Source organism: Entelurus aequoreus, linkage group LG07 (genome assembly GCF_033978785.1).
Source record: "Entelurus aequoreus isolate RoL-2023_Sb linkage group LG07, RoL_Eaeq_v1.1, whole genome shotgun sequence".
In the NCBI taxonomy this organism is placed as follows: domain Eukaryota; kingdom Metazoa; phylum Chordata; class Actinopteri; order Syngnathiformes; family Syngnathidae; genus Entelurus; species Entelurus aequoreus.
This window is the reverse complement of record NC_084737.1, coordinates 22,073,358-22,217,536: the sequence shown is the minus strand read 5'-3', so window position 1 is coordinate 22,217,536 and position 144,179 is coordinate 22,073,358. Positions and strand designations below refer to the sequence as shown.

Below are 144,179 nucleotides of genomic sequence, written 5' to 3'. Positions count from 1 at the left end.
CCTGCAAACATGGAAACGTTGCACAGATGATAACAGTGTAAACCAACTTGCACAGCACTATAGAGGTGACCTGAAAGCAGAGGAGGTTCTGCAGGAAAGAAGCTTTCTTTCCTGGAAAACAGGGGCTGGATGTCCATCCCAAAATATATTGCTGTGCATAAGACCTCTTTGATTCAGAATATTATACATGCAAGATTTTTTTTGCTTACAACTTATTGTTACTCTATTAGAATTACACAGCAAATACTGAAGAAATGGTTAAAAAGCAATATTGTTAGTTTCTAGAGATGTCCGATAATTATCGGCCGATAAATGCTTCAAAATGTAATATCGAAAATTATCGGTATCTTTTTTTAAAATTATCGGTATCGTTATTTATTTATTTTAATTTTTTTATTTTTTATTAAATCAACATAAACAACACAAGATACACTTACAATTAGTGCACCAACCCAAAAAACCTCCCTCCCCCATTTACACTCATTTACACTCATTCACACAAAAGGGTTGTTTCTTTCTGTTATTAGTATTCTGGTTCCTACATTAAATATCAATATATATTAATACAGTCTGCAAGGGATACAGTCCGTAAGCACACATGATTGTGCGTGCTGCTGGTCCACTAATAGTACTAACCTTTATCAGTTCATTTGACTCATTTTCATTAATTACTAGTTTCTATGTAACTGTTTTTATATTGTTTTACTTTCTTTTTTATTCAAGAAAATGTTTTTAGTTTATTTATCTTATTTTATTTTATACATTTTTGAAAAAAGGACCTTATCTTCACCATACCTGGTTGTCCAAATTAGGCATAACAATGTGTTAATTCCACGACTGTATATATCAGTATCGGTTGATATCGGTATCGGTTGATATCGGTATCGGTAATTAAAGAGTTGGACAATATCGGAATATCGGCAAAAAGCCATTATCGGACATCCCTATTAGTTTCCTGTTATTACTGTAATGGTCATTTAAGGCATTTAGACCACAGATGTCATATTCAAGGTCCACAGGCCACACCTGGCTAGGGTGTTATGGACTATCACGGGGGTCGGCAACCCGCGGCTCTAGAGCCGCATGCGGCTCTTTAGCGCCGCCCTAGTGGCTCTCTGGAGATTTTTCAAAAACGTATGAAGAATGGAAAAAGATGAGGGGAATAAAAATCTATTTTTTTGTTTTAGTATGGTTTCTGTATGAGGACAAACATGACACAAACCTCCCTAATTGTTATAAATCACACTGTTTATATTAAACACGCTTCACTGATTCGAGTATTTGGCGAGCGCCGTTTTGTCCTACTTATTTTGGCGGTCCTTGAACTCACCGTATAGTTTGTTTGCATGTATAACTTTCTCCGACTTTCTAGGACGTGTTTTATGCCACTTTTTCTGTCTCATTTTGTCCACCACACTTTTAACGTTGTGCGTGAGTGCACAAAGGTGAGTTTTGTTGATATTATTGACTTGTGTGGAGTGCTAATCAGACATATTTGGTCACTGCATGACTGCAAGCTAATCGATGCTAACATGCTATTTAGGCTAGCGATATGTACATATTGCATCATTATGCCTCATTTGTAGCTATATTTGAGCTCATTTAGTTTCCTTTAAGTCCTCTTAATTAAATGTATATCTCATGACACATGTAATATGGCTTTTAATTTTTTGCGGCTCCAGACAGATTTGTTTTTGTATTTTTGGTCCAATATGGCTCTTTCAACATTTTGGGTTGCCGACCCCTGGACTATCACAATAACCAGCCATTTATGGTGAAAACGATAAAGGTGAATATAAAAAACACCCATAAAACTCCACCTTTTTGACTCTGAGTCTGTCAGTGCATCCAGTCTTCAGAGCCCCCAAAACACTACTCTAAAATAACACTAAGGCTATTAAACTACATCAATTAAGTTTAAGTATCACATCTATACTGCAAAGCTGTAGTGGTGGGATTTGCTTACCATGTGATATGATATTATAGTCGAGGGGCAGCACGGTGGCACAGGGGTTAGTGCGTGTGTCTCACAATACGAGCCTGGGCTGGGGATCTTTCTGTGTGGAGTTTGCATGTTCCCTCCAGGTACTCCGGCTTCCTCCCACCTCCAAAAAAAAACATGCACCTGGGGATAGGTTGATTGGCAACACTAAATTGGCCCTAGTGTGTGAATGTGAGTGTGAATGTTGTCTGTCTATCTGTGATGACGTAGCGACTTGTCCAGGGTGTACCCCGCCTTCCGCCCGAATGCAGCTGAGATAGGCTCCCGCACCCCCCGCAACCCCGGAAGGGACAAGCGGTAGAAAATGGATGGATGATATTATAATCGTTATTATTATGAGTTTTATATTTCAAGTCAATCAGATATTGTTATTCAGTGTGAACTCTCCCGCGTCGCATAATGGTGAATAATGATGACGGTTATCAAAACGTCATCATTATTCACTGAAATAGACGAATATAAAGTAAATAGTTGACAAATGAGCAGAAACAGGCGAAAATAATGTTTTAGGAACTCACGTCAACCAAAACGCTCTCCAGAGCCGACATCGAGACAAATGTCCCCAAAACTGCGGGAGACATCTTCCTTCATAATCTTCTCCACGATTCTGAAAATGTTGACTTTGATTGCACAGAAATCTTGAAATGCGCCAGTACTAGGGTTGTACGGTATACTGATGTTAGTATAGTACCGCGATACTAATGAATCATATTTGATACTATACCGCCTCTAAAAAGTACCGTTCCCCCCGTCGTCATCACGTCGTGTCACTGCTGGTTTACGAGCAGACGAGCATGTTCGGCAGCACACAATCACAGAGTACTTACAAGCAGACACAGTGTGTAGACAGAAAAAGGAGAACGGAAGCATTTTGGCTTAAAAACTAAATATAAAGGTGAAGTTATAACACTGAAACGCCCTCAGGAAGAGGTGCTTCAAAGGCCTACTGAAATGAGATTTTCTTATTTAAACGGGGATAGAAGATCCATTCTATGTGTCATACTTGATCATTTTGCGATATTGCCATATTTTTGCTGAAAGGATTTAGTAGAGAACATCGACGATAAAGTTCGCAACTTTTGGTCGCTGATAAAAAAGCCTTGCCTGTACCGGAAGTAGCGTGACGTCACAGGTTGTGGAGCTCCTCACATCTGCACATTGTTTACAATCATGGCCAGCAGCAGCGAGAGCAATTTGGACTGAGAAAGCGAGGATTACCCCATTAATTTGAGCGAGGATGAAAGATTTGTGGATGAGGAAAGTGAGAGTGAAGGATTAGAGGGCAGTGGAAGCGATTCAGATAAGGAAAATGCTGTGAGAGGCGGGTGGGACCTGATATTCAGCTGGGAATGACTAAAACAGTAAATAAACACAAGACATATATATACTCTATTAGCCACAACACAACCAGGCTTATATTTAATATGCCACAAATTAATCCGCATAACAAACACCTCCCCCCTCCCGTCCATATAACCCACCAATACAAATCAAACACCCGCACAACACACTCAATCCCACAGCCCAAAGTACCGTTCACCTCCGCCAAGTTCATACAGCACATATATTTCCCCAAAGTTACGTACGTGACATGCACATAGCGGCACGCACGTACGGGCAAGCGATCAAATGTTTGGAAGCCGCAGCTGCGTACTCACGGTAGCGCGTATCCAACTCAAAGTCCTCCTGGTAAGAGTCTCTGTTGTCCCAGTTCTCCACAGGCCAATGGTAAAGCTTGACTCTCATATTTCGGGAATGTAAACAATGAAACACCGGCTACGACGTAGCCGCTACGTGTTTGTGTTGCTGCAGCCGGTCGCTAATACACCGCTTCCCACCTACAGCTTTCTTCTTTGCTGTCTTCATTGTTCATTAAACAAATTGCAAAAGATTCACCAACACAGATGTCCAGAATACTGTGGAATTTTGCGATGAAAACAGACGACTTAATAGCTGGCCACAATGCTGTCCCAAAATGTCCGCTACAATCCGTGACGTCACGCGCAAACGTCATCATACCGAGACGTTTTCAGCAGGATATTTCGCGGGAAATTTAAAATTGCACTTTACTAATCTAACCCGGCCGTATTGGCATGTGTTGCAATGTTAAGATTTCATCATTGATATATAAACTATCAGACTGCGTGGTTGGTAGTAGTGGGTTTCAGTAGGCCTTTAAGACATGGCTAGCTAGCTAGCTGCGAACATCCATCCACAGTCGGCAGTGTTTTAGCTACTTCTAAATCACTAATCCTCGCCTCCATGGCGACAAATAAAGTAAGTTTCTTACAAGTATCATCCCTGCAGGACGAGGAATAGCTAAACATGTTTCACTACACACCGTAGCTCACCGGCGTCAAAATGTAAACAAACGCCATTGGTGGATCTACACCTAACATCAACTGTAATGATACCAAGTACAAGAGCGTATCTACTCGATACTACTATGATTACGTTGATATTTTTTTGCATCACATCTACTTTCGTGTTTTATTTATATTATATATATAAACTCAGGAATTATGTCCCTGGACACATGAGGACTTTAAATATGACCAATGTCTGATCCTGTAACTACTTGGTATCGGATTGATACCCAAATTTGTAGTATCATCTAAAACTATATCAAACAACAGAAGAATAAGTGATTATTACATTTTAACAGAAGTGTAGATAGAACATGTTAAAAGAGAAAGTAAGCAAATATTAACAGTAAATGAACAAGTAGATGAATAATTCATTTTCTACCGCTTGTCCTTCATAATTTTAACAAAATAATAGAATGATAAATGACACAATATGTTACTGCATACGTCAGCAGACTAATTAGGAGTCTATGTTTGTTTACCGGTACTTACTAATAAAAGACAAGTTGTCTTGTATGTTCACTATTTTATTTAAGTTTGTTTAATGTACCTTAAAATGTTTTGTTAAAATGAAGCCAATAATGCAATTTTTTGTGGTCCCCTTTATTTAGAAAAGTATCAAAAAGTATCAAAATCATTTTAGTACCTTTACCAAAAGATTGGTATCGGGACTACACTAGCCAGTACTGAGACGACTAGAAGTGAAGCATGTTTACTTCCGAGTTTACTTCCGGAAACACTGCAGGACAGCGGTCTGGCTCGACCTTGCTAAAGTAACGTGGACTGGATTCTCAGTATAGTAATGTGGGTGTTACTGATGGAACGGATTGGATTGGATAATAAGCGCTCGGGTCTTCAAATGATTTATAATAAAAGTGAATAATGACAGGTTATATTAATTTTTTTTCAAACTCATGTCACTGCATATTAATATTGAATTTTTCCACAATTTTTTGTAAAAAATCACACCAAATTATTTAGGGGGGGCTTAAGACAATTTTAGGGGGAATTCAATGCCTTTTGCCCTTCAAACTCTTGGTCTGTCATTTTTGAGGATGAACCAAGCACAAGCTAGCTTATTATTCAAACTAAAGATAAAAAGTGCGGTCATAAAATTGTTGTCTATCATCGTCATTGACCAAACAGAACTAAACCCAAACCAAAACTTTAATTTATCACCTCTGGCAGCATAACCGTCGCCACCTCTTAAAGGCACGGTACACCATTCTTGCACCGACATCTTCAACCCAACAATTGCGCCCTACTTTAACCATCGTATTCTAAAATAATGTGACAACTAATACACATTTCTAATCACCTTCACTGTAAAGATGCCCTCGCACTCTCGCAGAAACTTTCCAATGATTTACGATATAAACCTTCATGTTTTCTTTTTCAATAAAGGTGGTGCCACTCCCCTCGTCTGACAATTCTCCCCTCCACCTGGACGAGGCTGCTCGCCCGCCATTGTTTGGGCCTTGATACTGACAAGGTTGACATCAGAGGAGAGCTCTGACACAGGGTGAGTTAGGACCGCCAGCTGTTAGCAATCAAGTCTATTTTGAAGTCAGGGACACATGGACCCCCAGGGCCAAAACAGCAATGAGCCCAACCCCTGCGCCACCCCCAGCCTGCAGCCTCCGAGCCCCCTGGTCCCATAGATAGCCCGTGCAGCTATTAGTTCCAGATGTTGCAACCAAGGGCCCTTTTTATTTTTTTTCCAGGGAGGATGACAAAGAAAACATGCATTACCAGACTGGAAATAAACAGGGGTAAACCTCGGCAATGAGGGTGTTGCATCATGGGATATGGACTGCTTTTAGAGAATGGGATCAATGTCATGTTACATTAGCGATCGGCTCCTTCCTGGAAGGTGGAGTCGTCATCATAAATATTGACCTGAATTCTAAAGTGTTTTTGCATCTGGGATTCAGTCCATCTGCTAGTTTTAAATACAATAGTTTAAAAAAAAGACACACACACACACACAGATTATAATAAGATTAATTTCCAGCATTAAACAAGACAAGGAACTAAGAAGCTAAAAAGGAACAATGGCAACACCTTAGCTCCCTCACATATCTCAGGAAATTGAATTTGACAGGTGGAATGTCCTGGTAAAATGCTCACTCTCGCTAAACTCAAATCAAGCATACCACATAAGGAAACAAGTCATTAAGCATCCATTCTGGTACTAAAATAAATCTCTGGCACATCAGAAATCACATTAAGAATGGCAGCTTGTTATTAACTTGTAAAAGTGATTACATATTTTGGCTCACATATACTTCATGTTGGGGGTGGCCTGCAATTGATCATGTGTCATCTTGTAGTGATGCTGCCTAATTTCAAACAGACCACTTTACAGCATACAGCAAAGGGCTGGTTGCAGGTTTCTACCGCCCTCTTGTGGTCAAAATGGAGAATTTGGACAATCTGACAGTCCATCCATCCGCTGCATAAAACCGTATGGATGGATGAACCCTGGTGGAGAAATTTGACGTTAGTTGAGTGTATATATATATATATATATATATATATATATATATATATATATATATATATATATATATATATATATATATATATATATATATACACGTTAGTTGAGTGTATATATATATATATATATATATATATATATATATATATATATATATATATATATATATATATATATATATATATATATATATATATATATATACACGTTAGTTGAGTGTATATATATATATATATATATATATATATATATATATATATATATATATATATATATATATATATATATATACACTACCGTTCAAAAGTTTGGGGTCACCCAAACAATTTTGTGGAATAGCCTTCATTTCTAAGAACAAGAATAGACTGTCGAGTTTCAGATGAAAGTTCTCTTTTTCTGGCCATTTTGAGCGTTTAATTGACCCCACAAATGTGATGCTCCAGAAACTCAATCTGCTCAAAGGAAGGTCAGTTTTGTAGCTTCTGTAACGAGCTAAACTGTTTTCAGATGTGTGAACATGATTGCACAAGGGTTTTCTAATCATCAATTAGCCTTCTGAGCCAATGAGCAAACACATTATACCATTAGAACACTGGAGTGATAGTTGCTGGAAATGGGCCTCTATCCACTTTATTTATACAGCACATTTCAAAAAACAATAAAAGTTTCACAAAGTGCTGCACAGAAGTTTAAGACATACATACATACATACAAGGAGAGTTAGTCATATAAAATATTTAACTATAAAAGAATAAATAAAGAAAATACATTAAAGAAAATAAAATAGTCTAAAATCACCCAACTCTCATTCTGGTTTAAAAGACAAGGAGTAAAAATGTGTTTTAAGACGTGATTTAAAAGTCACTAAAGAAGGAGCCGTCCGAATAACAATAAGGATATTGTTCCAAAGTTTTGGAGCCACAGCAGAAAATACACGATCCCCTCTGGATTTGAAACAGCTGGGACGACAAGAAGAAATTGATCAGCTGACCTCAGAGACCTTGTGGGGGTGTACATTTTTAAAAGGTCTGACATATATTGTGGCGCTAATCCGTTAAGAGATTTAAAAACAAATAGCACTATTTTAAAATGGATTCTAAAATGAACTGGGAGCCAGTAAAGGGATGCTAAAATGGGGGTAATGTTTTCATCTTTTTAGTGCCCTTTAAAAGGCGAGCAGCAGCATTTTGGACTAACTGCAATCGAGCGATTGAGGCCTGGTTCATTCCAACGTAGAGGGAGTTGCAGTAGTCCAAATGTGATATATGTATATGTATATGTATATATGTGTGTATATGTATATATACCCAATACATACATACACATATATGCATATGCGTGTATATATTACTATTATAATTATTGTTATTATTATTATTTTCTAACAATGTATTTTATAAGAATATTATAAAATATATAATATTTTTTATTATAATATGAATATATGTTTTTCTTCTAGGAACACTAAAACAAGAACAAAAAGTCACACCATAATGTCTGATAGAATGCTAAAAAATAAAAGCGCTATGACAGACCACCTCAAAAAACACAATGATATTTTACAGTTTTTCACTGAAGAATACACCCAGAATGTACATGAAATAAAGAATGTGGGATTTAGTTCTCAGACCACCTAATCGATCGACATATCAAGCAAAACGCAACAACAATGCAAAAACCGAAAAGAGTACAGAAACACAATATGATATGATATCACGTTTCTACAGAACTATGTTGTAATAATCTCTCTGACACCCGGGTCTCGCACTGGCTGCTCTGTTAATAAACCCCGCCCACTGTTCTTTGTGCCGACTCACCTTGTCTGCTCCGAGCTGCTGTGACGAAGGGGAGAGTGAGGTGAGATGAGTCAGTGGGTGTGCACAGGATTTGTCATGTCACCATCAATTCAGGACGCTGCTACCATTTCCATCTTGCTGTGATGCAGAGAATCACATGTAATCGTATCTTTTTACACAAAAAAATGTCACCCCGGATTTCCACTGGATGCGTAACGGCAACAGAACGGCGCCTCCACGGAACAAAATAAATTGCCAACCTCATCACTGTTTTTGGCGGCCCCGCAGTGCAGCGAAATAGCGGGGACTTTTTACGAGATCTGGCGACTCCACGCATCATCACGTGAGCTGGAGTAAAGCGAACTACTAACAATTAATTCTGTCCTTCCAGAAGAGCTGAAGCAAATAAACTCCGTCCTGCCATTAACGACTTCTGAAAGGCAACAGCGCGGAACGTCTCAAACTCTGCTTCGACCGGACTTGACTCGTGGAAAAGAGACAGTTTGCAAAATGACAACTTCATTTTTTTTTTTGTAGCAAGCAACAACTTAACAGTTTTGTCATCCCTGGCGAGCTTTGTACAGACGCACACACACTTGCACACGCATACACACACAGACACACACGTCTCATTCAACTATTGCTAACCACTCCCCTGTTGCCCCCGTATCCATACTTGCCAACCTTGAGATCTCCGAATTCGGGAGATGGACGGTTGGCGGTGGCGTGGGCGTGGTTGAGGTGGGGGGGCGGGGTTGGTGGTAGCGGGGAGTGTATATTGTAGCGTCCTGGAAGAGTCCGTGCTGCAAGGTGTTCTGGGTATTTGTTCTGTTGTGTTTATGTTGTGTTAGGGTGCGGATGTTCTCCCGAAATGTGTTTGTCATTCTTTTTTGGTGTGGGTTCACAGTGTGACGCATGTTTGTAACAGTGTTAAAGTTGTTTATACGTCCACCATCAGTGTGACCTGTATGGCTGTTGATCAAGTATGCCTTTCATTCACTTGTGTGTGTGTGTGTGTGTGTGTGTGTGTGTGTGCTCGCGCACAGGGTGCGTGTGATGCGTCAGTGCGTTAGATTTGTGGCAGAAGTGCTTGTAGTTAGTGCATGCTGCATGCTGCCCCTGCTTGCTACTCTCTGCTTACAGCTATCGCCGCCAGCTAGCCCCTGGGTGGGTGAAAAGAGGAGCCGAGTGCGTAAGTCTCCTCCTGCTGGTACAAAGCCTCTCCACCACCAAGACCCCTGGGGTGCCTCCTCGTGGCCACACACGGTAAACTGCGTCTTTGCGGACACAGGCTAAACTGTAGGGGATCTCGGAGCAGCAGTGGGCCCCAGAGGCGAGGCGTGCAGGCCCACCAGTGTGTGGACACGCTCTGGCGTCCGCCAACCACTGCCCCATCTATGGGTTAAATAGATATAAGACCTCAACGGTGGAAGTGGCGGAGGATGACACTGCATGTCACAACGGCACTGAAGGCGGATGAAGGCTGCAACAGAGAGTGGTCTCTAGTCGTCATGGATCCATGCCACTGGATCAAGGCCCCTCTCTGCCAAGGACCGTGTGGTGGCTGCAGGCACATCAGTCTCCCCACGCTAAAAGACGTCACGCGCAGGCGTCCTCCCGAATGGGAACCCATCCATTTTACATCCCGGACACTTCAAAGTCCTTTGGCGACCGGGAAGTGGTAACGGGGGCAGGACAGTGAAGTCTGGCAGTCCCTAGCCACAACCTGGCACACAGGCGGTGGGTGTTAGATTCAGTCGTTAAGCTCATGGACTGAGGCAGAAGAGCTTCTCGGCAGCTGCACCCATGACTGAGCAGCCCTATTCAGGATCCACTCTGCTCACAGGTTAGGAAACTGAAGAACCAGTGGTGGACAAAGAAGGCTCTGGAGATCGAGCAGCTTGCTGACTCTGGAGACACGAGAGGCTTCTTCGATGCCACAAGAGTGGTGTATGGTCCCAGCCACCGCTGCCTAACCCCCCTTCGCTCAAAGGATGGTCTGCTGCTGCTGAAGGACAAGGACGCAATTTCAAACAGGTGGAAAGAACACTATGAGGACCTCTTAAACAGGGACACTATACCTGAGATGGAGGCTCTTGACCAACTCCCACAACAACCCACAGATGAAAGCATGGGAGAACCACCTACCTTGGATGAGCTGCAGGATGCCATTGGGAAGATGAGGAACAACAAGGCTGCTGGGCCCGACGGCATTCCAGCAGAGGTCCTGAAGAAAGGCGGACCCGAACTTACCAAGCACATCCATGTCCTGCTTCTCAAAATATGGGAAGAAGAGGAAATCCCTGCACAGCTCAGAGATGCCCTAATTGTCTCCATATTTAAGAAAGGAGACAAGGCAGACTGTGGGAATTACCGTGGCATCTCTCTCCTGTCCACCATAGGGAAAGCCCTCGCTCGGGTTTTGGCCAACAGACTCACCCCCCTGTCAGAAAGCGTGCTTCCTGAGTCTCAGAGTGGATTTCGCCCAAGCAGAGGCACCACAGACATGATTTTCATCGCACGACAACTGCAAGAAAAATGCCGGGAACAAAACCAATCATTATACATGGCCTTCATAGACCTCACCAAAGCCTTCGACTCGGTTAACCGTTAGGCCCTTTGGCTGGTTCTGTCCAAGATTGGCTGCCCAGACAAATACATCCGGGTACTGAGACTACTGCATGATAACATGTCAGCCACAGTGCTCAGTGGCAGTGGGGATGAAACGGAACCCTTTAGGGTAGACACAGGTGTAAAACAGGGATGTGTCATCGCTCCAACACTATTTTCCATCTTTGTTGCTGCTATCCTCCATCTCACAAACATACATCTGCCCCAGGGAGTCAAAATAATGTACAGAACCGACGGTCAACTCCTCAACATCAACCGTTTCAGGGCTAAAGGTCAAACCACCACCATATCCATCATGGAGCTGCAGTATGCAGACGATAATGCCCTCGTAGCCCTCTCAGAAGAGGACCTACAGTGCACTCTGTCTGCTTTTGCGAAGGCAAACAGACAGCTTGGTCTTGCCATCAATATAAAGAAAACCCAAATCCTCCACCAATCACCACCAAACAGTAGTGCGCCTGTCCTGCCCCCAAACCTCTCAATTGACAAAATCCGACTGGAAAATGTGGACCACTTCCAATATCTCGGGAGCCTCCTGTCATCTAAAGCTGTCATTGACGATGAAATTCACCACCGCCTCAGCTGTGCCAGTGGGGCCTTCTCAAGGCTGAGGAAGCGAGTCTTCGAGAACCGTGACCTCCAAGCAAAGACCAAAATCCTGGTCTACAAAGCAGTCGTGCTCCCCACCCTTCTGTATGGGTCAGAAGCCTGGACCACCTACAGCAGGCACTTAAAGGCACTCGAGACATACCATCATAGATGTCTCAGAAAAATCCTCAGGATCAGCTGGGAGGACCGACGCACCAACACCAGCGTCCTGGAGGAGGCTGGCTTGCCCACCATCACTGCCACGATTGCCCAAAACCAACTTAGATGGACTGGCCATGTAGTCCGCATGCCTGACTCTCGCCTCCCAAAACAAGTTCTTTATTCACAGCTTGTTGAAGGGAAACGGGCCCCGGGAGGTCAAAAGAAGAGATTTAAGGATAACATCAAGGCAAACCTGACAAAGTGTCGCATAGACCTTAAGTCTTGGGAAATCAAGGCAACAGACAGAACGATGTGGAGAAACCTTGTCCGTGAGGGTGCCGCGCAATATAATGACGACCTCCGCCATGCTGCACAAGACAAGCGCAGACTAAGAAAGGAGAGAGCATCCATCAAGCAGGCCCAACCCAAACCCACCACCACTACATTCCCTTGTCCACATTGCCCCAGAATAATCGGGTCCAGAATCGGCCTCTACGCCCACCTGAAGACCCACAAGGACCAGGAAGGAGGACAGTCATACTCGACCACGAGTGACCGCCGATGATGATGATGATGGTGTGTGTGTGTGTGTGAGTGTGTGTGTGTGTGTGTGTGTGTGTGTGTGTGTGTGTGTGTGTGTGTGTGTGTGTGTGTGTGTGTGTGTGTTAAAACCGCGTGTATTATGTGACTGGGCCGGCACGCTGTTTGTATGGAGGAAAAGCGGACCTTGACGACAGGTTGTAGAGGACGTTAAAGGCAGTGCTTTTTAAGACACGCTCCCAAAATTGTTAACCGGGTGGAAATTGGGAGAATTTCGGGTCAATGGTTGCCCCGGGAGATTTTCGGGAGGGGCACTGAAATTCGGGAGTCTCCCGGGAAAATCGGGAGGGTTGGCAAGTATGCCCGTATCAGCTGGTATTTGACACAAGTCCCCATATAGCTTCCCGGGATATGCCTGTGATATGATTCTTTAATTTTGGACCTCCAGAATCAGCACGTTCTCATCCATTTGTGTCAACGAGGTGAAATTGCATCTGAAAACCTTTGACAAGTTGACTTCATCTCAGTACCCGCCCATTAGGACGTTTCAAAGTTCACAATACGATACGCATTGAAAACATAATATTTTATTTATAATGTAAACCGGATCATTTATATTGTGTTTGTGCATGACTTCTTGTCCAACACGAGCAGATTTAAACTAAATTGAACGGCTAGTGTATTGAATGTGAGTGTGAATGTTGTCTGTCTTTCTGTGTTGGCCCTGTGATGAGGTGGCAACTTGTCCAGGGTGTACCCCGTCTTCCGCCCGAATGCAGCTGAGATAGGCTCCAGCACCCCCCGCGATCCCGAACGGGACAAGCGGTAGAAAATGGATGGATGGATGGATGGATGGATGAACGGCCGCGTTTCAGCGACCGGCAAACATACCACCGACGTGGTGGTGCCGTTCTGCAGTTGTGGAAACTGAGCACATTAACTTTAATAAAACGGGAACAGTCAGTCGCCGTGGCGGTGCTGTTCCGCTGCCATTTCGCATCCAGTGGCAACCGGGAATTATGTTCTGTCAGTCTGGAACCCAAAAATGCGGAGACAGTTTGCAGGCAAATGTGTATTTACTCACAAACAAGTCGATGGTGCAGCAGGAAAGTGCACAGAAAGCACACGGAATAGCTTGCGCGTTTTCGAACAAAGCACAACAGTTCAAATGATCCAGCCCAAACTGGAGACTGCCATATAAACCTCTCTGACTAGTGATCAGAAGCAGGTGAGTTTCCTGATCACTAGTCAGAGTCAGGTGAAGAGAGTAGCGCTTTGAAGCAGGGGTAAAGTCACTGCAGAACAAACTACAAAACAGGAAGTTGAACAAAAGTTAGAAACACTTAACAAAAGAAAAACACCACAAAACCCCCAAACTGCCACGCAGACCACGACAAAAATTAATCAAAGGACATTTTCTGGTAAAATGACTTTCATGCCAAAGCAAATGTATCCAGTTCTAAAAGGTTATATTATACAAGTTGGACATTTGCTAATGTATAAAAAAATCTGATAAATCACTTCACCAAATATTAGCCTAAATTTCTAAACTAGCCCTTTTTTTTCAAAATAGGGTCTATGAGGCAAAGTGAGCCAATGATTCAGTTTAACCCGCCATAAGGCGCTGACTTCGACTTGGACAAACCTTATTGATCCCCAAGGGAAATTGTTGGACACAAGAGGGAAAGGATAACTAAAACACTCTCAAGGGCACTAAAAAAGAGGAAGACATAATAAATGAAATGTAATAGACAATACCAACAATACAATATCAATAGTGTACAACAACAGCAATAAAATGAGACAACTAAAAAAAAATACAACTTAAATAAACATGAACAAAAAAAGGTGCGGTAATGTTAAGCAAAATTTCGGTTATAAGTACTGAACTGGCTTGGTGTGTTAGTCACATGTTCAAAAGGTGTCAAGAGAAAAACCAGCTGGGGCTCAACAGCCCTGAAAGAGATGGAGACAGCAGTCAATGATGACATGTTGATAGGTCAACATTGAGGAGGTACATGAAAAAGAAGGAGGAAAAGAAGTAAAAACATCAAGGATTAACAGCAGAAGCAAAAAGTTTTATCACAAGAGGTGAAGACGGAGCACGCAGAACATACCAAGAAGCTGGTGGACCAGTTTTATGGCCTTACTCCAAAAAAAATACTGTGAATTGGCATTGTACTTGGCAGAAAGAATAAAGAAAAAACAGAAAAAAGGTTTCGCCGAGAGATTGTGCAATAAATACCAGGACTCAGTAGGTTGGCATTGACTCATTTATTTTGTGTAGTTCAATACCATTACTTGTTTTACTCCCTGTCTGCTGAGTTACCTTCACCAGGCCCCTCACACACATGTGACACATATTCACATCCCAACCATGATGGATCATATGTGTCGCCAACTGAGGTTCTACCCTTACCCAAAAATCAGCTGGCAAGAAAACAAACAAACCGAAATTGCGCAAAGACTGACTGATACACCTGAAAAGCAGGCAATTGAACGTGCCCGTGAAGAGAGGAAACATAAACAGAAAGAAACCGCAACGATCAAGATAAGCGTAGGAGGAAACAAAAAAACCCAGAAGAAAACTTCTGTGGAAAACAGAGCGAAAGGAGAGTCATCCCATTTTGTGACCCTTCATGAGAGCTCTAACGATGAAGGAAGTGAACCAGATATCTTCGATCTGGTAGTAGGTGACTTTGTCATCCTAAGATTTGCATCGGAATGCAGGAGCCAACATGATGTAGGCCTGGTTGGCAGCCCTGCGGGCAAAAAAGTGAGTGCCAGATTCCTCAGAAGAAACACATCTTTGCATTCAAGTAAAAGTAGGAAGCATCCTCCCACTGAGTGATGTGCTGAAGAAGTTAGTCCAGCCTCTAAAGGCTGGAGGAACTGCAAGAAGGGAGCAGCAGTTCACGTTCCCCTGCAACTTAGACAGTTGGAATACCTAATATAAATTATTAAATGGTTTGAAAACAAACATGTGGTTTGAAACTGTTCGTTAGTACAATATGCTCAGATTTACATTTTATTACATTGATTTGTCAGTTTACAGCAGAAACCTTTCACTTTTGGACTTAAATGCCTTTCGTTCAGTCGTAGAGGAGAAAAGTTACGTGTTCTTAAGTGAAGTGAATTATTTCTATATATCGCTTTTCTCTAGTGACTCAAAGCGCTTTTACATAGTGAAACCCAATATCTAAGTTACATTTAAACCAGTGTGGGTGGCACTGGGAGCAGGTGGGTAAAGTGTCTTGCCCAAGGACACAACGGCAGTGGCTAGGATGGCGGAAGCGGGGATCGAACCTGGAACCCTCAAGTTGCTGGCACGGCCACTTAAGCAACCGAGCCCCCTTAAATCCTACTTCGTGTGAATGTAGCTCATTCAACAACTATGCGGTTGATTATTCCATTTTTGATGTGAATTTATTTGATTTATTAACTTGCTCGCTACTCCTTATTTATCCTCGGTTTCTTTAATAATTTCCTATTGTTCAAATTCATAACTAAATGGTCACCTCAAATTCTTTGCGATATGAAAGTGTATATCGCGAAGTGCAGTATCGTCGCAGTAAACTCCTTTTAGTAGTGATGTGCGGATCGATACTGAAATACTGATGCCGTCGACACCAGATATTTATGCTGTTACATTGATTCTCAGGTCGAAATAGCGATACTTTTGATATTTTAGTTTTTTGAGATGATGTATATCATTAACAGAAAGACATTGTAAAAAACGATCTAAACTTGTGAATGAGGCAATGTGTCAAAGTTGGATGCTTTTGTTGAGTGTTATTCAGTATGTTTACGTCAACATGTTAGTTTTTTGAGATGATGTATATCAGGGGTGTCCAAAGTGCGGCCCCGGGGGCCATTTGCGGCCCGCAGCTAATTGTTTACCGGCCCGCCACACATTCTGGAAATGCTATTGCAAAAATAAAAAAGAACATTACAACATTTTTTTTTTTTGCCATTGCGCAAAAAAAAAAAATTATGACAAAAAATCCATGTTATAATGAATTATTTTCAAGGCTCCAATTAATTCAAATATTTCACTTTAAAATGTTTTACGTGGTAAATATTGCATATATTGTGTAGTTGTCATATAAAAACATCAAAGTTTTCTTTGACAAAAGCGCATAATAGTTCAAACGTAAAATCGACAGATATATCTGAAGTTGATCTCGTAACTTAAGTGTTGAAAGAAAAAATGTATCACTTTATGAGTGGGGCACCTTTTGGATCCCAAATATATTTAGTGGTATTTTATTTATCTTTTCACTGTGATTAATCGAAAATATTAAATAATTAAAATCAATGGTGTCCTGCATTATTGATCTTTTAGGGCTCTAATTACTAAATACTGCATATTTCAGTTTTACTATTAAAAAAAAGTTGTTTTTGACAGAAAAGCCACAAAACCTTTTTATTTTTTATTACTTTATATCAACTTGAAGTTGATATAGAGATTTACTGTAAGCGTTAAATAATAACAAAAAAATAATAATTTGACTTATTTTTAACATTTTAATGACTGAGACCCTTTATGGTCCCGGGGACTCCTAAAGGTAAAATAAATAAAAAATCCATATATTTTGTTATGGTTTGAAAAGGAAAAATATCAAAATGGCCCCCACATGCTTGAATTTTTCCGTGTGTGGCCCTCAGTGGAAAAAGTTAGGACACCTCCGATGTATATCATTAACAGAAAGACATTGTAGAAAACGATCTAAACTTGTGAATGAGGCAATGTGTCAAAGTTGGATGCTTTTGTTGAGTGTTATTCAGTATGTTTACATCAACATGTTCATGTAACTGAATTGGGATTTTGCAGAGGTGTGGACTCGAGTCACATGACTTGGACTCGAGTCAGACTCGAGTCATGAATTTGATGACTTTGGACTCGACTTGACAAAATGTAAAGAGACTTGCAACTCGACTTAGACTTTAACATCAATGACTTGTGACTTCACTTGGACTTGAGCCTTTTGACTTGACATGACTTGCTACTTTCCCCAAAACCCAAAGATTAAAAAGTTATTTGGGAGCGCGCCGCTCCGTATTTATCATTTTCTTCGTCTGTGTCTATCAGCGTGTTGTTCCTGTCAGCTGGTGTGCTCTCAGTACAACAGCCAATCAAATTAGATCTATGTTGGTTTCATCACACAGCATTCATCCAATCAAATTGCAGGACAACCACCGAACAAGAGTTGTCAAACAATGCGGCAGTGAGAAACAATTATGCCAAAGTTAATTTCGTTAGGGTATTAAAACTACGACTTGGTCAACAAAAAACGAATTGCCGTATGCAAATCACGCAGTTCGAATATTACAGACGGAGACGCAACAACTTCCAACTTCGTTCGACATTTGAAGTTGCACAAAGGGTAAGTTTTGAATGTAAGATAACGTTTATTGGCTAAGTCACGTAACTTTTATTTGCTGTGTAGTTAAATCAGTGAGGCTGTAAACTCACTGCTAACGTTATAACCATAGACATCTTATAAGGGTACGCAGCATCGAGCGCTACTGCCTACAGGCGCAGACGAGACGCGGGGCCACCATCTTGGAGTGGTGATCCGCTCCACTCAGCGCAATTCATTTGGCAGGAGCAATGAACTGTCAGCGCATTTAATTCATCTTACCTCACTGAATACCACTGATTTTCACGCGCTTTTTTGTCATACGTGTAGCTATGATAAAGGAAACATGTTTTGGCGCGTTTTATTATTCATAGTTTGCTTAACAGTAATATAATATTCTTATACGCTATAAGTGACCAGACGTCCGAGATCAAAACTGGGAATATAATCCCAGAGAAAGGGGAAAAAAACGGTCAGCTATTTTTAAATTGAAGAAACAATATGGTTAGGTTATGTATACATGCGTATATCCTACATAAACAATGTATGAATACATTTTATATATATATATATATATATATATATATATATATATATATATATATATATATATATATATATATATATATATATATATATATATATATATATATATATATATATATATATATATATATATATATCTTATAGTCTGTCTTGGCACTTTGTATTGATATTTTGTATTACATTCTTCCCTTAAATGATCATGTTTACAGTCATTGTTTTATATGTATTTTTTATGTATGTCGCTTTGGATAAAAGCGTCTGCCAAAGACTTCAACATAAACATATATAAACACCTGAAAGTCTTTATCAGCTAAAACCACCAATCTGTTTCACTGGATTCAGAATAAAACCAAATTCTGTCTTACCCAACAATGTTAGTATTTGAATATTGTTACTTGAAGACTTATTCCTGGTTACAATTATACTGTTAAGAAAGTATTGTCTTATATTTTGCCTAAAATGAGAATGCATCATAATCAGTGGCGGCTGGTGAATTTTGTTTTAGGTGGGGCTGAAAGTTTGTAAACCAAACCCCTGTAGGGCAGTCATCCTCCCCCAGAAGATTTCTTTGTGATTTTCACATACAAATATTGAAGATCTTTGCTCCTTCTCAACTCTGTGGTAATATTATTTTCATAAAATACAACCAATAGTACATTAATGTTAAATCTTACTTGTGAAAAGTAATCCCCCGATTCCTATTTTCAACAGTCCGCTCATTTGAGTAGGAAAACGCTGAACACCATCTTTATTTTCTACCTGTCAACTGTCACTACTTCAAGATGGCGGCCAAATTGCTCGCGTCACAGCAACCAATGCTGCTTCTACTTATAAGATGTCTATAGTTATAACGTCATTGCAAACACGGCAATCTGTTGCGTCCACTGCAGTTCGCTACCTTATTCATACTTTTTGCCAAGTGATTTTTTTAAGCAGGGTTGCATGAGGTACCTAGACAAAACGTTACGTTAGTCAATGTATCACACACAGTAACGTAACGTTAAAATGTATACTATATTAACAATATGTGTACATATTGCATAGGGCCCTGACATCTAAAAAGTACAACTCTGTTCATTGTTTTGTTCATGTTTTTCATATGTACGCACACATAAACACACAGACAGTACGAGATGAGATCAATGAGATAAGGTAAGAACAGGATAGAAACTGCTGTGGAACTAGTTACAATGCAATATGCCATGGAAATACAATGTTAACACTTTTGTGCAAATAAGTACAGTTGCACTTGTTTTTTCAAATGTGTTTATTCTGTAAAAGAATGAGTTAAATGTTTAAAATTACTGGATAATAGTGCTATTATGAAGTGCAATGTCAGCACTTTTTTTCCCCTGCAATTTCAAATGCACTTGTTTTAATAAATAAATACAGCGTTTTAAAAGCATACACAATCTGTGTAAATATATTAGTCTGTGGTTAAAAGGACTTGAAAGGACTCGAAATTTAAAATGCAGGACTTGGGACTTGACTTGAGACTTTCCAGTCTTGACTTTGGACTTGACTCGGGACTTGCCTGTCTTGACTCGGGACTTGACTCGAGACTTGAGGGCAACGACTTGAGACCTACTTGTGACTTGCAAAGCAATGACTTGGTCCCACCTCTGGGATTTTGTTTTTATTCTAATAGTAGTTCTTCATAATTGATTTTATAGCTTTTATTATTTCACTTATTATGGTTTAAAAACACAATTTGTGTGTACTTTGTGAGATTTTGTCTTGTTTTTTCTATTGTAATAGCTCGGCTATATTGTTCATCATGAAAGTTTACGCCACTACCTCAATATACTTTAGTATTTGAAATAAATGAATAACTCTGTCGTGTATTCTTTATGTTATCAGATACTGTGAAGATGTCTCTTGACTCGGGTTCTTCTGGGACCACAGGAAAGGGCACAACACTCTGCTGCGGCGTTTTACAGTTGTTTTAATGATCACGATTTACAAAGTCTTTTGGCTTTTCAGCACTTCCAGGCAGCGTCGCTCTCTCGCTCTCCAGCTCACCTCCCGCCTCATGGTCTCCGACGCTGCTAATAAGGGAACAGGTGATTAGCAGAGGTGGGACCAAGTCATTGCTTTGCAAGTCACAAGTAAGTCTCAAGTCTTTGCCCTCAAGTCTCGAGTCAAGTCCCGAGTCATTTGTTCTGTTGTGTTTATGTTGTGTTAGGGTGCGGATGTTCTCCCGAAATGTGTTTGTCATTCTTTTTTGGTGTGGGTTCACAGTGTGACGCATGTTTGTAACAGTGTTAAAGTTGTTTATACGTCCACCATCAGTGTGACCTGTATGGCTGTTGATCAAGTATGCCTTTCATTCACTTGTGTGTGTGTGTGTGTGTGTGTGTGTGTGCTCGCGCACAGGGTGCGTGTGATGCGTCAGTGCGTTAGATTTGTGGCAGAAGTGCTTGTAGTTAGTGCATGCTGCATGCTGCCCCTGCTTGCTACTCTCTGCTTACAGCTATCGCCGCCAGCTAGCCCCTGGGTGGGTGAAAAGAGGAGCCGAGTGCGTAAGTCTCCTCCTGCTGGTACAAAGCCTCTCCACCACCAAGACCCCTGGGGTGCCTCCTCGTGGCCACACACGGTAAACTGCGTCTTTGCGGACACAGGCTAAACTGTAGGGGATCTCGGAGCAGCAGTGGGCCCCAGAGGCGAGGCGTGCAGGCCCACCAGTGTGTGGACACGCTCTGGCGTCCGCCAACCACTGCCCCATCTATGGGTTAAATAGATATAAGACCTCAACGGTGGAAGTGGCGGAGGATGACACTGCATGTCACAACGGCACTGAAGGCGGATGAAGGCTGCAACAGAGAGTGGTCTCTAGTCGTCATGGATCCATGCCACTGGATCAAGGCCCCTCTCTGCCAAGGACCGTGTGGTGGCTGCAGGCACATCAGTCTCCCCACGCTAAAAGACGTCACGCGCAGGCGTCCTCCCGAATGGGAACCCATCCATTTTACATCCCGGACACTTCAAAGTCCTTTGGCGACCGGGAAGTGGTAACGGGGGCAGGACAGTGAAGTCTGGCAGTCCCTAGCCACAACCTGGCACACAGGCGGTGGGTGTTAGATTCAGTCGTTAAGCTCATGGACTGAGGCAGAAGAGCTTCTCGGCAGCTGCACCCATGACTGAGCAGCCCTATTCAGGATCCACTCTGCTCACAGGTTAGGAAACTGAAGAACCAGTGGTGGACAAAGAAGGCTCTGGAGATCGAGCAGCTTGCTGACTCTGGAGACACGAGAGGCTTCTTCGATGCCACAAGAGTGGTGTATGGTCCCAGCCACCGCTGCCTAACCCCCCTTCGCTCAAAGGATGGTCTGCTGCTGCTGAAGGACAAGGACGCAATTTCAAACAGGTGGAAAGAACACTATGAGGACCTCTTAAACAGGGACACTATACCTGAGATGGAGGCTCTTGACCAACTCCCACAACAACCCACAGATGAAAGCATGGGAGAACCACCTACCTTGGATGAGCTGCAGGATGCCATTGGGAAGATGAGGAACAACAAGGCTGCTGGGCCCGACGGCATTCCAGCAGAGGTCCTGAAGAAAGGCGGACCCGAACTTACCAAGCACATCCATGTCCTGCTTCTCAAAATATGGGAAGAAGAGGAAATCCCTGCACAGCTCAGAGATGCCCTAATTGTCTCCATATTTAAGAAAGGAGACAAGGCAGACTGTGGGAATTACCGTGGCATCTCTCTCCTGTCCACCATAGGGAAAGCCCTCGCTCGGGTTTTGGCCAACAGACTCACCCCCCTGTCAGAAAGCGTGCTTCCTGAGTCTCAGAGTGGATTTCGCCCAAGCAGAGGCACCACAGACATGATTTTCATCGCACGACAACTGCAAGAAAAATGCCGGGAACAAAACCAATCATTATACATGGCCTTCATAGACCTCACCAAAGCCTTCGACTCGGTTAACCGTTAGGCCCTTTGGCTGGTTCTGTCCAAGATTGGCTGCCCAGACAAATACATCCGGGTACTGAGACTACTGCATGATAACATGTCAGCCACAGTGCTCAGTGGCAGTGGGGATGAAACGGAACCCTTTAGGGTAGACACAGGTGTAAAACAGGGATGTGTCATCGCTCCAACACTATTTTCCATCTTTGTTGCTGCTATCCTCCATCTCACAAACATACATCTGCCCCAGGGAGTCAAAATAATGTACAGAACCGACGGTCAACTCCTCAACATCAACCGTTTCAGGGCTAAAGGTCAAACCACCACCATATCCATCATGGAGCTGCAGTATGCAGACGATAATGCCCTCGTAGCCCTCTCAGAAGAGGACCTACAGTGCACTCTGTCTGCTTTTGCGAAGGCAAACAGACAGCTTGGTCTTGCCATCAATATAAAGAAAACCCAAATCCTCCACCAATCACCACCAAACAGTAGTGCGCCTGTCCTGCCCCCAAACCTCTCAATTGACAAAATCCGACTGGAAAATGTGGACCACTTCCAATATCTCGGGAGCCTCCTGTCATCTAAAGCTGTCATTGACGATGAAATTCACCACCGCCTCAGCTGTGCCAGTGGGGCCTTCTCAAGGCTGAGGAAGCGAGTCTTCGAGAACCGTGACCTCCAAGCAAAGACCAAAATCCTGGTCTACAAAGCAGTCGTGCTCCCCACCCTTCTGTATGGGTCAGAAGCCTGGACCACCTACAGCAGGCACTTAAAGGCACTCGAGACATACCATCATAGATGTCTCAGAAAAATCCTCAGGATCAGCTGGGAGGACCGACGCACCAACACCAGCGTCCTGGAGGAGGCTGGCTTGCCCACCATCACTGCCACGATTGCCCAAAACCAACTTAGATGGACTGGCCATGTAGTCCGCATGCCTGACTCTCGCCTCCCAAAACAAGTTCTTTATTCACAGCTTGTTGAAGGGAAACGGGCCCCGGGAGGTCAAAAGAAGAGATTTAAGGATAACATCAAGGCAAACCTGACAAAGTGTCGCATAGACCTTAAGTCTTGGGAAATCAAGGCAACAGACAGAACGATGTGGAGAAACCTTGTCCGTGAGGGTGCCGCGCAATATAATGACGACCTCCGCCATGCTGCACAAGACAAGCGCAGACTAAGAAAGGAGAGAGCATCCATCAAGCAGGCCCAACCCAAACCCACCACCACTACATTCCCTTGTCCACATTGCCCCAGAATAATCGGGTCCAGAATCGGCCTCTACGCCCACCTGAAGACCCACAAGGACCAGGAAGGAGGACAGTCATACTCGACCACGAGTGACCGCCGATGATGATGATGATGGTGTGTGTGTGTGTGTGTGTGTGTGTGTGTGTGTGTGTGTGTGTGTGTTAAAACCGCGTGTATTATGTGACTGGGCCGGCACGCTGTTTGTATGGAGGAAAAGCGGACCTTGACGACAGGTTGTAGAGGACGTTAAAGGCAGTGCTTTTTAAGACACGCTCCCAAAATTGTTAACCGGGTGGAAATTGGGAGAATTTCGGGTCAATGGTTGCCCCGGGAGATTTTCGGGAGGGGCACTGAAATTCGGGAGTCTCCCGGGAAAATCGGGAGGGTTGGCAAGTATGCCCGTATCAGCTGGTATTTGACACAAGTCCCCATATAGCTTCCCGGGATATGCCTGTGATATGATTCTTTAATTTTGGACCTCCAGAATCAGCACGTTCTCATCCATTTGTGTCAACGAGGTGAAATTGCATCTGAAAACCTTTGACAAGTTGACTTCATCTCAGTACCCGCCCATTAGGACGTTTCAAAGTTCACAATACGATACGCATTGAAAACATAATATTTTATTTATAATGTAAACCGGATCATTTATATTGTGTTTGTGCATGACTTCTTGTCCAACACGAGCAGATTTAAACTAAATTGAACGGCTAGTGTATTGAATGTGAGTGTGAATGTTGTCTGTCTTTCTGTGTTGGCCCTGTGATGAGGTGGCAACTTGTCCAGGGTGTACCCCGTCTTCCGCCCGAATGCAGCTGAGATAGGCTCCAGCACCCCCCGCGATCCCGAACGGGACAAGCGGTAGAAAATGGATGGATGGATGGATGGATGGATGAACGGCCGCGTTTCAGCGACCGGCAAACATACCACCGACGTGGTGGTGCCGTTCTGCAGTTGTGGAAACTGAGCACATTAACTTTAATAAAACGGGAACAGTCAGTCGCCGTGGCGGTGCTGTTCCGCTGCCATTTCGCATCCAGTGGCAACCGGGAATTATGTTCTGTCAGTCTGGAACCCAAAAATGCGGAGACAGTTTGCAGGCAAATGTGTATTTACTCACAAACAAGTCGATGGTGCAGCAGGAAAGTGCACAGAAAGCACACGGAATAGCTTGCGCGTTTTCGAACAAAGCACAACAGTTCAAATGATCCAGCCCAAACTGGAGACTGCCATATAAACCTCTCTGACTAGTGATCAGAAGCAGGTGAGTTTCCTGATCACTAGTCAGAGTCAGGTGAAGAGAGTAGCGCTTTGAAGCAGGGGTAAAGTCACTGCAGAACAAACTACAAAACAGGAAGTTGAACAAAAGTTAGAAACACTTAACAAAAGAAAAACACCACAAAACCCCCAAACTGCCACGCAGACCACGACAAAAATTAATCAAAGGACATTTTCTGGTAAAATGACTTTCATGCCAAAGCAAATGTATCCAGTTCTAAAAGGTTATATTATACAAGTTGGACATTTGCTAATGTATAAAAAAATCTGATAAATCACTTCACCAAATATTAGCCTAAATTTCTAAACTAGCCCTTTTTTTTCAAAATAGGGTCTATGAGGCAAAGTGAGCCAATGATTCAGTTTAACCCGCCATAAGGCGCTGACTTCGACTTGGACAAACCTTATTGATCCCCAAGGGAAATTGTTGGACACAAGAGGGAAAGGATAACTAAAACACTCTCAAGGGCACTAAAAAAGAGGAAGACATAATAAATGAAATGTAATAGACAATACCAACAATACAATATCAATAGTGTACAACAACAGCAATAAAATGAGACAACTAAAAAAAAATACAACTTAAATAAACATGAACAAAAAAAGGTGCGGTAATGTTAAGCAAAATTTCGGTTATAAGTACTGAACTGGCTTGGTGTGTTAGTCACATGTTCAAAAGGTGTCAAGAGAAAAACCAGCTGGGGCTCAACAGCCCTGAAAGAGATGGAGACAGCAGTCAATGATGACATGTTGATAGGTCAACATTGAGGAGGTACATGAAAAAGAAGGAGGAAAAGAAGTAAAAACATCAAGGATTAACAGCAGAAGCAAAAAGTTTTATCACAAGAGGTGAAGACGGAGCACGCAGAACATACCAAGAAGCTGGTGGACCAGTTTTATGGCCTTACTCCAAAAAAAATACTGTGAATTGGCATTGTACTTGGCAGAAAGAATAAAGAAAAAACAGAAAAAAGGTTTCGCCGAGAGATTGTGCAATAAATACCAGGACTCAGTAGGTTGGCATTGACTCATTTATTTTGTGTAGTTCAATACCATTACTTGTTTTACTCCCTGTCTGCTGAGTTACCTTCACCAGGCCCCTCACACACATGTGACACATATTCACATCCCAACCATGATGGATCATATGTGTCGCCAACTGAGGTTCTACCCTTACCCAAAAATCAGCTGGCAAGAAAACAAACAAACCGAAATTGCGCAAAGACTGACTGATACACCTGAAAAGCAGGCAATTGAACGTGCCCGTGAAGAGAGGAAACATAAACAGAAAGAAACCGCAACGATCAAGATAAGCGTAGGAGGAAACAAAAAAACCCAGAAGAAAACTTCTGTGGAAAACAGAGCGAAAGGAGAGTCATCCCATTTTGTGACCCTTCATGAGAGCTCTAACGATGAAGGAAGTGAACCAGATATCTTCGATCTGGTAGTAGGTGACTTTGTCATCCTAAGATTTGCATCGGAATGCAGGAGCCAACATGATGTAGGCCTGGTTGGCAGCCCTGCGGGCAAAAAAGTGAGTGCCAGATTCCTCAGAAGAAACACATCTTTGCATTCAAGTAAAAGTAGGAAGCATCCTCCCACTGAGTGATGTGCTGAAGAAGTTAGTCCAGCCTCTAAAGGCTGGAGGAACTGCAAGAAGGGAGCAGCAGTTCACGTTCCCCTGCAACTTAGACAGTTGGAATACCTAATATAAATTATTAAATGGTTTGAAAACAAACATGTGGTTTGAAACTGTTCGTTAGTACAATATGCTCAGATTTACATTTTATTACATTGATTTGTCAGTTTACAGCAGAAACCTTTCACTTTTGGACTTAAATGCCTTTCGTTCAGTCGTAGAGGAGAAAAGTTACGTGTTCTTAAGTGAAGTGAATTATTTCTATATATCGCTTTTCTCTAGTGACTCAAAGCGCTTTTACATAGTGAAACCCAATATCTAAGTTACATTTAAACCAGTGTGGGTGGCACTGGGAGCAGGTGGGTAAAGTGTCTTGCCCAAGGACACAACGGCAGTGGCTAGGATGGCGGAAGCGGGGATCGAACCTGGAACCCTCAAGTTGCTGGCACGGCCACTTAAGCAACCGAGCCCCCTTAAATCCTACTTCGTGTGAATGTAGCTCATTCAACAACTATGCGGTTGATTATTCCATTTTTGATGTGAATTTATTTGATTTATTAACTTGCTCGCTACTCCTTATTTATCCTCGGTTTCTTTAATAATTTCCTATTGTTCAAATTCATAACTAAATGGTCACCTCAAATTCTTTGCGATATGAAAGTGTATATCGCGAAGTGCAGTATCGTCGCAGTAAACTCCTTTTAGTAGTGATGTGCGGATCGATACTGAAATACTGATGCCGTCGACACCAGATATTTATGCTGTTACATTGATTCTCAGGTCGAAATAGCGATACTTTTGATATTTTAGTTTTTTGAGATGATGTATATCATTAACAGAAAGACATTGTAAAAAACGATCTAAACTTGTGAATGAGGCAATGTGTCAAAGTTGGATGCTTTTGTTGAGTGTTATTCAGTATGTTTACGTCAACATGTTAGTTTTTTGAGATGATGTATATCAGGGGTGTCCAAAGTGCGGCCCCGGGGGCCATTTGCGGCCCGCAGCTAATTGTTTACCGGCCCGCCACACATTCTGGAAATGCTATTGCAAAAATAAAAAAGAACATTACAACATTTTTTTTTTTTGCCATTGCGCAAAAAAAAAAAATTATGACAAAAAATCCATGTTATAATGAATTATTTTCAAGGCTCCAATTAATTCAAATATTTCACTTTAAAATGTTTTACGTGGTAAATATTGCATATATTGTGTAGTTGTCATATAAAAACATCAAAGTTTTCTTTGACAAAAGCGCATAATAGTTCAAACGTAAAATCGACAGATATATCTGAAGTTGATCTCGTAACTTAAGTGTTGAAAGAAAAAATGTATCACTTTATGAGTGGGGCACCTTTTGGATCCCAAATATATTTAGTGGTATTTTATTTATCTTTTCACTGTGATTAATCGAAAATATTAAATAATTAAAATCAATGGTGTCCTGCATTATTGATCTTTTAGGGCTCTAATTACTAAATACTGCATATTTCAGTTTTACTATTAAAAAAAAGTTGTTTTTGACAGAAAAGCCACAAAACCTTTTTATTTTTTATTACTTTATATCAACTTGAAGTTGATATAGAGATTTACTGTAAGCGTTAAATAATAACAAAAAAATAATAATTTGACTTATTTTTAACATTTTAATGACTGAGACCCTTTATGGTCCCGGGGACTCCTAAAGGTAAAATAAATAAAAAATCCATATATTTTGTTATGGTTTGAAAAGGAAAAATATCAAAATGGCCCCCACATGCTTGAATTTTTCCGTGTGTGGCCCTCAGTGGAAAAAGTTAGGACACCTCCGATGTATATCATTAACAGAAAGACATTGTAGAAAACGATCTAAACTTGTGAATGAGGCAATGTGTCAAAGTTGGATGCTTTTGTTGAGTGTTATTCAGTATGTTTACATCAACATGTTCATGTAACTGAATTGGGATTTTGCAGAGGTGTGGACTCGAGTCACATGACTTGGACTCGAGTCAGACTCGAGTCATGAATTTGATGACTTTGGACTCGACTTGACAAAATGTAAAGAGACTTGCAACTCGACTTAGACTTTAACATCAATGACTTGTGACTTCACTTGGACTTGAGCCTTTTGACTTGACATGACTTGCTACTTTCCCCAAAACCCAAAGATTAAAAAGTTATTTGGGAGCGCGCCGCTCCGTATTTATCATTTTCTTCGTCTGTGTCTATCAGCGTGTTGTTCCTGTCAGCTGGTGTGCTCTCAGTACAACAGCCAATCAAATTAGATCTATGTTGGTTTCATCACACAGCATTCATCCAATCAAATTGCAGGACAACCACCGAACAAGAGTTGTCAAACAATGCGGCAGTGAGAAACAATTATGCCAAAGTTAATTTCGTTAGGGTATTAAAACTACGACTTGGTCAACAAAAAACGAATTGCCGTATGCAAATCACGCAGTTCGAATATTACAGACGGAGACGCAACAACTTCCAACTTCGTTCGACATTTGAAGTTGCACAAAGGGTAAGTTTTGAATGTAAGATAACGTTTATTGGCTAAGTCACGTAACTTTTATTTGCTGTGTAGTTAAATCAGTGAGGCTGTAAACTCACTGCTAACGTTATAACCATAGACATCTTATAAGGGTACGCAGCATCGAGCGCTACTGCCTACAGGCGCAGACGAGACGCGGGGCCACCATCTTGGAGTGGTGATCCGCTCCACTCAGCGCAATTCATTTGGCAGGAGCAATGAACTGTCAGCGCATTTAATTCATCTTACCTCACTGAATACCACTGATTTTCACGCGCTTTTTTGTCATACGTGTAGCTATGATAAAGGAAACATGTTTTGGCGCGTTTTATTATTCATAGTTTGCTTAACAGTAATATAATATTCTTATACGCTATAAGTGACCAGACGTCCGAGATCAAAACTGGGAATATAATCCCAGAGAAAGGGGAAAAAAACGGTCAGCTATTTTTAAATTGAAGAAACAATATGGTTAGGTTATGTATACATGCGTATATCCTACATAAACAATGTATGAATACATTTATATATATATATATATATATATATATATATATATATATATATATATATATATATATATATATATATATATATATATATATATATATATATATATATATATATATATATATATATATATCTTATAGTCTGTCTTGGCACTTTGTATTGATATTTTGTATTACATTCTTCCCTTAAATGATCATGTTTACAGTCATTGTTTTATATGTATTTTTTATGTATGTCGCTTTGGATAAAAGCGTCTGCCAAAGACTTCAACATAAACATATATAAACACCTGAAAGTCTTTATCAGCTAAAACCACCAATCTGTTTCACTGGATTCAGAATAAAACCAAATTCTGTCTTACCCAACAATGTTAGTATTTGAATATTGTTACTTGAAGACTTATTCCTGGTTACAATTATACTGTTAAGAAAGTATTGTCTTATATTTTGCCTAAAATGAGAATGCATCATAATCAGTGGCGGCTGGTGAATTTTGTTTTAGGTGGGGCTGAAAGTTTGTAAACCAAACCCCTGTAGGGCAGTCATCCTCCCCCAGAAGATTTCTTTGTGATTTTCACATACAAATATTGAAGATCTTTGCTCCTTCTCAACTCTGTGGTAATATTATTTTCATAAAATACAACCAATAGTACATTAATGTTAAATCTTACTTGTGAAAAGTAATCCCCCGATTCCTATTTTCAACAGTCCGCTCATTTGAGTAGGAAAACGCTGAACACCATCTTTATTTTCTACCTGTCAACTGTCACTACTTCAAGATGGCGGCCAAATTGCTCGCGTCACAGCAACCAATGCTGCTTCTACTTATAAGATGTCTATAGTTATAACGTCATTGCAAACACGGCAATCTGTTGCGTCCACTGCAGTTCGCTACCTTATTCATACTTTTTGCCAAGTGATTTTTTTAAGCAGGGTTGCATGAGGTACCTAGACAAAACGTTACGTTAGTCAATGTATCACACACAGTAACGTAACGTTAAAATGTATACTATATTAACAATATGTGTACATATTGCATAGGGCCCTGACATCTAAAAAGTACAACTCTGTTCATTGTTTTGTTCATGTTTTTCATATGTACGCACACATAAACACACAGACAGTACGAGATGAGATCAATGAGATAAGGTAAGAACAGGATAGAAACTGCTGTGGAACTAGTTACAATGCAATATGCCATGGAAATACAATGTTAACACTTTTGTGCAAATAAGTACAGTTGCACTTGTTTTTTCAAATGTGTTTATTCTGTAAAAGAATGAGTTAAATGTTTAAAATTACTGGATAATAGTGCTATTATGAAGTGCAATGTCAGCACTTTTTTTCCCCTGCAATTTCAAATGCACTTGTTTTAATAAATAAATACAGCGTTTTAAAAGCATACACAATCTGTGTAAATATATTAGTCTGTGGTTAAAAGGACTTGAAAGGACTCGAAATTTAAAATGCAGGACTTGGGACTTGACTTGAGACTTTCCAGTCTTGACTTTGGACTTGACTCGGGACTTGCCTGTCTTGACTCGGGACTTGACTCGAGACTTGAGGGCAACGACTTGAGACCTACTTGTGACTTGCAAAGCAATGACTTGGTCCCACCTCTGGGATTTTGTTTTTATTCTAATAGTAGTTCTTCATAATTGATTTTATAGCTTTTATTATTTCACTTATTATGGTTTAAAAACACAATTTGTGTGTACTTTGTGAGATTTTGTCTTGTTTTTTCTATTGTAATAGCTCGGCTATATTGTTCATCATGAAAGTTTACGCCACTACCTCAATATACTTTAGTATTTGAAATAAATGAATAACTCTGTCGTGTATTCTTTATGTTATCAGATACTGTGAAGATGTCTCTTGACTCGGGTTCTTCTGGGACCACAGGAAAGGGCACAACACTCTGCTGCGGCGTTTTACAGTTGTTTTAATGATCACGATTTACAAAGTCTTTTGGCTTTTCAGCACTTCCAGGCAGCGTCGCTCTCTCGCTCTCCAGCTCACCTCCCGCCTCATGGTCTCCGACGCTGCTAATAAGGGAACAGGTGATTAGCAGAGGTGGGACCAAGTCATTGCTTTGCAAGTCACAAGTAAGTCTCAAGTCTTTGCCCTCAAGTCTCGAGTCAAGTCCCGAGTCAAGACAGGCAAGTCCCGAGTCAAGTCCAAAGTCAAGACTGGAAAGTCTCAAGTCAAGTCACAAGTCCTGCATTTTGAGTTTCGAGTCCTTTCAAGTCCTTTTAACCACAGACTAATATTTTTACACAGATTGTGTATGCTTTTAAACCGCTGTATTTATTTATTAAAACAAGTGCATTTGAAATAGCAGGAAAAAAAATAGTACTGACATTGCAATTCATAATAGCACTATTAACCAGTCATTTTAATAGTTTAAACAATTTTAAACATTTAACTCATTCCTTTACAGAATAAACACATTTGCAAAAACAAGTGCAACTGTACTTATTTGTACAAAAGTGTTAACATTGTATTTCCATGGCATATTGCATTGTAACTAGTTCCACAGCAGTTTCTATTCTGTTCTTACCTTATCTCATTGATTTCATCTCATACTGTATGTGTGTTTATGTGTGCGTACGCATGAAAAACATAACAAATACATGAACATAACAATGAACAGAGTTGTACTTTTTAGATGTCAGGGCCCTATGCAATATGTACACATATTCTTAATATAGTATACATTTTAACTGACCTTTATTTGACTATGTTTGTCTTTTTGTAGGTGGCTAAAATATGCGGTGCTGCTGACCGCCGTCTAACGTTATGTTACTGTGTGTGATACAATGACTAACGTAACGTTATGTGTAGGTACCTCATGCAACCCTGCTTAAAGAAATCACTTGACAAAAAGTATGAATAAGGAAGCAAACTGCAGTGGACGCAACATATTGCTGTGTTTGAAATGATGTTATAACCATAGACATCTTATAAGTAGACGCAGTATTGGTTGCTGTGACGCGAGCAAATTGCATCTTGAAGTGGTGATGAGGAGCCGGCGAGCAGCCTAAACTGACAGTTGACAGGTAGAAAACAAAGATGCCGGGTTGGTGTTCAGCGTTTTCCTGCTCAAATGAGCGGACTGTTGAAAATAGGAATCGGGGGATTACTTTTCACAAGTAAGATTTAACATTAATGTACTTTTGGTTGTATTTTATGAAAATAACATTACCACAGAGTTAAGAAGGAGCAAAGATCTTCAATATTTGTATGTGAAAATCACAAACAAGTCTTCTGGGGGAGGATGACGCCCCTACAGGGGTTTGGTTTACAAACCTTCAGCCCCACCTAAAACAAAATTCACCAGCCGCCACTGATTATGATGCATTCTCATTTTAGGCAAAATATAAGACAATACTTTCTTAACAGTATAATTGTAACCAGGAATAAGTCTTCAAGTAACAATATTCAAATACTAACATTGTTGGGTAAGACAGCATTTGGTTTGATTCTGAATCCAGTGAAACAGATTGGTGGTTTTAGCTGATATAAAGACTTTCAGGTGTTTATATATGTTTAAGTATTTGGCAGACGCTTTTATCCAAAGCGACATACATAAAAAATACATATATAACAATCACTGTAAACATTATCATTTAAGGGAAGAATGTAATACAAAATATCAATACAAAGTGTCAAGACAGAATAAACTCTCTGCTGCTGCAGCAACAGAGATACGGTCTATAAGATATATAGATATCTAATGTATTCATACATTGTTTATGTAGGATATACGCATGTATATATAACGTAATTATATTGTTTCTTCAACTTAAAAATAGCTGACCGTTTTTTTCCCCCATCTCTGGGTTTATATTCCCAGTTTTGATCTCGGACGTCTGGTCACTTATAGCATATAAGAATATTCTATTACAGTTAAGCAAACTATGAATAATAAAACATGTGTCCGTTATCATAGCTACACGTATGACAAAAAAGTGCGTGAAAATGAGTGGTATTCAGTGAGGTAAAATGAATTAAATGCGCTGACAGTTCATTGCTCCTGCCAAATGAATTGCACTGAGTGGAGCGGATCACCACTCCAAGATGGCGGCCCCGCGTCTCGTCTGCGCCAGTAAGCAGTAGCGCTCGATGCTGCGTCTACTTATAAGATGTCTATGGTTATGACGTTAGCAGTGAGTTTACAGCCTCACTGATTTAACTACACAGCAAATAAAAGTCATGTTACTTAGCCAATAAACGTTAGCTTACATTCAAAACTTACCCTTCTTTGTGCAACTTCAAATGTCGAACGAAGTTGGAAGTTGTTGCGTCTCCGTCTGTAATATTCGAACTGCGTGATTTGCATACGGCAATTCGTTTTTTGTTGACCAAGTCGTAGTTTTTATATCCGAACGAAACCAACTTTGGTATAAATCTTTCTCACTGGCGCGTTGTTTGACAACTCTTGTTCATTGGTTGTCCTGCAATTTGATTGGCTGAATGCTGTGTGATGAAAACAATGTAGATCTAATTTGATTGGCTGTTGTACTGAGAGCACACACGCTGACACGCAGCACACACGCTGAGAGACAGACACGTACAAAATGAAAGCTACGGAGCGCTCCCAAATAACTTTTTAAACTTTAGGCTTTGGGGAAAGTAGCAAGTCATGTCAAGTCAAAAGGCTCAAGTCCAAGTGAAGTCACAAGTCATTGATGTTAAAGTCTAAGTCGAGTTGCAAGTCTCTTTACATTTTGTCAAGTCGAGTCTAAAGTCATCAAATTCATGACTCGAGTCTGACTCGAGTCCAAGTCATGTGACTCGAGTCCACACCTCTGGTGATTAGATAACTCGTTCCAGCTGAGATATCCACTCACCTGTCTGCTGCTTCATAGCCGGCCCCTGCACACACCCCGCCTGCAGGGAACGCGTGAACCACGCCCCTCTCCACAGATAGGTTATTATTTGAAATATATAACTTTTTAAATTTTTGCAGACACATTAGGTATATTTGCACAAATATACCTAATATACTTGGTATCGGATCGGAAAGAACATGAGTGGTATCGCATATCACTACCTTTTAGGTTATTACGGTTATATAACCATTTTTAATAGGTGCTACTGATCATTAGATAAGATTAATAAATCTATCCCAGGTCCTTACCAAGCGCAACAGACCAGAAGAGGTTGAGCGGCTATAAAGCAGAAGGTTTAGCTCCTTGTGTGATACTAACTCTGTTTACACTTGGACTCAATGTAGTGGGTCTACCTCGGCACAGTAGGCCGTGAATACCTGGGTGAGTCTCCCTCGCCCCTGACCAAAAGTCTCGTCCTCAACGCGACAAGATTAAACCTTCAAACGGAGTAGTCAGGTCTGGAGGTGCTCGGCGCCGCTGACACAACGCGATGTCTGCACCACCGAGTAACCAGACAGCTTGACTTTCCCACAGACTTATATTTGCATGTTATTTGTGTGTCATATTTCCTTACCCCCAGGTTTAACATACGTTTAAAGTGACTCATCTTACCTCTCCCCTATAGTCCCTATGATTACCATATTAACCTGCTTATCACTCAAAATCGACAAATTACAACCATTGGAAAACTTTCCAATGTTCAAGACTGACAATAATTTGAAAATTTGGCTACAGTTTCGATGGGTTTCAAAAAATAATTTGGAGACGTCCGTCAGGCCGGATTTTAAATCTTGACGGGTTATATTTTGCCCAGGTCTGGTTTGGAATATGACATTATGGTCCACAGCAATGCCATTATTCATATACGGACAGGCCAACCTATGGTAAGGTTTATCTGTTTTAGACATGCTTAAAGGGGAACTGCACTTTTTTTGGGCATTTTGGTATCATTTACAATCCTTATGTGAGACAAGCGCATATATGTTTTTCTTTTTTTTTTTATGCGTTAACTCAAAAAATACAAATGTATTTCAGTTTTAGGAGTTAAATGGTGGAATAAGCTCAGTGATGAGTTGAAGACATGTAGTTCTTTGTTAAGGTTTAAGAAAGCCTTGAAAGGTGAAATAATGGAAAATTATAAAATATAGCAACGATTACTTTCATCCCATTGATTTGTTGAACGTTAATGTTCCAGGCAATCTAATTTTCAGTGAATGTATAGGATAGGCAAATATAAGCCTTGGCTTCAGCCTATTCCTTTTTCGGTCATTCTTTTTCTTTTTGTGTGTGTATGTGTATGATTGGTAATATGTATAATCTGTGCTGTTAAATTGATCGCACAAAATGGTTGATTTTATGACCGAAATAAACTCATTTAATTTAATTTCATAAACGCCAGCAAGAGTTAGCAAACAATTGAGGTAATGGAATTTAAAGCGCTTTAAAAAAAAAACATCAAAACACCTCCATTAAGGTTTTATATACATGCTGTAAGTATATATGTAATGTAGTAACAGGAACATTAATAATGACATGTAAAATGTACGTATTTTGGTCTAATCATGCAGACTTCATACAACGATTACTTTGCGATAAATGATAATGTTAAACAAGAAATACAAACTACTAACATAATTAAACAATTATTTACTGTACCAGGTCTGCTCTCACTGGGATACCGACTGATGGGATGCTCATATCTTCCCATTTATATGAAGAATTAATCATAATACTCATAAAGGTAAAAAAGACGTTTTTTTCGTGTCTTTCTCGCAATCTCCGGGTCTAAGTTAAATGTCAAAGTTGACCAACTATGACCACAACCTTTTACCGTATTTATAATTTAGAATGAACTTTTACCAGGTCAAAAGCGAGGCAGCAGCTTACCGGCTCAGTATGTCACTGTGATCCCAACACACTAAAAGTAGTTCCTCTGCGTTATCTTCTATAATAACAATATCGCTAATGATTGGTTAGTATCCATATCACAACATGTAAATGGAATATTGTTTGCGGTTTTTGGATGTCTTTAAGAGGGCTTTATGGACTCCCATTAGCTTCAATGTTAGCCACCTCGCACTAGCCATATTTTACAACTTATAATGCATCAAAAAAAGTAAAAACATATGTGTTCTTGTCTGACATAAGGATTATGAATGATAGGCAAAATTCCAAAAAAAGTAGTTCCCCTTTAACAATTATGTTCACACAAGGACTATCGTTTGGTTTTATTAGCACAATTGTACAACAAAGAGTAGGACTTTGAATTGTTGCATTTTATTTGGAGCCCACGCCACCCCCATTAAAAAAAAAATCACACTGTTTATTAATGTGAAACCAAACTTAAGTTTAATTTCATGCGTGTTTTGTTCTAAAATGGGAACTACATTGTTCAACACGACCATTTTACCATCATTAACATTTATAAAGCTTCCTAACTCAACTACGACTGGGATTCGAATCCAGCACCACTGCTTATAAGGCAAGCATTAACGCTGTGCGCCACGGGAGCCAGTGTGACTATGTGGGGGAATTTGACATAATATTCTTATCAGTGCCAGGGCAGGAAGCAGCTAGGAATATGTTTGCGGTAAAATGTCATATAAAGCACCCTGTCATTTCACATGTGCTTCTGTGACGTCAGAGTGAAATAAACGGATGATACTGTGTATAATTTTCAAAATAAAATGAAGCACATTATTCCCCATATGGGTGTACAGGTTTACATTTCATTCTTTGCAGAAAATGCAAGTGCCAGCACCGCACATAAGAAGACCAGCTATCAGTTAGCACATGAAATGAGTAAAAATATCAAGATTAAACATTCTTAATGCACAAAATAATCATCTAAAATACTTGTTTGTTCAAATAAACAAAACAAACATCTGTGTGTCTGTCTTCTTTATTTGATAAGCATGAGAAACAAGCCTTTTGGGTTTTTGTGCCATCCATTTGCCTTTTTAAAGCATTACATGGATTCAATTATTTAAGATGTCAATAAACTTCTCAATCAATCAATCAATCAATCAATTGTACTCCTGAACGCTCACATAAAGCGTTGAAGCGCACTGTGTGACAATGAGAGTTTAGACACCAAAGTAGTCACATTACTTCTGATTTGTATTCCCCCTATATCTATGACAATCAGCGTACCCGTGGAAAAAAAATCTATAAAGGATATTTATCAAGCGTTTTAACAATAGGTCCTTAAAATCAGCAAAGCTCTCTATTTCTGTCAACAGAAATGTATTCTTTAACTCTCAGAGTATTTTGGGGACTTGTTTTTCTCCTTTCTTGAGAGAGTTTTTTAATGTTGAATTTTATTATTTGTGTTTCACATTCTGTCCTATATCAATAAATCCACAATGTGCTCTTGTAGCCCAGTTAAGTGCCACTAGGAGTGTATACAAATCCCTTTGATTCATATTTTATTCAACTTGTTTTGCTCAAATCTGTAGATCAACTTCAGTCCAAAATAAAAATAGCAAACATTTAGATGTGAAAAATCCACCATAGCGTCCAAGCCCTGTGAGAAACAGTGCCAAATAGTAAATAAGTAAATAATAACACTAACGGTAGATTTTTCTCCAAAATGAAACCCTGTCAATTAGAAAATGCATGATTATGTTGTGTAAACGACGTAGTTATAATTGTAGTCAATGAGGACTTTTTTGTACCATGATATTAAGTTTGGAATCTGACACAGCAAAAAATAAAACATGGCATCTAAAGTCGTTTTGATACCAGGGCTGTCGGAGTGAGGAGTTAACGTTTGAAGATGTTGTCATTTAAACATGTAAGTTATAAAAAAAAAAAAAACAATATCATAAAAATAAATATAACATAAACTTAGCTGTGAATGTTCAATATAAATGCCAATGAAAAACTCTGCAATGATGTATTTAACAGACAAAAAGTTGTACACTGTATCCCATGCTTGGGCTGCAGCACACATCTCATTGTGCCAAATGAGAATGTTCAAGGTGAACATAAAGTCATCTCTAATAATGGTACATGTCTCAAATTCTTCCACAGCATGACCCCCACCCAGACATTCAACATACAGCTCATGAAAAACAAGATTTTAATTTTCATTGTCGGTGGGCCAAATCACTTATATTAAAAAATAATATAATGGAAATTACTTCAATCGTATGATTATTAAAATAAAATAAAGCATTTAACTTGCGGTAGAAAATGGATGGATGGATGATGTCAGGTTCGGGACAGGTGTGATACAGGTGTGGTGACAGTGTGAATGTCTGATGTTGCTCGCATGGGGTCCAAGGAATGCTCAGAGAGTTTGTGCGTTTGCTCAGACACATGAAAAATTAGGAGGAACATTGGTCCACTCCGCGGTTAGTTCTTCCCATGGTTCCTCCTCATCGGAATTAAGTGAGTGCGAGCGAACTCCAGCAGGGTTAGGATGCTCCCCAAATAGCACAAATCCGGACACCAGAAAAGAGTTGAGAAGAAGGCCAGAAGTAGGAGCAGCAGAGCAAGGGCCCAGGACAATACAACTGGTGAGAGAGGAAAACTATTGAGGGCGGCTGAAACAATTAGCCTAGACTTGTTCCATAATTTAATGTCTTTAACATTACCTTTGACAGAGCGCAGGCTGGACTCTGGAGCCTACATTAGCTGTCATCTGGTCACACTACACTCTGGACAAATCACCAGTTCATTACAAAAAAAAAAAAAGTTGCCAGTTCATTGTAGAGCAACGGCGTGAATGTGCATGTTTGTTATACACGTATCACTATCGGACAGTGCTCCAATCACAGGCTGCATTGAATTGTATTATGACACATACTTAGTAATGAATAATTGATAATAATTACTAAACATTTTAATTAAATAATTACTGAGTAATTACCTTTGTCAGATGCTCATAATTAATATAGCTTCTGAAGAAGTTCAGCAACGTCAGCATGATGTGTTAAATTTTAGGCTATTCATGTTTCATTGAATAGCCTAAATACAAAAAGGTTAAAAGACAACTAATAATACATAATTTACATCATAAAAAAAGGAAACAAACTGGGTGCATTACACCAGGCACCATCAAGAACACTAAAAAACAAAAATATTGAAGATGGCAATGGGGTAAAAAAGGGCCCACACCCATACTTTTTCAGAGAGCCCAGAATTCCTCGCAAAGGCCTGTGTATGGGGGTCCATAATTTGGCGCTGCGCCCCTCTTTATTACTAGCATTATGTATATTGTGGCCGATCTTCAACATGATAACTCATTTTATGCAAATCCTTCAAAATAAAAAAAAACATAATTAGTTCACTTGAGCATTAAAATGTAAAAAACATGACATGTTGGCTATTTTTTTTTACGACTAAAGTTGACTGAGAGATTTCAGCACAAAAATTTTAAAAAATCCATCCATCCCTCCATTTCCTACCACTTGTCCCTTTCTGGGTCGCGGGTGGTGCTGGAGCCTATCTCAGCTTTGATTGATTGATTGAAACTTTTGTTAGTAGATTGCACAGTGCAGTACATATTCCGTACAATTGACCACTAAATGGTAACACGCGAATACGTTTTTCAACTTGTTTAAGTCGGGGTCCACTTAAATTGATTCATGATACAGATATATACTATCATCATAATACAGTCATCAGACAAGATAATCATCAGAGTATATACATTGAATTATTTACATTGTTTACAATCCGGGGTGTGGGATGTGGAGGGGGTGAGGGAGTTAGGTTTGGTTGATATCAACACTTCAGTCATCAACAATTGCATCATCAGAGAAATGGACATTGGAACAGTGCAGGACTGACTTGGTAGGATATGTACAGAAAGCAGTGGACATAGAGTGAGAGAGAGAGAGAGAGAGAGAGAGAGAGAGATCATAAAGCATAAGAATAAGTATCTACTAGGGCTGTGAATCTTTGGGTGTCCCACGATTCGATTCAATATCAATTCTTGGGGTCACGATTCGATTCAAAATCGATTTTTTTTCAATTCAACACGATTCTCGATTTAAAAACGATTTTTTTCCGATTCAAAAACGATTTTTTTTCCCGATTCAAAACGATTCTCTATTCATTCAATACATAGGATTTCAGCAGGATCTACCCCAGTCTGCTGACATGCAAGCAGAGTAGTAGGTTTTTGTAAAACGCTTTTACAATTGAAAAGGACAATGTTTTATCAACTGATTGCAATAATGTCAATTTGTTTTAACTATTAAATGAACCAAAAACATGACTTATTTTATCTTTGTGAAAATATTGGACACAGTGTGTTGTCAAGCTTATGAGATGCGATGCAAGTGTAAGCCACTGTGACACTATTGTTCTTTTTTTTTTTTTTAAATAAATGTCTAATGATAATGTCAATGAGGGATTTTTAATCACTGCTATGTTGAAATTGTAACTAATATTGATACTGTTGTTGATAATATTCATTTTTGTTTCACTACTTTTGGTTTGTTCTGTGTCGTGTTTGTGTCTCCTCTCAATTGCTCTGTTTATTGCAGTTCTAAGTGTTGCTGGGTCGGGTTTGGTTTTGGAATTGGATTGCATCGTTATGGTATTGCTGTGTATTGTTTTGTTGGATTGATTAATAAAATAAAAAAATAAAAAAAATCGATTTATTAAAAATGAGAATCGATTCTGAATCGCACAACGTGAGAATCGCGATTCGAAATCGAATCGATTTTTTCCCACACCCCTAGTATCTACATTTGATTATTTACATTGGATTATTTGCTGTACACCCTAGACAAGTCGCCACCTCATCGCAGGGCCAACACAGATAGACAGACAACATTCACACTCACATTCACACACTAGGGCCCATTTAGTGTTATTAATTTTTTTTTAAAATTCGTCTTGGTGGCACTTCACTGCTATTAAATGATGTATGAGTATTGCTGAACAATTATCAAAACCTGCTTTTTGAGGAATTCGAATGAAGTACAGAGCTGTTTAGTAAAGCCTGGGAGGATGTTTGTGCTGTGTTTTTATTGCACTTACAGGCATCCGTAGTTTAAACCCGGGCTTTTTACTGGAAGTGTCACTGTGTGTGTACGTGCGCGTGATGACTCAAGCTGTCTCCGCCTACCACCTTCTTCTCGGTTTGTTTCTCTGGAAGCAATTAATAACGACGTAAACGCCCTGCGGTGCCGTGTTCGTGTTCGTGTCCGTGTACTGTCGTGTCGTGTCACCTAAAATAACGTCGGCAGGTGAACAACATCTGACGTCACATCGGACCGCGTGCACGCGCTGCGACTCTCGAGCGAAAGCCGGAAGCGACTTTTAACCATCGACTCCAAAGCAACGAGGAAGTCACGACCAGCGAACTTACTTTTTTTTTTAAATTTTTTAAAACTTCTTCATCTTTAGCCTTCCAAGTCCACTTTTGAAGAAAACAGGCTTGGTTCGGAAAGCTATTTCCGGACCGCCCAGTGTGTTCTGGTGCACCAGAGGAGACCATTAAGCCTTTTTAATGTTTGAACTGTACACGAACTGAAGGTAAGCCTTTTTTAATGTCTCTCTATTTGGATGTTAGCTACACTAACTTTAAGCGAAGTGTCATTCATTTTATTCCACTTGCACTCTTATCTGCGCATTTCAGTTTGTGTTAGATCCTGCACCCACAGTCCTCAACCACCACCAGTATTCAGCCGCGTTGATGATATTATTCACAATAACAACATAGGTTTTTTGAGAAATGGACCATAGTTTCAATTAATATTAACCCTCCCATCATGCGTTATGTCCCTCACCTTCATCTCGTCCTTAACATGATGGCGCATTTAACATAACTAGAGATGTCGATAAATTCTTTAAAATGTAATATCGGAAATTATCTGTATCGTTGTTTTTTTTAATTATCGGTATCGTTTTTTTTGTTTAAAAAAAATAATTAAATTAACATAAGTAACACAAGATACACTTACAATTAGTGCACCAACCCAAAAACCTCCCTCCCCCATTTACACTCATTCACACAAAAGGGTTGTTTCTTTCTGTTATTAATATTCTGGTTCCTACATTATATAATATATATATATATATATATATATATATATATATATATATATATATATATATATATATATATATATATATATATGATATGATATGATATATATATGATATATATATATATATCAATACAATCTGCAAGGGATACAGTCCGTAAGCACACATGATTGTGTGTACTGCTGGTCCACTAATAGTACTAACCTTTAACAGTAAGGCTGAAACGACGCGTCAACGTCATCGGTTACATAAATACGTCGACGCCGTTTTTGTGCGTCGACGCGTCGCATATTTACGTCACACTAAATATGGCGGAGCGCAAAGCAGACTGTGCGAGCGAGGGGGAAAAAATCACGCCAAAAGTGGTCAAAAGTGTAAAGTGTGGGAGTATTTCAATACACGGCCTAATAATGTTGTTGTATGCACACTGTGTCGAGCGGAAATGGCCTATCATAGCAGCACAACGGCTATGAACGAACATTTGAAAATAAAACCATCAACTAGTCAATCGTCCGCGCGAGTATACGTTGTCATCATTACACAAAAACATGAATGTGTCATTTGTATCTGCTAGGGGTGTAACGGTACGTGTTTTGTATTGAACCGTTTCGGTACGGGGCTTTCGGTTCGGTACGGGGGTGTACTGAACGAGTTTCTAAGCTAAAGCTAACTTTAGCTGCTAAAGTGTTAACAAGCTGCTTCGCTCCTTCTGCGGCTGCCTCTGTCTCAGCACGCAGCATTGTCCCACCCACACAACCATCTGATTGGTACACACAAAGCGTTATACAGAGCGTTATCAGCCAATCAGCAGTGCGTATTCAGAGCGCATGTAGTCAGCGCTTCAGCGTGGAGCAGATAGGTGTTTAGCAGGTGAGCATCGGGCAGCGGACTCTCCCCAAATGATAATAAACACCTCCCAGTCAACTACTAGTAACACCACTATGAGCCCGTTGACCTTCTAGAAACTTAAACTGCAGCTCAGCTCACTCGCAGTCCTGGCTTGAGGTGAAGGCCACCGGTAATTAGCTCTCAGTTCCAGCCACATCGACCCCTTCTGAGCGCCTATTTTCAGCTGCTGGGAATATTGTAAACATGAAAAGAACCAGAGCATGTAGACATGCTAACCTTTCTTCATTACAACTGTTAGTCACTCACTGGAATGAGTAGAATTGGTTATTGTGTACTGTGTTGGACTGGATGTTTATTTTGCACATTTTAAAAGCAATACTTAATGTTTACAGTGCTCCAGAATATTTAGATTGGCACTTTTTTGTATTGGATGTTTATCTTTATTTTTGCACATTTTAGCAAATAAGCAATACTTTCACTTTTGTTGAAATGTTTACACTGTTGTTACAGAATATTTCGTTTTGCACTTTTTTGTATTGGATGTTTATCTTTATTTTTGCACATTTTAAAGCAAAATAAGCAATACTTTTACTTTTGAAATGCTTATACTATTGCAGAATATTAAGATTTGCACTGGATGTTTACTTTTATATTTGCACATTAAAAAGCAAATAAGCTACTTTTAATTTTGTCAAATGTTAAAAGTTTTAAATGTTTACATTGTTACAGAATATTTAGTCATGTTGTTGTCAATGTTGACTGAGTGGCCATACTTCTTTTTTTTTGTAAATAAAAGCCATGCCTTTTGAAAAAACAGGCCTACATTTATTTTTTTCATCTTCGTTTTAAATAAAAAAAATAATCGGTAAAAGGAAAAATAATCTATAGATGAATCGAAAAAAATAATCTATAGATTAACCGATTAATCGGAAAAAATAATCTATAGATTAATCTATAGAAAAATAATCGTTAGCTGCAGCCTTATTTAACAGTTAATTTTACTCATTTTCATTAATTACTAGTTTCTATGTAACTGTTTTTATATTGTTTTACTTTCTTTTTTATTCAAGAAAATGTTTTTAATTTATTTATCTCATTTTATTAATTTAAAAAAAGGACCTTATCTTCACCATACCTGGTTGTCCAAATTAGGCATAATAATGTGTTAATTCCACAACTGTATATATATCGGTATCGGTAATTAAGAGTTGGACAATATCGGAATATCAGATATCGGCAAAAAGCCATTATCGGACATCCCTAGACATAACACAAGAAATGCACAGCTGATATGACACCTAACCATTAGTTTGTCATTTTTACAGTAATAACAACCAGGGCCTGTTAGTGTAGTGATGATGGGGCAGCCACAGGGCACATAAAAGGCAGTTGGATGGACTGTGGCATGAAAAAAACCCACACAAAAGGAACCCAAGGCACTTCCTGTGCACTAATGGTTCATTCGATAGGCTTCCTCTCTGGTTTTCCAAGCTACTTACCAATTAAAACTCCTTCAGAGCTCTTCTTCACTGCCACAAATGCGGTGAAATGTTTAGCTGTATAACTGCACAGCATAATAACATAGGTTCTGACAAAAGCTGTTGACGCAATTATTTATAATATCTCATTTAACAAATTATAAAGGTATGGCATCAGGATCGGTCTTGAACTGGGTGAAGGGCTACTTAACCAACAGAAAGCAATTAGTGTGGCTAGGTGAAAATATGTCAACAGAGCAAAATATATCCTGCGGTGTACCCCAGGGATCGATACTGGGACCAAAATTGTTCAATCTTTATATAAAAAAACATTTGTAGAGTTACAAAGGACTTAAAGGGGAACTGCACTTTTTCTGGAATGATTGTTTCCAATCATTATGAAAGACTAGGTAACGGATGTATTTTTTTTTTTATTGCATTCTAACTCGTAAATAAAAGTCTGCTTACAATGGAGCCTCTATTTCCGCCTATAAACCCAATAAATAACCATCCAAAAACCGACAACAATACTCCATTTACATTTTGCGACTTGAATATTAACCAAGTATTAGTGATATTGTTGTTGTAAGCACTAACGCAGACAAACTATTTATAGCAGCGCTGTGATCAGTAGCTTGTGTGGCTATGTTGACATCATCGGCTGGCGAGCGGCTTTCTCGCATTGGAGCGTGTGGAAGGTTATTCTAGATCATTTATAATGACTCTCACCTTGATAGTAGAAGGATGAGACAGAGTCCGACAACTTGGTACACTTTGACAGCCAATCTAGACTCAGAAATAGCGGGAAAGGGGATTATGAGTCATTCTTCATCTAAACGGAAATACAGGAACATCCTATCAGTCGGCATCCCAGTAGCTATGTGCACATAGACACATTTAATTGCATTAAAAGCCTAACCGGAATAAAAAAATTCACCTAAACACGTCATTCAGAATATTGTGACCCGATTAGGGATGTCCCGATCCAGGTTTTTGCACTTCTGATCCGATACCGATATTGTTTTTGCACTTCCGATCCGATAACGATACTGACCGATACTGGCCTATCTGAGCATGTATTAAAGTTTAAAGTTATTTAGCCTACTTAGTTGTCATAATCATGTTGAAAAGGGTTTTAGTACTCTTGATAACAACTAGCCAGCTGAATTAGGGGAGTTTGAATAATACACTATGGTTGGTAACAAGAAACTGACCTGTTTATTCAAGGATAAACACAAAATAGACAAAATTATACATGACAAACAGAAATGGCATCATTGAACTAGGGCTGGGCGATATGGCCTTTTTTAAATATTGCGATATTTTAAGGCCATACTGCGATACACGATATATATCTCGATATTTTGCCTTAGCCTTGAATGAACACTTGATGCATATAATCACAGCAGTATGATGATTCTATGTGTTTTGATTGATTGATTGATTGAGACTTTTATTACTAGGTTGCACAGTGAAGTACATATTCCATACAATTGACCACTAAATGGTAACACCCAATTAAGTTTTTCAACTTGTCTAAGTCGGGGTCCACTTAAATTGATTCATGATACAGATATATACTATCAGATATATACTATCATCATAATACAGTCATCACACAAGATAATCACATTGAATTATTTACATTATTTATAATCCGGGGTGTGGAGGGGGGCGCCGGATGTAAGTGTCAAAAAGACAGCCAAAAGAGTTTGATATGAGAATAAATCTAAAGTTAAAATATAGGGTAGAAATGCACCTATTTGCAGGAAATGTAGTCTTGATTTTCAAAATTTTCTTTCAAGGCTTGCATGTCTACATTAAAACATTCTTCTTCATACTGCATTAATATATGCTACTTTTAAAGGCCTACTGAAACCCACTACTACCGACCACGCAGTCTGATAGTTTATATATCAATGATGAAATCTTAACATTATAACACATGCCAATACGGCCGGGTTAACTTATAAAGTGACATTTTAAATTTGCCGCTAAACTTCCGGTTCGAAACGCCTCTGAGGATGACGTATGCGTGTGACGTAGCCCGGCGAACACGGGTATGCCTTCCACATTGAAGCCGATACGAAAAAGCTCTGTTTTCATTTCATAATTCCACAGTATTCTGGACATCTGTGTTCGTGAATCTGTTTCAATCATGTTCATTGCATTATGGAGAAGGAAGCCGAGCAAGCAAAGAAGAAAGTTGTCGGTGCGAAATGGACGTATTTTTCGAACGTAGTCAGCCACAACAGTACACAGCCGGCGCTTCTTTGTTTACATTCCCGAAAGATGCAGTCAAGATGGAAGAACTCGGATAACAGAGACTCTAACCAGGAGGACTTTTGATTTGGATACACAGACGCCTGTAGAGAACTGGGACAACACAGACTCTTACCAGGATTACTTTGATTTGGATGACAAAGATGCAGACGTGCTACCGTGAGTATGCAGCTTTGGCTTTTTTTTGCGTATGTACGTAACTTTTTTAAAATATATAAGCTTTATGAACCTTGGGTTAGGTGAACGGTCTTTTGGGCTGAGTGATTGTGTGTGTTGATCATGTGTTTGAATTGTATTGGCGTGTTCTATGGAGCTAGGAGCTAGCAGAGGAGCTAGGAGCTAGCATAACACGTACCGTACCGTACGTGCGCGTCACGTACGTAACTTTTTAAAAATATATAAGCTTTATGAACCTTGGGTTAGGTGAACGGTCTTTTGGGCTGAGTGATTGTGTGTGTTGATCAGGTGTTTGAATTGTATTGGCGTGTTCTATGGAGCTAGGAGCTAGCAGAGGAGCTAGGAGCTAGCATAACAAACACGCAGGTGTTATTATGCAGGATTAATTTGTGGCATATTAAATATAAGCCTGGTTGTGTTGTGGCTAATAGAGTATATATATGTCTTGTGTTTATTTACTGTTGTAGTCATTCCCAGCTGAATATCAGGTACCGTGAGTATGCAGCCTTGGCTGCTAAACATTCGATAACTTGACCGTATGTGCGCGTCACGTACGTAACTTTTTAAAAATATATAAGCTTTATGAACCTTGGGTTAGGTAAACGGTCTTTTGGGCTGAGTGATTGTGTGTGTTGATCAGGTGTTTGAATTGTATTGGCGTGTTCTATGGAGCTAGGAGCTAGCAGAGGAGCTAGGAGCTAGCATAACAAACACGCAGGTGTTTTTATGCAGGATTAATTTGTGGCATATTAAATATAAGCCTGGTTGTGTTGTGGCTAATAGAGTATATATATGTCTTGTGTTTATTTACTGTTGTAGTCATTCCCAGCTGAATATCAGGTCACCCCCGGCTCTCACAGCATCTTCCCTATCTGAATAGCTTCAACTCCCCACTAGTCCTTCACTTGCACTTTACTCATCCACAAATCTTTCATCCTCGCTCAAATTAATGGGGAAATTGTCGCTTTCTCGGTCCGAATCTCTCTCACTTCATGCGGCCATCATTGTAAACAATAGGGAACTTTGCGTATATGTTCAACTGACTACGTCACGCTACTTCCGGTAGGTGCAAGCCTTTTTTTATCAGATACCAAAAGTTGCAATCTTTATCGTCGTTGTTCTATACTAAATCCTTTCAGCAAAAATATGGCAATATCGCGAAATGATCAAGTATGACACATAGAATAGATCTGCTATCCCCGTTTAAATAAAAAAAATTCATTTCAGTAGGCCTTTAAACTTTCATGCAGAGAAGGAAATCACAACTAAAAAAATCACACATTTTTTCATAAGGTGTTGATGTGGAAATTTTTGCCTCGGCATTTTGATTGTGTGGGTGTGTGGCACCGAATGGAGATAAGCGTCTCGACAGAGAACAATGATGACGAAAACTGTTTTCTCTGTCGTGTCCTTGTGTCGAAAATTGTTATGCGCTTATTTTTTTATTTGATTTTGTGCGTGGCATATAATTGCTATGAGGACGCTTGAGCAGTGCGCAATTGCAAAGGCGCACACCTTAGAGGGAACGTTGCTCGCACGGCTGCGCTAGCATCACAGCTAACGTTAGCCATGCTGCTACCTCTCTGCTCGGGGAGGGCGTATACGTATGTGACGTATGACGTGACAGTATGTAACGTGTGTAAGAAGGTGCGCTTGCTTCTGTGAGAGGGAGACACAGAAAAGAGTGAGAAGAGCCTGTCGTGTAATGCCAGCAGCGAAAAGCAACTGCGTGAGAATCCACAGACCTGTGGATGTGTTGAAGGTGTGCTGGAAAATGCGGAACGGATATTAGGGAGCAGCAGAAAAGTGGAATGTATTATTTAAATCGGTGCGTTGGAAAACCCGGACCAGAGTTTTTTTTAAACTGGATCTGGATCGGCATTTTCCCATGCCTTGCTGATACGCATTTTTTGGTAAATGTCGGCGGCCGATTCGATCCAAATATCGGATCGGGACATCCCTAGACCCGATCACACACGTTCTGATCAAAATTTCATTCCGATGGAGCCGGGTGGTAAATAAATAAATACATACTGTGATAACGTAGGACAAGCAGAAATGCACAAATCCATGTTTCTTTACAGTGGAAGTCACTGCCTATTCAGCACCTGCAGTGAGAAAACTCATCCAAAAGATGGCGCCAAAGCACAAATAACACACCTTTCCGTTTATGTTAGGTTCTGTGCATGTTAATGTAAAGTAATCCGATTTAAGGTGTGATGCATGAAAATGCATGTAATAATCATTTAATTTTTTCCAGGGTCCATGTATTGTACACAGTAACATTCTAATCCAAATGAGGATCAGATTAAATAAATATTGTTGATGTACACGTTGGCTATTGAGACCAGACATTGTACAGTAAGTGATGCTTTATTATGTTTGTTGGTTCTCATGAAGTCTGCAGTGAGTATGAATCAGGGATTGTCGGAATTTTTTTTTAATGCCTTACGCGCTTTTTAAAATTAATATGCCGTGTATGCTTAAAATTATCAAAATACGTAAATATTACATGTTATTATCAGGGCTGCAACTAACGATTAATTTGATAATCGATTAATCTGTCGATTATTACTTCGATTAATCGGTTAATAATCGAATAGAAGAGACGAACTACGTTTCTATCCTTTCCAGTATTTTATTGAAAAAACCAGCATACTGGCACCATACTTATTTTGATTATTGTTTCTCAGCTGTTTGTACATGTTGCAGTTTATAAATAAAGGTTTATTTAAAAAAAAAAAAATTGCCTCTGCGCATGCGCATAGCATAGATCCAACGAATCAATGACTAAATTAATCGCAAACTATTTTTATAATCGCTTTTAATCGATTTAATCGATTAGTTGTTGCAGCCCTAGTTATTATTAATGTGCTCGTTACTACATCACATATATACATACATGATGTATACAAAACATTAATGAAGGTTTTTTTTAAGGGCTTTGTATTCAGAATTGAGCGAATCCCATCGGTCCATTGTAAGCTTACTTTTGATTGCATGTATTTACTATTTAAAATGCATAAAAAAAACAACTAAGTGTTCTTCTCTTACCCTACAAACAGAACTAACACAGAGAAGCTAATATAAATAATAACAGAATAAATGCCATCCATCCATGTTCTACCACGGGGGCTGCTGCAGCCTATCCCAGCTACATTCGGGCGGAAGGCGGGGTACACCCTGAACAAGTTGCCAACTCATTTCAGGGCCAACACAGATAGACAGACAACATTCACACTCACATTCACACACTAGGGCCAATTTAGTTTCCAATCAACCTGTCATCAGGTGCATGCCTTTGGAGAATCAATTAAACAGATGGTTTGACAAAAAATACTTTTTTAAAAATCTCAGTAACACAATTACAAATAAATGGATATTTTCAGAGTAAAATAAATACAAATTTTGGGTGTAATAAAGATGATCAAACGAACTGTTAATTTCATTTAAAAATATTAGGACTGTCAACCGATTAAAATATTTAATCAGGATTAATTGCTCTTTAATCATAGTTAACTCAAGATTAATTGCAATTAATCGTAGATAGATATAATTTTCATAATTCATAAGTGTACCCTAGATCAGTGGTCCCCAACCACCGGACCGATTGGTACCGGGCCGGCCGCACAAGAAATAAAAAAATAAAAATAAATTAAAAAAAATATATATATTTTTAAAAAAAAAATGTTTTTATTAAATCAACATAAAAAACACAATATATACATTATATATCAATATAGATCAATACAGTCTGCAGGGATACAGTCTGTAAGCACACAAAATTGTATTTCTTTATGACAAAAATAAACCCCCACCCCCGGTCCGCGGGACAAATTTTCAAGCGTTGACCGGTCCGCAGCTACAAAAAGGTTGGGGACCACTGCCCTAGATGGATGATTTTCAAGTTTTAACACCATGACTGGACAATTAGTTTGCTTAATGGAATGGGAATTTTTTACACATTATCCTTTTTAAAAAACACAACACAAAAAGGACAAATACACTTTTAAAGATAATTTTTAAAAAAAATACCGGCAATGCGTTGTCTTGCCAGATTTTGTATTTTGTAGGAATACAGAATTTGTATTTTTGCTGTAGGAGCACTTGCATTCAGAGAAGGAGCCACACTTCCATATTTAGATACCAGTTTCACACATTAATACTACAAAATGTGAATTGTTATGATCATGCTTTGACTGTCACCCTTGGGCAAGGTGTAGCACCCGAATGCCCCCCCCCATCAGGGTTACGATACCCCCCATGAACTACACTAAAAGAGGATGCGTTACCGGCCCGGAGGAAGCCCGGGGCCCTCCTCCGGAGCTAGGCCCGGAGGTAGGGCTCGTCAGCGAGCGCCTGGTGGCCGGGCTTGCCACGGAGCCTGGCCGGGCACAGCCCGAAGAAGCTACGTGGACACACCATCTTCTCTGCCACATGGGCTCACCACCCGCGGTCGGAACCAGTGGGGTCGGGTGCGCTGCCAAGTGGATGGCAGTGAAAGTGGAGGCTCCAGACGGACCAATTCGGGGCAGCAGAGGCTGACTTTCGGGACGTGGAACGTCTCTACGCTGGTGGGGAAGGAGCCTGAGCTGGTGCGAGAGGTGGAGCGCTACCGGTTGGATCTGGTGGGGCTTACCTCTACGCATAGCAAGGGCTCTGAAACCACACTCCTGGACAAGGGATGGACCTTGTTCACTTCTGGAGTTGCTCAGGGTGTGAGGGCACAGGCGGGTGTGGGGATACTCACGAGTCCCCGGCTGAGTGCCTGTACGTTGGAGTTCACCCCAGTGGACAAGAGGGTCGCCTCCCTTCGCCTTAGGGTTGGAGGGGGGAAAACTCTGACTGTTGTTTGTGCATACGCACCAAACAGGAGTTCAGAGTATTCAGCCTTCTTGGATACCTTGCATGGGGTCCGGTATGGGGCGCCGGCAGGGGATTCCATAGTCTTGCTGGGGGACTTCAACGCGCACATGGGCAATGACAGTGATACTTGGACTGGCGTTATTGGGAGGAACGGTCTCCCTGATCTGAACCTGAGTGGTGGATTGTTATTGGACTTCTGTGCTAGTCACGGACTTGCGATAACAAACACCATGTTCAAGCATAAGGATGCTCATAGGTGTACCTGGTACCAGAGCACCCTAGGCCAAAGATCAATGATCGATTTTGTAATCGTATCAGCTGATCTGAGGCCGTATGTTTTGGACACTCGGGTGAAGAGAGGGGCTGAACTGTCAACTGATCACCATCTGGTGGTGAATTGGGTTAGATGGCGGGGGAAACCTCTGGACAGACCTGGCAAACCCAAGCGTGTAGTGCGGGTGAACTGGGAACGTTTGGAGGAGTCCTCTGTCCGGAAGGACTTCAACTCCCACCTCCGGCGGGACTTCTCTGCCATCCCTGTGGAGGTTGGGGACATTGAACAGGAATGGGCAATGTTCAAAGCCTCTATTGCTAAAGCTGCAGCTGCGAGCTGTGGCCAGAAGGTCTTAGGTGCCTCAAGGGGCGGTAACCCTCGAACACCCTGGTGGACAGTGGTGGTCAGGGAAGCCGTCCGACTGAAGAAGGAGTCCTACCGGGGTATGTTATCCCAGGGGACTCCGGAGGCAGTTGCAAGGTACCGACGGGCCCGAAGGGCAGCGGCCGTGGCTGTGGACGAGGCTAAGCAGAGGGTGTGGGAGCAGTTTGGGGAATCCATGGAGAAGGACTATCGGGCGGCACCAAAGCTGTTCTGGAAGACCATACGGCACCTCAGGAGGGGGAAGCATAGAACCATCCAAGCTGTGTACGGCAAGGATGGGACTTTGCTGACTTCAAGTGAGGAAGTCGTAGGGCGTTGGAAAGAGCACTTTGAGGAACTCCTGAACCCAAATACATCAGACACACCCTCCCTGATAGGAGCAGGGCCTGATGATGATGGGGGATCGACGTCGATCTCTCGGAGTGAAGTCACTGAGGTAGTTAGACAACTCCACAGTGGCAAAGCTCCGGGGGTTGACGAGATCCGTCCAGAAATGCTGAAGGCTCTGGGTGTTGATGGGCTGTCTTGGTTGATACGCCTTTTCAACATTGCGTGGAAGTCTGGGACAGTGCCGAGGGAGTGGCAGACTGGGGTGGTGGTTCCCCTTTTCAAAGAGGGGTACCAGAGGGTTTGTGCTAATTACAGGGGTATCACACTACTCAGCCTCCCTGGGAAAGTTTACGCCAAGGTACTGGAAAGGAGGGTCCGGCCAATAGTCGAACCTCAGATTCAAGAGGAGCAATGTGGATTCCGTCCTGGTCGTGGAACAACTGACCAACTCTTTACGCTTGCGGGAATCCTGGAGAGGGCCTGGGAGTATGCCTATCCAGTCTACATGTGTTTTGTGGATTTGGAGAAGGCGTATGACCGCGTCCCTCGGGAGATCTTGTGGGAGGTGCTGAGGAAGTACGGAGTGAGGGGAACCCTGCTGAGGGCCATCCAATCTCTGTACAACCAAAGCGAGAGTTGTGTCCGGGTGCTTGGATGTAAGTCGGATCCGTTTCCAGTGGGGGTTGGTCTCCGCCAGGGCTGCGCTCTGTCACCTATCCTGTTTGTGATTTTCATGGACAGGATTTCTAGGCGGAGTCGTGGCCATGGCGGAGAGGGTATACGTTTCGGGGGGCTAAAGGTTGCGTCACTGCTGTTTGCAGATGATGTGGTCCTGATGGCACCTTCGGTTCGTGACCTTCAGCTCTCACTGGATCGGTTCGCAGCCGAGTGTTCAGCGGCTGGAATGAGGATCAGCATCTCCAAATCTGAGGCCATGGTTCTCAGCAGGAAACCGATGGTTTGTACAGTCCGGGTAGGGGACAGGACTCTGTCCCAGGTGGATGAGTTTAAGTATCTCGGGGTCTTGTTCACGAGTGAGGGAAAGATGGAGAAGGAAATCAGCCGGAGAATCGGAGCAGCTGGGGCAGTATTGCAGTCTCTCTGCCGCACTGTTGTGACGAAACGGGAGCTGAGCCAGAAGGCAAAGCTCTCGGTCTACCGAGCTATCTACATTCCTACTCTCACCTATGGTCATGAAGTGTGGGTAATGACCGAAAGAATAAGATCGCGGATACAAGCGGCCGAAATTAGTTTCCTCAGAAGGGTGGCTGGCATCTCCCTTAGAGATAGGGTGAGAAGTGCAGTCACCCGAGAGAGACTCGGAGTAGAGCCGCTGCTCCTTCGCTTGGAAAGGAGCCAGCTTAGGTGGTTCGGGCATCTCGTGCGGATGCCTCACGAGCGTCTCCCTAGGGAGGTCCTCGTTGCACGTCCCACTGGGAGGAGGCCCCGCGGCAGGCCAAGGACCAGATGGGGGGATTATATCTCCTCTCTGGCCTGGGAACGCTTCGGGATTCCCCAGGAGGAAGTCGCAAATGTTGCTCTGGAGAGGGAAGTCTGGGGGTCTTTGCTGGAGCTGCTGTCCCCGCGACCCGATTACGGATAAGCGGTTGAAGATGGATGGATGCTTTGACTGTCAAAGATGTTTAGTAATATATAATGTGATTTTTCTACCTGAAGAAATACTTCTGATATTCTGTGCGTCACTTGTTGAGCAAGTTAATCATATTTGTTTTGCTGCGTGGCAGTTTTTTAATCTACTCTATTCATCAATAAAAAATTAATATTCAGCCTGTTAAACATTCTGTAATTGCGGACTATCAATCAGAACAGGTTATAAAATAATATACAGTAGGGATGGTAATATTGTGTAGTGAACTTTAACTACCCGATGTGGGCTACATAGGGCAGTGGTAGGCATGCCTGCAGCATATAGCCTCAGTGGGAGTGAAGGAGGAGACGAGAAAGAGAAAGTGTCCAAGGATGGAGCCGCTGTGTGATTGTGTGTCCCGCTTCTGGCTATTTAGTTCGATTGTGCTATTTGTGAACATAAATAATAAGCCGACTTGCTCAAGGACAGTCTACCTCCGTCATATCGCCGCCGCTATTACAATACACTTTATTTCAATCTGCCAGAAAACATTTATTTAGGTTGGAATATCACAGAATAACATTACAAAACATCTTTGACAACGCATGATCGTATTGTAAGACTATTTTTTGCAGTTTTGTTGGTTAGACCGGATGTGAAGAATAGCGCTATTATTGAGAAGCTGGATGTGTGCGATTGGTATAAGAAAAGACTTGACATATTTTGACGAAAGTCTCCGATTAAAGTGGCTTTAGACTTCCTCGCTACTGTCAATTTTTTTGCTGAACTTTTATTCAATCTTAATAAAGCAGTTTGAATAACAATCAACATTTTATGTTACTAATGCACTCAACTGTAATGTAAACACAGACCTGAAGCTCCTCCTCCAAAATTGTTCAATCTTTATACAAAAAAAACATTTGTATAATTACAAAGGACTTAAAGGGGAACTGCACTTTTTCTGGAATCATTGTTTCCAATAATTATGAAAGACAAGATAACGGATGTATTTTTTTTAATGCATTCTAACTCGTAAATAAAAGTCTGCTTACAATAGAGCCTCTATTCCGCCTATAAACCCAATAAATAACCATCCAAAAACCGACAATAATCTATTTACATTTTGTGACTTAGATATTAACCAAGTATTAGTGATATTGTTATTGTAAGCGCTAACAAAGACAAACTATTTATAGCAGCGCTGTGATCACTAGCTTGTGTGGCTATGTTGACATCATCGGCTGGCGAGCTGCTTTCTCGCATTGGAGCTTGTGGAAGTTTATTCTAGATCAGTGGTTCTTAACCTTGTTGGAGGTACCGAACCCCACCAGTTTCATATGCGCATTCACCGAACCCTTCTTTAGTGAAAAAATACATTAAAAAAATTCAAATTCAAGACAAAGTTATATGTTTTTGGTAACACTTTAGTATGGGGAACATATTCTAAGTAACAAAGACTTAATTTAGAGTTATTTGGTTAGGGTTAGGTTTAGAGGGTTAGGGCCAGGGTTAGAGGGTTAGGGTTATAATAAGGCAATGCCGAATAAGGCATTAATAAGTACTTAATAATGACTAGTTAAGAGCCAATATTTTACTAATTTGCATGTTAATAAGCAACTAATTAATGGTGAATATGTTCCCCTTACTAAAGTGTTACAATGTTTTTTTACTGGTGCACGAAATGAACCGCGCATGAACATCACCTTGTTCAAAGAACAAAACCAACACAGTGCATAAACTCACAACAAATTACCGTAATTTCCGGACTATAAGCCGCACCTGACTATAAGCCGCACCAGCTAAATTTAGGGGAAAATACAGATTGCTCCATATATAAGCCGCACCCGACTATAAGCCGCAGGGTTTTGATGTGTAATTACCGTAGTATATAGGGGTTCCTGCTACCATGGAGGGGATTGTCGGGACAGAGATGACTGTTTGGGAACGCAAAGCGTCCCATTTATTAACTATAAATCTTTCAATCATTCAATCAAATTTTCACATCTTTGACATGGCGAACAGCATTCGTGCAGAGTACAAATAATATAACGGTGCAAAGTAATACAAAGTGCTCGCATGTACGTTATCAAAATAACCAGCCTACCGGTATATGAAAAGTCAGTCTTTAATCATTGTGTCATCGTCTTCCTCCTGCGTACTAAAACCACCGAAATCCTCTTCGTCGGTGTCGGAGAAGAACAGGCCGTAAATAAGCCGCACCGTTGTATAAGCCGCAGGGACCAGAACGAGGGGAAAAAGTAGCGGCTTATAGTCCGGAAATTACGGTACACACCTGCTGTTGCCGTATCCGTAATACGCCGATAGGGTGAAGTTTTTATTTACACGATGAGTCGGGTGTGTCTTGAACCCCTGAGCCCGACTCACCGAACTCTTAGGGTTCAAACGAACCCAGGTTAAGAACCACTGTCCTAGATCATATATAATGCCTCTCATCTTGATAGTAGAAGGATGAAGAAGAAGTCCGACAAGTTCGTACATTTTGACAGCCAATCTAAACTCGGAAATAGCGGGAAAGGGGATTATGAGTCATTCTTTTATCTTCTATTTTTTTGCTGAACTTTTATTCAATCTTAATAAAGCAGTTTGAGTAACGATCAACATTTTATGTTACTAATGCACTCAACTGTAATGTAAACACGGACGTGAAGCTCCTCCTCTCTACAAGCGGCAAAGCTCGCCAGCAGCGTTCGCTCCAATGATGTCGTCTCATGGCGATTGAAGATAACTTGTCTTGTACTTAGAACGACTTGTCGTGGCTTTGGACCTAAGAACAACTTGTCGTGGCTTTGGAAATTAGACTTCTATAATGTCCCGCTTTCTTTGTACATTTTTGCTCGCCATTTTCCGCTCTTGTGGCTCCACAGTAACTGGACGTCATTACATTTTCTCAAACTATGGAACAGGCCGAGGATTCTAAAGGACTCAGGACGTTAATCACGCGTGGAAAAAATTATCACCATAAACGGACCTTATAGTTAACGCGTCATCGCGTGAACTTTGACAGCTCTAAAAAATATGCAACATAAGGTGGGAAGAAATATTTTTATAATGAATGACGCTAAATATGTTGTAAACCAAACATTATTGCACATTCTTTACTGCTCGCTAATGTTACCATATGGGGAAATAACTACAAACATTACATACACTAATTGTGTTACAAAAAAGACAAGTTAGAATATTACATAATGATAACATAGAATCCCTTTATTTATTAATTCCAAAATATTGAAATTCCAGTGGTCTGGTGCATTGGCAAACAGATAAAATTATGCACAAGGCAAATTAAGAACGTACAACAATACTTCTCAGTAAAAGAGGAGAAATATAACCTGAGAGAAAATTCTAACTTAAAAAATGTGTATGCACGTACAACACTTAAAACCTTTTGTCTTCTTGTTTCCCCTTTATATTGTGGACAATAGGCAAAACTCCCAAAAAAAAGTGCAGTTCCCCTTTAAGTGACTCATAACTGACTTAAATATTTATGACAAGAACTGTTGTATTTAGAATGCATTGATGTGAATTGTCTACATATATGTTAACATTTGCTATTAAGTAGAAACGAGGTAAGATTTGATAAGATTTGCTTCTTCCGTCTCCTTTTTGGACATGCTGTAAAGAAAAATGAACCTTTGTGATGTATCATATTGAAACTGCATACATGTTTGAAACAAACTTTAACCAACCAATCGGCATAATGAAAATTAACAGATGAATGAAGGAAGGATGTTAGGTACCAATATTTTACTACACATACTGTATTGTAATAACTTTATTTCTAATGAGACGTGGTGTAACAGCAGGGCAGGTTATAGTTAGAGATGTTATGCAGGCAACCATACACTTAAGCATTCAGCCTCATTGGGTACATCTGCACAATCTTATACAATAGCTCAGTTTGTAAGATCATTCTTTTTGAGAGAAGTTTTTTTAAAGCTAATTACCTGTGTTCAATTTACTTTGAAAAATTAATTTAGGTACTGATTACTACTTAAAAAAAGGGGGGGGGGGGTGATTTCAAAACTATCATGATTGATTAAGTATTTACATGTATTATTACCAGCACAAATTTAGACAAAACATATTAAGGATTACTTTAACTAGAAGAACATTTCATTTATCGTATTTATGAGACATTTAGGGTGCCCTAAATAAACGATAGGCAATGAACACAGTAGGTAAGGTAACCTTTCAGCTAGGTTACTGATATTTCAAGAATCCCCCTTCATTGTTTCAGTTATTTCAGTTATTTCCTTCCTGATTTATTCAGCATTAATACAGCAAATCTAACAAATTACATCCAAAAAATGTAAGTCTATCAACATACTTTCAGGACTAGATATATTGTAATGGAACTATTCAAAAATGCATTCATAATGTTTATTTTGATTATTGACCATTTAGCTTGACCATGGCCCAGTGGAATCGCATGAGCCAATTGATACATTACCTTCCGGTTCCCACCATGAACGACCTCTACCCTGCAGCCACCTTTGCCATTGAAGTGCGGCACTTTTTGTCTGACTGGATTGAGGAACAAAGATGGTATGACTCAAAGAGACACACACCGCCAGGTTAACACACATAGAGATTGTTATACAAAGTCTTTATCATCCTTGTGTAAACAATGATAACATGTTGTATTTAATAATCTGATTTGTTTTATTGTATTTTTATTGTGTTTGTGGGTGTGTGTGCGGGTGCGTGTGTGCATGCCTGCGTGCGTGCTTGCGTGCGGTGTCAGGGAGGAGTTTGCATTGGAGAACGTGGAGCAGGAGGCAAACGCTCGGGCTCTCTTAGACGAGGTCATCCTCCGGCTGCAGTCGTTTTCGCTGCAAAACGCCAATGTGGTGGACAAAATGAAGCTGATGCAGATTAGTAGGAACATGGTAGGGACACGATCAGAGTCAACTGAAACACAACTGAAATTTAGAAGTTAGAATCCACATTGGTTTCGATGTAAGGACTTGCTCTGCCTGAGTGTGTTCGAATAACATGTTTGTCACAACTTCAAGATTCAAAGATAGATAACAATGGCAGGTGAAAAAGCATATTAAATTATCTTAACTAGGGATGCACAATATTTCTTTTTTCAAGCCAATACCGATAACTTCTTGCCTCTCAAAACCGTTACGAATAACTCATAACTCATTTATATTTACAGTCGTGATCAAAAGTTTACATACACTTGTAAAGAACAAAATGTCATGGCTGTCTTGAGTTTCCAATAATTTCTACAACTCTTATTTTTTTTGTGATAGAGTAATTGTTGGAGCACATACTTGTTTGTCAAAAAAAACATTAATTAAGTTTGGTTCTTTTATGAATTTATTATGGGTCTACCAAATCTGCTGGTTCAAAAGTATACATACAGCAATGTTAACATTTGGTTACATCTCCCTTGGCAACTTTCATTGCAATAAGGCGCTTTTGGTAGCCATCCACAAGCTTCTGGCAAGCTTCTGGTGGAATTTTTGACCACTCCTTTTGACAAAATTGGTGCATTTCAGCTAAATTTGTTGGTTTTCTGACATGGACTTGTTTCTTCAGAATTGTCCACACGTTTAAGTCAGGACTTTGGGAAGGCCATCCTAAAATGGTAAATGGTTGTACTTGTATAGCGCTTTTCTACCCCTTTTTTAAGGAGCCCAAAGCGCTTTGACAGTATTTCCACAGCCATTCCTTTACCACTTTTGACGTGTGTTTGGGGCCATTGTCCTGTTGGAACACCCAACTGCAAGACAAATTTAGCTGTGTGGCCACAATACCCAGCAATATGTTTGGAGGAGAAAAGGTGAGGCCTTTAATCCCAGGACCACCAAACCTACTGTCAAGCATGGTGGCAAGCAGGACAACCTAAAATCATCAGCCCGGAGGTTGGGTTTTGGGCGCTGTTGGGTGTTCCAACAGGACAATGACCCCAAACACACGTCAAAAGTGGTAAAAGAATGGCTAAACCAGGCTAGAATTAAGGTTTTAGAATGGCCTTCCCAAAGTCCTGACTTAAACGTGTGGACAATGCTGAAGAAACAAGTCCATGTCAGAAAACCAACTAATTTGCTGAACTGCTCCAATTTTGTCAAGAGGAGTGGTCAAAAATTCAACCAGAAGCTTGTGGATGGTTACCAAAAGCGCTTTATTGCAGTGAAACTTGCCAAGAGACATGTAACCAAATATTAACGTTGCTGTATGTATACTTTTGACCCAGCAGATTTGGTCACATTTTCAGTAGACCCATAATAAATTCATAAAAGAACCAAACTTCATGAATGTTTTTTGTGACTAACAAGTATGTGCTCCAATCACTCTATCACAAACAAATAAGAGTTGTAGAAATTATTGGAAACTCAAGACAGCCATGACATTATGACATACACTTTACTTTACATACACTTTTTGATCGCGACTGTATTTGTAGATTTGACTGTAGTTTTTGCACACCTGAAGGTAAGAAATAGTCAAACAATGGTGGATTTGACAAACCTGTAGATTTGTCCTAACCATATATGACATCACTACAATGTTAAAACTAACAACACACCCATAAATCAGTAAAGCTTATGTCCTCATTAGGATATTGTTTACATTTTAACCGATACTAGTACCCAAATCGGTACAATAAAACAGTGCCCTAACTTGTACTTAAACAATTTAAAATAAGCAATTTAATGTTAAAAATATTTTAACAGCATTTTTTTTTTTTTTCAATTATAGAGTTTACTTTTTTTTTAAATTAGAGTTGACTATTAATTTAAATACTTCAGGGATATAAAATAAAATGATAAATAAATAACACATTCAAAAATAAGAAATCAAATCTTCAACAAATTGTCGTAACTTAGAGAGAACATAGAGCAATTTTGAACATTTTTATCAGTTATCTGAGCTTTTTTTTATGTTATTGGATTATTGGTCTAACGTTAATTCTTAATATCGGCTTGATAATTATCGTGCTGTTTGGATTCTGTTAAAGAAAGAAACTCCATCATAACTTGAAAATGACTAAAGTAATGATTTAAAAGAAAATCCTGGAATTTTCCCCAAGTGGAGTATTGCCAAGCTACTGGGATTCTGGGAAACAAATGTGGAATATTAAATAACATAATTCCTACTGTGAAACATGGAGAATACTTGGTTATGTTCTAATAATTAGAATACAAAAACACAAAGCCAAAAATATTCAAGAATGGCTAAGGGTGAAACATTGGTTCACTCTAAAAGTGGCCTTCTGTAGTCCCTAATTTAAATCCAATTGAACATCTGGGAAAAGATCTGAAACATGCAGTCTGGAAAAGGCACCTATCAAACCTGAGAGAACTGGAGCAGTTTGCTCATGAGTATCCGTAGTATTACTTTTGTCAGTTTCCATTAACTGAAGTGATTCTCGTGTTTTCCTTTTTTGGTGGAAGAATACCAACAATTTCAACCAATTATGTACGATGAACTAAAAGCATGTGCACTTTTTTTTTTTAGCACAGCATGTTTCAGCAGCAGTCGCTACAGTTTGTAGTGATGGTGAGGGACACCCTGCGCAAAGAGAGGGTTCTGCTCGACACTGTAAGAAACATTTATTACTTTATTGTTCTTGTTCTACAAAAAGTGTTTTCAGTTTACCTGATCGCATTTTATGAGTGTAGCTCTATAACAGTTGGATTTACATGTTGTGTCATGTGTGGGCAACCCAGGTAAACAGCCCTCCACAGTATCCTCTATATGGCACCAGGGAATCCACATTCCCCAAACAGCAGGATGTAGATCACTTGGTTCTCAAAGTGGTGGAGGTCCGGGACCTGCGAAAGAAGATACACCAGCTGCAGGAAGAGCTTAATTGGGAGAGGCAGAACTATGAGTCTTTGCAAGGTATTATAAATCTAATAACAGTCACTTATATAAGCAACCCCCGAATGAAAATATAGTAGATCTGCAGCCGCAAACAGCATATTTAAAACACAATAAATACAAATATAACATACAATAAATACAATGACAAAAATCTCTTCTTATCATAATGTGGATTGATATCTAAAACTATCTTTCTGTTCTGTCCAAAACTTACTTTTGCTTACTGCGTATTGGTTGCACAGGTAGGAGGCAACAGAATGGACTGGATCCCACAGCCTCAGAAATCAATAAACTACAGAAACACATCCAGCAGCTGGAGTACAATGTAACCGCCATGGCAACGGTGAGCAGGCTTACACAGTTTCCTTTTTTTAACCCTCGAGAACAGTGGTTCTTGAACTTTTTTCACCATGTACTACCTCAGAAATAACTCTTAAGTACCACCATAATGACCAACTTTAAAATTCAGTAGCGTAGCAGGCCTAAGTATTCATTAAAATAACGCAAATGTTTCATTTAACAAGTATGTTTCATATTTTGGGCACTGTAACACTACACACATTTTGAACAGTAACACTGTGTTTAAATACTGGAAAATAAAAGATTGTACTTTAATCGAGTAATTATTTGGCGTATATCTCTAGATGACGCCCGCATACCACTAGTGGTACATGTACCACAGTTTGAGAACCACTGGTTTAGAATTACTCCGATGGGTCCCAGAAGTACAGAATGATTTTATGTGCATACATATTTACAGTGCATAATCATATATTTATGTAGAATACATTTTCTGTGTTGGGATGTTGATTGGTTCAGAAACGTTTCCAGCTGCTCAATGAGTGTGTGGACTGTCTGGACCAGTGTCAGGCACAACTACTCGGCAGGCTAAAGACTTGGAGGTGGGAGCAGTACAAGGCCACCATCGGACATCCTTTTGCTGATGACCTCAATATCTTGCAGATGCGGTAAGGTCCTGTTTAGTCAACGGGAATACTTAAAATAGAGTGCTATTTAATCGATTAAAGCAGGGGTGCTCATTACGTCGATCGCGATCTACCGGTCGATCGCAGAGAGTGTGTCAGTCGATCCCCAGCCAGGCATTAAAAAAAAAGTCCTAAAAATGAGCGATCATAAATCTTCACTATGACGTCACTTTCGTCACTTGATTGACATTCACGGCACCCAAGGGTCTTCTGAGATGACGCTGGCTGCTGCCAGATCGTTATTAAGAAAAAATTACCGACAGGAAGGCGAGAAACTCTTTTTATTTCAACAGACTCTGGCGCCGTACCTGTTGTCAAAACTCCAAAGACAGACTGCACAGTTGCACAATAAAAGGCTGGCGTGGACAAGCTAGCAAGCTACGGAGTTTGCCGCCAATGTATTTCTTGTAAAGTGTATACAAAGGAGTACGGAAGCTGGACAAATAAGATGCCAAAAAACCAACCACTTTAATGTGGTATTGGGCAGAAAGGAGGACTTTTTTTCTCCTCCATTTGAAAATGCGGACGTTATCAGCACCACTGTCTGATTCCTATCAATGAAATTCATCAGAATGAGGTAATACACCAACTTATATTCTTGTCTTCATGAAAGAAAGGAATCTATATGTGTTAAACATGCTTGCATTATCTTTAAACACCTTTAACTTGTTAGCAATATTAACTATATGTGTTAAACATGCTGGTATTATCTTTTAACACCTTTAACTTGTTAACAATATTAACTATGTGTGTTAAACATGCTTGCATTATCTTTAAACACCTTTAACTTGTTAACAATATTAATTATATGTATTAAACATTCTTGTATTATCATTAAACACCTTTAATTTATTAACAATATTAACTATATGTGTTAAACATGCTTGCATTATCATTAAACACCTTTAACTTGTTAACAAAAACATATATTTCATAAATAAGTAAATGTAAATTATATATATATATGAATGAGGTAGATCCCCACGACTTGATCAATTGAAAAGTAGCTCGCCTGCAGAAAAAGTGTGAGCACCCCTGGATTAAAGTATTAGACTGGTCACTTTTGCCTTCATTTTTCCCCATGTGATCATGTTAGGTGTGAGCAGCTTCTTGGTGTAAATGGCAATCTGAGGCAAGAACTAATGATCATAGGGGACCCAATCCCAGAGCTGCAAGAAAGGCTCAGACAACTTCTGCAGGTTCTTGTTCAAAGGTAGTTTTCTCTCAGCTAAGCATTATCCTTGTAGAGACATAATGTTTGTTACAGCTCTTGTTACATGCTGTGTGATTGTTCCCACAATGTTAAGTATATTTTATAAACATTTTCTCTCTGGTTCACTTATAAAAAGCAACATACTGTACATCACTGATGTTTGTTTACTTTTCCATGTCACAACGTGTCCCTTAGCTCTTTTGTGGTGGACAAGCAGCCCCCTCATGTCATTAAAACACAATCCAAGTTCTCCACTACTGTGCGCTACCTGCTAGGGGAGAAAGTCGCATCGGGGAAGCCTGTGGTGTTGAGGGCACAAATTATTAATGAAATGCAGGCCAGAAGCTTGAATATTACACTCAGGTTAGTAGTGGTTAGGTTAGTATTGTTCAATTTACTTCTTGTATTCCAACACATTATGTGCTTCTTTTGCTAATGTTAGCCATTTTGATTTAAATTGTAGGTATGTGGCTAAGGCAAATACTAAATTGCATTCATGTAATAGAATTAAATATGTTTAAAGTGGCTTTTGCTCCAATGAAGAAACACACATGACACTATTTTGCATTATCTGCAGTGATAATGTTGGAGAAGTAATCAATAACACAGCCATTCTTGAACACAACACAGCCACCAAGAGCACATGTGCCACCTTCAGAAACATGGTATGTACTGCACCCTACTTCTCTGGCTGCAGTTGATTATGGAGTGACCACTCTGTGATAACTGATCCAATTGTTCCTTTCTTGCAACAGTCCATCAAGAAGATCAAGAGAGCAGACAGGAAGGGATCAGAGTCTGTGACTGAGGAGAAATTTGCCCTCCTCTTCTCAACAGAGATCACCATCACAGGCTGTGACACTCCTTACAAGATACAAGTTTGTTTTTGTTGTCACTGTCCCTTTGCATCGGTTGTAATCATAAATGTCACTTATTGATATTGAATTATCTGTCATTGCAGATGATCTCGTTGCCAATAGTTGTTATTGTACATGGCAGCCAAGAAAATAACGCAATGGCTACCATCATATGGGATTGTGCTTTTTCCGAACCAGTAAGAGGATTTTTTAAAATGTTTTAATGTATGATAAAGTTGAACTCAGTCTCCTGATTTGGGGACAATAATTAACCATGAAGAGTAAGCGCTATATACAATACAAGCCTCACAAAATACAGTGCAATTTACAGACTTTCTCACAATTTATGAAGATTTCTTTAGAAAAAAAGAGTGATGCTTAAAGGGGAACTGCACCTTTTTGGAATTTTGTCTATCGTTCACAATCATCATGAAATACATGACGACGGATGGATTTTTTTTTTAATGCATTCTACATATATTAATAAATGTACGGTAAATAAAATTCCGCTTACAGCGGAGCCAATTGGAGCTCCATTATTACGCCCATAAAATCCCATAAATAACGGCAACAATACTCAATTTACATTTTGTGACTTGAATATTAACCAAGTATTAGTGATATTATTATTATTATAAACGCTAACACAGACAAACTATTTGGAGAGGCGCCGTGATTACTTCCGAGTGTGCCTATGTTTACATCAAGTGGTCTGCTGCTTCCTTCCTTCCTTGCTCCCTTCAAGATTATTGTAGATCATAAATTATGCCTCTCACCTGAAAAATAGATGACTGAGAATGTAATCCGACAAGTTGGGACACTTTGACAGCCATTTCGGACATGGAACTTGCGAGGTCAACACGAGAGGCGCTTGTTCCCCCGCGCCCTCACCTCGCCCCACCACCTATGCTTTAAATGATCAAAATATGTAAATATTAAATGTTATTATAAATGTGTCCATTACTACATTACATATATACTTACATCATGTAAATAAAACCCTAATGGAGGTGTTTGGATATTTTCTTAGGGGCTCTATAGGCAGAATTGAACAGCTCTCATAGGCTCCACTGTAAGCTGACTTTTGATCAATTGTATTTAATATTTAGAATACATCTTAAAAAAAAATCCATCCGTCATATCTTTTATAATGATTGTGAACGATAGGCAAAATTCTAAAAAAAAAAAGTGCAGTTCCCCTTTAAGTAGTGTTAGGCGTTCACACTGCAGGTCAATTCTGATTTTTCTTGCCCATATAGATTTTTTCATGTCCGTGTGAACAGTGCAACATCAAGACGTCATATCCGAATACCGGTCAGATTGCATTCTCATTAGAAATAAATTATTTATTTTTGTAATGTGAACGGCCACTAAAAAGATTGGATTTGACAAATAAAAATCAGAATTGGACATTCGACCCTACTGTGTGAACATAGCCTAAAAGTGACATGTTGATGTGTGGAATATAAAATTTGATAAAATTATATTGATCTCACTCACACACATGCACACACCATCAAACACAAAGGGCCTGATCTACTGAGATCCAAATACCACGCGCTAAACAGCGTGTGCAAAGACTGTGCCCGTACAATTGATAACTGATGCAGACCGCCCTATTTAAATGAGGTTTTTGCCTGTAGTATGTGACTTTCACCATAGATACCATAATTTACCGCACATTTATGTTATGATGCTCTTTACCAGTGGCGTTTTGCTATGTTTTGAAACATGCAGCAGACGTGGACCTCTTTGTATGGGCATTATTATAGAAGCAGTCCTGCAGTGCGATCTACAACAGAACCCACTTTTTTAGCGTGCTAAATGTGCGCTCATAGAAGATGCTGGCACTAACAACAAGCTTGCGTTAGAATGTTCCATCCACAAGAAAATGTGTATTGCAAGATATTTTTTCATATCTATGAAAAAACTAATTCCATTAAGAAAAACCTCAGCAGATGCAGCAAAACACATCAATTTCATTTGTTTAAATGAAACCCTTCAAATGGACCTTTTATACAAAACCCACTTTTCTTACTAGATAGCACTTGTTTTTGTGTATTTGGGATTTACATAAGTCCCTAAAATTTGAAACCAAACAATGGATGCAATGGCGATTATATTTATAAAACAATTTTACGTCTCTTTAAACTTCCTCCAAACGAGCCGTTTGAAATTTGCCCACTTTGTGACGTTTTTCTCACTGGTGACGTCAGCGTATATCTTCATATATGGTAAAGTTTTACCCAAAGTGCTTTGTGCAGTCGGACGTAGTCAATAAGTTCCTTCTTTTTTATATTCTCTTGTTGTGGGGCAGTCTGGCCTGTACATGCACATGCATTGTCTGCTACTGCCATTTCTAATTCTTCTTTGGCAGTCCGTCGTTATCGACGATGACGCCCGACGCAACGGTTGTTTCCGGAGGCATGGGATCTCATATGGCTACGGAGACCAAACTCAGAGGCACAAAGTTTCCACAGATTGAATAGCAAACTCCTGTCCTCATAGACTTTATGTCTAATAATTGTATTTTTGACAAGCATATAGTACGTAGGATGGAGTTGAAGCGTGATCTTCTCCTTTCTCAGTTATTTCTGTGGAACTGCCAGTTAGCACGTCCTTTCTAGACGTACTAAATATGAACGGAAAACAGCAGCTGGAGAACAGTTTCAGTCCTGATAAATCACTATGCGTGTGCTAAATTATAAATGCATTTTATCCCCCCAGTATTGTGGGCGTTCTGATAATCATCATCCATTCTGCATATTCATTTAGACAGACACGATAAATGGATTGGACTTCTTATTACTATCACTTAAGAGACGCAATCTTAGTTTAGTAGATCAGCTTTGCATTTTCTATCAAGTTTGCATGTGTTTTATTACAAGCAAACCTTATGTAGATCAGGCCCAACATGAGCTACTAACATTCTATCAATACACTGCTTACTAGATACCCATCCTAGACTGCTCAGTCCACATACTTTACATTTGCACAGATTGCCCGCACCACTTTTATATTGTTATCCTTTTTATGACCTGTCAGACTAGCATTAGTAATTAAGTCAATTACATATTATTTAAACACCATCAATACATTTTGTCCACACAAAAATGTTAATCTAACTTATCATAACAAGTGCTGTATGTGTTGGTGTCACCAGGACAGAGTGCCATTTGTGGTGCCAGAGCGTGTCCCCTGGAAAGTCATGTGTAACACTCTCAACAGTAAGTTCACTTCTGAGGTCCAGACAAATCATAACCTTCACCACTACAATCAGCACTTCTTGGCCCAGAAAATATTTGATAAGCCAGATTTTAACGATGACTTCAGCAACATGATGGTTTCCTGGCCTCAGTTCAATAAGGTACACAGGCACACCGATGTACACACCTCTTTGCTCACACCTTTAGTATGACTTTGTTTTATTTGATAGGAAGTGCTCCCCGGACGACTGTTTACTTTCTGGCAGTGGTTTGAGGGAGTGATGGAGTTAACCAAAAAACATCTGAGAACATATTGGAGTGACGGGTATAAATACATCTTTTTGTTGCAGTAAATATTACCAACCTGTGACAATTTGTTCATAAACAAATGTTGCCTTGTTTTGCTCCCAAAGGCTCATATTTGGTTTCATTGGCAAGCAGCATCTACACCTGATTCTCAAAGCCAGGCCCAACGGAACATTTTTGCTTCGCTTTAGCGACTCTGAGATTGGAGGCATCACCATTGCTTATGTTTCTGCAGCTGAGAGTGAGTACAGGGTATGACGCTTGTATAGTACAACTATGTAAACGATCCATTATAAATGTAAATAATTAGAATTTTTTTCTGATTGTCACTGTCAGAAAAATATTAATTGAACACTATGTTAATCGGTTGGATTGTGGTTTAAAACTGTATTGTTTTTAATATTTCACTTAGCAAAATAAAGTTCCCAAAACAGTAGATTCTATGCACTGTATACTGTAATGTATTATATATTTATTGTAATGTAATATATTTTATTTTCCTTGATATGATGGTCACTGCTAATACAGTAACAGTTTTGCATTCTCTGGATTCTGATTCCCCAAATCACCAAAAACTTTGATGCATGGTTCTTCCAGATGGTAGACAGATCATTCAAAACATCCAGCCCTTCACCAAGAAGGATCTTGAAATCCGTAGCCTTGGTGACAGCATTCGAGACATCAATGACATAACGTTTCTCTACCCTGACTTTCCTAAACATGAAGTTTTCAAAAAGTACTATTCAGGTAACGCCTCCATGTTCGGACAAAGCTTATTTCAAATCATGGGGATATTTAGGACTAATCATGTTTTTTGTTTTTTTTGAAGAGCCTCAAACTTTAACCAGTGCAGGCTACATCCCTTTCTCACTCCGCATGTAAGAAACACTTTGCATCTCAGTCTGCATAAATAAATGTTATCTAGATTTTTGTCCAATATCCATTTTTGATATTCTAACAGTATGTGTGTCTTTTTGCAGGGAGGCTGGCTCAGAGGCACCTAATGGTGCCAATATGGCACAACACACCGAAAGTCACCACAATGCGGCCGGGTATTCACTGTAGGTCCCAGTATTTATACATGTCTATTGAAAAAAAAATACTGCCAATGTCTGTACTTGTTAAATCAAATGACATGCACATTTTAAAGTATAATAAGAAATTATTGTTATTAGGTCAGAAATACAGACATGCACAAAATCACCACATGCTCTAAAGTCACTAGTCTGCCTCTCCCAGGAACCAATTCCATTTACCAAATTTGAGTTGTTGTATTGTAGTTGGCCTCTTATTTGTTCCACCAAAACCTACACTGAGTTTGTGCTGGCTGGTTAACACTATATGTGTTCGCAGGGTAGCTGCAGCGAGCTTAACCAATATGACGCATCATGCTGAAAGCTCTCACAAGCCTGTTGGATATACTCTGTAGGTCTTGGTCACTCATTGTCACTTTATGTCCATACTAAATGCATCATGGTCCTGATATACCAAAGGTTTGCATGTATTAAAACATATGCAGACTTGATAGTCGTCTTAATGTAGTGGCTCTCAAACTTTTTTTTTTTTTACCAAATACCACCTCAGAAAAAATTAAAAAGTACCACCATAATGACATTTTAAGTTTTTAAAAACAAGGCAGATGTTTTATTTAACAAGTATAATTAATATTTTGGCCAATACACAGTTTGAACAGTGACACTGTTTAAATATAGGAAAAAAACACTGTACTTTAATCAAGTGAGTATTTGACATACCACTAGATAGAGCCCGCGTACCACTAGTGGTACACGTACCACACTTTAAGAACACTGCCTTAATGTACATGCAAAATATATGCTGATGATCCGAAAGCCCACAATGCTTAGAGTAGGAGAAAATTATCATTTTGTGCATGCGATGTGATTTATCAAGCCTGAAAGTGTTAGCGGCTGCTGTTTTTGTGTCCAGCAATTTTGGATTGTACGTGCAAACTGGCAAACTTGCACACAAATGGCTATGGCCATTGTGGAGAGAAAAAAGCAATCAGTGTGTGTCAACATATGTCCGACATGGTAGACACAGGGTTTCCCTAGATTGCCAATATGTTAGGGGGCGCGGTCAATATGACGACATCATATCATTTCTAAAATCGGCGCTGATGCATATATTTTCTTTAAAAACATACAAAAAAGTTATACATACATTTAAAAGCAAATCTGTGTTATTAGTAATTCTAATTAACATATATGTTTTCTTATTTGATATCATTTTTGTTCTATTTTTTAATTGTTGCTGCTTATTGTAAAATGTTACACAGGCTGCACTTTGTTGAGAATTTTCAAATTTCTATAGACTTCTCCAATTCATTTAGTGACTTTTTCTCTGTTAAAAATACTAGCAACAAGTCTATGAATGTTCTCATTCATCCAGGGCATTCAATCAATCGCAAATGGACTGTTTGGGGTGTGTAGTAGTCTTCATCGGTTAATGCCCATAGACTTAGATTGGTCAGATCGTGTCTTAGACTTAGATTGGTCAGATCTAGTCTAGCAGCTGTTGCCAAAGCCCCAATTATTTATACTCTAGATCTGACCAATCTAAGTCTATGAGCATGAACTGATGATGCCTACTTGTGATCGATTGAATACCCTGAGAAGACTAGCAGCAAATCTAACATCTTTTTTGGGGTTATTGTAGAGTACTCATGTTTGGATACTCTTAAATTCCGCTACTCAATGTTAGGGATAAATAGCCAGAACTGCTGCCAGCCTGACGTCACACTTGCATCGCTCTGCAGCTCCAACTGCATTTTTTCTCCTTCAAGAGAACTGTCCTAATATTTCCACATTGCACATTTTGTAACTCGCTGTGCGGGTATATATCTCTACTATGTTAAAGGAAATCTGTAGTGCAAAACCAACTTTTCTTACCTATTGGTACCTGTTTTTGTGTACTTGGAATTTGCATGAGACCCAAATATTTTAAATCAAACCATGGCGGAGATATTTATAAAACAATCTTGCCATACTTCCTTCCAACAAGCCATTTGGAATTTGCAAAATTGTGAAGTATTTCCCAATTGTGACATCAGCGAATATCGCCATATATGGTAAAGTTGTGCGAGTCCGCCTTTGTAGTCTGACGTTGTAGTCAATAAGTTCTTTCTTTTTCTCTATTCTCTTGTTGTGGTGCAGACTGGATCAAACATGCACATGCATCCTCCGCTATTAAAACATTTCTAATATAAAGTAGTTTATAGTTCTAATTTATCTCTATCAATAGACTCCAAAGGGAAGCACCAAAAACTACAACATGGCTGAGTGGGAGAAGACGCTATCAAAGAGGAGGCACGTAAATAAGACCGCCCACAAAACGCCACTTCCCAAAGAAACGGTCAGAAAGCGCCTTGAAGATGGTCTGTTAAATATAATCTGTGCAAAATATTGACCAAAGAACCACCATTACATGTTATGTAGACCACAAGGAAGTGTTTTGAATGTAGAAAAAAAATCACAATATGAACCATTTAAGTATGTCCACATTGCAGACGTGTTGCCTACGCTCCAGAAAATGTAATGCGTCTTGCTTCTGTCATCACATCAATCAATCAATCAATCAAAGATTATTTATATAGCCCTTAATTACAGGTGCCTTGAAGGGGTGCAAAAACCACAATGACAGTATTAGTCTAAACCCACATCCTGGCTGCAATGGATGCCAAGTGGGTACAGTTATTGCAAATTATTCATGATAATGTGAGAGTGCAGTCTGTAGATTCCTAATGAAGCCTTTAGCTTGACGCTCCTCTACTTTCTCCTGGCTCCGCTTCCTGCGGCAACAACAAACAAAACTCCAGACGCTCCTCTTTGTTTTGTATCGTTTACTTGTGAACTCAGTCATTCAAAAACGTAAAACAATAACGACGTGGGAACAAATGAATGGCAAAATGAAGCGAGTTTGTTACAGTAAAAAGAGTTAGAAAAAGTAAGAGTGAGAAAAAGTAAGAGTGAGGTCAAAAAACTGTGTGGCTCAATTCCCCCGCACCTGACTGCCATTACCCATAATACCTTGTGTCCAAAAACCAACCTACCACACAGATCCTTCCGCTATGATAGCAATTTAAACAGTTACGTCATCAAATTATTTAGACAAATTTAATAATTATTCTAAGCATGCAAATAAAGTAAATAGTCCCATTTTGGCTGAATAAACATAGAGCACCTTCCATAAAATATGTAAATTAACTCAAACAGCATTTAGGCTCCTACACAGTCCATTGGTAACATGCAGAGGATTTTAGAAGGTCTCCATCCAGGTAATAGAGGAGTGGTTGTGGATAGGTATCTCTCTAGGGATTATCCGTGGTCTTTTGGTTATCTCTCCTTTTAAAAGAGGAGGGCAAAAATGAGAAGCGGCAGGTCAAATGGTCTTAAACAGATTCTATTTAAAAGCTAGAGTACATAGATGAGTTTTAAGGTGCGACGTAAATGCTTCCACCCAAGGTGGCATCTCAACTGTTGTCGGTAGGTTTTTTCAAGAGTACTGGATCCCGAATAGAAAACGCTCTAAAGCCTACAGACTTTTTTGGGCTGTGGGGATCACTAATAAGCCAGCGTTCTTGGGATGTGGGTTTCCGAACGGAACGCAGGGTACAATACAATCAGCAAGATAAGATGGTGCTAAATCTTTTCATATTTTGTATGTAAGTAATATAACCTTGACTGGGAGCCAGTGCATGTTGGCCAGTATTGGCGTAATATGATTGAACTTTCGTGTCCTAATTTGAAGTCTAGCAGCTGCATTTTGTGCCAACTGTAGTCTTTTAAAGATAGGTTATTGTGATGTAGAAAAATCCCATATTACCAATTTTCCCTGGAGATTTCCCATATTTTGAAATGCAGATGTTGAAGCTCCTCTGACCCGCAGCGTTAGACACACGTAATAAAGGTGTTTGTGAAATCCCCTGATGTTTTTTGCTACTAAATTAACCACAACATTAGTGCCGCATAAAACATTATGCCGCTATACTGGTCAGATGTTTCCTCAAAAAATAATGGAAAAAAACCCCCAACAACTTTAAAGCCTTGTCCAGATGTTTACTGATGTATACTATTCATGTTTTTTTTAGTTTTTTTTTACTAGTCATGTTTAAATAACTTTTACTGCAAATGAATATCAGCTCCAAATATCAGTTATCGGCCTCCTTGCATTCTAATAATTGGTATCAGTATTGGTCCTGCATAAACCATATCAGTCGATCTCTAACAAACAGTATACTATTTTCCCCATCAGCCATGTTGTAGTGCTTCCCTATGGAGTCTACTGACAAAGGTAAGTTAGAACTATATGCTACTTTACATTAGAAATTATAACAGCGGTGGAATCATGTGCATGTACGAGCCAGTCTGCCCCACAGAAAGAGGATAGAGAAAATAAAGGTGCTTATTGACTACAGTGTCAGACTACAATGGTGGACTCGCCCGAGCAAAGCTCTTTGGGTAAAACTTTACCATACATGGAGATATCCGTTGGCATCATAACTGGGAAAAACATCACAAATTGGACAAATTCCAAACTGCTCGTTTGAAGGAGGGAAATATTTTTTTATACATATTTCTGCCATGCTTCCATGGTTTGATTTTAATTTTTGGGGACTTATGCAGATCCCAAATACCCCAAAACACGTACCAATAGGTAAGAAAAGTTGATTTTGCACAATAGGTCCCCTTTAAAATAGAAATAATTATGTTCTCATTTATCATACAATATCACATAAACTGAACCAATTGAAGATGAATGTCTAACACATCCTGTGTTTGTGTTGCAGGGAGACTGGCCCAGTTGTGCCTCTTGTTGCCAATATGGCTCCTATAGCTGAAAGCCCCCACAACTCTGTTGGGTTTACAATGTAGGTTGCACTTTCTACATATTCTCTACACTTCACTTTGGGGACGAGGTCTTTATTATTTTACACTATCCATCCATCCATTTTCTACTGCTTGTCTCTCTCTGGGTTGCTGGGGGGGCTGAAGCCTATCCCAGCTGTACTCGGGCGGAAGGCAGGGAAAAGTCCCCACCGCATCAGAGAGCTATGGCAGCTAGATTGACGAAACATTGGCAGCTGAGAGCTACTAGTTATATTCACACTGTGTGCACAATTATTAGGGACATTCTGACCATACAATCCTTTTTCCAAGTAAACCTCAATGTAAGGGTGATATAATGATGGATTTTTTTTTAATCACTTAGAGGGTGCAGCTTAAGCAGATCAACACATATACGCACATACATACTCTAGTCTATGCACATGCATCTATATGCATACATACTGTATATGTATGTAATATTGAGGTACATACAGTTGATGCATTAAACTGTACATGCATACACATACTTACATACTGTGTCTACATCAGGGGTCACCAACGTGGTGCCCGCGGGCACCAGGTAGCCCGTAAGGACCAGATGAGTAGCCCGCCGGCCTGTTCTAAAAATAGCTCAAATAGCAGCACTTACCAGTGAGCTGCATCTATTTTTTTAATTTTATTTATTTACTAGCAAGCTGGTCTCGCTTTGCCCAACATTTTTAATTCTAAGAGAGACAAAACTCAAATAGAATTTGAAAATCCAAGAAAATATTTTAAAGACTTGGTCTTCACTTGTTTAAATAAATTCATTAATTTTTTTACTTTGCTTCTTATAACTTTCAGAAAGACAATTTTAGAGAAAAAATACAACCTTAAAAATGATTTTAGGATTTTTAAACACATATACCTTTTTACCTTTTAAATTCCTTCCTTTTCTTTCCTGACAATTTAAATCAATGTTCAAGTAAATTATTATTTTTTTATTGTAAAGAATAATAAATACATTTTAATTTAATTCTTCATTTTAGCTTCTGTTTTTTCGACGAAGAATATTTGTGAAATATTTCTTCAAACGTATTATGATTAAAATTCAAAAAAATTATTCTGGCAAATCTAGAAAATCTTTAGAATCAAATGTAAATCTTATTTCAAAGTCTTTTGAATTTATTTTAAAATGTTTGTTCTGGAAAATCTAGAAGAATTAATGATTTGTCTTTGTTAGAAATATAGCTTGGTCCAATTTGTTATATATTCTAACAAAGTGTAGATTGGATTTTAACCTATTTAAAACATGTCATCAAAATTCTAAAATTAATCTTAATCAGGAAAAATTACTAATGATGTTCCATAAATTCTTTTTTTAAGTTTTTCTCTTCTTTTTTTCGGTTGAATTTTGAATTTTAAAGAGTCGAAATTGAAGATAAACTATGTTTCAAAATTTAATTGTAATTTTTTTCGTGGTTTCTCCTCTTTTAAACCGTTCAATTAAGTGTAAATATCATTAATTATTAATAATAACTTAGAGTTAAAGGTAAATTGAGCAAATTGGCTATTTCTGGCAATTTATTTAAGTGTGTATCAAACTGGTAGCCCTTCGCATTAATCAGTACCCAAGAAGTAGCTCTTGGTTTCAAAAAGGTTGGTGACCCCTGGTCTACATACTGCAGCTGTACTGTAGGTACAGTCGTGGTCAAACGTTTACATACACTTGTAAAGAACATAATGTCATGGCTGTCTTGAGTTTCCAATAATTTCTACAACTCTTATTTTTTTGTGATATAGTAATTGGAGCACATACTTGTTGGTCACAAAAAAACATTCAGGAAGTTTGGTTCTTTAATGAATTTATTATGGGTCTACTGAAAATGTGACCAAATCTGCTGGATCAAAAGTATACATACAGCAATGTTAATATTTGGTTACATGTCCCTCGTGAAATGCAACCTTACCCGAGCAAAAACGAAGAATATTTATCCGGGAGAATCTTGATACTAATTTCATTGACCCAGACACACACAAAGAAGTTGTAGATCTCCATGCTTTTCAAAATGTTCATCTGTTTTGTCGTGTAGAATGACGTCTGGAGCGCAAAAGTTCGATATGTCTGGGAACGTGACCGACCTAGAAATCTTGAGATCACTCGACAAATCTTTTTTTGACAACGTATAGGCATGGATTCCATTGCATAGTTTGATTTTTTACTCGTATCTGCTTTTAGTGGTAAGATCTAGGCCCCTTGCGTACTCTGTTTACTGCACAGTAGCCATGTTGGTTTGGTGCCCCACCAATTCGTTTACTTACGTTCAAAAGTCACGTGACCGAATACAACCTATTCTGCATATTTCAGGGACACAATCCTCTGGGCACAAGTTTCGCAGCTCAGCACGTGTTTTAGTGCACGTCAATTTTTTGTAGATCCGGCCCTTAGTCTGACCATGATTATTATGCAAGACAATGCACGGCTAGCCATTATTGTCATTTTAAAGCCTCAAGATGAGGAAAAAATGTCACGCCCACTTCTTCACCTCAAACTTAAAGGCTTAAAGGGGAGTTTAAGAAGGGTGTTTCCTCACTGTCTCTATTCACGCTTTGTCAGAAAAAACATATGCACTTCTGTCTTCTCCTACTGTAATTAAATGATGTTTACTGCCCTTTCTGTCAGGCATCAGTTCCAGCAATTCAGCCCTGCAGAGTCGCTCGCAACGGACCAGATGGAGACCTCGGAGTCTCCTGCTGTAGAATTCAGTTCGAACTCCCCCTCTGTCTTCAATGATGACGTGTAGGTGTGATTCCTTCACTTCCTTTCCCCGTTGTTCTTTTGCTTTTCTTCAAGTTTGTCTGTCTCTCTCAGGGCCACAGAGGATATGGGCCTAGTCTTGGACAGTCTTCTGAGTTATTCCTACGGAGATTAGAGGACATGGCATTGTTGTCGTTTGGAGCGCGTAAACAAAACATTCTGCCTTTGAGGAAATTCCGCAGCCAGCCTTCACAATCAGACTGGCAGGTAAATCGATTTAGGGCTGCATGAAAGAAAAAAAAGTAGTGACTCTTTTTACCAACTCTTTGGCGATTGGTTATTTTTTATTATTGAACAGATTACTCAACATTTTACTTAATGTGTCGCACTTATGAAAATGAAATGATAAAGAAATTCATTTTAAGATGTTGCATGAGGCAAAAAGAATGTTTGAATTCTCCACCCATAGGATGTGAAGCACTTCTTAAACACACCCACTGACAGTATGCATGTAAACAGTATTAGCTAATGTAGCTGTTTCTACTTTCTAAACTTTCAAATTATACATTTGAATGTAGAAATGTTAATTTTATGTGATGCCCACTTCGTATGAATTTATTTTACTTCAAATCTTTTTACCTTTGCCAATCATTTGCAGTCAGTTATGCAGAGTGCATACTTATGACAGAGTAATAGGTTTTATATTGGTCCTGAAGGGCTAAATGAACAATGACATTTATAAAGTCTCAACTTAAGCAGCTTTTTAACTGAATATTTACCAACAATATGTTAGCACACCAAACTATTACGTGTGCGGAAAATAGGTATAATGTGATATGAAGTACATTTTTGTGTCTTCATATTTTACACTGGTAATTAGTAATACAGTATGTCATCTGTCATTTGTGTTACCCTGAATATAATCCTTTAAAAAAAAACTTGTGCATTTTTTTCAATTGTGCGACTTGTCAGTAGAAGCCTGTGCTTTAGATTTAAAAGATGCTGCTCTTTTCAACAGTCAGTGTAAAAGTTGACGATAAACGGACAAGAAAAAAAGATGTCAAGCAAGAATTTTGGGACATGTTTTTTTGGACATATAAAAATAGATCAATGCCATTTGATTGGGAAGGCATGCCTGCAGTGTAAAGAAATGCTGTCCATTGCATGAGAGCATGACGGTGTGAGAACACAATTGCATCCACGAGTAGTAAATGATTATCATTCCTACACATCCAGCATTAAGAATTCCTCAAATGTTGCTTTAAAAAAAGAAAACTTTACACCGTACATCAAAGGAAAAAAAACTCCAAAAAAAACATGGCACTAAAATGTCAAATCTAGTCAACCAACCACTTTACTCAGGGAAACCACACAGGAATAAAAAATGTAACTCAGAAGGAAAGCTTACATGCCTGGTAAAAGTCACAATGCTAGTCGGGAATTTCGGAGTGAACCTGATTGGAGGAGGATGAGAATGGGGATGTAGAGTATCATCTTCAAAGTTCTCTCTTTCTTTCTCTCTGGAAACCATTGCATGTCTAAAAGAGCCTTTATTAAGTGAGCACACTCATGCGCTCTTTTTGAGTCCATGTTGATGTCACGTCTTTGCTTTTGACTTGGTCAGCTTTGACACAACACAAGGAAACCAGCAGTCATGTTTTTCTGGGATAAGGGATGCTGCAAAAGTGTAGAATTTTCTAAAGAATGAAACCCTTTTTATTGACATAGGGAAGGAAATCCACTGAAAAGTGTGCATGTCCACGTTTTGTAGGTATTATCCTAAGCCAGATACAAAATTAGCATGCTTTTTATTAAACAGCGCCAATATGAGGGTTTCATTACATGGTGTTGATTATTCAGAAAGGAGGATTTCGATTGAATGTCTTGTTGGAAACAACCTTGTCTGGTGTATAGTTTTCTTAAGTTACCATGCATAGGAAGCATTGAAAAGTAAAAAAATAAAAAAGGAAAAATTGAAACAAGCATACACGCACGCACACAGACAACAAGCATCCTCTCTGACACACACTTTAAAAAAAACTGAGAGAAAAATGTGATAATATGATGGAGTACAATACGTACATGTCAATAAGCGATGGTTGCTGGAACAAAACTATAAAGGGCAAAATCATGCCGGCTCAAATTGGAGAAGAAAAAAAGCATGCTGAAGTCTCTACTGTAGCTTCACTCCTAGCAGACTAGAAAAGGAAGAGAAAGAAAGATGAAGGGAGGTCGTCATCTTTGTCCTGCAGTCCAAAAAAGAGGGAGGCACAAGAGCACATGCTGTGACTCAGCTGTTGTGGATGGGATGGAGGAGTGAGGAGTGAGGGGTTAGCAGATGGGATTCTTCTGTGGGCTTATAGTGCCTGGGTCTTCAACTCAATGGGTTCTCCTCGGGTCTCCTGCTGGCCCTCGGCCTCCGGAGGCCTGGTGCCCTTCAGCGTGGCCAGCCGCTCGGAGAGTCCGCGCATACGAGGGAAGAGCATGAAGTCATAGAGCAGAGCGCCAATAGCGCCGCCAATCATAGGCCCCACCCAGTATACCTGCCGGGAAACAACAAGTTGAATGATGTCATACCGCGGTCAAACCGTGGACACAAGTATTGGGACAGCTGGCAAGTGTGTGGGAATTAGAGGTCACAGTTGGAAGCATGAGTTTGTTTATTAGAGAACATGACCATTTTTCACCTTTATTTCAGATTTATCTTGCTTAGATTGCTCTTTATATATGTATATGTGTGTGTGTGTGTGTGACTGAATTGCTGTTATTGTGAGGAGAAGAAACATTAGTTTGGGATAATAACGTGTCCGGGAATGCTCATTAACCCCCGAAACACGTCTTGAACTCAAGACACTCACTTGAAACAGCGACTAAACTACGAAGCAAAAGCCAGCAAGAAAGAACAATCCATTTACCCACAACACATCTCATCTGCTTGCGTTGTTGTAAACAACATAATGGATCTAACATCAATGTACAAACAGAAAGACTCTTTTTTTTTTTTTTTTAAAAGTCCTTTCTTGACTCGTCAAGCTGAGAACAAAAGCACAGCACACTTCCCCCTTTACAAGTTTTTCGACCGGATGTGGCCTAAAATATTGGTCAAAATTGTCCAAAGAGGTATTGTACCAATAAATGTGAGGATTTTTGCATTTACTGTAATTAAAAAAACATTTTATATGTTTTATTTGACGCAAAAAGCACACACTCTATGTATGGTAATTTCAGTGTGAAAGGTAAAACACGGTACCCCGCCTTCCGCCCGAATGCAGCTGAGATAGGCTCCAGCTCCCCCCGCGACCCCAAAAGGGACAAGCGGTAGAAAATGGATGGATGGAAGGTAAAACACGGAATTAAAAAACATTAAAACGGAAAAACTGAATTTGATTGTTTTTTATATTGCTATTGTTATTAAAATGTATCGTTATTACTATTAATATTAGTTTACTTGTGTGGTTTATTCGTTACTAATTTATATTCGTTTTTTTAAACTATATTTAAAGTTGAGGTTTGGTGGTACAATAAATACTATTTTTTTCCAAATTAATGAATAATCGTGTAATTAATCGTGATTGCAATTCCCATCAAAATAATCGTAATTATTATCTTTGCCTTAATCGTCCAGCCCTACATATAAATATATACATACATATACACGCACACACACTAATTTGTATATGTATATACATATGCAAATATATGTATATGTGTGTGTGTGTGTATGTATATATACCAGGCATGTGATTTTTCCGTCTAAAGTCGGAATTCCGTCTTTTTTAATCTCGGGGAAAAAAAAAAATTATCTCCCGTTTTTCCGGGGTTTTTTCCGACCCTAAATCAAGATTCGAGACGTAGTTTATATTACACCGTAGTTGATTGGTCGATATGTTCCTTGTGACCAATCAGGACATCTGTTATGAATGATGACGTTAATAACGTCATCATTCATAATGGTTATTACCGCCATTTTCCATATGTAAACGATGTCGGTTCTCGAGAGAAAGGACGCTTTACGAGTAAAAGAAATTGATAAACATGTCAAAAATAAGTTTCGATGGGACTGGATGGAAAGGGAAATCACTGATACTGTTGGGAAGAAGGAAGTTACGACTTTGTTCGGTAATTTTATTCTGAAAATCGATCGTCCCGGAAAGGTTTTGTGCACGTGGTGCCATGATAATATTGACTATGGATCACGAGGTTTCAAGGCTTTGGAAGTACATGCGAAACGCCAAAAACATATGAAACAACTTGAAGCAAGGAAAACTAACTTTTCACTAGCTGGTACTTTTGGATGTCAACCGAAAGTGAGCAAACCTTACGGACTTCATCCTTTGTTTACATCGACAACTGCCGTAGACATCGAGAGGAAAGATCCACCCAAACAACCCACTTCAGTTGCAGACAGGGTTGTTAATAATGAGATAAGCTAAAAAATATTTGCTTGCGAAATACGCATGTTTGTTTGAAATATTAACCAATTATTGCTTTGCGAAATATAAATGGGTTTTTCTAAAAATAAAAAGCCACGTGAAAATATATTATGAAATTACAGAAATTCAAAGAGTCGCATTATTGATTCCAGTTAACAATTTATTTGAAATAAATTTGCATATTATACTATTTTGTAATATTAAGTTCTTATGTAGTCTCTTGAAACTATTGTCAGTGGTGTAACAATCTTGAAGGTAAATATTTTCACACTTGTTTCATGCAATATGTCAGTGTCCTCACATTATTATTATTTCCTATTTTCAAATATGAGTAAACAATACTAAACATGTTTAATTATTTTCATAAATGTATATCCTATTTTGGCGAAAAGAATGAAATGTTTACATTTGGTATTTTGTTAAATAAATTTGCATGGAAAGCTCATGTTAGGGCTGGGCTCTCCGAGAAAGCTAATGTGTGAAGTGAACTGAAGTAATGTGGTAATACTGTAAATAAAATGTAGATAATAACACTGATCAATGTGACACCTGTGGATGTGAAATGAACACAAGATGTATTATTAGTGACTAAATACTGTTGGGACTGAACCATATACAGTGATTCATTAGGATAATTGGCTTATGTATGTTCTATTAATGATGTTTTCATGTCTTTAAACACTAAAATATGTTCTTCAAATGGTGCTGTCTTTGTTAATTTTAGCATGTTAAATTGGTGAAAAACCAGGAGCTTCGGGGGGCGTTGCCTGGACCTGGCTGGGGGCCTTCGTCCCCCAGACCCCCGGAACTTTTTTCAGTCTTTTTCATAGATTTAACAGTTTATTTTTAGTTTTTACTTTAAACACAGATACCTATATGATCAGTTATCAGGTCAATGCATATGCCAAAATAAGCCCTGACCGGACATAAGATACATTTTCAACAAGTTTTAAGTAAATAAATGATGTACTCAGTTAAAACATGTTTTGAAATATTCCTGGATAACATTCTGACAATAAAATTGCAATTTTGTCCGAATATTGTTTTTTTAAGTTAGTTTAAATTATGCAAGTGCGTAATAGCCTGTGATTAATCAAATGTGTAATTAATCCGATTAAAACAATCATTTGACAGCACCACTTTTTTTTTTTTTACATGAAATGACATCCTATTTTTTGGGAAACCCTAATTCGGTGATTCTCAAATTGTCGTATGTTGGCTCCATCTAGTGGTATGCCAAAGAACAGTGGCCAAAAATATTAAATGAAAAATATACTCGGCCTTGTTTTTTTAATGAATAATTAGACCTGTTACGCTACTGCGTTTCAATATTGGTCATTATGGTGGTACTTGGAGAGCCAAGTGTTTTCTGAGGTGCTACTCTGTCCTAATTAAGAGGTGTGTTATAAAAACATTGCACTATCAGGTGTGTATGTGATCTTACCCAATGGTTGACAAAGTTCTTGACCAGCACAGCGGGGGCGAAGGACCTCGCTGGGTTCATTCCTGCTCCGGTGTAATAAATCTAAGTGAAAGAAACGTGAGGTTAGGGACAATAGGAATAGGCTATTAAATGCACACAAGAGTAAACAGGAAGTAGTCGCACCCCAAGAAGATGTCCCATCAGCACTGAGAAACCGATAGCCAGGGCGGCGGATCCCAGGCGTCCGTTGCGCCTCTCATCTGTGACGGCGAAGATGCAGACGACAAGCTGCAGGGTGAGGAAGACCTCCATGGTGGTGGCCATTCCCAGACTGATGCCTGGCTGCACCTGCAGGACAGCAGAAGAAGACGGAAGTTAGCGTACGCCATCAGACTGGAGGACTCGGGGGGGTGTCTTACCGTGTTGAGGGCCAGGTTGCCCCTCATGTTGCTGGGTGTGACACCGTAGAGCACGGCAGCACCAGCCAAGGCTCCGAGACACTGGGCCACAATGTAGAGGATGGCACGGAACAGAGACATCTGGGAGCTGATGAGGAATGCGAAGGTGACGGCGGGGTTGATGTGTCCTCCGCTGATGTGGCCGATGGACTGAATGAGCGTGGCCGCCGCCAGCCCGAAGCAAAAGGCCACATGCAGAACATTGTGAGGGCCCGTGGTCCAGCGGAGGGCGGCCCCCAGACCGAAGAAGACGAAGAACATGGTGCCGTAGAACTCGGCAAACACCGCCCGCCAGAAAGACATGGAGCGAACCTCCCACATGGTGCTCGTACTTGACTAAAAATAAAAAATAAAAAGGAGATTTGAACACCTTCAGTTCAAATCTAAGTGCCTCTGGAAAGCTCAACTATCAACATGCACGTTTGGATACTTTGCGAATTCTGATATTCATGGAGAGCTCCTGAGTGGAGCGCCGCACAGTTCTGCTAGCATGTAGGAGCCAACCTCAGGGATGTTAGCGGAACATGAAGACACAAGCACTGCACTCATTCAGCTCCTTTACCAGGCCAGGGGGGACTCGGAGGCCTTTTTATAAGAGCCTCGCTGAGCCCAGGGGAGTGGTCAGCGCACATTACTGCAAGTGACAACAACATCATTAACCCTTACCTTGCCATGACCGCCACGCTATCATCATTGTAGCCATCACTCAGCTGATGGGAGCACAGGGTCCATCTAGAAACCATCAGATTGAATATACTGTACTGTGCCATTCAATGCAAGTTCATCAGCAAAATCATTACACTGGTTAGGTTAATTTTTTTTTTTAAAGTCATAAAAAAATTCAGAGATTGGTTGACTTGATTTTTTGCTGCTCTTTATTTAAAAAAATATTTCATTTGCATTTTTTAAAATAAAAATATATACTTTTTTAAGTTGACAGAATAAAACCGTACAAACATGCTTTGCTTATAAAATATAAAGAAAAATCGTTAAATTCCACCCAATTTACATACAAATAAGCGTAAGAAAAAATATAAACTCTTAGCATTTGATAGATTTTCTTTATCTTTTAAAAAGCATGCATTTAAATGTTTTGTATTTTTTCACTGAATAATAAAAATGCAAAAATATGTACTTTTGAAGTTGACAAAAAATCTACAAAAATTATTAAAAAGAAAATCTTTTTCAATTAAATTTTTAATACAAATAAGTGAACGAGTAAAAGATAAATCTAAATATTTTAATATTAAAAAAAAATAAATTTGTAATAATAAAATTAAAAACATACATTTCACAAAATTATTGATTTGTTTCAATAAAAAAAAATTGTTTAATCAATTCAATTTCGACAATGTTTCTACAAATAAGCAATAGAAAGTAATCATAAAACTAAATATTGATATATTTTCTTTATCCTTAAAAAAAATCGTTCATTTGTATTTTTTTTTTTTAAATGAGTAATACAAATTAAAGCATATATATTATTTTTAAGTTGACTAAAAAATCTACAAAAATAGAAAGTTATCTACAAGAAAAACTTTTTTCAAATAAATGCTGCTGGCCGCTTTTCCATAAGAATAAGCATAAAGGTTTTTTTAACGCTGTTACTAAGTATTTATTATATTTATTGGAATTTACACACAAGAAGCACATTTTAAGTCCTACTTTTAAACTACAATATGTCACATATACAGTTTTTAAAAGTGCAAACAATTAAACGTATAAATGGAAACCCTAAAAAGACATTTTATTGTTGCTTTGCAGCAACAATAAATGCAGACTGTTGCACAGTGCAGCTCAGCAAGGCCGAGTTAAGCTGTGCATGGTTTCAACTCAATTACTTGGGAAAAAAAGTTATTACATTCAGTGTGAAACGAGTCATTGAATGTGACACAAAGTGTTTATTTAGCTGACGGCCTGTGCATCATAAACAACATAAAAGTTGAGCTTTAGCTTCTGGGTGCTGGTAAAATGCACGGTGTGGCATCAGAAGTGATTAGGCAGACTTTTTACATTGTGTGTCGGGACAGCGTTGCAGGCTCAGGCTGGATAAAGCGCTGTAAAATCCACGGGCGTAGAGGAAAAAAGGGGAGAGTGGGGCGCGGGTATTGAACGTCCGCACTGGAGCGTCGTGCTGACCGGGGCAGCTCGATGGGCGCCCGATGAGAGGCCGTTTTGAAAGGATTGTGCTGAGCTCAGTGAGGCTTTGTCTGCTCATAAAATGCTGGCAGCAACAGTTTCTGCTGCTTTCTCTATCGTGTTTATCTTGGCCTTATTGTCGTAACAATGCATTTACTTCAATTCTTTTACTTGCAGGATATTACCTACATATTATTTTAAATTGCGCAAATTATCACAAGGAGCATTTTTCATACTTCTTTTCCATGCAGGCATCTTGTTAGTTGTTAGTTGTTAGCTTGTGCATCTCCACCCCAACAAAGCCATCTGTTGTGGGTTTAAGCCCCAGTTTAGTTTTACAAGAGGGGGGGGGGGTTTAAAAGGTGCTTGCATTGGAGTTTCCTACCCCGCGCTGACACCTGCATTATACAACTTGACCCACTCAAACTAGTCATTGGTAGAGGTGGGAATCTTTGGGCACCTCACCATTCGATTCAGATTCTTGGTGTGACAATTCGATTCAGAATAAAGTCTCAGATTCTCCTAATGTATTATTTGGTGTATTAAAACCTTTTCAAAGCAGGTTTCAATACCTCCTTTAGTCGCTGAAGTATGGCCTATACACAGTAAGCTTGGAGATGGCCTAAAAACTTTGTTTTAAAATTTTTTATACATTTTTGAAAATTCTGATTTGATTAAAAGTCGGAATAAATATTGTGATTCTGATGGAAATCTATTTTTTTTAATAACCCCTAGAAATCAGTATTGACTATTTTCCTTTCCATTGTGCTGTCAAGGCCTTGAGATAGAAAATATTCTGTATTATACGTATTATCCATCGATTTATAGCGGATGAAGAACTCTCGGAGACTGACGTTGACCAGAGTGAACAAAGTTTATTAGAAATTTTGAGCCAACAGTCAAGTACAAATGATGCTAAACACATTTTTGATCAACCACACACCTTCCAAAGTGTAGTTTTAGTGTTTTGTTTTTGGGAGGGAAACACATCAATCACCTGCACAAGGCTTGGTATAGAATCAATGTCTTTACCTTAGAATGCCTCTGGAAGAAGTGTTTTTGTTGCATTTGCTACACAACATTTTGTACACAAGTTGGACTGTACCGTTCTCAACACATGACATCATTCTTTACTTCACTGGCTGAAATGCATTCAAATGTTAAATCTTCGTACATGTTGATATACAATTAAAAACATTCCTCTTTTTTGTAATCAAACAAAATAAGTGCAATTTTCATTACAAAAGGGGGGGGGTTTGTCTTTTTAGGCGCAAAACAAATCTGGCTTTGTAGAAATCACAATACACAGAACAAAAAAGGGAGGTGGGGGGGTAAGACACCGGCACATTTTTTACAGTCAGAACATTTGGATTGGAACACAGTTGTCCATGTGGAGAAGACGTGTGCATGTCTTCATCGCCTTCATCCTTTGCTTTGGAAACTGCACAAACAAGCTTTCTTTTCCAGAAGATGACTGCTGTCAACTTGCAGCCGACTTCCATCTTCACGTTTTACCACTCCAGTAGATCTACTCAAGGTCAGGCATTTCTAGGCAACACATAAAAAAATAGGCGAGTTAATAGCGGCCCTTTATTTTACATCTCCCAAGTAAAGGCTGTTCTGAGAAAACAATTACTAAATAAAATACAATTCAAGAATGTCATGTTGCTACATCGCACATGCTTTTAGAATGCATGTTGCCAACAAAAACAGTGGTGCCTCAGTTTTCGTTAGTAACCCGACAGTCGTACAAAAACTAAGCGTTTTTACCAGGGGAAACAGTTGAAAAAAATAAATGAATCCTTTCTACACACATCTACAATAATTATACACAAAAAATGCACATAAATGATGAAAGAAATGGACAAATGAACATTTAGCATCACTTTTACCTTAATTGAAGACTCTTGATAGTGATGCACAGAGAGGGAGGAGGGAGGAGGGAAGAGCCACACACGCCACCTCCATACTTTGTACTGTGTGACTTCAATTTAATAGCGTTTCTCAGCTTCTTTATCAAAGTGCTGGTACTCTTGTTATTTTCAAGAACGCAGACAGCGGTTATAAGAAACATCTACACAGCTTTTAAAAAACACTAACACTGAAAAAAAAGTTTTTTCATGAGCTGTGTAGTGCATAGTGAGGTTCCTGACATTGTACACATTTTCAGACAATGTACACACATACTTTTTGTCTGTCATACCTTTTACAACTTGGCTCACAAGCTTAAAGGAAAACTGCACTTTTTTGGGAATATTGCCTATCATTTACAATCGCGTTGCAGCGTTTGCTATTTGCTTCAGCAACAACTACTATTAATCATGGCAGACTTCATGGGTTCCAGTGACTACTTTGGGACAAATGATGATCCAGAACTTTCTATTTTTGAGCCTGAATACACAGAGGATGATCTACAAGTTTTAGAAGCTGAGTAATAAGCAGATCCAGCTCTAGTGATTCTGGTTGGAATTTCTTTAACCGTTAATTTAAGTCAAAGTACCAATGATTGTCACACACACACACACAATAGGTGTGGTGAAATGTGTCCTCTGCATTTGACCCATCCCCTTGTTCACCCCCTGGGAGGTGAGGGGAGCAGTGAGCAGCAGCGGTGGCCGCGCCCGGGAACCATTTTTGGTGATTTAACCCCCAATTCCAACCCTTGATGCAGAGTGTCAAGCAGGGAGGTAATGGGTCCCATTTGTATAGTCTTTGGTATGACTCGGCCGGGGTTTCAACTCACAACCTACCGATCTCAGGGCGGACACTCTGACCACTAGGCCACTGAGTAGGTGTGCACATGTGCACAGCTTAGAGGGTACATTACATGCCAGGTGCATTGTTTTTAGATTTGTGAATTCACTGACTTTAAAGATTTGTTAAGGATCTGTGGGAACCCTGAAAGTGGCGGACCTCAAGCAGCGCTTGTAGTTGTTTTAGCAGGAGAATTCCATCCCTGCCATCAAGGTGTCGATGCAAGATCACGTCATCTACAAAACTAGTTTGGCTAGACTTACCGTTGCAGTCTGGTGCGTTCAGTGACCCTCTGGCAACACAAACTCTAAGGCTTTCATTGACTTTGATTGGACTATTACTGTAAGGTGGGATTTTATTTGGCTCCATGGTGGCTTGTTTTGCAGTTGTACTCAATGAAAAAAATTAAATAAAGCACAGCGATTGACTCACAAACGTGTGTTTATTTGTACTTAGTCAACGAAGAAATAGCCAAACATATTTTTACGAAATTGTTTGCTTAAAACCTAATATTAAAACTGGAGTGTATGAAAATCAAGATCCCACTGTATGTAATGTTCAGTATATAATATTTTATTAGATGTAATACAATTATCTATTAATAAAACATCACTTACTTTCATCGTCGCTGTCTGCGGACCCGTGCTGCAGGAGACAACAAAAATTTATTTTTCTAAAACTAAAATTCAAATTAAAACTGCTGGCAAATTGTATACATCTTAACATGGATGTGTGCTGACCTATATATGATTGTGTGTATTAAAAGCCTACCTCATCATCAGCACAATCTAAGTCAGGGAGGTCATCTCCTCCCATGTTGTTCATCATCTGAATACATGAACAAGACAAAACACAGTGAGTGTCTACCCTACCGTACATACTGTAGCATTTATATAGTACCAGATCACGACAGAGTTAAGGTTTATTTCTTTTAATAGCCCAATGTTAAAACAGCGCTTATTGCCCAAAAGTGCTGTGCAAATTCCAATACAAGCTATATATAAGACGCAGCTAAACAAGCCAATCAATAAAATACTAACAGTGGACACTGTATCCTGTACTGATGGGGTTCTGAAATTCGGAATTATGGTGTCCGTAAATGCAGCATTTCATCACTACTATTTATTTTGAGAAATGTCACTATGGAGTTGGCTGAAATGATTCATCGATTTGTATTTTGTCATTTCAATAATTGATTTAAAGAGTAAAATAAACACAAGACTGCTTCAATAGAGCAGTGCACCTGTTGGTGATGTAGCTCAGGCTGCCACTGATGTGGCCTCTGTGCACGTGTCTGTGTGTGTGGGGGGGATAGCTTGAAGAAAAACGAGAGAGAAAACGAGAGACGCTGTCAAAGGTTTTGTGATAATTTGAAAGACTGACATCGTGCTGAAACATGGTGACATTTTGCTTTAAAAACAGCAAAAAAATAAGTAAAAGTTTATTTTATGTTTGACTTGCATAACAAATGTTTGATTCAAACAGCATTTTAGTGTCTCGTTTACTGTATATGTTAATCTTAATGAGTTGTAACTGTAAAAAAAATAGTTTCTTTTTAAATATAATATAAAGCGATGCTCCTGTGGTAAAAGTGCAAACTTCAATGTCCTGTGCATTTATAAGAATAAAAAAATTGATCAGAAAAATCTTTGTTTATTTCAATTATTTTCCCTTGTTTTATTCAATTACTTGATAATCGATAGCTGCATACAAGCTGTATGGATACAATGCGGAATTAAATTCAAGAGCAGAAAACATGTTAACCAAGTGAAAAAAATCATTAGCAATTATTTTTGAAAATGTATACTTTTATTTAGTACCAGTTTTGTAATCGACTTACCTCTGAGAACTTATCAAAACTGTTTAAGTCCTCATCTGAGTCATCTTCCCAGTCTTTCCAGTTATTGAAATCCACACTGATACAGTTGCTCTATCAAAGAAGCAGAAGACAAAATAAATCTGAGAGTTGACATAAGTCATAAATTGTCAGTAATTGTTGCTCCAAAGCTAATGAGGATTTTGACAAAATTAGGATAATAAGTTGTTTTTTTGGGTCTTTCTGTACTTTCTGACATTCATTGCACCAGCGGGAGCATGTTAGAAGCCCGCTGGTAACTAAACACTGCATCACTATAGTGGCGGAGTGCACTATAGTGATATATATGGCCGCAAAATTATACTTTAATGAAAAAAAAACCCCAACATATTTTATTGTAAGTTTACGAGCTAGAGTATGTTTAGACCTATAATTAGAATTATTGTTTTGGTTTATATCGTAAATAAAATGAATGTCAGAACGACTCAAATGCATGCATCCGGCCATAGCCGTACACGTCCTTGGTCTCCAACATGGTACATGTGGTTTAGTTGTCTATAATCTATTTATACCACGGCTCTGAGTCAAATAACGCATTGCTGCCACAAGTGGTTGACAAGTGTATCACAAATGTGTACCGCTGCGGCCCAACTATGGTTCTCTGCCATCACTGGCATTTGAGTGACAGCCATGTTTGCCAATCAGAGTTTTTTCGCCTTCGTTTGTTCGTCTCTCGCTTCAAACAGGGAGAAAGAGGTCTCACTCTGTGCATTGCTCTCAGCACCTGAGCTTGTTTATTTAACAGTACAATTAACTGAACGCACTGAGCCCTCTTTACAGTCATTCACAATCTCCGTTTCGCTGGGCGGAAAGCAAGATCTCTCATTTACAAACACACAGGAAAGAAACAGACAGCCTCCCTATTCGTGACTCGCCAGTAAGAAGTTCCGCAAAGTAACCAAAATTAGGAGGAAAAAAAACATGATTACCACACCCAATGTCTCGTAGTAATATACAAATCGGATAGGCAATACACGCCCATCCACACGGACGAACGAGCGAGAATACCATTAACACAATGATGATGATGGCAATTAAACAAACGAAAGGACAAAGTACGACTTTGTTTTTTCAACTCGGAAATAAAAAGGCACTTGAAGATGTTCAATATTTAAGCTAAATATTTGCTTACAGAAATGAGTCCATTTTATTTTTTTCTTTTGTTTGTTTATTTGAGTATAACAATGTTACCTTCCAATTACAGTGGTAAACAATACTACTGTAATGACAAAAACATGTATATCCTTCTGAATAGTTACTTGCATTATTTATTATTATTATATTATAGAACCTTTATTTAACCAGATAAGAAAACCCATTGAGATCAAGATCTCTTTCACAAGGGTGACCTGGCCAAGAGGTCAACAGCACATGTCACAGAGCAGTTTCAAAATAAATACATTAAGACATACATTGTAAATACATAAGAGAACTGTAAAACAACAGAGATTTACATCTTTAAAAACACAGGCACTGTGCAAACGTCTCTCGCTGTTTGTCCCTCAGGACAGAAGGGAAGGCTCCAAATGGAAGTAGTTCTGTAAGTTTCAGTTTCGTCTGCAATTCATTCCATGCCATAGGGGCAGCAATGCCAAAAGCTCTTTTGCCAAATTCAGTCCGTACATGAGGAACAGTTAAAACATACAAATTGTTAGAACGTAATGCGTAAGAGCTGCTTTTTCTTTGTAACAGAGTACACAAGTATGGAGGTATTAAACCTAAAAGAGCCTTATAAATTAAAGTCAGCCAATGTGTGTACCTGCGTGCACTCAATGAAGATAAGTCTGACTTCATATACAGTTGACAATGGTGGGTGAGACTACGACAGCCAGTAACAAATCTTAGTGCTGAGTGAAAAACAGTGTCCAAGGACTGGAGGCATTTAGATGAAGCACTAAAATAAAGCACGTCTCCATAATCAATTACAGGCAAGATAGTTGCTGTCACCAATTTCTTTCTTACTTTAAGAGAGAAGCAGTTTTTATTTCTAAAAAAGAAACCAAGCTTTATCCTAAGCTTAGAGACCAAGTTGTTAATATGGGCTTCAAATGAAAGCTCCTGATCAAGAGTAAAACCCAAGTACTTGTAATTTAAGACCTGCTCTATAGGGTTTCCATTTGATGTTACAATATTTGGAATATTTTCCAGTAGCACCCTTGAATGAGAGAAAACCATTACCTTGCTTTTATCTGTATTTAAAACCAATTTAAGATCAAATAAGCGAGCCTGGATGACATCAAAAGCAGCTTGTAAAAACTCAAAAGCCTGAGTGATGGAGGTTGAACAGCAATATAAATAATGGTGTCGTCTGCATAAAAATGGTACATTGCATTTGACAAATTATTACAAAGATTATTTATGTAGATAGAAAATAAAATGGGCCCCAGCACTGAGCCTTGTGGAACGCCTTTGGTAATGTCCAGTAATGAAGAGGTGGTCCCAGCCACCTGTACAAAATTATGATTACATTACATTATAATCACTGTATAGTTTTTATCGGTTGGTTCTTCAATTTAGGAGCATGATGTAAACAAAAGCTCTAAATCTGTCAGCAGAAAGCCAAACATTTTTAAGTAAATTATTGCATATTGTTCTAATGTGTGGCACCTTGGGAAACAAATATGTTGATTAACAGTCTAAAAGCAACATTTTAATCGCAATCTCAATTTTTAAGAGAAAAACGCAATTAGGTTTTTTCTCTGAATCGTGCTGCCCTACTATTTTGTGGTCTACATAACATGTAATTGTGGTGCTTTGGTCAAAATTTAGCATTGATTTGGTTTAACAGACCATCTTCAAGCTGCTTTCTGACTGTCTCTTCAGAATGCGCCATTTTGTGGGCGGTCTAATTTTTGTGCCGCAGCCCTCCTTGAGACTAAGACCCCTTTGACTGTGTTTCCATCCAGTCAGCCACGTTTTAGTATTTAGCGCTATGAGTCTACTGATGGATATAAGTACACCACTTTTTATTATAAATGTCAACAACGAAGGATTTCAGCATGCTTGTGCATTAGATGGAACAATCAATTCATCACAATTTATTTATACAACCCTTAATCACATTTGCCTAAAGGGCTTTACAAACCACAACATCTTATCATCTGAACCCATATCTGTGCAACAAAAAACTTCAAAAACCCAAACTGGGAAAAAGAAAAAAATTTAAGAAAATAGCTTGTTAACAGACTTCTTCTGTTTGTTTGATATTGCCCAGCACCACCGCAATCCCAAGAGGGACAAGCGGTAGAAAATGGATGCATGTCGTTACTGCCAAAAGTGGTGGAAAAATGTATTACAACTAAATTACAGCTGTGTATGGGCCGCAGAAAAATATATTTTTGGTGGCCCTCACGGGGGGGGCACTTGCGGCCCAATGTTTAAGAAACACTGATCTAGACCACAAGAAGTTTGTTGAATGTACCGTAAATTCCGAACTATAAGCCCCTACTTTTTACATGGTTACTTTTCTACACTTTGAACCCTGCAGGTAATTTATGGATTTTTCTTCGCTTACGGACATAATAAAAACACTTTAAAAAAGAAGAACCAAAAACACCATAGGGTTTTTTATTGTTTGTACTATGGCGCCATCTTTTGGACACTCACTGCAGGTGCTGCAGTGTCCTTCCATTTACCGATGTTGCTTTCAACAGGAAGTAGAGTGACTGTCAGTCTTTTAGCCGTCCATAACGTTTTTACTCGTATTGATTTTTCATTCATCACTCCAAGCAACGTTGGTATGTTTTACAGTATAACTAAAACTGTTTATACTTATTAAACCGTCCCATGTGTGAGGTCTGTAGGGGAGTTTTCGTGCGTATTTGTAAGCGCTATCGTAATGTAATGACGCTAGCATAGTTAGCTAATATGCTACCACGTTTACGAGTGTCAGTGTTAGTATTAACTAACAACACCATTCTTTTTGTATTGTTTCAGTTTCACAAATTCCTCAGTAAATTCACCAATACCTCACCGTGGAGTTATTGAGTCTGTTCAGCTGATAAATAATAAATAAATTAACATTTACAGAGTCTTACTGTGTAAATAACTCATTTCGCAACATATATATCTACAGCTTACAGTCCGGTGCAGGTAATATACGGAAAAACTATTTTTTCTTTTAAAATTTGGTGTGTGCGGCTTATATCCCGGTGCGCTCTATAGTCCGGAAAATACGGTAAATTAAAATCATTATATTTACCTTTACCCTGCCCAAAAGCCAGAGCTACAAATTATATTCAGGAGCCCCCTCATTATATTTTGTTGTTTTTTGTTAGGTTGTCTTGTCATGCATTTATTGTTGTAGTTCCCTGTGGTACAACTTTCAAGTAAAGAACGGACCGGACCGCACCAAACTGAGGAAAGTAAAGCCGGTAAGTGTGTAGTGATTTTCCTTTTACTACTAGCAGTAGTTAACTTACTTTTACGCTTTACAACTGTCAAAAATGTTAAAAGGCTACTTAAAAAAGGGTGACCAATATTATCTAAAGGTTGCCATTATTTACTCTGGGGAAAAACGGATCCACAATCAAAACAAATCAGAGGTGGCCCAGCATTCTGGAAAGGACTGTGCCTCACCTCAGAGTTACGACAATTATTGTGAAATATTTCCAAAGTTGCCAATTGTTACCCTTGTTTTGTCTTTGGTAAGTCGAGGCCACGCTTTCCCAGGCTCTGCCTTTCGTAAACAACACAACACAGACCTGTCTGTGCGCCTGTGTTTGGATTCCTGTATGAAACAAATACTTGGAATTATTTAAAATCTGTAACACATACCGGGAAGTACAATACATGTGACAAACTCACTTTGGGGTCAATCTCCCCATAAAGGTCCACCGTATTCTGATTTTTGATGTCGCTTGTTCCACTTACACAGCTGCACGCGAAAGAAATCAAGCAAAATCAGGACTACTCATACCAAAATTTGATGTTCTTAACACAAGAACTATTGATCTCAGGTACATAAATTTTATACAAGTCACTCACTTGAAGTCAAGCTTGGACTTGTCAAAATGTACATGCAGGTCTTTACTGTCCTCCACGCAGAACTCTATGAAGACAAAGTCCCGTCTGTCATACCACTTAGCTGCTGCAGGCTGCCTACATGTTGCACACAAACAAAGACAAGACGCATCAACTGGCCATACATACTGTACTATACAAAATATAATTACAGTATTTAACTTTACTTCACTCTATTGTTATGTTTGTGAGAACATTAATATACTCACTGACAATGAACATTATCTTTGTAAAGATTGTTAGAAAAAATTACCTCTAATTAACCTCTTTACATCAAGGGTTTTCAAAGTACAGTATGAGGCGTCGAGATGTGACGTTCAGAAACGAGTCAAATCTTACATCACATTTTCCAGTTTAGTTTTTCATTGTTCGAAAAGCAGTAGGAAGAAGCAGAGCTTATTTAATTATTTTCCGTTTCATAGCAATTACTAACACCTTTATTCACTTCCTGGTCTCAATTTGTAAACAATTTACTGCATAAATATTATATTTCTTTTAATAGTGATGTAAGTTGTAAATCACAGAAGTTCTAAATATTTATTATGACTCTTTTTTGTACTTGTAACACTTGAGTTTGAACAGTTCCTTAAACATGATCATATTAGTACTTTGACGTATTTGCTTATCCATTCCATAAAGTTTCACATATTGATATACTAAAGGTCTTAAGTGATACACGTGCATACAATTGTTTTACATTACATTTTTCTCTGAGGTTATATTTCTCCTCTTTTGTTGAGAAGAATTGCTGTACATTCTTAGGTAGCAGGTTATAGTTTTCTTTGTACATAATTTTATCTATTTGCAAATTCACTATATATTGGTGAATTTTGGTATTTTTGATTCAATAAATAAAGGGTTTGAATGTTCTCTATAATTAACATTCAAACTGACTTCTTTTGTAACAGAGTTAGTGAATGTAGTGTACTTTTTAAGTTATTTCCTTATATCTCTACACAATAACTCTTAGGTAACACTTGAAATTAATAAAACAATGAGCCAGACGTTTGAACAGCTCTTTGATAGAAATAGTTCATGAAGATCTGTCTCTCTTCAAAGAGCCATATGTCCCATCTCTAACTTCCTGCACAAAGAGAATAATATAAAGTATTTTCTCTTGTGGCAGTCTGACTAAGCCACGCAGCGAAAACAATTGCTGTAGATGATGCAGGTATATCAAATAATGGTAGCGTATGGTGCATATTTATATTTCAAATAACTTGCCGGTAGCACGCTGTTAGTCCAGTTATTAATTTACCATATCCTTATACATTTAACTAAATACTAGTACAGTCATTCACAAACGCAGGCTCCATTTAGTGGTATGTCAAAGAATAATTTTATTAAAGTACAGCATTTTATTTTCCTATATTCTACCACAGTGTTACTGTTTAAAATCTGTGTAATGTTACAGTGTCCAAAATATTAAATACAAATCAAACCTCTGCCTTGTTTTAATGAATGCTTAGGCCTACTACGCTACTGTTGGAGAGCAACGTTTTTTCCTGAGGTAGTACTTTGTTACAAAACTTTTAAGAACCACTGTACTAGTATATATCATACCAATAATATTATTACCCAAAAAGCGACACCTATGCAACAAGGCATTTCAATGAGACTGAATATTTGTATAGTAATTGTTTTCACTCAATGAAAATATTAGAGCTACTAGCTAATCGTGACACCATGCTTTTGGTGTGCTAGCTTGACCTTAGCTAATGAGTTAACGATTAAAAATAGGTCACACCACTCTCAAAACACAGCTTTAAAGGCATTTTAGTGGGGGGATACGGTCATAGACAATGCACTTTAGAACGGCTGTTCATTCATTGAGGGGATATAATGTCCGTTTAACTATCAACTCACTGATGTGGCTAAATCATGTGTTAGCAACATTAGCTAACTAACCCGCAATGCACACTCAAATACGAAGCGTAGTAAGCAAGGACGCCTACCAAGTAAACAACACTTACATCGTCACTGTGCGTGCACTTTATCGCCTCCGTCGGACTATGATATGGACAACAGAGTGAACTAGTTGTAGAGCTCAAGAAGATTACTGAAACATAAACCGTTAACTAGATGACGTCGACGAGCCCGCTGTCCAAAAATCGCGAGATTTCCTGGTTCTCGCGGGCCTCACGAACAGTGGAATAAAACGAACATTCTAGAACAGTGCACATGGCAAAAAAGAATTAGAACTCTACGTTAAAACACCCTACCTCTAACAACCAAAAAGCTGTGATAACGATGATGCTGTGTTCCAAATTTAAATTATTTACTGAGCTTGTGTGAGCCTATGGCTTTGCACTTTGTTATACAGTATATATATATATATATATATATATATATATATATATATATATATATATATATATATATATATATATATATATATATATATATATATATATATATATATATATATATATATATACATATACAGGTAAAAGCCAGTAAATTAGAATATTTTGAAAAACGTGATTTATTTCAGTAATTGCATTCAAAAGGTGTAACTTGTACATTATATTTATTCATTGCACACAGACTGATGCATTCAAATGTTTATTTCATTTAATTTTGATGATTTGAAGTGGCAACAAATGAAAATCCAAAATTCTGTGTGTCACAAAATTAGAATATTACTTAAGGCTAATACAAAAAAGGGATTTTTAGAAATGTTGGCCAACTGAAAAGTATGAAAATGAAAAATATGAGCATGTACAATACTCAATACTTGGTTGGAGCTCCTTTTGCCTCAATTACTGCGTTAATGCGGCGTGGCATGGAGTCGATGAGTTTCTGGCACTGCTCAGGTGTTATGAGAGCCCAGGTTGCTCTGATAGTGGCCTTCAACTCTTCTGCGTTTTTGGGTCTGGCATTCTGCATCTTCCTTTTCACAATACCCCACAGATTTTCTATGGGGCTAAGGTCAGGGGAGTTGGCGGGCCAATTTAGAACAGAAATACCATGGTCCGTAAACCAGGCACGGGTAGATTTTGCGCTGTGTGCAGGCGCCAAGTCCTGTTGGAACTTGAAATCTCCATCTCCATTTTTCCGGAATGGAAAAATTAAATCAACATAAAAAACCCAAGATACACTTACAATTAGTGCACCAACCCAAAAAACCTCCCTCCCCCATTTACACTCATTCACACTCATTTGCCCCCTGGTCCGTGGGACAAATTTTCAAGCGTTGACCGGTCCGCAGTTACAAAAAGGTTGGGGACCACTGGTGTATATGACAACTGTAAGTGAAAAGTTCAATTTAAACCTGATTTAAAGCGGTGTACTTGTTGCAAATTGAACCCATTTACTTTGGAAATTGTGTATAGGCTATGGGAAAACATACAAGACTCTGTATGTCAACGATTGTTTTTTATAGGTATTATTAGTCAATTTAACCTTTAAAAAGTACATATATTAAATTATTCTCTAAGGCAATGTCAATGCATTTTCCAAGTATTAATGGGAATTGTCTCTGCAAATTCCCAATGTAAAAAATAAACAAGTAAATAATTATATAAACTGTTGTTTTGCTGATGTTTTTCCCAACTGCTTGTGCAGATCTCATGTGCTTGTGCAGTGCTAATTCATATGGGATTTTAATCTTGCATGTGTGCTTCATACACTCTACATTCTTTTATTATCAGTTATCATAAAATGCATCCGAGTTTAACTGCCTAATCTTCTCACCTTTCCAGCATGTTATGTACAGCTCGGTTGGTAGAGTGGTCGTGCCAGCAACGTGAGGGTTCCAGGTTCGATCCCCGCTTCCGCCATCCTAGCCACTGCTGTTGTGTCCTTGGGCAAGACACTTTACCCACCTGCTCCCAGTGCCACCCACACTGGTTTAAATGTAACTTGGATATTGGGTTTCACTATGTAAAGCGCTTTGAGTCACTGTAGTCGGTCACGTCTCTCTCCATTCAGTTTCACTCTGTCAGCGCTTGTGCTGTGTTGTGTCTAATAGTATGCTACATTGTGCTAACGATAAGTTGATGAGATCATGATACTATTTTGTATTAATCTTGTGTTCGTAGCATTGCACCAAGGTTATATTAGGGTAAAAAAAATCTGAAATAAATATAAACTGCATCACATCCGGTGTATGTGATACATTTGGTGCTCCATAGATCAAAGGCGAGGTCATAGACAGAATCATCATGCATTAACTTGACTTCCAATCCAGTTGCACTGATGTAGTCGCGCCTACATCCTATTGGCATACATGCACTGTAACAAAGGACTGCTATGGTATAAAGATGCAGCAAAATGACACTGACAGTATCTTGAAGATCAGAGTACTTTCTCTCCAATCCGATAGCTCTGATGTCCTCACATATTCTGCTCAAATGTGCTATAATCTGCAATCTTTTGTGTGCTATAAGCGCAAGGAAACACTACAGGGACGTTGTAGTCTACACATCAAAGGGAACACTAAGGTACAGTATCGATTAAACATTTGTGACATTGGATCTTTAAAGTGGTTATCTTGTGGGCATACTTTCTTAAAGGGGAATGACATGGACAAGCGGTAGAAAATAGATAGATGGCAGTCAAACTTAAGTAAGTTACTATGGTAACTGGAACCTAACCTGGTCGGTGGCAGCTTTTCTTGAACAAACTCTGGGTTTGTTTCATGTCTTCATCCTCCTCATAAACCCGAAGCAAGTTGTCAAAAATATCTTAGTCAATAAAAAAAGAATCCTTGATTTTAGATATCTAAAAAAATTGTTGGATTTTTAAAATTAAAAATATTACCGTAATAAAGAGAAACATACATTATTTAGTTTTGTCATTAATGTAAATAGAACTACAATTAGTACTCTATCCTGCTGAGAGCTGCAGCGTCCTCAAAACTATTACGAGAATGTCCACGGTGGAGCACGTCGGTTCTCAGGAGGGCACATCTAAAATTACACAGTAAAAGTGTATAGGAAACATACTATCTTGTCAAAAAAGTAAAAAAAACAAGTTTTACCTTGTTTTCAGGTATTTTTAATATGCTTTAGTCAAAATCAAATTTTAAATGTATTTGAAAAAAAATCCATCCATCCATTTCCTACCGCTTGTCCCTATCGGGGTCGTGGGTGAATAAAACGTTTAAAAGTAGATTTTTTTATATTTCATTTTCGTACATATAACTAATATCTATAATAATGACATATACCAAAAAAAATCTACTTAGAAAATATATATATAATTAATAATATATGTGAGCTATATTACAACAAGTAAAATAGCCTTCCAAACCCCCCCCTGAAATGTCAAATTATATTCCTTATTTCAAAAAGTATATCTAAGTTTTCTTACTTACTGTGAAGCAAATTGGTCTTTAAGTGCCTGATTAGAAAAACATACATATAGCCACTCAATGATATTTACTTTGTGTTTGCATTGTATTACATGTCAAATATATTGAAAAGGGACAAGCAGTAGAAAATGGATGGATGGATACATATTATTTTCAGCTGCCTTCATGTGCATTTTTCACCGGTGAGATTGCTCCTGAATACAAATGACATTTTATTCCATATCAACCCGTCTCCGCTCGGGACGGTTTCCTGCTGGCCCCACTATGGACTGGGCTCTCGCTGATGTGTTGGATCCACTGTGGACTGGACTTTCACAATATTATGTCAGACCCACTCGACATCCATTGCTTTCGGTCTCCCCTAGAGGGCGGGGGTTACCCACATATGCGGTCCTCTCCAAGGTTTCTCATAGTCATTCACACCGACGTCCCACTGGGGTGAGTTTTTCCTTGCCTGTATGTGGGCTCTGTACCGAGGATGTCTTTGTGGCTTGTGCAGCCCTTTGAGACACTTGTGATTTAGGGCTATATAAATAAACATTGATTGATTGAATATTAATAAGAAAATTAGATGAAATGTTAAATCAATATAATGTTGCATTCATACCTATGTGACAGTAATTATCTCTCCTTTCAGGACAAAATTATTATTCTGTATTACTTTATAAAAATGTGTTCATACACTCCTTTTCTGTCCCCAGTTGCTGAATTGTAGATTGATCATGGCTTTTTTATTGTGGCTTTGACGCCGTAGCAACATTAGGGTTGACCAAACTAATATTATAGTCTTAACTTAGAGTCAACATTTTCAGGATTGAATAAACTAATATTGTGGTCTTAACTCAAGAGTCTATACTCAGTATATTAGTCATATTATTGTCTTATGCTAGGTTCACACCAACGGCGCTTTGACGGCGCTTTAAAGCGGCATGCAAAGCGGCGTTAAAGCGTAACAAAGCCTGATTAAAGCGTGAGGGTCCTAATGGATCGTGGGAAAGCTTGTAGTGAAGCGGGACATGCGGCAAGGTCGCCAACATTTTTTAAACGGTTTTAAAAAATTCTGCGCTCTGTCAAGAATGAAATAAAGCGCCGAGAGAGCATCAAAGCGTGACAAAGCCAGCAAAGCTTGACTCAAAGCGTAGGAAAGCTTAACAGATCTTGGTTCAAAGCGCAATAGGAAGTGACTGTGATATTGACTAGTGACATTGAAACTTTATGTAAAACCAACACAGGATTACAAATCCATTCTCTTTTGCATCATTGCCTTTTTTATACGATGATCATTGTTTCTGTACTTCTGCTGTTTGATGTTGCAGTTTGACGTTACTGTCTATAATTTTTCTGTATGAAAATGTTAATAATAAAGAGAATATGTTACGTTTAAAAGAAATGCCTTTTATTATTGTCAACTAGCATAAGAAATGAAAGCTAGATATTTATTAAGATGACAAAGAAATAAAAGAAATGAAGATAAAAAACATAATATAACGGAAAAAAAAGAGAAATTTAAAAAATAAATGAATATAAAAAATAAAAGAAATGCCTTTTATTGTTGTCAACTAGCATAAGAAATGAAAGATAGATATTTATTAAGATGACAAAGAAATAAAAGAAATGAAGATATAAAACATAATATAACGAAAAAAAAGAGAAATTGAAAAAATAAATGAATATAAAAAATGTGTGGAAAACAGTATACTGAGTTTTTCACATTTTTTTCTTATTTTTGTTGTAACAATGCACAACAGAGCTTGATAATCGTGTCAGAGCCTGATTTAAAGCGTCATGATCGCATCAAAGCATAATAAAGTTCAATAAAGCGTAATAAAACGTATCAAAGCGTGATTTAAAGCGTATCAAAGCGGGATCAAATCGTGAGGAACGGTAACAAAGCGGCAACTAATTCGTATCAAAGCGTATCAGAGCGTATCAGAGCGTATCAAAGCATAACATTACTTCGGAGATCGGGATATTCGTGGAAAAATTTACAAAAAGGACGGCGCTTTGCTCGCCGCTTTAAAGCGCGGCAAGCGCCGTTGGTGTGAACCAGGCATTAACTCAGAGTCAACATATTCAGGATTGATTAAACTAATACTTTGGTTTGAACTCAGTCAACGTATTCAGGATTGATTAAACTAATACTTTGGTTTGAACTCAGTCAACGTATTCAGGATCAGTGAAACTAATATTGTGGTCTTAACTCAAGAGTCTATACTCAGTATTGATTAAAGTAATATTACGGTCTTAACTCAGAGTCAACATATCCAGGGTTGATTAATCTAATACTGTGGTTTTAACTCTGTCAACATATTCAGGATCGATGAAACTAATATTGTGGTCTTAACTCAAGAGTCTATACTCAGTATTGATTAAAGTAATATTACTGTCTTAAATCAGAGTCAACATATTCAGGATTGATTAAACTAATATTGTGGTTTTAACTCAAAGTCTATGTATAGTCAGGATTGATTGAACTAACTCAAATTAGCTGTTCTGTAACTCGACTTTCAAAGTTTCCCATTTTAGGGTAGATCAACTGTGACTTCAGGTTTAGACTTAAAGAGTTTGTTGAACCTCCTACCTGGAATATCCACCTGGGGCCGTACTTATCAAGCTTCTTAGAGTGCCATTTTACACTTAAGTCATGAGAATTTGCGAAATTTAGTCCTACTCTCAAACTTAAGAATAAAAGCTTTTTATCAACGTTCTTAAGTCTAAGAATCACTCCTACTCTCCACGATATTTAAGAGACCTTCAGAGGTGTCTTAAGTGGTTAGGAGTTGCCAGCAGGGGATGGCACTGAGGCGAGAGAGACGTGTGCGAACGTTCAGGGAACGGAACAATGTTTTTTTTTTTTGATGACGAGCAGCTGATCAAACGGTATCGTTTAGACAGAGCGGATATTATTTTTGTCACAGATTTAATACTTTTCGATTCCTTGTTGATTTCTGCATGTGTCTGCAGTGGGATAGTATATATAGAGCCACCCACACCAGTTTCAAATTAGTTTCCTAATTAATGAATTGGAAAGAAAATGTTATGACAGTAGCGTATGTGTGTGGCTGTGAGGTGAGTGACGTCAGTGAGTGTGTGGGCGATAGAAGAGAGGGAGCCGTAGTGTGAGTGCCGGCGGGGACTAGTTTGTTTTGTATTATTTTGTAGTTTATTGTCAAAATATACACTCCCATTGTCCACTTAAATATTTCCAAGATATTTATTTATTCTTAGACAACGGATTCCCTTCCGTGATTGGTCATTTCTATGGACACAGAAATGACGTCACCTAAAATTCCGTTTACGGCACATAGTAATGTCGTAATTCAGCTCTGAGTGTGACACTTAAGATTCAGTCCTACACTTCGCTGAAAGTGTGAGTAAGACGCTTGATAACTAACTTTTAAGTGCAGCTTTCAGCGAAGAATTTATTTACTCTTAAGTCAACTCTTAGCAGACTTCTTAGGAGTAATTCTAAGAAGCTTGATAAGTACGGCCCCAGATCAGTGCAAACGACAGTGCAAAGATGAGTGAGGAGACTCTGACTGGGGTGCTTGCTGGTATATTTCACTTCAAAATAAATCCTGACTCGACTTTAGATAAAAAAGTTTAGAGCAAATAAATGACGTGCTTCAAGTACATGTTTTAAAATGTTCCTGTGTGACATTCTGCCAGTTAAATTATGTGTGTCAATGTATAGGGGTCTTTTTAAGGTTAATTTAGATCAGGGGTGTCAAACTCGCGGCCCGGGGGCCATTTGCGGCCTGCAGGTCCATATTTTGTGGCTGTCTATTAAGTACTTAAGCTGATCGTTGGATCTCAGTGCATAAGAGTTCTTACTTCTCTGTGAAATCAATGCACAAATGTAAGTGGCCTCTTAAATCATGTAAAATGGCAGAACGGAGAATACAAATAAATGAATTTGGCAAGGGGTTGTCAATGATTGCCTTGCAAAAGCAGTTGAAGCAGGGCATGCTATCTATCTCTATTTTGATGGAAATAAATATACATACATACATATGTATATGTAATATATATATAATGTATATTTGTATATATATATATATATATATATATATATATATATATATATATATATATATATATATATATATATATATATATATATATATATATATATATATATATGTATATATATATATATATATACACACATATATTTATTTATACATATATATATATATATATATATATATATATATATATATATATATATATATATATAACTATTATGTTATCTAATGTTGAGAAAAAATCATATTCTATCATACATCCCCATTTAAAAAAAAATTATATTACTGAAATATTTACTTAACTTATGATTTCAAAGCATGTTATCCATCATACTATACACTGTAAAAATGAAAATATAATTTACGATAAAAATGACCATTTTTATATTTACAGTAAAACGCTGTATAAACAACAACCGTAGATTTTACGTAAAAAAACGCTAGAAATTTACTGTACAAAGTTTTTTTTTACTTTATTAAGCCTGAAAAAAAAACACCATAAATTTTAGGATAACATTTTGGGGATGAGCTACCAGTTTTTATTGCAAAATATAAAAAATGTTCCCCACAGTGTATGTAAAAAAAATATAAATAATAATCAGATGCATAGGTAATTATGTAACAATAGTATTAAGTGAACCGTGACTGCGTGGGTTCCCTCCGGGTACTCCGGCTTCCTCCCACCTCCAAAGACATGCACCATGGGGATAGGTTGATTGGCAACACTAAATTGGCCCTAGTGTGTGAATGTGAGTGTGAATGTTGTCTGTCTATATGTGTTGGCCCTGCGATGAGGTGGCGACTTGTCCAGGGTGTACCCCGCCTTCCGCCCGATTGTAGCTGAGATAGGCTCCAGCGTCCCCCGCGACCCCGAAGGGAATAAGCGGTAGAAAATGGATGGATGGATGGATTATACATTCATATGCATACATTATTCACTATTACATACCAGTGATGTGGCCCTCACTGAAAACGAGTTTGACACCCTTGGTTTAGTGTAATTTCGGCCTGCACACCCTGGGCGGCTAATAGTTGAATATAATATAGCGATCTTGAATCACACTGTAAAAAATATTGGTCCAAACACAAAAATTACAGTGAAACATAACACACATTGGGGACCACAAAGAGCAACTTTCTGTAAGCAAGCGGATATATATATATATATATATATATATATATATATATATATATATATATATATATATATATATATATATATATATATATATATATATATATATATATATATATATATGTATGTGTGGGAAAAAAATCACAAGACTATTTCATCTCTACAGGCCTGTTTCATGAGGGGTTTCCTCAATCCTCAGGAGACAGGCCTGTAGAGATGAAATAGTCTTGTGATTTTTTTCCCACACATACATATTACGCTCTACCACGGTATCGAGCACTATTTTTTGGATAATCTAATTAAGACATATATATATATATATATATATATATATATACTGTGTATCCATCTTCTTCCGATTATCTGAGGTTGGGTCGCGGGGGCAGCAGCCTAAGCAGGGAAGCCCTGACTTCCCTCTCCCCAGCCACTTCGTCCAGCTCTTCCTGGGGGATCCCGAGGCATTCCCACCAGCCGGGAGACAGTCTTCCCAACGTGTCCTGGGTCTTCCCCGTGGCTTCCTATCGATCGGACGTGCCCTAAACACCTCCCTAGGGAGGCGTTCAGGTGGCATCCTGACCAGATGCCTGAACCACCTGATCTGGCTCCTCTCGATGTGGAGGAGCAGCGGCTAAACTTTGAGCTCCCCCCGGATGGCAGAGCTTCTCACCCTATCTCTAAGGGAGAGCCCCGCCACCCGGCGGAGGAAAGTCATTTCGGCCGCTTGTACCCGTGATCTTGTCCTTTCGGTCATAACCCAAAGCTCATGAACATAGGTGAGGATGGGAACGTAGATCGACCAAATATATATATATATATATATATATATATATATATATATATATATATATATATATATATATATATATATATATATATATATATATATATATATATATATATATATGTATATTCCTCACGCACTAATTGACTAAAAGAGTGTGCACTTGCCGCACGCTCACGGCGCGATGATGTCACGTTATCGATGGGAAAATGCATTTTTAGATATGATATGATTTGCCTGAGCGGCTAGGAGACCCCAAGAGTAACAAGCGGTAGAAAATAGATTAGAAAGAACAAATAAAAAACAACAACTTGAGACTTCCCGCGGGCCTGATTTTGGACGCTGGCGGGCCGTATTTGGCCCCAGGGCCGTAGTTTGGGGATCACCGGTATAACCCTTATCCTGCTGTTAAGGTAAACTCAAAATGACTTGTGTGATTAATCTGCAACTAGACATGATTAATGCGGTATTTTTTTATTTGTATTAATCACATGAGCTAAACGTTATTTTTGACAACCCTGCTAGTAAAAATATAACCTTTCGGAGGGATTTCAATTATATTATGCTAAAGTAAACATTTATTTTGAAAATTAGTTTAAAATAATATTTTAAAATTATATTTATCAATCAGATCAATGTGCAGGATACTTTTTAAAATTTTATTTAAGAAAACAATAATTATATAATTTATATTCATAAATAAATACAATGATATTCATTGTATTTTCTATGGACGCAAATGGCCCGTAGACCGATAATCACGACTGAAGTATGAGTCACAGGAAAACTAAACACCAGCCAATCATGGCAACGCTGTGACGAACTTCCTATACAGCCTTGTTGCACTTCTGTTTGCCATCCTCATGAATAAATAAAAAAATAACTGTTAGGAAAACCTGTTTGCTGTAGCATAAAAAAACAGATTAGATCTGGCTAAGGTGGCGCGCGTCGCTGGTGTTAATGCAAGCAGTTAGGACAATAGTGGCTCACTCCCGCAAGCAGACCAGACTTTATTGAACGTTCGCCGTCGCACGGAGACAACTTAAGTGAACAGAGCTCGCTTTGGACGCCACGTCCTGACAAGATAAGACGAAGTATTCGCTCATAAACCGCGCCGGGCCTCCTATTCTTCTTCTTCTTCTTCTTCTTCTTCTTCCTGCTGTTAGTCGGCTAGCAAGCTGCTAGCAAGGCAGCCATATAGCAAGTAGCTTGTTAGCTCCAACAAAAGAGGGGAGGAAGCGGAAGGTCTGCTGACTGTCATCTGGAAACACATCGACGAAGAAACCCGATGTTGCGAAATCGCTGAATTATCCCCTTCGCTTCTGCGGAGAATGGCCGACCGCCGAATAGCTGCGCTAACACTGGCTCCACACCTTCATTGCACTCTCGTCTCCTCTTCTCTCCAGCAGGAAGCCTTCATTGCCATTGAGGGGATTTATGGGCTCACAAGGTAAACAACAAGATGCCAAACACGAACGGAGACCTGTTTTTTTTGTGGTTATGTGTGTCGTGACGTCATGCGATTCCCTTTTTTGTTTACAGCCTCAAAATTTGCGATCAGCTGATCGGCACGCAGTGTTTTGACGTGGCGTCACTCGCAGCTGTGCAAAATGTGACATGTTGTGATAGGGAGAAAAAAGCCCTGACGACGTGCTTGTTTGGGCTTTGCTTAAAACGTGCAACGTGGTGCATGCAAGGCAATCATGGAGAAAGTAGCACTAAAGTAGACTGGAGTGTTTTTGTGTATGAGAGACTTTTTAATTGTGTTTGCATGTGTGTGTGCAGTTTCATCTGATGAAATGAGTGTGCGTGCCGGCCAGGGGAGTGATGAGGTGCTGGTGTCACAGGCTGTGTGGGACTACCTGGCGGCGGCCGAGAGGCCGTGGCTCCTCGACTTCCAGCACAAACAGGGCATGAGCGCCGGCATTATCCGTCGGGGAGAACGAGGTGGCTGCTGTGCTGTGAGGCTGCAGCCCGTTGGAGGCTCCAGGCTCTCCGGGGTTACAGACGCACCCGTCTCCAGCGAGGCGAGGAAAGCCTTCATCGACCTGTGCCGCTGCGCCCGCAAAGAGATGAGCAAGCAGGAAGGCGGCTCCAAAAGGAAGAGGACCCTACTGCCCTGCGTGGGGGTCCTGGAGCCCAAAGGAGAGGGGAACCCGCTTCACGCTCAGCCGCCACCGCCACAGCCTCGCCGCTCTCAGAGACAGCAGCAGCAGAAGTTCAGGAAGGCTGCCGAAGAAGAGGCCTGCTCCATGTTCCACGAGGTGGCCCACAGGAAGGATTGTGGGATGGCTTCCCACAGCGAGGCCGAGGACAACACGTCATGCTCCATTTGCATGGGGGACATTGTGGAGAAGACCACCCTGGAAAAGTGTGGCCACTCCTTTTGCCGCTCTTGCCTGGATCAAGCTTTCAAGGTGAAGAGGGCCTGTCCTGTGTGTCGGCTTGTTTACGGCCAGTTGATTGGTAACCAGCCCGCCAATGGCACCATGATTGTTGAGCGAGATCCGTACCTGCAGCTTCCGGGTCACGAAGGCTACGGGTGTATCTGCATCATTTACAGCTTCCCTTCTGGCTCACAGGCGGTGAGTACACCAAAATCAAATGTTATGAATTGCTCAGATTTATTCTAAAACTTTACCACCAACTCAAACTTTTACTGGCTAATTCCTTAGTTGCCTGAATTCTTGAGTCGCAATTGTTTGTGCCCCATGGATCAATGAAAGAAAATAACTTACTGTACAGTATATGTAGGAATGGGAATTTTACAACAACTCTTGATTCGATTCCGATTTTTTTGGATAATGATTCGATTTAAAATCGATTCCCGATTCAACACACGTCTCGATGCAAACCGGTTCTTGCAATATAATTTTTGGTATAAAAGTTATAGTAAAACCTTTTCAAAACCTGCTCAGTGGCCTTGTGGTTAGAGTGTCCGCCCTGAGACTGGAAGGTTGTGACTTCAAACCTCAGCCGAGTCATACCAAAGACTATAAAAATGGGACCCTTTGGCTCCCTGCTTGGCACTCAGCATGAAGGGTTGGAATTGGGGGTTAAATCACCAAATTATTCCTCAGCGCGGCCACCGCTGATGCTCACTGCTCCCCTCACCTCCCAGGAGGTGAACATGGGGATGGGTCAAATGCAGAGGATAATTTCACCACACCTAGTGTGTGTGTGTGACCATCGTTGGGACTGTAACTTTTAACTTTAACACAGGTTACAGGTTAGAGAAGGTCTTACCTGCTGTCTTAGGACGTATATGCGCAGCGAGTAAGCGCAGAGATGGCCTGAATACGTCTTTTTTGAAAAGTGTGAATCGATTTAGATTCGAAATGAATAATAATCGCGATTGGATGTGTGCAGATTTTTTGTTTGTGCACACCTAATGATCTACCGGCTGCAGACATGAGGTTAAGGCCATGTCCCCACGAACACAGATACTTAAAGGCCTACTGAAACCCACTACTACCAACCACGCAGTCTGATAGTTTATATATCAATGATGAAATCTTAACATTGCAACACATGCCAATACGGCCGGGTTAACTTATAAAGTGCAATTTTAAAATTCCCGCCACACTTCCGGTTGAAAAACTCCTTTGGATATGATTTATGCGCGTGACGTCACAAAATCAACGGAAGTGGTTGGACCCCATCGGACCCGATAGAAAAACCTCTTGTTTTCTTCGACAAAATTCCACAGTATTCTGGACATCTGTGTTGGTGAATCTTTTGCAATTTGTTTAATGAACAATGGAGGCTGCAAAGAAGAACGTTGTAGGTGGGATCGATCGGTGTCTTAGCGGCTAAGTACAATACTTACAGCAACACAACAAGGACTACTTACCCTGATAGCAGACGCCTAGCCGATGCTTGCCGCCAAACCCACGGATGAAGTCCTTCGTCGCGCCGTTGATCGCTGGAATGCAGGTGAGCACGGCTGTTGATGGGAAGATGAGGGCTGGCTGGGGTAGGTGGAGCGCTAATGTTTTATCATAGTTCTGTGAGGTCCGGTTGCTAAGTTGCTAAATTATCCTTAGCGTCGTTAGCAACAGCATTGTTAAGCCTTACCAGGCTGAGAATTTTTAACCGTGTAGTTACATGTACATGGTTTAATAGTATTGTTGGTCTTCTGTCTATCCTTCCAGTCAGGGGTTTATTTATTTTGTTTCTATCTTCATTTGAGAACGATGCTATCACGTTAGCTCAGTAGCTAAGTGTGTCACCGATGTATTGTCTTGGAGATAAAAGTCACTTTAAATGTCCATTTCGCGTGCTCGACTCATTTTCAAGAGGATATAGTATCCGAGGTGGTTTAAAATACAAATCCGTGATCCACAATAGAAAAAGGAGAGAGTACATAGTTCTGTGAGGTCCGGTTGCTAAATTAGCCTTAGCGTCGTTAGCAACATCATAGTTAAGCCTTACCAGGCTGAGAATTTTTAACCGTGTAGTTACATGTACATGGTTTAATAGTATTGTTGGTCTTCTGTCTATCCTTCCAGTCAGGGGTTTTATTTATTTTGTTTCTATCTTCATTTGAGAACGATGCTATCACGTTAGCTCAGTAGCTAAGTGTGTCACCGATGTATTGTCTTGGCGATAAAAGTCACTTTAAGTGTCCATTTCGCGTGCTCGACTCTCATTTTCAAGAGGATATAGTATCCGAGGTGGTTTAAAATACAAATCCATGATCCACAATAGAAAAAGGAGAGAGTGTGGAATCCAATGAGCCAGCTTGTACCCAAGTTACGGTCAGAGCGAAAAAAGATACGTCCATCACTGCCTCTCAAGTCCTTCACTGTAACGTTCCTCATCTACGAATCTTTCCTCCTCGCTCAAATTAATGGGGTAATCGTCACTTTCTCGGTCCGAATCTCTCTCGCTCCATTATAAACAATGGGGAATTGTGAGGAATACTAGCTCCTGTGACGTCACGCTACTTCCGGTACAGGCAAGGCTTTTTTTTTATCAGCTAACAAAAGTTGCGAACTTTATCGTCGATTTTCTCTACTAAATCCTTTCAGCAAAAATATGGCAATATCGCGAAATGATCAAGTATGACACATAGAATGGATCTGCTATTCCCGTTTAAATAAAATAAAATCATTTCAGTAGGCCTTTAATAAACGCATACTTATCTCTGTGTTTAGGCCTCTTGTCCACACGCAGACGCATATTTTTGTCCTTAAAAACGCAGACTTTTGCAAACGCTGGCCAAAGTGTAGAGTTCCAAAACTCTCCGCTTAGCGTATACGTGTACACGGCACAAACGGAGACTTGTGAAGACGTCACGGTTGTGCGCTGTCATTTCCAAGCTCAACAACACTATAAGGGGACCTAATGTATGTTTGAACGTGAACAGGCTGCTCTTTTCACTCAACATTAATAAAAAAGACACATCAAAATGGGCTTTGCGACACTCCCGCCGGCGCTAATGACAGTCAGCTGTTTTGGATATGATCGCTGTGGAAACTCCACCTGATGGAACAACTTTGACAAGCAAGACTTTTTGCTCTGAGTCATAAGATAGGAGCAACATTATCTTATGTTTTTAGCCCTTGTTTAACAACAAATCATGAAGTTAACTTCCGTGTCTTGCTTTCATTTTTGTATTTTGCTTTTACGCGTAAAAAGCAAGCAACTAAAAAAAAACCAAGTTAGTCTACTCCCCGTGGTGTGTACTGATGTTAATGACAATATACACTTCATTGATTAAATGCTTTATAATTCCATGAGAGTTTTGCAGCGGCACACGCACGTCCGTGTGCTTTAAATAGGCACTTAAACATGCAAAAGGGTTTCCTTGGCTCGTTTATTTTGGCTGATTTTAGAAATAATATACACATCACTGCACATGTAATACATCACCATGTTGCGGAATATGTAGTGTTGGGTTTCAGCAGCAAACGTCGCTACGTTTTTGAACACAGCTGGCAGGAACTGGAAGACCGTCACAAACTATGGAACTTATTCCAAAAAAAGCACTGTTAATGGCTGGGTTGCAATCACATGACCGAGAGGCACTTCCATTTTTCAGCCAATGGTATTAGGCTGCAGTTTATTTACCTGCATCAATGCAGATTTGTGCGTATTTGAAAGGTTTGGAGGCAAATATCTAAGCGATCATGAAAAAAATATATTTAAAATGAAATGGAGTTGATTTATACACTAGTGCCTAAGAAATATATTTTTTTAAAGATTTGCACCATTCATCATCATCAAGACGTTATTGCTCGCTACGACGTCACTTTTGACACACGGATTTAGAGAAGAAAAGAGTGAATGCACATCATGTCTTTACATTTGGAGGGGTCCGCAAATTAAACATTAATTGGTGAAAGACAAAGTTGGATGTATTCATGCCTTAAGTAACGTATTTGATTGACACATAGTACAATGCAGCTGTGATCGTGACACTAATGATAAAAAGAGTTTGTTTGCAGTTGATTTCCTGCTACAAACATTAGTCTCATCTACAATTAATGTCTGCAGTTGTTTTTGTGGTGTTAAGTTCATATTTAATTTTATTTAGCTATTGACAAGCGATAGAAAATGGATGGATGGATTCCTTTTTCAGCACGTTAACAAGCGATACCAAGATTCATATGCTGTTGAGCCTACGAGAGATTCATTAATCTAGTTTATTAATACTATTAAGGATGTTTTCTTGATGCTAACAAGTGGCACTAGAGACTTTATAATGTGGTCATCCGTGTCGAATAAAGCACTTGGCTTTCCTGCGCAACAACAACTAAGTTTTTTGTTTTCTGTTTTGAAAATCACATGAAAATATGGTGGATTGGACCAACAATCACAATATTACTAGGACTTAATATGACATTAGTGTATTTGCACAACCAGGTTTTCATTTTACAAAGTGATCGCTGCTGACACAAGCATGGTCAGATTGCATTCCACAAGATGATGATAGTGATTTTTAAGAGCCATTTCCTTCGATGCACTTTCGTTTTTTTCCCTGACTTTTTTACCTTTATGATCCCCTTCTTTCGAGACTTGATGAAAGCTATTTTCTATCTCTTTATTTGAACAACTGGAACACCTAAGAACATAACTGCAATACGCATTTTCTGCTCAAACTTTACACTCACTCTCACTTGTTCTAATGCTACGTGGGAATTAAGCCGCGAAGAAGAAAAACAGATGTGATGTCATATGCAACCCAGCAATTATTACTACTGAATATGAAAAAAAAATCCACTAAGTCAGAAGCGTCAACCCATATATGTTTCACAACATGTCGAGCATCTCAATCCACCATGTTTTTTGTTACTAAAAAATGCTTTCTTAAGTTGACAATAAGCCCCTTTTCATCGCAGGAACTTTCCCATTTACCCGGGTAAAACGTTCCCCATGTGCTTCCACCAAAAGCTAACCAGGCAGATTTAGTTCTTCAGAAACTATGATTAGTTTTTCCCAGTCAGGTGGGAGAAATGGAAGGTTCCTGATATTTTTGAGGGGGCGGGCTGTGCTGTTGACTGCTAATTGGTTGAACACCAATTAGAGGCGTTCCTAAAGCCTATTTTTCAAACTCACGTCTACCATTACGGAGTTTGCAAGGACGACTTATTTATCTACAATTTCTTGTGTATTTTTATTACAACAAACTTGACAACAGAGAGAAAATAATCCTGAAAGAAACTTGATTTGCAATAACTTGTGTGGCATCTGTGTGTTAAAGATTGTTTATCAGTGGAACTATCTTGCAGTATTTTTACTAAGCCGTTGTCTTTAAACTATATGCAGTTTGTTTATTTTTTACAAACCTCATTTTGGTTTGCAACGCTTGGATAAATGTGAAATAAAGGAGGCAGTACACGAGTGGAATGAAGGAACTCACATCAAATGTTCACTTTTTACTTTGTTACATATATGCTCTATATAAATAATCAGTGACATGCCATTTGTGTAGTTATTGGCCTCAACCCGAGTGAACCGAATGCTAATGCTAACAAGCTAACACTATATCAGATGTGTTCATGCAATCGCCATGGGATAAACACATTTATTATTTATATATTGTTATTTACAGCTAAAAGGGACCATAAGGACTCGCCTGGTCCTCATGAATTCATCATTTACTGAGAGGACGACTTTCTGACTGTTGTACACTGTGGACAAAAGCCTGACTTTTTATGAACTGTTGGTACACTTTGTTTTTAATTCATATTGTTTTCTACATTATGGTTTTGTATTTAATTTACTGTCTGTTTATTGACATGGTATCAATGTAGAAGTATACTAAACCACTCCTCCGTACATCATCAGATTTGTATAAACTACCCTGAAACTATGAAATGCGATGGAAACACAAACCACACACTTCTCAGAGTATCTCTAGTTCCAAGAACTAGAGGTTCCTGTAACTTAAAAGTTCCTGAACTTTTTTGGAAAAGGGCCTATAGACTTAAATTGTTGATACCTTGACATGAAATGTGAGACGAGAGATGTGACGATCACTAACAACGTGAGTCTTCTAAGTGAACGATAAGAACCAATTTGCAATTGTGAGCTGCTTTTTTTATGCACATGCAGACTGGACTGGCAAAAGACGGGTGTATTATTTTATTTTAGTTTTATTCATACTTTGTATAGATTCATACATTTTATTTTTGTGTGTAATTTCCCCAAAGTCTTGTTAAAATGGTCTTTTGCTAAAATTAATATCAAATACAAATTTATGTCAGTGCCAAAGCATAGGCATATGGCTGCATCTTAAGGAATGTTTGTGATAGAAACACAACATAAATACAATTATAGTCAATATTTCAGAATTCCCACCAATAGAGTAATATTGGTGTACATCTAAATTATTTTGATCCATATCTTATCTTATAACTGCTACCAGTGATTTTTCCTTGATTTAAAAAAAAACAAAACTTTAATTACAAACCAGTCATTCGAACGGCTCTTTTGAAAGGAACGACTCTTCAAGATCTGGCTACCTTCAAAGAGCCATTAATCCCATCTCTCTGCTAGCGCCAAATTGTTCCGTATATGTTGAAATGTGTTGTAGTATTCCCCATTTTCACTAAGCCCCACCATAACTACAGTTTAAGTTAGGGCTACCAAATTTGGCCTGTCGAGTCGTTTCGTTTGGCCCGCCAAAGTTGTGGGAATTGTAATATTTACATTTAAGCTGTTTGCACGTTGAAAATCGTCGGGTTTTGCCTGAAGCCTATCAACACATTTTCTCTTCGGTGCTTGGAGGCAATCCTTGTCTAGGTTACACATGATTAAAATGTGCACACGGTGACTTTAAAATAACAGCATAGTAGTATTAATCTATATTCTTTACCCATTTATTTTTTTTAGATTGTTAGCCACTGGCAAAAATATTTGCACATGTTGGAAAGTTTTGTCATTGTCGTCAAGACTTAAAGTGAAATTACCGCAGCAGCTATAAGAGTATAAAAAGAATACGTTTATAATGTATTGTAATGTCTGTTGAATGCAGATGAGACAGCATGACTGTGCACAAATCAGCCTTTTATTGGCATCTACAAAACAGCACTGTAAACCTTACAGCAAGAGGCACTCCACACTTCAATGCAGCCAACGGGGCTCAGCAACACTTTATCCTCTCTTACACACACACACACACACGCTCTAAGTAGTGGGCAAACGTGACTGCCTCGTATAGACAAACCCTGAATCACAGCTTATCACCTTACACAATTCTCCCATTGGGACAATATCATATACAAACAGAATATCATAAAAAAAACATTCACAAATGGAGTAAAACGATGTCAACGAACCTCCGTAGAGTAAAAAAAAAAAAAGTATTTTATTATTACGCTGTTAAAAGGGAACTGCACTTTTTGGGGATTTTGCCTATCGTTCATAATCATTATGAAAGACATGTCAGCAGATGCTTTTTTTTTTAGTGGATTCTAACTATACATAAATGTTAAAAAAAAGTCCACTTACAGCGGAGCCAACGGGTGGTCCTCTATTCTGCCCATAAAACCCAATAAAAAACATCCAAAAAGCGCCAACAATACTTCATTTATATTTTGTGACTTGAATATTAACCAAGTGTTAGTGATATTATTATTAACCCAGACAAACTAGTTATAGCGGCGCTGTGATCACTAGCGTGTGTACCTATGTTTTCAATCCAGTGGTCAGCTGCTTTTTCTCTTCCTTGCTCATAGAAATTTATTGTAGATAATTCACCTAAATAATAGAAGGACGAGGATGTAATCCGACATGTTGGTACACTATGACAGCCAATTTAGACCCAGTAATGCTGAGAACGACACGAAAAAAAACGCTTGGTTCCACCCACCTTTTCTCCGTGAGGATTATGAGTTATTTTTAATAAAAAGGGGAATATCACAAGATTCTTTTATCAGTCGGCATCCTAGTGACAGCAGACATTGCACAGTAAGTGATGTTGAATTATATTTGTTACCGCTCATGAAGTCTCTAGTGATTAATAATCACTGATAAAGTTCGGGAAAAAAAAGCGAATGTTGTGCTGCGTTTTTACGTCAATGTTCCGCGTATGCTTAAAATGAGCAAAATACGTAAATATTACATTTTGTTATGAATATGTCTGTTACTATGTTACACATACTTACATCATGTATATAAAACCTCAATGGAGGTGTTTGGATGTTTTTCACAGGATTTAGAGGCATAATAGAGTGACTCCCAAAGGCTCCATTGTTAACTGACTTTTGATCGCATTTATTTTAATATTTAGAATGCACAGAAAAAATCAAACATATGGACCTAAGAAGGATTGTGAAATGATAGGCAAAATTCCCCAAAATGTGCAGTTCCCTTTAAGAAAGCAGCCGTTTAAGTATGACAGTCAGTCCGAAGGGCGTTGAGATAGAAACTGCTAGTTCTGTAGTAGAATAGGCCTAACTCCATTTCATTTTTGTTCCCTACATACATTGTAACGCTTATACATCAGGATTTAAAAGGAATTATCTCAATACAGTGCAAGATTGACGTCTAACATGTTTAAGGGCTAAATTAGTGCTAAGTCTTTTTGAATAACTACGGGGAATGTGGGCACCACGATGTTTGTGGGTGTTGATATGGTGCTTTTTTGTTGTTTGTTTATGTATGTACAACACATGTGCAAACATGTATTATTTATTTACCCTTTATTTTGTTTTTCGTTTTACTTTTTGTAGAAAGAGTGCCTCTGGAGTGGCAGATGGTAGCATCAGCTCTATTCTCCTTTAATGTATTTTATGTCCTGTGAGTTCTTTAATGTTTCCCTCCTGTTTTCCTAACAAAAATGGTGCTGCGGATGGCCGCCACGCTACTGTGCTCTCTCTAGTTGTTGAGTTTTTCTTTGTTTCTTGCATTAAACACGAAGAAGTCAAATTCCTTGTGTGTTAATTATATTTGGCCAATAAATCTGATTCCGATTTTGCTGAATGTTCTAAAAAATCCTGTTTTCATGCCAGTGTTGTGTCAGCTGGAGTTGTACTTATCACTACCTGATTTACTCAGCGGTCAGATTTGTTTGCGCATGCGATGCATTTGCAACACACATGCTCCAACATAACAACTTCTTGTCATCCTATACTTGTTACCGTACTGAAAATATCACAAACATAACAACACATGTGCATACAAGTGTTTAGATAAGCGACAACAATTTCAAATAACTTCAGTTATTACCCTGAAGTGCAAATTTATTTATCGGTAGGTACAGCAATGTGACCACTAATATGTCACCTGAGTCAACGCTAAGATAGAAAGAGCAGTAAATATAAATAATGAACGATGTAGATGTATAAAAGTTCTTGACATCCATCCATCGATTTTTTCCCGCTTGTCCCTATCGAGGTCGCGGGAGGTTTGGGATCTTTCTGTGTGGAGTTTGCATGTTCTCCCCGTGATGCGTGGGTTCCCTCCGGGTACTCCGGCTTCCTCCCACCTCCAAAGACATGCACCTGGGGATAGGTTGATTGGCAACACTAAATTGGCCCTAGTGTGTGAATGCGAGTGTGAATGTTGTTGTCTGTCTATCTGTGTTGGCCCTGCGATGAGGTGGCGACTTGTCCAGGGTGTACCCCGCCTACCGCCTGAATGCAGCTGAGATGGGCCCCGTGACCCCGAAAGGGACAAGCAATAGAAAATGGATGGATGGATGGAGTTCCAGCCTCGATAAAAGTCCATATTTCAGCAACAGTTTGTACACTTTAAACACAATATAAAGCGCTATACGCACTGTACATAAAACTACCATAACAAGGGGGTAATAGATAACTTTCTATTTCCTCACACATTGGCACTATGCCTTTGAGGCACACAGTGTGAAATCACAAACAATCTTTAACTTTGCCAGGTTGCTACAATGATTAAGAATAAAATATAAAATCCACTTCACGTTGTTGGTTAATCTTCTTGGTGTGCAGCGAGAGAAAGAGGGATTGGGGTGAGGCAGTGTTGACAACGCTATGGATACTTCCAGACAGTTTCAATACATCGCTTGTCCATTGCTTTCTTTGGCATAATGAGCTAGAAAAATTAGAAAAATGCTGTAAAAAGGCTAAAAAGGACACAGCAATTAGCACAGCAGCTAACTACAGCATTGCTGTGCCGACTGAATGCGCACCAGAGATTGATCAACCCGCCCATAACGGATGTGCTGTTGGACACAAAATGGCTGTGCTTCGAGGCACACAATGGGTGGATGAAGTTCGTAGTGAGACAAGGTTCCTACAACAAAGCATATTTGTATTCGGTCTGTGGTTCGTAAATCGAAAAGTTCACACAGTGAGGGGGTTCGTAAATTGAGGTTACAATGTAGATAATTTCGCAAACCCCTAAAAAGTGGTAAAATACCTATATTCTGGAAATCTGCCGGAAAGTACGGAAAGGAAGTGGCTTATGTTTTAGTGCCTGCACAAACGGATCGGGCTGCTCAGTAACTCTGGTAGTAAATGTGCTGCCCAGAGGAGTTTGTGGAGTTTTGTGTGGTTGTAGCTCAACTGCCTGGATCGTTCGATATGCCCAGTGACTGCAGAGACTCGTTGAGCCTAAATCAACAGCACCTCTGCTGATTGCAATAAGTAGTGCGCACCAGTTTGCCTCAGTTGCTAATCAACACAATTATTAGCAGTCATATTTTGCATATGATGCCCATTCCTACATGTGACACCAGGCTCTTTGTTTCAGTAGCAGTTCTAAGTCTTGTGAACTCTTGATGCCTACAGCTAGAGCATCCAAACCCGGGTGTGCGGTACCCAGGAACAGACCGTGTGGCCTACCTCCCTGACAGCCCTGAGGGGAACCGCGTGCTGGGCCTCCTACGCCGGGCCTTCGAGCAGCGCCTTACTTTCACGATCGGTACCTCGATGACGACAGGCTTTCAAAATGTCATCACCTGGAACGACATTCACCACAAGACCTCAATATGGGGCGGGCCCCGCTGGTATGTTCTAATAGTTTTTTTGGTAACTTCCTCATAGAGGAAACAACAGTGACAGTTATGTTTTTTCCCCCCTCCCTTACCATTTCCAGTTTTGGCTACCCAGACCCCACTTATCTAGTGCGAGTGACAGAGGAGCTCAGAGAGAAAGGCATCACAGCAGACTGACAGCACTAAAGTGAAAACACCTTCAGGACTTGCTGGTGTCACGGTGGTGGACATGGCTTGGCTCCAGGTTTTTTCTGTCAATGTTCTCCCGCTCGTCCCCGTGAAGGTGTTTGGGCCCTCAGCAGACAGGTGCTGCAACCGAGTCCCCATCCATTCATTTGCACTCATTTTTCCTCGAGGGTTCAGTTTAACTTGTGGGAGGAAGGCGAGAATGAGTGCCGCGCATTCTCAAAGGACACAATCCTCCACCTGTTTCTTTTGGCAATAGCACTCGCATCTGTTGCACATGCTTGAATTCATGGTATTTTATTATTATTTAGGACATCGCACTTGCTCTTATGATGACAAATTATGTTAAGAATGTTTGTGTTTCTGCTCTGGCCATTTCATAATCCCCTCTAGGCACATGTTTATGATTTTGTCTTAGTTTGTTTGCTCAAGTCTCTAAAGTAGATGTCCTTATTTCCTGTTGACAGAAAAGCACTGCTTATTTTTTTCCCCCACTGTCTCCTAAAGTTATTGCATTCTACAGCACTCAGCGGCACTTTTTTGATAAATGAGTGTTTGTTTCTTTATAAAGCAACTGTTTTTCTTCCTGATTCTCTTTGAACATTTAGGGGAAACAGTTCACAAAAGTTGATGTAATTTGTTTTTCCTAAAATGAAAAGTGTGTTGAATGATATGTTCCTTTATATAGCGCACACCAGGATACCCTCCCTGCTGGCCAACAGTCACCCATCTTGTTTCAGGATGTCTCTCAGGCATCAAGCCCATGACCTTACTTGTTAGTAATCTGCTCATCTAATTATCAGATTTATGAAGATGTCAAATATTAAGGGCATATAAGCCACTAAACCAGGGGTCGGCAACCTTTACCACTCAAAGAGCCATTTTGGCAAGTTTCACAAATTAAAGAAAATAATGGGAGCCACAAAAAAATTTTTAAATTTAAAATGAAAAACACCGCATATAAAGCTTTAATTGCTTTGTGCTATGTTAACCAGGGGTCTCAGACACACGCACCGGCACGCACTTTAATATGGAAATTTGATGTTAGTGCGGCCCGCAAATTTTAAATGAGCGGCGCTTGATAGCGTCATACTTGCCAACCCTCTCATTATTTCCGGGAGACTCCCGAATATCAGGGAGTGATGGCACTGCTTTTGGCGCCCTCTACAGCCTGCCCAAACTGTGTACCTGCTCGACCACATGTAGAATGCAGCTTCAGCTTGCTCACTTAAGTGACAGCAAGGCGTACTAGCTCAGCAGCCACACAGCTTACACTGACGGTAGCCTTACCGTATAAAACAACTTTAACACTGTTACGTTACAGATATGCGCCGCACTTTGAACGCACACCAAAAAAGAATGACAAACACATTTCTGGAGAACATTTGCACTGTAACACAACATAAACAACACAACAAATACCCAGAATCCCATGCAGCACTAACTCTTCCGCTCAACCGACGCACGGAGGGGGGGGGTTGATGTGTGGGGGGGTTTGGTGGTAGCGGGGGTGTATAATCTAGACCGGAAGAGTTAGGGCTGCATGGGATTCTGGGTATTGGTTGTGTTGTGTTTATGTTGTGTTACAGTGGGATGTTCTCCAGAAATGTGTTATTCATTCTTTTTTGGTGTGGGTTCACAGTGTGGCGCATATTTGTAACGTAACAGTGTTAAAGTTGTTTTATACGGCTACCGTCAGTGTAAGCTGTGTGGCTGATGAGTAAGTATGCTTTGCTGTCTCCTACGTGTGCAAGTAAAAGCTATATACAACATGTGGCCGGGCTGGCATGCTGATTGTAAATGCTATAGAGGACAATTACTGCAGTGCAATTAGGGCATGCCCTTAGTTTAGTAATTAGAGTGAAAATAGGATTATATTTGCCCTATGAGTTATCTAGGAGAGGCACTGAGATCAATAAGTCTCCTGGGAAAATCGGGGTCAGGCAAGTATGCAGCTGAGCCGCATCACAGTGGTCAAAGAGCCGCATGCGGCTCCGGACCCGCGGGTTGCCGACCCCTGCACTAAACCAAATCAAAGGCACAAATGCTCTTTAAAAAATCTAATCTATGCCACTGTCCCTGTTATACTGGGATATTTGCTTGCTGGACCTTGTTAAAAATGAGACAGCTGTTGGAAATATGTCATCGGAATTCATGATAAATCTACAGAGGAAAAAAATTAAACAATGATTAATGATTCCAATTGTTAAGATGTGGGTTTTTTGTGCCTTTTCTGATGCTCACTTTTGATAAAACTCAAGCATGTTCCAGTGGATGGTAAACAAAGCATTTTAGCATATTTCAATGTTTTTGGTAAACAGGATGATGTATGTTGCTATACTTAAATGGCTTTAAGGTAAAATACACTGTTCATTCAAACATTTTATTTGGATTATCTTTTCCTTGAACGTTGTAGTCCAAATATTCTTGATTTAATGACGTTCTATGGAGGTGATTTGCTAAGTGCAGTAACCTGCTTGGCCAGTGATACATTAATCCCCTTTGGTTTTACACCCCCATATTTTTGTTAAGGGACCAAGTGAATTTATTTTTTGGACACAGGATTGTAGTTTACTAAAAGCTACTCTGCAAACATTTCTATGCATTATGAGGTAGAGGAGTGGCCATGAGGAGGCAAACCGCTTGAGAGCTTACACATGGTACAAATAGATAAGGTTCCAGTTTTGCTTTTCTAACTGTCAATTTGTTGATATTCAGAATAATGTGCTTTACATTTTAATACTTGAATAAAAAACTTATGTTTGAGATTGTGTCGGATATTTAATGTCCCGAACCGAAAATTAAAAACTTAAAATAATAGCCTGTCATTTTATTTTTTTTGAACATGTGGCTTAGTTTTTTTGTTTCCTGAAAAACTTGTAAAATTATTTTAAGGCGACGATATCCAATACTAAAAAAATCGGCTAGCGCGTCTGCTATCCAAGTAAGTACTCCTTGTTGTGTTGCTACAGCCAGCCGCTAATACACCGATCCCACCTACAACTTTCTTCTTTGCAATCTCCATTGTTCATTAAACAAATTGCAAAAGATTCACCAACACAGATGTCCAGAATACTGTGGAATTTTGAGATGAAAACAGCTTTTTGTATTGGATTCTTCTTCTTTCGTGTATCGTCTTCATATGTCCATCTTCGTGTCGTGTAGCCACTCCCTCGTCTCAGGTCCCACTTGGAAGAGGCCCTCCTCTGAAGGTGGTCTATGCCGGGGACAGGTGGTGATGATGTGGTCGGCAGTCTGCTCAGGCTCCACGCACTCACACGCTGCACTGTCTGTTAGGCCCCACTTCTTCATGGACGCTTTGAATCAACCAACCCCTGTGCGAAGGCGGTTCAGGAGGGTCCATTGCCGGCGAGGTAGATCTTCTCCCTCCACGCCACCTCCAGGATCCTGGATGTAATGGTGTAGGCGTGTCTGTCCTGCTGACTCCCACTCCTGCTTCCATTCCGCTGCCAGCCAGGCTTTGGTTGTCAGATCCTCCGGGATGGAAATAAGCATCTCTTGTGCGGCCTGATTGTATGGGTGGCGGGACTTGAGTCTGCTTGGAGGTGTTGCCATGGTGGTGGTTTCATGGAGGAGGTGCCAGCTGTGTTCCTGGGCTTTCCTTGCCAGGGCGAGGGTAGCGGCCTCTCGCCGTAGGCCGGCTGGCGCTATCCCTGCTAGGACTGGCAGGTAGAACACGGGGGTGGGTTTCAGGCAGCCACTTATGATCCGGAGGGCATTGTTGATGGCCGTATCGACCTTCTTGGCATGTGGGCTTCTACACCAGGTTGGGGCACAGTACTCAGCTGCAGAGAATACGAGGGCTTTTGTGGAGATACGTAGTACCTTGGCCGAGGCCCCCCAGGTTGTACCAGCTAGGCGCCGGATGAGTGAGACCCTTGCTGTTACTTTAGCCCTCACTTCATCCAAATGTTGTTTGTAGGACAGTGTCCTGTCCAAGCGTACGCCCAGGTACTTTGGGGCCTGCTGGAACTCCAGGGGTTTGTTGTCGACTAAGATCTCCAGCTCCCTTCTTGCTTCCCTGTTGCAGAGGTGGAATGCTGCTGATATAGTCGTTCCCTTACTGAGCTGCAGTCTCCAGCTTCGAAGGTAGGCAACCAGGACGTCCATGTCCTGATTGAGACCCTCTTCAACCGCCTTCCATGTGGGCCGGTGTAGCATGATGGCTAGGTCATCCGCGTATCCATACCTTCTAGATGTCGTCACCGGTAGGTCAAAGATGTAGATGTTGAAGAGCATCGGTGAGAGGACAGACCCTTGTGGGACCCCGTTTCTCAGCCTCCTGAGCCTGCTGCGCTGGCCATCACTGGTCTGGAGAATGAAGCTGCAGTTTGACAGCATCTCCATGATGAAGTTGACCATATGACGGTCCGGGATTGTTCTCAGCAGCTTCAGGTGGAGTCCACGGTGCCAGACGGTATCGTAAGCAGCAGTCAGGTCCAGTAGTACCACCCCAGCTTTGGTTTTGGCCTGGAAGCTGTCCTCAAGATCTTGTGTGAGAAGGGTTACCTGGTCCACTGTAGTCCTGCCCCGACGGAAGCCAGCCTGTTCCCTCGGAAGTTGTGAGTCAACTACTGGCTCAATTCGGCTGTGTATCATCCTCTCTAGGATTTTAAAAGGGACGCACAGCAACGAGATTGGTCTGTAGGACTTGGGGTCATCCGCAGGTTTGTTGGGTTTCAAGAGGGCTATGACAGCGGCCCGTCGCCATGCCCTTGGGAGCTTGGACCTCCGGAGGCACGCAGAGAAGAATGCACGCAGCCAGGCAGATGTTATTTCGCTCTGATGGATCACAAACTCTGGGTGGATGTTGTCGGAGCCTGGTGCCTTGCCTTGTTTGAGTTTGGCCATAGCGTCCTTGAGCTCAGCTGGTGTGAAATCTCCTGACAGGTTGGCATTAACACTGGCCGCCCTAGAGAGACTGGATACCTCGTGGGATGTTGAGCGGGCAAACTCTTTGTCTGCGTCTGGGAAGCGGCCATTTTTCAGGAGTTGGGCTGCGATGGAGTTTGCTGTCACAGGGCACTTGGGAGGCGGTGTACTTCTTCCTGAGAGCTGGTTTATGGTCTGCCACGCTTTACGGCTGGAGTGGGTAAAGTCAATCGACTCAACGACCTCTGTCCATCTAGCCCTGCGAGTGGCGTCCAGCTTCTCAAGCAGTGCCGTTGCTGTCACATTCACTTCAGCTCTTGAGCTAGCCTGCTGGTGGGCTCGCAGGAGGTGGTTGCACTCCTCGTTCCAACCCGGGATGTAGTTTGCATTGTAGCCTCGTGGTATGGTTTTCTTCGCTGCCCCTGTCAGCACTTCACAGTAGGCTGCATATGCAGCATCCATCCGGTGTTGTGTGGGAGTATCCCCAGTCGGTGTGCTGGCAGTTAAAATCCCCGGCGTAGATGGCGGGTGCCGGGGTAGTTGGGAGGGCCGATGTGGACAGTACAGATGGTGGGGGCTTGTACACGTTCACAACCGTTGTTGTCTGTATCCTCGTGGACATCCACTCGAGACTAGCGCCTGGAGGGGATTGGCCTGTGGCTGTCCAGCTGAGGTCAGACCTGACAAAGGTGGCCATCCCGTGCTACCTGCTGAGGATGGAGCCGGCGAGGTGGAACCCGGGCAACCTGAGAAAGTCTGCTTTTCCACAGTGCGTCTCCTGAAGGAGGACGGCCGCGACTTCATGGGAGTCGGCGAGGTGGCGTATGATGTCCAGCTTGGCGGTGGTGAGGCCCTCGACATTTAGCTGGAGCACTGTCAGGCCCTGGCGCTCGATGGTCGGGATGGCTGCCCGCCCTGACATGGGCTTGCGTCCCTCCGGCCTCTTGCGCCCTGATCTGACAGCTTGACGATTGGTTGGCGACATTCGTTTCATGAGCTGGTCTTGCACCATATCTCATTACTTGCAGGGGAGGCCGCGTGGAGGCTGTCTTCTCCCCCATTGGATTCAATGGGTACGAATACTTCCGTTGCCGTCGTGACGTCACGCGCATACGCATCATCCAAAGACGTTTCCAACCGGAAGTTTCGCGGGAAATTTAAAATTGCACTTTATAAGTTAACCCGGCCGTATTGGCATGTGTTGCAATGTTAAGATTTCATCATTGATGTATAAACTATCAGACTGCGTGGTCGGTAGTAGTGGGTTTCAGTAGGCCTTTAAGCTGGTCACCGTGCTATTCCAAAATGTCTGCTAACAATACAATAAAACAAATATATATGATGTTGTTTTCATTATTTTAACAATAGGCTAATGTATATTACTTTATATAGATTCTACAAGAAACACAAAACTTAAAAACTAAATTATTTACAATTGCAGACACAAGGTTCTTGTTCTGCAGTGCTGTGTGCTAATGTGCTTCGTACACCTGCCAGACCGCAAGCAAGGTCGCAGAGAAAATGCGGACTGGATTTTGAGTGATGTGGGCATTTTCTATATGAACAAGTGGAATGGATTGGATACCGACGCACTAAAGGGGCTCTCTACCTTACACTATGAAGTGAGGGGAAACTGAGTGAATAATGACAGGTTACATGATTATTTATTTAAACTCATATTCGGGCCACTTTATAATGAATATGTCGGCATGTATTTCCTTCCATCCATCCATCCATTTTCTACCGCTTATTCCCTTCGGGGTTGCGGGGGGCGCTGGAGCCTAAAAAAATAAAAAATAAATATTTTTTTTAACACCAAATTATTTAGGGGGGCTTAAGAACATTTTAGGGGGGCTTGAGCCCCCCTAAAATAGGCCTAACAACGCCAATGCCTACTAGTATTGTATGTCTGGGTGGGGGTTCTGCTTTGGAAATAATTTGTACCTCTTTTCGATATCGCATTTAGTTCCCACTAAAACATTCACATTTTGCACAATGAGATGTAAACATGGCATCATGTGTACATTCCTGTAAAGTTCTGTTTGTAAAATATATCTTTATTAGTATTTATTTAATATAATGTCATTTCATGATTCATATTTATAAATTAAGATTAAATTAAGAAAAAAACATTATTTGTCACTAAAGAAGGGTTCGGTGAATGACATGAATGTGCATATGAAACTGGTGGGGTTCGGTACATTAAGGTTAAGAACCACTGACCTATACATTACGACTATCAAAAAAGCTATTCATTTAAGAACGACAATATCACATTATACAATCATTTACTAACCCTTTATATACGTTGTGGTGCAATGAAAAACTAAATACAACATTTGCACTTTACACATCTAAACTAACTGAAGTCAGGAAGATGTTTTGTTCATGCATTTCCGCTTACTGCTCGACCAATCAGGATTTAGCATCTAAGTCACGTGAGCAGTTGGGCTGTTTAACGTCAGAGGCTTCACATCCCGGAAAAAGTATGGCAAAGACACCAGAGAAACACGTCGGGGATCCCAACAGCGTGGAAAACTGTGCCATTTGTTTGGGCAAAATTCACGAGAAAAAGACACTAGATTGTCTTCATTCATACTGCTCGGGCTGCATCGACACTGCCTTTAAGTTGAAACCGGCGTGTCCGATTTGTAACACGTACTACGGGGTGTACACGGGAACACAACCGGAAGGCACCATGGAGGTGTCACGCTGCCATCATGGCCTACCAGGCTATGAGAAATGTGACTCGATTGTTATTACTTACACTTTCAAGGCCGGCATCCAAGGGGTAAGGATGCCTTTCAATACAAACTTTTTTTTAAAACAGCGGACAAAAAAAACGTGGTTTTCCACACGTGTCCAGCAGAGAGCAGCGTTTAGTCACATATCAATGGTTGACAGATTTCAGTTAAATAATCTCTGTCCAATATTTGACTGGTGCCCAAAGATGTCAGGAGTTTCAAAACCTTGTTGTTATTTATATCAGTGTAAACACATCAATTGTTAGTTACAATGTCTCCACTTTGTTAACTGGTGTCTGTGTGATATAATACTTGATGCAACTAGACCAGAGGTGTCCAAATTGCTGCCCAGGGGCCATTTGCGGCCCTCAGCTGATTTTTAAAGAGACTACAGCACATTCTGAAAAATACTATTTGAAAAAAAAAAAAGAAAACGCAGAGTAAAAAAGCAAAAGGGAAACGTAATGGGAAAAGGTTGCAATGTTGACTAATACAGTGTTTTTCAACCACTGTGCCTTACAGTCTGGTGTGCCGTGGAAGATTATCTAATTTCACCTAATTAGGTTAAAAATATTTTTTGCAAACCAGTAATTATAGTCTGCAAATGATGTGTTGTTGTTGAGTGTCGGTGCTGTCTAGAGCTCGGCAGAGTAACCGTGTAATACTCTTCCATATCAGTAGGTGGCAGCCGGTAGCTAATTGCTTTGTTGATGTCGGAAACAGCGGGAGGCAGCGTGCATGTAAAAAGGTGTCTAATGCTTAAACCAAAAATAAACAAGAGGTGAGTGCCCCTAAGAAAAGGCATTGAAGCATAGGGAAGGCTATGCAGAACGAAACTAAAACTGAACTGGCTACAAAGTAAACAAAAACAGAATGCTGGACAACAGCAAAGACTTACTGTGGAGCAAAGACAGCGTCCACAATGTACATCCGAACATGACATGACAATCAACAATGTACCCACAAAGAAGGATACAAACAACTGAAATATTCTTGATTGCTAAAACAAAGTAGATGCAGGAAATATCGCTCAAATGAAGACATGAAACTGCTACAGGAAAATACCAAAAAAAGAGAAAAAGCCACCAAAATAGGAGCGCAAGACAACAACTAAAACACTACACACAGGAAAACAACAAATAAGTCAGGGTGTGATGTGACAGGTAGTGACAGTACACCTACCTTGAGACAAGAGCTACAGTGATGCATGCTTGGTTATGCTTTAAAGTCATATCCAACAATTGCAACAACAACTTTTTACTGTCAACTCGTTTTTTAATGATTTCTGCTGGTGGTGTGCCTCTGAATTTTTTCAACGCAAAAAAATGTGCCTTGGCTCAAAAAGGTTGAAAAACACTGCTCTAATACACAAAGCTGCCATGCAGGCTGTTTTTTTTTTTTTTTTTTTATAGACAAACTTCCTTTTATTGTCATTCAAATTTGAACTTTACAGTACAGATAAGAACGGAATTTCGTAGAATTAGCTCGTTGTTCAAGTACCTCGGAGTCTTTTTCACGAGTGAGGGAAGAGTGGATCGTGAGATCGACAGGCGGATCGGTGCGGCGTCTTCAGTAATGCGGATGCTGTATCGATCCGTTGTGGTGAAGAAGGAGCTGAGCCGGATGGAAAAGCTCTCGATTTACCGGTCGATCTGCGTTCCCATCCTCACCTATGGTCATGAGCTTTGGGTCATGACCGAAAGGACAAGATCACGGGTACAAGCGGCCGAAATGAGTTTCCTCCGCCGGGTGGCGGGGGTCCTATATCTCCTTAGAGATAGGGTGAGAAGCTCTGTCATCCGGGAGGAGCTCAAAGTAAAGCCGCTGCTCCTCCACATCGAGAGGAGCCAGATGAGGTGGTTCGGGCATCTGGTCAGGATCCCACCCGAACGCCTCCCTAGGGAGGTGTTTCGGGCACGTCCGACCAATAGGAGGCCACGGGGAAGACCCAGGACACGTTGGGAAGACTATCTCTCTCGGCTGGCCTGGGAACGCCTCGGGATCCCCCGGGAGGAGCTGGACGAAGTAGCTGGGGAGAGAAGTCTGGGCTTCCCTACTTAGGCTGCTGCCCCCGCGACCCGACCTCGGATAAGCGGAAGAAGATGGATGGATGGATAGCTCGTTGTAATGCAGGATAAAAGAGCAATAAGGTGCGAATATGAATAAAAAGATTACTGTACAGATAAATATATTGCGTTTTTGCATATGCATCCACGTTTATGGATGTATGTTGTATTGTCTTTATATTCCAGCGAGTTAATCCATTTTTGGGGGGAATTGAGGGGATTATTATGATACGTTCAAGAGTCTTACGGCCTGAGGGAAGAAGCTGTTACAGAACCTGTTGGTTCTGCTACGGAGGCTGCAGAACCTCTTTCTAGAGTCCAGCAGTGAAAACAGTCCTTGGTGGGGGTGGGAGGAGTCTCTGCAGATTTTCTGAGCCCTGGTCACTTTAATTGCTCAAAAAATAATGATGAATCAAAATGTTATGAATTACTGACCTATTTAAGGCTCTCAATTACTTCACAGTAAAATTCCATCTGTCCATCCATTTTCTACCGCTTGGGGGAGCAGGGGGTGCTGGAGCCTATCTCAGCTGCATTCGGGTAGAAGGCGGGGTACACCCTGGACAAGTCGCCACCTCATCGCAGGGCCAACACAGATAGACAGATAACATTCACACTCACATTCACACACTAGGGCCAATTGAGTGTTGCCAATCAACCTATCCCCAGGTGCATTCCACTCTGAAATATTTTGGGGGGAAATATTATTTTGTGTGTTTGCCATAAAAAACTGAATTGTCTTTGACAAAAAACACCCAGAACCTAACTTATGTTAATATCAAAATGCATGCTTTAAGTTTTCAGTGTGCGGCCCTCAGGGGAAAATGTTGGGACACCACTGAACCCGACACTATATGAGTAAGATAATAATTTCCTATATGAGTAAGATAATAATTTCCTAATACAGTGGGTGAGTTGGGTTTCTTTGTTTTCCCCTTGTGGATCATTAAAATTTCTCTAAGTCTAAGTTCATCCAACGGTGGAAAGCAGCAGAAATCTATTATGGGTACACTTATTGTACTTACATTCACACCTGTAGACAATTTAGAATCTACATTTAACCAAACATGCATGTTTTTGGAATGTGTGAGGGAGCCGGAATCTGGGGCATAGCATGCACCAAATTCCTTACACGCACACCTGGTATGTTTATATGCACTAAAAATGTGATTTGGTTCCTTTAACCACAGCCGCGACACCCAAACCCTGGCGTGAGGTACAGCGGGACAAGTCGAAGGGCTTTCCTGCCAGTCTGTGACGAGGGAGAAAAAGTCCTCAGGCTGCTGAGGAAAGCTTTCGACAGGAGGCTCATCTTCACCATCGGGCAGTCACACACCACCGGGCTCAACAACGTCATCACCTGGAATGACATTCATCATAAAACCAACACATGGGGGGGTCCACTGTGGTATGTATTCTACACTCACATAGATCCGACAACTCATTAATACTATTCCAACAACACAAGTTGTCAATGTCTTACAAAATAATCCTGTTAAGTAGGGTCGCACGATATAGACGGTATACCATATAAATGATATTCATTTGTCTGGTGATAGAGCTTTTAATACTATTGTTGTATTGCGATAATGCATGTTGAGGACACATTCTAGCTGTGTGTCGCTAAGTTGACAGCTATTAGCAAACATGGACGTCCTCGATGCAAAGTAGTAGCTCCACTACAGTGCAGCTTCTAAATCACTAACTCTCAAAAAAACATAGTTTCTTACATCTACCATTATCACTGGAGGACTTGAAGACAAGGAATAGCTACATTACAAACTGTAGGAAGATACAAAAAACACTCATCTAGAGAGCTCTTGAATGTAAACAGAGCTAGGTAGATTGATACAAATATCGACAGCAACGATACCAAGTATATGGTTGAGGTTTTTTGTTATTACTAAATTTTTTTTTGTCATTTTTGTTACGGTTTACAAACTTAAGAAGTAAGAACCGATAGTTTGTAGGGATGTGAATCTTTTGGAGTGATGATTCAGAATTGATTTTCGATACGCGCAGCTAGGGATGCCACAGTATGAAAATATCTTATCACGGTTATTGTGACCAAAATTATCAGGGTTATTATAATCGCGGTATTTTTCAATGTGCTCAAAAATTTCTAAAAGTATTTACCGGTATACTGAAATCTTTTAACCAAGGTTTCCTTTGTAGAAGAAACATTATTTTAGATAAAAACACTGTTTCATGGACCTCAAGTAGAAATTGAATGTGCACCTGAAAGCAACACCAGCTTTATAGATAGATAGATAGATAGTTAGAGAGTTTGAGTTTATTTCGAACATGCAAGCATACAACATGATACATCACAATTTCCAGTTTCTTTTTTCAACATGTTCGAAAAGGAGTAGGAAGAAGCAGAGCTTATTTAATCCTACCCCTTTTCTTTACATAACAGTTGCTGAAACTTTTTTATTCACTTCCTGTTCTCAATTTATTCACAATAAACTCCATAGGTAATCACAATAAAAATAAATAAATAAATAATAGTAAGAATTTAATAATAATAATTGGTGAAGAAAGTCATATTTCATATGATGAGATAAGTAAGATTACTTTAAGAATGAATTAATGGATGGATGAAATAAATTGAGAATGTTTGTCATGGTTCTTCTTCTTTGTACTTTGTAAACACTTTAAGTTTGAAGAGTTTCTTGAAGTGGATCATATTAGTACATTGTTTGATTGCTTTGCTTAATCCATTCCATAATTTAATTCCACATATTGATATACTGAAGGTCTTAAGTGTTGTACGTGCGTACAAATGTTTTAAATTACATTTTTCTCTAAGATTATATTTCTCCTCTTTTGTTGAGAAGAATGGTTGTATATTCTTGGGTAGCAGGTTATAGTTTGCTTTGTGCATAATTTTAGCTGTTTGCAAATTCACTATGTCGTGGAATTTCAGTATCTTTGATTCAATAAATAAAGGATTTGTATGTTCTCTATATCCAACATTATGTATTATTCTAACTGACCTTTTTTGTAACACCGTTAATGAATGAAGTGTACTTTTGTAATTATTTCCCCATATTTCTACACAGTAGCTCAGATATGGTAACACTAGTGAGCAGTATAGAATATGAAGTGATTTTTTTGTCTAGAACATGTTTTGCTTTATTCATTATTGACGTGTTTCTTGCTACTTTATGTTGTATATTTTTTACGTGAGATTTCCAGTTCAATTTATCATCAATCATTATACCTAGAAATTTGGTTTCATTTACTCTTTCAATTTCTATTCCGTCTATTTGTATTTGTGTTTGACTTTCTCTTCTACTATTACCAAATAGCATTATTTTAGTTTTACTAAGATTCAACGATAGTCTGTTTTTGTCAAACCATCTTTTTAATTTGTTAATTTCTTCTGTTATTATTTGTATTATCTCCTGTGTGTTCTCTCCTGAACAAAACGCTGTTGTATCATCCGCAAATAATACTAACTTTAAATCTTTTGTAACTTTACAAATGTCTTTTTTATAGAGATTGAATAATTTAGGTCCTAATATTGATCCCTGAGGTACACCACAGGATATATTTAGCGTTGTAGACATGTGTTCGCCTAGCTTCACGTATTGTTTCCTTTTCGTTAGATAACTTCTTATCCAGTTTAACACTAACCCTCTGATGCCATATCGTTCTAGTTTTTTGATTAAAATATTGTGATTAATTGTGTCAAATGCTTTAGTTAGATCCATAAAAACTGCTGCTGCACATTTTTTACTGTCTATTGCATTGGTAATTTCTTTTGTAATTTCAATTAAAGCCATTGAAGTTGAGACATTAGCTCTGTATCCATATTGGTTCTCTAGATAGATAGATAGTACTTTATTGATTCCTTCAGGAGAGTTCCCTCAGGAAAATTTAAATTCCAGCAGCAGTGTACAAAATTGTAACTACAGAGCTACTGGAGATGCAGCCGCCTTCCACAGCGCTTTATAAACAAAGTACAGTATTTTTCGGACTATAAGTCGCAGTTTTTTTCAGAGTTTGGCCGGGGGTGCGACTTATACTCAGGAGCAACTTATGTGTGAAATTATTAACAGATTACCGTAAAATATAAAATAATATTATTTAGCTCATTCACGTAAGAGACTAGACGTATAAGATTTCATGGGATTTAGCGATTAGGAGTGACAGATTGTTTGGTAAACGTATTGCATGTTCTATATGTTATAGTTGTTTGAATGACTCTTACCATAATATGTTACGTTAACATACCAGGCACGTTCTCAGTTGGTTATTTATGCGTCATATAACGTACACTTATTCAGCCTGTTGCTACTATTCTTTATTTATTTTAAATTGCCTTTCAAATGTCTATTCTTGGTGTTGGGTTTTATCAAATAAATTTCCCCCAAAAATGCGACTTATACTCCAGTGCGACTTATATATTTCTTCCTTCTTTATTATGCATTTTCGGCCGGTGCGACTTATACTCCTGAGCGACTTGTACTACGAAAAATACGGTAATATGGCAGAAAAAAAATAATAACATAAATAACATTGTGAAAGACAGCACTTAATGGACGTTATAAATAAAAACCAATGTAAGAATTTTGAAAGATGGCACCTTTTGGCCATAAGACTTAACTGCAGTTTTTGTCCATATAAATACAAATAGTGTTCATGTATGAAATCTAGTCTTACACATAGGGCTGCACGATTATGACCAAAATAATAATTAAGATAATTTTTTATCAATATTGAAGTCATGATTGCTGATTGTTAGGTAAAACAGTGTTGGGGTGAGGTGTGAATGCAATACCATCATGTAATGTGTAATGTCTAATAAAAATGCTGTAGATAAACATTACCCATATATTTAAAGACAATTATTAATTTTTTTCATTAACAATTTTGACGTGTCAGCTTTTTCTCATTACATGATGCCTTTATCTCTATTTTTACATGATGATAGAAAGAGGTATTTTTTTAAGTTATGTACATTTATATGTACATGTACATGCTGTATCGGGACGGATCCATTAAGAGTTAAATATGTCGTTTAGTAATTAACTATACACCATAAACCATTAAAAAAATGCTGCGTCACATGAATGGTTTTTGAAGTAATACCTTTGTGACATGAAAAAAACACAAGTAATGTAAAAAAGAAACATTAACATAAAACAGGAGTGATACTCCACACACGTAACACGGATTCTTCACAGCCTGTGTTCAGTTTGATGAGATGACAAAACATTATAGCTAGTATTTGTTATTTGAACACTGATACAGTTGCAGTTAAATAAAGGACGAGTGAGCATACCAGTAAATTAACAAAACAATTTATAAACGAGTTGTAGCAACTTTCCCGACACATGTTTAATCACGTCATTAACTCTCAGTCACAGCTGATGGACGCTGTATTGAGAAAATGAAAGCAACATCAAATAGTTTTCTCATTCGCTGAATACTTTTAGTGTGAGACAAATGAGTCTGTCTCCTATAAACAGCAGTGCGCTCTTAAGACGCACACCTAGACCCCACGGAAATGACGCGAGGGAAAATTAAGTTAATTAAATCAAGCGCTGCGCTCTGTTTACTCCGAGGGGAAATCTCCATGGCAAAGTCCGTGTAGTTTATCCGCCATGATTTTCAAGTCAAACAACACTGGTGCACATGCGCCCGCGTGGCTGTGACTTCGTTTCCAGGAAGTAAGCAGTGTTGCCTAAAATGCATTAATAATGACGGTTTTTCGGTAATTAAAATTTTAAATGGTGTTAGTAACCGTCAGGGAATTTTACCGTGGTTTATCATTATGCCGTTTACCGTTGCATTCCCTACACGCAGCAAGGAAAAAGGGAGATGGCCAAAAAAACATATTTTCAAAAATGTATTCTTAAAATATATATTTAAAAAAAATTATGAATGGATTCAAGATTATAATACATAGTAATAGTGAGTCGGATGTGAATCAATTTTTTTCAGCACCCCTCATAATTTTTGCTTTTGTTTTGTTTTTTGCACTATTGACTTTATTACGCATTTTGCATGTGATGAAAGGGATTAAGGACACCATATATTAATATTATTAATCATTTTAATTGATATCGTTACATTCAAACGACATTTGTGATCAAAAAGGAAATCTTGAACATTTTAAGTATTGGTATAACCAATACTGCCCAATGTAAAACTACTGGGTATTAGATCAACACCATAATTTGTGGTATGGTCCAAAACTAATGTAAAATATCCAAACACCAGAACAATATGTGCTTATTACATGTTAAGATAGATTTTAGATGGAACAATGTTACAACAGAAAGTAACCAACTATTACTGGTAAATTAAGAAGTAGATTATTAACCGTTTTGACAAAATAATACAACTGAAAATGATGCAATATAACCCCGCTTACATCAGCGGCCAATTTAGTTATTAAATCACTACTAATATAATTGACATACCAAATAATGTATTGGGATATACAATATATCTCAATATTTATTTTAGACTGTATCGCCCATCCCTTTTGTTAAAAAGGACACAATACAACAACAATCCCACAGTTGTTAATTACAGAAAAAATGTACATATTTCTAAACAATGTCTATCTTGTCTTCTGCCAGTTTTGGATATCCAGATCCAGATTACTTGAACAGAGTTCAAGAGGAGCTCCGTCTTAAAGGGGTGACCGAGGATTGACTCCACAGCCTGTCCGAGCACACGTCGCTCTTATCTAATACACTGTAGTTCATTGTTCTATTTTTGCAGTTATAGGTTGTTCTAAGTCTTAAAGCAGAGGTAACGTATGAGTCGCCTCAGTTTGATGTTTTTTCCAAATGCAATTTATGTACTTGACCAGAAGGGGACGCTGTTTTATAACTTTGTGGTGACCGCTTCAACAACTGGACGTCATCACAGGTCCACGGTCTTGCAGCCACTCCCAAACCTTCATATCTGCTTGCTTCAAAGTCAGTGATCATCCATCTAGTTTCCATGGTGATCAGGGCAGGGATGTTTAGGTGTGGAATGTAGTTTTTCTCACAGGCGGGTTCAAAGACTATCCTATTTTCTTTTGTTGTGTATTTGTTCAACTGCAAGGACGACTGAGCGAGGTGAAAGTGGAGTTAAGTTATTGGACAAAATAAAAATGGCTTGAGGGAAATTGCAAAGAGACCGCAAAAACATAGGCAGGCTGGACAGACGCCTGGGTGGAACCAATGAGATTGCATGTTGCATAAACACGGAAAATACTACACCGTCAGTACTGTCCTGTCTCGATGTATGTAAGGTCAGCTGTATTACTTGTTTATAATCCGTAAAACTTTTAAAATGATTTAATATATTATATCAATTTGAATTGAAGAAACTGTTATGGTGTTACCACTTTTTTTCCTAAGGGGAAAATATTGTGTCTTTTTGAAAGTGGCATTTTCTTGTCTTGAGAATGACATGATAACATGTCATGGAAGGACACTTTATTGACATGCTACTCTCAATTGTTACCGTAATGCAGGGGCGGCCAAAATGTGGCCAGTTTACACTTGTTTTTTTATTGGACCCTCAAATATATGGTTACAGACACTTGCCTTGTCACCTATAATTTAGAATGAACTAAAGTGTCAATATTGACGTGCATTGGATTTGTTTGTACATAATTATTGCACAAATTGTATCAAAGTGGCCCGCTGCAGCTTTCTTTTTCTGTGGGCAGCCCTTGGTTTGGACGCCTCTGACTTAAATTTGAAAGGAGTTTGTCTTTAGCATTTTGCACACATGCTGAAATGACAAGCTGTTGCATATAATTCCATATGTTCCCGATTAGTAAATGCACGGAAGTGGTCAACATGTTAAGATTCAGGATGTGTCTTTATTATATTTTGCACGTATAAGCCATTCAGGGTGTTGCCTATGGCAGCAGTATTGTATTTTGCACAAAATAAAGCAGATATAACTAATTTTAAAGTTTTTTTGCTTCTTCAATTCTGCATGAGTCCTAACCTATATTTCAAACAGAAAGCATGCATGTGATAAGGCGGCGTTATGGACCTCAGTCACTTTAGCACTTAGTCTAAGCGTCTAGCGGCTTCAGGCGTATCTGCAGCCGCACACACAGGAGGGCATCTGCTGCTCTTCTAAAGCAGAGCATGACCCATCTGCTTCAACCTTTCAGCCTTTCTGTCATTTGTAACATATTTTATGGCTGCACATCCAGCAAAATAACACCACTTCATTCGTTCGTTGGATTAGACCACATGGTTTATAAAAATGAATCTACAAAGATGTGCTATTGTCGACTCATCGCTTAAATAAAAAGAATTGTGGACGACTAGTCTTGTTCATGTTTACACTTTTATTCCAGTTTAGATAAATATTTGCAGCTAAATAAATTTGAATGCCATGTTTACAGGACAATCTGCACTTTATGTTGATTTATTTTTCACTGTAGTTATTTACTTTGTGTGATGTTCGTCATTGTCATTTATTTTTATTCCTTTCATGAAAATGCATATATACAAGCCTTATACAGTTGACACTTTCATTGTTTTTTTTGTTTCTTATACATTTCCATGATCAGAAAGGAACAGATGGAAGAATACTATTCTTATATTTATCTGCCCCCTTTTTAACACCAATTATTTTAGATGACTTTGTCACTGTTCCCTCCACCAACACCCAAACTCCAAAATACTTAAAATTTTCGTTTAAGCATTTTCAAAATGTCACGTCCAATCAAAATCAAAAATCAGTTTGATATAATTCCAGTTGTCTCTTTTTGTAAGTCTTTTTAAATTCAAAGATATTCTTGCAACTTTTTAAGTCTTTGTCTAGATGTTGTATGTTAAAACGATTCATTTCTCAGTAATTTGTATTATTTATGCTACTATTGAAATTATCTATTGTAAATCTATATCTATGCTAAAACTATTATAATAGTTTTAAAAAAACGAGTTAAATCAATTTGCGGGTTCACCGTCAAACTTAAACGTGTACAGCAGATCGTTAACTATAACGAATCGAAAAAAGTAATCGCTGGCTCGTCGACTATTAGAATAATCATTATTTGCAGCCCCAGTTCAAATCTAATACAGTATTACCTGTAAAGCTGTCAAACAAGTTTCATTTTAATCAACCCAGATTTTCTCTAAACTCTTAAGAGGTCAAGCCAGTCATGCATGATGTGTGTTTTACAGCAAAATTGCATCAGTGATGTCAAAGAGAAAATGAAGGTATGATAATGATTATAGAGTCAATAATAAACTAAGTTGATTGTTTGAAAGGTTTAAATACATTGCAGTTGACTTATTTTTACACTTGAATAGCAGAATACTACAATTGTATTTAAAACATTGTCTGCACACTTACTGATATTTATAATAGTGAGTGATTGACCCTGAAATGGATTATATTCCTTTGGAGAAACACATTCAAAATATAAACTCATAGTAAGTCATAAATCCAACAGCATCTGGGAAAGTGTTTGACCTTGACGTCCCACTGATTTTGTGTACAATCCAACAAAGTTCCTATAAGAACACATTGCATGTTTTAGATCAGGTGTGCCCAGACTTTTTGCCTCTAAGGATCGAAGTAAGAATGTGCTAACGGGCTGTGGGCCAAACACAGTGAGTTTAAACGTATAGCAGGACCATGAGTAAGGAGTTTAGCTCAATACTGGCAAGCAAAATTAGATGCCATTGTTGGCCCTCTTGGAACTATAGATCATAATAGCGGTCATTGCCACTCCTTTGATGGACCTTGTATGGGTGACTTAAAGGCCAACTGAAATGATTTTTTAAAAATTTAAACGGGGATAGCAGATCCATTCTATGTGTCATACTTGATTATTTCGTGATATTGCCATATTTTTGCTGAAAGGATTTAGTAGAGAACGACGATAAAGTTCGCAACTTTTGGTCGCTGATAAAAAAAAGCCTTGCCTATACCGGAAGTAGCGTGACGTCACAGGAGGAAGGGCTGCTCACATTTTCCCATTGTTTACAATGCAGCGAGAGAGATTCGGACCGAGAAAGCGACGATTACCCCATTAATTTGAGCAAGGATGAAAGATTCGTGGATGAGGAACGTGAGCGTGAAAGACTAGAGTGCAGTGCAGGACGTATCTTTTTTCGCTCTGACCGTAACTTAGGTACAAGGGCTCATTGGATTCCACACTTTCTCCTTTTTCTATTGTAGATCACGGATTTGTATTTTAAACCACCTCGGATACTATATCCTCTTGAAAATGAGAATCGAGAACGCGAAATGGACATTCACAGTGACTTTTATCTCCACGACAATACATCGGCGAAACACTTTAGCTACGGAGCTAACGTGATAGCATCGGGCTCAAATGCAGATAGAAACAAAATAAATAAACCCCTGACTGGAAGGATAGACAGAAGATCAACAATACTATTAAACCATGTACATGTAACTACACGGTTAATGCTTTCCAGCCTGTCGAAGCTTAACAATGCTGTTGCTAACAACGCCATTGAAGCTAACTTAGCAACGGGACCTCACAGAGTTATGCTAAAAACATTAGCTCTCCACCTACGCCAGCCAGCCCTCATCTGCTCATCAACACTCGTGCTCACCTGCGTTCCAGCGATCGACGGAGCGACAAAGGACTTCACCCGATCACCGATGCGGTCGGCGGCCCGGAGACGGAGGAAGTCAAGGTGAGGTCGGCGGCTAGCGCGTCTTGCTATCCATCTCAATGTCCTCCTGGTTGTGTTGCTGTAGTCCGCCGCTAATACACCGATCACACCTACAGCTTTCTTCTTTGCAGTCTCTTTGCAAAAGATTTACCAACACAGATGTCCAGAATACTGTAGAATTTTGGGATGAAAACAGAGCTTTTTTGTATTGGATCCAATGGGGTCCGAATACTTCCGTTCTCTCCGTGACGTCACGCGCATACGTCATCATATCTAGACGTTTTCAACCGGAAGTGTGGCGGGAAATTTAAAATTGCACTTTATAAGTTAACCCGGCCGTATTGGCACGTGTTGCAATGTTAAGATTTCATCATTGATATATAAACTATCAGACTGCGTGGTCGGTAGTAGTGGGTTTCAGTAGGCCTTTAAAATAGTTGACAATGTGATGTAGAGGAGTCTGATTCAAGTATCAACCTAAGTCCAATCATTTGACGTTGAACCTCCCTCCTCAATGTTAGGGGCATCAGGATGGACGACAGGAACTGCACTTTGGAACCAACAAGAACGGTAGCAGCATTGTACGTGATGAAGGACTTGCAATATAAAAAAAACACGGCATTTGCTATTGAAAATATTTTGGAATGTGTAACTATTGAAATGTGTCTAAAGAAGCAAACATTTATTGATCAGTTGTATATACAGAAAATCTAAGTCAAGTATTGAAATGTTTGAGGATTTGGAGGTAATCCTCCTTTTTCATTGTCCCATTTACTCTGTAAAGAACCTGTTCCATTGGCAGCAAAACAGGCCCAGAGCATAATACAATCACCACCATGCTTGACGGTTGGCATGGTGTTCCTGGGATTAAAGGCCTCACTTTTTCTCCTCAAAACATATTGCTGAGTATTGTGGCCAAACAGCTCAATTTTTGGAAAGTGATACATTTATAATATATAACACTGATGGACCTAATATTACAAAAAGCTCCTTGATAGATTTCCCAGGAAGTGGGTCAAGTACACATGTTGTTTGTTTTATCCCATTTACACGCCGTAGCAATTCCTCTAATGTTATTTCATCAAAAAGAGAGAGACTATTTTGGATGGCAATATCCGTCGTCTGTACAGTCGTATCTGTGTTAATAGAACCCAGTTGTAGCTGGGATGCGTTGTCTTTAATCTCCTTTCTAATGAGTTACATTTTCTTATTAAAGAAATTCATAAAGTCATCTTCCGAGTGGGTGGAGCTACTGGGAGGAGTCCCTTGTTGGGTTAGCGATGCTACTGTACTGAACAAATATTTAGAATCGTTTTTGTTGAGGCGGATGAGATTTGAGTAGTATTTAGCTTTAGCTAAGGCAGGGGTCGGCAACCTTTACCACTCAAAGAGCCATTTTGGCAAGTTTCACACATTAAAGAAAGTAATGGGAGCCACAAAAATGTTTTTAAAATTTAAAATGAAAAACACCGCATACAAAGCTTACATGCTTTGTGCTATGCTAACCAGGGGTCTCCGACACACGCACCGGCACGCACTTTAATGTGGGAATTTGATGTTAGTGCAGCCCGCGAGTTTTGGATGAATGTCGCTTGCGTCACACTTGCCAACACTCTCATTTTTCCCGGGAGACTCCCGAATGTCAAAGTGTGATGACACTGCATTTGGCGCCCTCTACAGTCTGCCCAATCAGTGTACCTGCTCGACCACAAGTGGGATGCAGCTTTAGCTTGCTCACGTAAGAGACAGCAAGGCTACTAACTCAGCAGCCACACATCTTACACTGACGGTACCAATACCCAGAATCCCATGCAGCCCTAACTCTTCCGCTCAACCAACCAGGAAGAGGGGGGGGGGGGGGGGGGTTGATGTGTGGGGGGATTTGGTGGTAGCGGGGTGTATAATGTAGACCGGAAGAGTTAGGACTGCATGGGATTCTGGGTAATGGTTGTGTTGTGTTTATGTTGTGTTACAGTGGGATGTTCTCCAGAAATGTGTTTTTCATTCTTTTTTGGTGTGGGTTCACAGTGTGGCGCATATTTGTAACGTAACAATGTTAAAGTTGTTTGATACGGCTACCGTCAGTGTAAGCTGTGTGGCTGATGAGTAAGTATGCTTTGCTGTCTCCTGTGTGAGCAAGTAATAACAACATGCAACATGTGGCTGGCCTGGCACGCTGTATGTAAATGCAATAGAGGACAATTACTTCAGTGCAATTAGGGCACGCCCTTTATATAGTAATTAGAGTGTTAATAGAATTATTTTTTCCTGGGAGTAGTCTATGAGAGACACTGACATCCATAAGTCTCCTGGGAAAATCGAGGGGGTCGGCATGCATGTAGCTGAGCCGCATCAGAGTGGTCAAGGAGCCGCATGCGGCTCCGGAGCCGCGGGTTGCCGACCCCTGAGCTAAGGTAAGCATGCATTTCTAAATTATTAAACTATCACTCCATGCTTGATGAAAAACTTCAAGTTTAGTCGCGCGCCATTTGCGTTCCAGCTTTCTAAATGATATTTTAAGAGCTCTAGTTTCTTCTGTAAACCATGGGGTACGCCTTTTAGGGGCCCTTTTTGGTATTAGCGGTGCTATACTGTCAATGGTTTCGCGCAGGGCGTCGTTTCAGTTGTTAGTGAGGTTATCAATAGAGCCCACATAATTTGGGAATGGTGCCATTACCGAAGGCAGTAGGCCAGCAAGAGTCATCGTTCTGGCAGCATTAATGTTGCGGCTGCTAAAGCAGTTATTATTATTAGCTTGTTGACAACGAGTCAGAACTTCAAATTTTATAAGGTAATGATCGGACATTACTTTAGTGTACGGGAGTATCATAACTTTGGAGGTGGTGACACCCCTGACAAGCACTAGATCTATCGTATTACCGTTGCGATGTGTGGGTTCATTTATTATTTGTGTAAGACCACAGCTATCAATTATAGTCTGGAGCGCCACGCACGGAGGGTCCGATGGGGTATTCATATGGATATTAAAGTCCACCATTATGATTATATTGTCGGCGTGCGTCACTAGATCAGCGACGAACTCTGAGAATTCACTGATAAAGTCTGAATAGGGCTCAGGGGGGTGGTAGATAACAGCCA

General features: G+C 39.5%; 5 protein-coding genes and 1 long non-coding RNA gene across 12 annotated transcripts; 3 read left to right on the top strand and 3 right to left on the bottom strand.

The window, feature by feature from the left end:
- Positions 1-38,278: 38,278 nt before the first annotated feature.
- LOC133653515 (uncharacterized) lies at positions 38,279-41,714 on the bottom strand. The gene is made up of 3 exons (XR_009826743.1): positions 41,506-41,714; positions 39,108-39,170; positions 38,279-39,026 (listed from the first exon to the last, which is right to left on the bottom strand). It is a non-coding gene; the product is annotated as an uncharacterized LOC133653515 (long non-coding RNA).
- Positions 41,531-78,186, top strand: stat6 (signal transducer and activator of transcription 6, interleukin-4 induced). Of its 4 annotated transcripts, none has more exons than XM_062052869.1 (22): positions 41,531-42,003; positions 59,174-59,314; positions 59,514-59,658; positions 62,243-62,326; positions 62,455-62,629; positions 62,854-62,954; positions 63,431-63,579; positions 64,694-64,810; positions 65,006-65,173; positions 65,388-65,475; positions 65,566-65,688; positions 65,772-65,864; positions 68,831-69,034; positions 69,104-69,198; positions 69,287-69,420; positions 69,777-69,926; positions 70,009-70,057; positions 70,160-70,240; positions 70,533-70,604; positions 74,986-75,066; positions 77,688-77,804; positions 77,877-78,186. In XM_062052869.1, exons 2-22 carry the CDS (start codon positions 59,181-59,183, stop codon positions 77,935-77,937), a joined length of 2,421 nt encoding a protein of 806 aa, XP_061908853.1. In that variant the 5' UTR covers positions 41,531-42,003; positions 59,174-59,180; the 3' UTR covers positions 77,938-78,186. The 4 variants fall into 4 exon arrangements, with proteins under 4 accessions (XP_061908853.1, XP_061908855.1, XP_061908856.1 ...); XM_062052871.1 differs by having other exon boundaries at positions 77,688-77,808; XM_062052870.1 differs by lacking the exon at positions 41,531-42,003 and adding an exon at positions 57,525-57,793.
- On the bottom strand, positions 76,877-84,652 carry mipa (major intrinsic protein of lens fiber a). Of its 2 annotated transcripts, XR_009826742.1 has the most exons (5): positions 84,038-84,652; positions 83,802-83,966; positions 83,640-83,720; positions 79,845-80,305; positions 76,877-77,924 (listed from the first exon to the last, which is right to left on the bottom strand). XR_009826742.1 is itself a non-coding variant. In XM_062052873.1 (4 exons), the coding sequence occupies exons 1-4, from the start codon at positions 84,395-84,397 to the stop codon at positions 80,120-80,122; spliced, it is 792 nt and encodes a 263-aa protein (XP_061908857.1). In that variant the 5' UTR covers positions 84,398-84,652; the 3' UTR covers positions 78,834-80,119. The 2 variants fall into 2 exon arrangements, 1 of the variants encoding a protein (XP_061908857.1); XM_062052873.1 differs by lacking the exon at positions 76,877-77,924 and having other exon boundaries at positions 78,834-80,305.
- A 2,413-nt stretch (positions 84,653-87,065) lies between these two features.
- On the bottom strand, positions 87,066-97,997 carry LOC133653512 (prostaglandin E synthase 3-like). 2 transcript variants are annotated; one of them, XM_062052867.1, is made up of 9 exons: positions 97,841-97,997; positions 95,832-95,945; positions 95,652-95,721; positions 95,476-95,574; positions 90,810-90,899; positions 90,213-90,284; positions 89,741-89,797; positions 89,587-89,614; positions 87,066-87,763 (listed from the first exon to the last, which is right to left on the bottom strand). In XM_062052867.1, coding segments are annotated over exons 1-9 (552 nt in total). In that variant the 5' UTR covers positions 97,843-97,997; the 3' UTR covers positions 87,066-87,743. The 2 variants fall into 2 exon arrangements, with proteins under 2 accessions (XP_061908851.1, XP_061908852.1); XM_062052868.1 differs by lacking the exon at positions 90,213-90,284.
- A 2,101-nt stretch (positions 97,998-100,098) lies between these two features.
- Positions 100,099-121,991, top strand: dtx3 (deltex E3 ubiquitin ligase 3). Of its 2 annotated transcripts, none has more exons than XM_062052865.1 (4): positions 100,099-100,312; positions 108,914-109,713; positions 120,349-120,566; positions 120,656-121,991. In XM_062052865.1, exons 2-4 carry the CDS (start codon positions 108,928-108,930, stop codon positions 120,729-120,731), a joined length of 1,080 nt encoding a protein of 359 aa, XP_061908849.1. In that variant the 5' UTR covers positions 100,099-100,312; positions 108,914-108,927; the 3' UTR covers positions 120,732-121,991. The 2 variants fall into 2 exon arrangements, with proteins under 2 accessions (XP_061908849.1, XP_061908848.1); XM_062052864.1 differs by lacking the exon at positions 100,099-100,312 and adding an exon at positions 107,923-108,578.
- A 6,082-nt stretch (positions 121,992-128,073) lies between these two features.
- LOC133652992 (probable E3 ubiquitin-protein ligase DTX3) lies at positions 128,074-138,456 on the top strand. Its single transcript, XM_062051970.1, has 3 exons — positions 128,074-128,424; positions 131,634-131,851; positions 137,043-138,456. The coding sequence occupies exons 1-3, from the start codon at positions 128,122-128,124 to the stop codon at positions 137,116-137,118; spliced, it is 597 nt and encodes a 198-aa protein (XP_061907954.1). The 5' UTR covers positions 128,074-128,121; the 3' UTR covers positions 137,119-138,456.
- The last annotated feature ends 5,723 nt before the right edge of the window (positions 138,457-144,179 follow it).

Excerpts from the sequence above, each read along its gene's own strand:
- LOC133653512 (XM_062052867.1), bottom strand. Across the intron at positions 95,575-95,651 it reads ATGGGGAGATTGACCCCAAA|GAATCCAAACACAGGCGCAC; the intron begins GTGAGTTTGTCA and ends TGTTTCATACAG. Across the intron at positions 90,900-95,475 it reads TTACCAAAGACAAAACAAGG|AGCAACTGTATCAGTGTGGA; the intron begins GTAACAATTGGC and ends CTTCTTTGATAG.
- mipa (XM_062052873.1), bottom strand. The coding sequence starts at position 84,397 with ATGTGGGAGGTTCGCTCCATGTCTTTCTGGCGGGCGGTGTTTGCCGAG. Across the intron at positions 83,721-83,801 it reads TGATGGGACATCTTCTTGGG|ATTTATTACACCGGAGCAGG; the intron begins GTGCGACTACTT and ends TCTTTCACTTAG. Across the intron at positions 80,306-83,639 it reads AGAACTTTGTCAACCATTGG|GTATACTGGGTGGGGCCTAT; the intron begins GTAAGATCACAT and ends GTTTCCCGGCAG.
- dtx3 (XM_062052864.1), top strand. Across the intron at positions 109,714-120,348 it reads TCCCTTCTGGCTCACAGGCG|CTAGAGCATCCAAACCCGGG; the intron begins GTGAGTACACCA and ends TGATGCCTACAG. Across the intron at positions 120,567-120,655 it reads ATATGGGGCGGGCCCCGCTG|TTTTGGCTACCCAGACCCCA; the intron begins GTATGTTCTAAT and ends TACCATTTCCAG.
- stat6 (XM_062052869.1), top strand. The coding sequence starts at position 59,181 with ATGGCCCAGTGGAATCGCATGAGCCAATTGATACATTACCTTCCGGTT. Across the intron at positions 62,630-62,853 it reads GAACTATGAGTCTTTGCAAG|GTAGGAGGCAACAGAATGGA; the intron begins GTATTATAAATC and ends TTGGTTGCACAG. Across the intron at positions 63,580-64,693 it reads CTCAATATCTTGCAGATGCG|GTGTGAGCAGCTTCTTGGTG; the intron begins GTAAGGTCCTGT and ends TGATCATGTTAG.
- LOC133652992 (XM_062051970.1), top strand. The coding sequence starts at position 128,122 with ATGGCAAAGACACCAGAGAAACACGTCGGGGATCCCAACAGCGTGGAA. Across the intron at positions 128,425-131,633 it reads TCAAGGCCGGCATCCAAGGG|CCGCGACACCCAAACCCTGG; the intron begins GTAAGGATGCCT and ends CTTTAACCACAG. Across the intron at positions 131,852-137,042 it reads ACATGGGGGGGTCCACTGTG|TTTTGGATATCCAGATCCAG; the intron begins GTATGTATTCTA and ends GTCTTCTGCCAG.